Here is a 143,342-nt window from a genome sequence, read left to right on the forward strand (position 1 = left end):
AAAAATAATCTTTCCTTGCCTTAAGCTCAACACATCACTTCCATGATGTATACAGGCCTCCACTGTTACAGAAAGACAAGTCCAGAAAGTACACAACTGTCTCTCGTATAGATCAAAAATATACTTTTGGTAGCATAGTAAAGTTATCCTTTTGGTATTACTAATACTGTAGTTGTGTTTAATATTTGGATATACACATACAAGAATAGTTAATACTATATACGCACGCCCAAAAGCAGAAGTAAAACTTAGAAACAAATGAGTTTTTAAAAAAAGTAAGAGCTAAAATTAGGAATAGCTACATTACAAGGACTTTCCTGCAGGATTCTAAATTTAAGGTATGTATTAAACTCAGAACTAAGGCTAACATTGCTATTTCATTAGAAAATGGCTTGTGTGAAACCTTAGTCTCACTTATCTTTTTTAATCAGACACATTTGAGGACTGTGATCCAATGATTGTTTAGCAGCAATTTTACACAACTGTTATTCTTTTATTAACAGGTATTATAAACAGATAATACTAATTTTATTTAAAAACCATGGAGTGCCACATTGATGAATATACAGTTCATGAATAACTTAAAGTATTTCCCATATTAAAAGGCAATGCACACAGCATACAAAAGTATACTAAACAAAGCTATAATAAGGATACATGATTGAAGTGTCTAAAATGATATATACAGTACATAATGTCAATTGTGTGTTTAGTACAGTTGCTTTCTGTACCACAATTCCCATCATGCCTCACTTTCCCCAGACACTGAATTCTGCACCTCCTCTTCCAAAATTGGTACAATCAGGTTATCCTTGGACATCAAATTATATTTCATCACAAATTTAGTGAACCGGTGACACAAAAAGGTTTCATTCTGAGGATGGAAAAAAAAATATTTAAATTCCAATGTAAAATAAAATGCATTATGACATATATGAGAAGGGAATATTTGAAAGTGAATTGTGGGAAATATCTCATAAAAATCCTGGAGCATAAATAAATTGTCCCCTTGGTATTGTAACTTTTAGGAACATTGTGTGGTTTACATCTAAATACCACCACCACAAGGAATCCATTAGTAAAATAGTTTTATTTCCCCCTTTTATATTCATAAGAGTGGACACAAGCACCTATTTAATCTTTATTTTCATAACTCAATGTTAAAGCACCTGAATAGGAATGTATTCAAGTCCCACTATACCAAGCATGAAATCAGATAAGCAATTCTGTGTCAACTAAATCCTGGTCCACTATGCAAAGCCCTAACGAAAGCTGTATATAGGCACCTGTGGTAATTAAATCCCTCCCCCTCCACACACACACACACCCACAACTAAACAAATAGTAAGCTGAGTCAGTCTTTAGCTGCTACTACAGTCCACAGGCTCCAGTAGTATGTTTACTCACTGTGCTCCTCCCCATACTAGTCCTTACCCTTGTTTTTACTGCCATTCACACCTCTAAGCCCCTTCCTGACCTCAAATTTAGTCAGTTAAAAAAAATAAAATAGTTCCAGGTAATACACATGCCCGAGTCCCCTGTTGATTCTGTGGCTTTACCATCACACTTCCCAACTGTTAAAATGTTTCCTCCACTACTGTGTGAAAGATATACACAATCAAGTAACTGACTGTACACAAAAGTGCTGTCAAACCCATCAAGTAAACTGAAAAAATATTTCTCTACTTTCAATGATAATAATCCTAAGGGTTTCCTGTAACACTCAAAGGCAAGCAATTTTCATAACAAGGGTCATTGAACTGATGGTATTAAAGTTCTTGTAAAGCTTTCTGCTTCTATATAGTGAACTTCTACCCAATTGAGAAGAACTATAATAAACAGGATTGAAAAAGCACACATGAAATTGCTTAGTTTGAAGACCAAAGTCATTCACATGAAACTTCACACAATTCTCACATACTTGTAATCTATTATGAACTGTACTTGCTTGCTAAGGAGGTCTGTGTAGTGAAAGTGTTAAGAGAAGAAAATATGTAACAACTGCAGAAGAACAATGCTTGGCATCACTTTAGTAAATGCACTAATGAAAGTAAATGCAAAGAACTCAGTTACTTACTTCATATTCATCAAATATCTGCCGATGATGAAAATACGCATGGGAAAATATTCTGTAAATCCTACGGCACACTGATCCTAGTTTGGCTACAGAGGATTCCTTTATGCTAACCCTGTAAGCATAAGTCAAATGTTATACAGTACTCAGTTTTACAAATCTACAAGTTGAATACAGATATAAAACATGCACGTGTGCCTGTGTATTTAGTTTTAGTTGTTTATACTGGATGAATTGATCCCACATGAAATTCCAAAAGTTAGGTTTTGTAGATGACTAATAACATTTGAATTCTGTAATCATTATTCTTGAAAGAATTTAGTAAAAATATTAAGTTGGCTCATTCTGCACATTTAAAACTTCATATTTTGATTGCAGAAAACACTGGCTTCTTCCCACATATAGACAGTTTTTAAAATTAATCTGAAAGGGGCTAGATTCCCCATTTCTAGCACAGAGGGATGCAAACTGCACACTCCTTCCCTAACAGGACCACTGTGCTCCATGGAGCTCCTCCCCAGAAAACTCAGCTTTTACTTTTCCATCCAGGGTTCCACAAATTGGCATGGAGACTACCTGAGAAACTGAATCGGTGCATGTCCTTAGCTAGGCCTCTTTGCAGTCAGTGATGTCCACTTTTGGGACTGCACTAGTTTGGTGTGGGTTTCCCAGCACAGCAGGTCTAGCACTAATTTGAGCCACCACAACCCCTTCCCTCCTTTGAGGTGGGATTTTCACCACTGGAGGAGACCTAGACCACACTGGAAAACCCAACTTGATTAAGTTGGATTGGTAATATAGTCCCTTAAACCCCTCTGTTTTACCTCTAACAAGCTGGTGGCAGAACAGCATTAAAAGCAGGACCTCTTCCCATATATTAACAACAACAGTAATTGTGGACATGCTACCACATTTAGTATTTTTAATCATATTCTGTAATACTACATATGAACAATACACTAATTTATTCTGTTAGATACATGAAAAACAATTTGCGTTACCAAACACTGTTTCAGATTTGTTCCACCTATGAACAAGATTTTCTGAATGTAAATCTGCTCCCCTGCTCCCCCCCCCCCCACAAAAAAAAGCAAGTTAAAGATAATGCTTCTAAGAGTTTTACCTGCTGGGGAAATATTTATTGCTATTCAGAAGACATGCAGCTCCATCAAGCGTGTGCCTGGTGTAGTCTATAGCAGGACACTAAAAAAATATTAGGGGGGAAAACAGATATGAAACTGCATCACACAGTATTTCACACAGAATTGTCTGATACATCACATAGCTCTCATCTGGGGGAAGTTTACTCAAACCCTTACAAAAACTCTGTAAAACTTCTGGAATTCAAAATGGCTGTCTCTGTCTCCCATGTTATTTTAATTATAGCTCCAAGTACCCCTGATTGCATTATTTCAGGAGATTCGTTGTATTGGCAATCGGGCATATGCACAGGAGTAGATGTTCTAATTAAGTCTCTCTTTAGCAACTGACATGACAGAAGTTCTATAATGGAAGACCACTGCCAAAAAAAAAGTTCATCCCACCATCTACAAGTTAGTTTGGCTTCCATGGCTCAGTCATGAGGGCAGACCATGGACTATAACTATAACAGGACCGCTTGGAAATAATGACCATAATACAATAGCATTCAACATCCCTGTGGTGGGAAGAACATCTCAACAGTCCAATACTGTGGCATTTAATTTCAAAAGGGGAAACTATGCAAAAATGAAGGGGTTAGTTAAACAGAAGAAGTTAAAAGGTACAGTGACTAAAGTGAAATCCCTGCAAGCTGCATGGGCGCTTTTTAAATACACCATAATAGAGGCCCAACTTCAATGTATACCCTAAATTAAGAAACACAGTAAAAGAACTAAAAAAGAGCCACCGTGGCTTAACAACCATGTAAAAGAAGCAGTGAGAGATGATAAGACTTCCCTTAAAAAGTAGAAGTCAAATCCTAGTGAGGCAAAGGAGCATAAACACTGCTAAATTAAGTGCAAGAGTGTAATAAGAAAAGCCAAAGAGGAGTTTGAAGAATGGCTAGCCAAAAACTCCAAAGGTAATAACAAAATGTTTTTTAAGTACATCAGAAGCAGGAAGCCCGCTAAACAGCCAGTGGGGCCCCTGGATGATTAAAATACGAAAGGAGCTCTTAAAGACGATAAAGTCATTGCAGAGAAACTAAATGGATTCGTTGCTTCAGTCTTCACAGCTGAGGATGTTAGGGAGATTCCCAACCTGAGCTGGCTTTTGTAGGTGACAAATCTGAGGAACTGTCACAGATTGAAGTGCCACTAGAGGTGGTTTTGGAATTAATTGATAAACTCAACATTAACAAGTCACCGGGACCAGATGGCATTCACCCAAGAGTTCTGAAAGAACTCAAACGTGAAGTTGCAAAACTAGTAACTAAGGTTTGAAACCTGTCCTTTAAACTGGCTTCTGTACCCAATGACTGGAAGTTAGCTAATGTAACGCCAATATTTAAAAAGGGATCTAGAGGTGATCCCGGCAATTAAAGACCAGTAAGTCTAACATCGGTATTGGGCAAATTAGTCGAAACAATAGTTAAGAATAAAATTGTCAGACACATAGAAAAACAAACTTGAGCAACAGTCAACATGGTTTCTGTAAAGGGAAATCGTGTCCTACTAATCTATTAGAGTTCTTTGAAGGGGTCAACAAACATGTGGACAAGGGGGATCCAGTAGACACATTGTACTTAGATTTCCAGAAAGCCTTTGACAAGGTTCCTCGCCAAAGGCTCTTATGTAAATTAAGCTGTCATGGGATAAAAGGGAAGGTCCTTTCATGGATTGAGAACTAGTTAAAAGACAGGGAACAAAGGGTAGGAATTAATGGTAAATTCTCAGAATGGAGAGGGGTAACTAGTGGTGTTCCCCAAGGGTCAGTCCTCAGACCAATCCTATTCAACTTATTCATAAATGATCTGGAGAAAGGGGTAAACAGTGAGGTGGCAAAGTCTGCAGATGAGATTAAACTGCTCAAGATAGTTAAGATCAAAGCAGCCTGTGAAGAACTTCAAAAAGATCTCAGAAAACTAAGTGATTGGGCAACAAAATGGCAAATGAAATTTAATGTGGATAAATGTAAAGTAATGCACATTGGAAAAAATAACCCCAACTATATATACACAATATGATGGGGGCTAATTTAGCTACAACGAGTCAGGAAAAAGATCTTGGAGTCATCATGGATAGTTCTCTGAAGATGTCCATGCAGTGTGCAGAGTCGGTCAAAAAAGCAAACAGGATGTTAGGAATCATTGAAAAGGGGGATAGAGAATAAGACTGAGAATATATTATTGCCCTTACATAAATCGATATTACGCCCACATCGCGTACAGATGTGGTCTCCTCATCTCAAAAAAGATATACTGGCACTAGAAAAGGTTCAGAAAAGGGCAACTAAAATGATTAGGGGTTTGGAGAGGGTCCCATATGAGGAAATATTAAAGAGGCTAGGACTCTTCAGCTTGGAAAAGAGACTAAGGGGGGATATGATAGAGGTATATAAAATCATGAGTGATGCGGAGAAAGTGGATAAGGAAAAGTTATTTACTTATTCCCAAAATACAAGAACTAAGGGTCACCAAATGAAATTAATAGGCAGCAGGTTTAAAACAAATAAAAGGAAGTTCTTCTTCACGCAGCGCACAGACAACTTGTGGAACTCCTTACCTGAGGAGGTTGTGAAGACTAGGACTATAACAGCATTTAAAAGAGAACTGGATAATTTCATGGTGGTTAAGTCCATAAATGGCTATTAGCCAGGATGGGTAAGGAAGGGTGTCCCTAGCCTCTGTTTGTCAGAGAATGGAGATGGATGGCAGGAGAGAGATCACTTGATCATTGCCTGTTAGGTTCACTTCCTCTGGGGCACCTGGCATTGGCCACTATCCGTAGACAGGATACTGGGCTAGATGGACCTTTGGTCTGACCTAGTACGGCCGTTCTTATGTTCAGAATGAGGCAGGACAAACTGGAAAAGCGGAGAAAGAGCAGGAGGGTGTGAAAATCATGGCGGTGACTGGTCATCATTGTGCCTGTCAACATACTAGAAGGAACCAGCCCTTGGTCTGTGCTGTAGCAGACCAAGCCATGGAAAATATAAAATCCCTATACTTAACTGTTTTAATCATGCAGAGTTAAAGATAGATCTCATTGACTGAGTGACAAGTATTCCACACTAATACACTAGTCTGGACATGTGAAACATATCAACACACCCATGAAGGAGTAGCAAAATATCAATTTCCCTTCTCCTTTCATTAATACCTCAATTATTCTGTACTGAATTTTAGATGACAAACACGGTTAGCTTGAGGACGTAGAAAATAAGACGTAAACTCATGTAACATTTCATTCAGTTTTAGCCTGGCCACTTAACTACTTTCTAATTATTAAGAACACTGCAATGCCAGCCAATGCATGAGGTGGACAGAGCAAGTTCCTACTCCAACCCCCTCTTTCAAAAATCAATTTAATACACAGGCCTCAAATACAGGAAATATCAGATATTAAAAACTGATAAGAACAGGTACTACAGTTGATCTGAGCTCTAAAGAGCAGAGAAGTCAGTTTCAGTGAGGAAAGGAAAACAAAATATGGAACCCTACCTCTGCTAAAAACACTAACCAAGATTCGGGATGGTTCCTTTTTCTGATTTTGTATATTCACTTCCAATTCCATTTCTGTTTGAGAAAGTTTGTTTCCCACCTCCCCCAAACTTCTTTCTTCACTTACTTCAAAGGGAAGGTGTCATCATGTGCTTATTAAGCCTTTTTTTCCCCCCACCAAGTGCATGTTACACCTCTACCCCGATATAACACTGCCCTCGGGAGCCAAAAAAATCTTACCGTGTTATAGGTGAAACCGCATTATATAGAACTTGCTTTGATCCGCTGGAGTGCACAGCGCCACCCCCACCCCCACCCCCACCCCACCCGTAGCACTGCTTTACTGCGTTATATCCAAATTCGTATTATATTGAGTCACGTTATATCGGGGTAGAGGTGTATTTCTGGTGAAATATGCTGAACTTCTAGCTATGGAACAGGTATTTTTATTGCTCTGTACAGCAGCGAATGCAATGGCACAGCAAGCATCCCCAAACCATCCCACCTGAGTGCCTCAACCCTCCCCTAAAAGGGAACTTTCTCCAGGGCTGAGAAGAAAGTGCAGTCTCCATGGCTACTTAGTCTTTGATCTCTTTGCTAAAACTCTCAACGTAATAATGGTGGTAGTGTGAACAGCTGTACGCCAGGGCCTAACGAGCATGCATCAAATTTTACTGACTCTTGTTCATGCACCAGTACAGAGAAATTAAGTCAGACTAGTCAGCAGTCTACAATCTTACTACCAAAATTTGCACAAAACTAACTAAGGTCAAAAACCAAGGGCCAGAATGGCCCTTCCCAAGGAGAAAGCCACAGGAGGATGTCAGAGGAGCTGAAGATGCAGAGGTTCCCATTGCAGAATTCCCTGCAAGTTGTCACCAGAAGAAGGGACTTGAAAGTCCACAGTGAGGTTGGGGGAGGGGGAGAAAGAGAGGAAGCCTTCCAACTCCATGAAACCGCAGAGAAAAGCAACTCTATCTGCTAAAAAAGAAATCCCTTTCTGTTGTTCAGTAACCACTACTGAGGTGACCAGAGAAAATTTAATACAGATTAAAGCTATATTACTCTTCCAGACTCCCACACAAAAGGTGAGGGGGAAGTAGGGATCTGCATGAGACTGTTACGGAAAGCAGCTGGTTCCCTGCTCTTCAGCCTCCTATGAGTCACTATGAAAGATGTGAGAAGCAAGCAGGGAGTACTGCTATGAAAGTCGCATTTCCACATAGCCCTTCCATTTGACTAAGACAAGATATGCACAGATGGCCCCTTCTGTGCATGGATCCCTGAAGAAAATATGAGCCTTCACAGATATATTTCAAAAAATACCCTCCTTACCTCTTTAGGAGTTTTATGGGCTGCACAAAGAAAAATCCATTGTTCAGTTGCTGTCATCTGAGTGCATGTATCTGGGTGGCATTCACTCTGTTGAAACAGTTGTTCAGTTAATAAAATACCAAACAGAGAAAGCAAGATTTGATCATTATTAATAATTTAACTCAATTCTTTAAAATCAGAAAAATATTTTAAAGCTACTTGATCAACTAAAGTCTTCTGGAATCCTAAAACTATGTTCCTAAAGTCATGGTGGCTAAAAATATGTGAACTAAAAGTTTGCAAAGCTTTGTAAGCTAATATTACATTTAAAAATACAAAAACAACCTGGTCTCTGACACAAAAATTAGAGAACAAGAAAAGAGTTACCTGAAGCTTGACAGCAAGTCCATTGAGCTCGAGACAGAATTGTCTAGAAATTTAAATATAGCATTATTAAAACAGTTTCCCTAATGGAAACATTTAAAAGCAAATAACTTGTCATAAACACTAATGGGTTTATGCATCTCTAGCATTTTTAAAAATTACATTGGTCTCTTCTGGGGTGTAAAAAGCAGAAGAGGAATGAGATCAAATGTAAAAAATATGGTTTAAAATAATCTCAGCACCTGTGACAAATTTACAGTCTTTGAACATATCTGTAGAATATACAAGGAAGAAAACAAATAAAAGGAGACATAAGATAAAAGGAATACAAAAAGAAAAATCAGAAAACTTTAATTTATTATTCGTTCAGAGGAACTCATACAACTATATTTGAGTTTTCTCCTTTGTCAAAAAGGATAAACTGAATAGTATTCTGATAGCTGAGACTAGGAATATAGTATTTTCTCCCCTAGGAAAATCTACATTTTACAAATTTGCCTTTGATATCAATTCATGTTTAAGAAAAAAATAGTAAAATCCCTTAAACATGCACTGAAGAAAAACAAATCATAAGGTGCAAACTGACCAAACCCATCTATGCTATATACCCTGAAAGTCCAATTCTGTGGCTTTAGTGCCATCCCCAAATGCTCAGGAGATGACTACTGAGACCTCCAGGAGTACTTTTCTTTAAGCCAGCCTGAGTTGAGGTGTAATGCAGTGAGGCTGTGTGTGAAAGCTGCTGATTGCCTCACTCTCAGGCACACTCTAGCAGACAGTTTAGAGAAGATTTAATGCTTTGGAGGAAGCAGGGTAAAATTTTCAGAAGTGACTAACTTAGGCACCTAAGTCCCATTTTCAAAAGAACTATAGGCACTTAAGAGCTTAAGTCTCATTAAAAGTCACTGGGACTTAGGTTCCCAAGTGCCACATTTTTCAAGGTATTTAGGTACCTAGTAGGATTTTTGAAAGAACCTAGGTGCCTAACTCTCATTTGGAGGCACTAACTTGAAACTATTCTTATCCTTGAAAATGTACGTTGATGGAATGACAAGACAGTCAAACTAAGAAAAAAAACTGATTTTTTTTCAGAATGCCAGAACACTAATCATAGCAAAGTGATGTAAAAACCAAAGCAGAACAAGGGTGGAAATATCAGTGAGCAGAATATTGAGTCTGTACGATAATAAAACAAAACACTTTCAGTAACAAGGACAGTTTGGAGACATAAAAGGCATCTAGGTAGCCAGCTTAACTAATATATTGTAACAGCTAATAGACAAAGAGAAGGCCAGAAAAACTGTCACGATTTCTCTGATAGTGACTGAAATAAAAATGGAGAAAATGTTTACTACAAAAAATATTTTCTTAACAGTTTGTTAAAAACCAGCCTCATAGCTAAAGGCTATTCTGGAGAGCATCTAATGATTACAATATTCATATTTTAGTAAGTGAAAGTAAGGAATTAATGCAGGGGTCCCCAACACAGTGCCCGTGGGGGCATCTAAATGCGCTCACGTCCTGGCCGGCGGTGGAGCATCCACCGAAATGCCACCGAATTTCTGCAGCATTTCGGTGGCAACGCCTCTCGATGATGTCACTTGCCGGCGATGTCGAGAGGCGTCGCCACCGAAATGCCGCAGAAACTCGGCAGCATTTCGGCAAATGCTCCACCACTGCCATGGTCCTTCTTTTGGTGCCCGCTAGACGAAAAGGTTGGGAACCACTGAGTTAATGAGATTGAGGGGGGGAGATGCTATGGAAACTCATGGCTGTCCTTTCAGTCCACACTGATATAAATCTTTGCAGTCCAATTCTAGAAGTTTGTTTGTCTTATTTTAAACACATGTATGTTGACATCACAAATTTTTAAAAGCAAAAGGGAATTTAAGGGAATCCTCACAACAATGAACTTGGTAATCAGAAAAGGAGCAAATAAATTCCATTGTTAAGACTACAAATCTATTACTAATACATAATTCTAAAATGTTTAATAGTACAAAGTTTTGCTCTTGTAGGTTTTTTGTTTTTTTTTAAAAAAAAAACAGTTGTCAACAAAAATATTTAGAGTCTATAAGAGTCAGACTATTATGATTCATTACTACTGCTAATCAGTGTGGTGAGATTCCTGATTCTACATTTTGACAAAGCATGAATTCTTACCGTAAATGTTCATACTTCCATACACCTTCATCCTGCCCTTCAGGAGGTTCCAAGATTTTGTCAATGTTAGAACAGTCTGCCCTTATGTTTTGTTGGATATACTGAGAAGAAAAAGTAATCATTTCTGAAAGTTGTTTAAAGATAGTAAGACTCCATATTTAGGACTGTGCCACAACTCTAGCTACTTTGATATATACCTACTAGCCACTACAGTAAGGATAACAGCTACTTATTTCTTTAGTCTAGCTGGAATTGAACAGCTATGTTGATGGACCAAAGTAAGAGGACGAAAAAAATAAAAAAAGTAGCAATATGTGGAGAAGGAACAAAGCAAATGTCCCCAAAATATAGTGTGTGAAAAACATGTCTTCCCTGAATGAGAAATGGTAAGAGGAGCAGAGAGTTTTACCAGGTAGCAATAAAACCTGTTCAACTGGTGAAACTGGAAACCAGGATTCTAGTGTTTCTACACACAAAAATTACTGTATTAACCAGTACACCGATTTCTATTTCTCTATGGAATTATGAAGTTAATTTTGAACAACTATATCACAACCAAGAAGAGAATGTGCCCTGTTGCTCACATCTTGCCAAAAGTCACAAGATTTGGGTGACTAAACTTATACACATGAAAAAATATTTATTAGAACAAAAAATACCTGTTGAACAGCTAGTGTGCTATCCATTTCTTCAAAGGATTCATCAGGCCAATTGTAAAAATCCTATTGGAAAAAAAAAAACAAATTTAAACCAGTTTAATAAAGGGTGGAAAAGATAGCATGACATTTGCAGCAAATTCTGAATGCTTAATATCAGGAAACTTCAACAGGCTGTACGAAAATAACCTTTACAGTTTCAGCAAACAGGAAAACTACATCTAGAAAGAGAGGAAGCAAAGTTGTAAAGGACTATATAGGACTGATGCTCACCCTCCTAAAAACCAAACTATGAAACTTACAATAAAGGAGCTACCACAAAGTTATTCATATCTTAAAATTAAAGCTAAAGCTTTGCTTGACTTGTAATACTGGAAATGTCATCTCTTTCATTCCTTTTCATATGCTAAGAAGAGTCAGACCTGGTTAACACTTAAAGACCACAAAAAGAAGTCCAGGGTTCTGAAGGAAGAGGTATTAAAGTGATTTCACAAGTGACCAGCAAGATAGGAGTAATGTGGTACTTCCAGCAGCACTCTGGGTTGTTATGATGGGGTGTTGGCCTAACTCAGCCAAGACACTTAACTATTATTCTTTCATCCTACCAAATATCCTGCCTGATTGCTTCTATTTGAATGTTTTGTTCACTTTCATCCTAAACCATCGTGTAACATCATTAGATGCCGTTAAAAAGGTGTCCAATTTCACCTCAGTGGCTGCCTGCCACAGGCTGGTGAAGTAATTCATACGCACTCACACGCGATCAGGATGAAGCGAGGCACGTACATGTAAGATTACGTTAGCTGGAGTCACCAACATTCAGCGACTCTTTCCTATGACCCGAGACTCCCGCACATGTAGCTGCTGCCCTGGGAGCGGGGCTCCCGGCCAACCCCGGTGGAGAAAACCCCTTTCTTAGCTGACAAGGCTAAAACCGGAGCAGGCTCATCCCCACCAGCCGGGCAGGGGGCTCCACACTCCGGGCGGCGAGAAGCGCCACCAGCCCTGCGGGGCAGACAGAGCGAGCCCCCGGAGAGCAGCGCCAGCCGGGCGCGGGACAGCCCAGAGCGGCCCGGCTCCGGTGACAGCCCGAGCGCGGGTCCCTGACAGGCGAGCAGGGCCCAGAGCCCGCTGCGGGCCGCACCGCCCAGCCCCGCACGGGGCCGGACAGGCCCAACGGCTCCGCGCCGGGACGCACCGGACCGGCTCCTGCCGGCCCCTCGCGGGCAGGAGGCGGCTGGGGCGCGGCGCCTCACCTGGGCCTTGGTGCCCGGCCTGTTCCGCCTCAGCACTGCCGTCCCCTCCGCCATGACCATAGTGACAGCGGCGCCAGGACCCGGATGCGGCGGCCGCTGACGAAGAGGGGGAGGAACAGGCGCGGCGGGAGCAGAGGGAGGGAGGCTCCGGAACAGCTGCTGGTGGGGAGGGGCGAAAGAAGATGGAACAGCCCGCGTGACGACCAGAAAGGGGCGGGCGAGCTGGGGGGGGGCGGTTGTGGGTGAAGCAGTTTCCGCGGAGGGAGGCAGGCGGAAGAGCCGGTGGGGAGGCGGGAGTGGCAGCGGGAGGTAGAATAACCCTCTGGAGGCCGGGGGTCGCGCCCCGTCGTGCGCGCGCTGTGTGTGCGGAGGAAGGGAAAGCGCGAGCTGGGTCACCGGCCCGCGCGCTTCCAGGGGGCGTGGGCGGGGCCTCGGCTGTGTCTGGCTGTCCCTGAGGGGGGCACGTCTAGAGCTGGGGAAAGTCGGGAGGCAGCTGCCCCTTACCCCATAGCACATAATGCCCCTGCTGACATGCAGCTGTGTGAGCTCCCCCATGTTGTGCAAAGCCAGCCCCAGCCTGCAGGCCCTCACTTGGCCAGGTTCAGAGCCAGGGCCATGTGGTACAGCGTCCCCAGCCTATCACACCAGTCAAAAGTGCCCTGGAGCCATCTCCGCAAGGGTCAGTCCAGACTCTTAAGGACTTGGGATCGACCCTCATCGCCAATCAGAAAGTCTCTAACAAAAAGTAACCCTTGGGCCAGTCCACACCAAAAGGAAAAGTTCCAGTGTCCCCTTCTCAGAGCTTACATGGCTTGTATTTAGACAGTAATGATGAGTATAGTTCTGGCCTAATTCTGCTTAGCCCCCCAGTTCAGCTTAGCAATAACACAGCAAGGCCTACTGGTTAATTTACTGGCTGGGTTAGACAGGCCAGCACAGACATCTGTGTGACCTTGCTAGATAAGAGAATGTAGAGGCTGGGAAAGAAAAATGCTTACAGACACTTTTTAAAGTAACGTATTCTTTTTTGTACTAAGCATGAAGTTATCAAGAAGTAACAGTTGTTCTTTGTTTTGTATGCTGGGAACAAATGCTGGGAAGATACAGTGATGACACGACGGAATAGCTAATAAAAAGCAGTCTGAATTTGTGAAGGGGGGCTGGTTCTGTATGGAGTGAGATGGGCAGTTCTCTGTTGTATGGCATGCTACAATAAAGAACTTGATAGTGGGATTCTTGCTGGTTGTTGCCTGTCTCTTTGCGGTCAGACAACGAAACCTGAGCCATCTGGGATAAGAGAGATCCCAGACAGTAAGGAATATGGCTTCCTTTCTGATTTTTCTCAAGAGGAAAATCCGTGGTGTCTTACAGAAATGTTCCCCTCTGCTTGCTCTTCCATTGCACATCAGATGATAGGAACCCATGGCCTCAGAACACCTACATGAAGGAGTTTCACCTAAGAAAAGATCCTGGCCTCACAAAAATAATTAGTAGGATTCATAGATTCAAAGGCCAGAAGGGACTACTGCAATCATCTAGTCTGACCTCCTAGATAACACAGGCCATAGAGCTTCCTTGACATACCATACAACTTCCCCTAAAATAAGTTATACCTACTTTTATCAGATGTGAACTTGGCTCCAAAAGGCTAGCAAGCTAACCAGGTTGTTATTTTGCAAACAAGATGCCTGTATGTGCAGAAATTCCTGTGAAGTTAATTTCTTCAAACATCCTGCTGTTGCATCCTGCCATTATCTCTGACCTGTCTGCAGCCAGGACTATCTTATATCAAATGGCTACACAGCTCTGAGCACAATGGGGCCCTGAGCCCTAGACATAAACATTTTATTAAAGCTATTGTTAAAATTATATAATACACAGATTGAGAAAAGAGTGTCTGTACTTCTGAGTATAGTGCTTAGATTATCCACAAATACAAAGTTTGTTTTTAAAGTCATTAGATACGTATAGTGCGTAATCAGCAGCAACCCAAATTTAGGTGAGTAAATTTAAGACTACAGTTTAGATCTTAACATCCAAGTATTTGGGTACATCACTTTTGAAAAGTTATACAGAGAGTTGGTTGTGGAAAGCACATATATGAATGAATGAAGCTAGTCCCTTAGTAATTGAGAATTAGGTAGGTTGTCCATTTAGAAAATATAATCCATGAGGGAAGTATTTTAGTTACTTTATTGACTGTGCTTCTCATCGGCACTCCAGCTCATCCCTCCTGGTATTGCTGATGTCTAGTGATGTGTTCTATGTAGATGTCCCTCGACCATCTGGTGGCATCCAACACCATAAGTTGCCACATCAGCCAAGCGTAGCGTTGACCAATTCCGCATTCTCTAAACACTCACTTGTTACTGGATCCCATGCACCCAAGGCTCTGATGATTTGTGCGCGTCTTAACCTGGTAATCTTTAGCTCTCAAGGTTTCGGCCAGAGGGGCATATTTCTCCACTTTTTGAGCTCGGGCATCATGGAAGGCCAGGATCATGTTCTCAAAGGGCACTGTGATGTCCACCATGATGATCTTCTTTCAGTCCACATTGGTGATGATGATGGCCAGTTCTGGGGATGGCAGAGTTCACTGTAACCTTCCCCACAAGTGGCGGGATGGCTCTGGCCAGGTGATCTTGGATGGCATTGCGTCACAGCTGCCAGTCTCTGGAATGGGGCTTGCAGCAACACACGATGTGGGGTAACATCTTGTTGGCATAGCCGCACTTCCTGCATTGCTTGTCCCGATTCCTGTGGCGGATGGCTCCGTTCAGCAGAACACAGTAGAACCAGGCCCTGTGGATGAATCTCCAGTTGGCAAATTGGGTGAAACTGTTCCTGGGGAGGAAGAGTTGCTGGCATCCCACTTGCACATCACCTTGAATGCCTTTCCCTGGCCTGGCTTTTGTTTCAGGTTTTCCATATATTGGCAGCAGATGGTATCCTTCAGGGTCCTCTCTAGCATGGTTCTAGCTCTTGGAGTGACGATAGTGTGATCCATGTTCTTCACCTATGGCACCAGGATTCCCAGATCCTAGCATTCCTTGCACTACGTCCAGCAGCAGACGATACGCTTCTCTGGTCGTCACATAGAATTGTGGGCACGAGTCCAGAGCGAAGCAAAGTCTCTCCCCTCTCTAGAAATACTAGAAATAACATTAAAAAAATTGAAGTGAAAAAGTAGTAAAAAGTTATAATGTCATTAAAGGGGAATTTAATTCTTTCAGTACCAGAAAAAAAAAGGCAAAAGGTGTCAAAACATTATAAAAGTAGTATTTCAGGAGGATAGAGAGAGGGCTGCAAAATTGGTCTGGTTTCCACCAAGCTAGTATGTTAATGGCAAAATAGACACAAAGCATCTCAGGTCCCTGAAGTGAATATAAAGGCTAATAAGTACCCAAGGGCTGCAGGCTGCAGTGAGCAAGCATGAGAAGGGTTCGCCTTGGTTCTGGGCTGAAACAAGCCAGGCACTCCCACCTGCACTGGCGCCTGACCTGGGTACAGTAGCTGTCACTGGAGGTGCATATAGAACAAATGCAGATATAGAAATAGAGCTGGCAAAGGAAAAAACTCTCACAGAGATGGAACAGCTTCTGTAGGACAGGGAGGAGGGAATGTCAGGTCTAATACCATGCACATCATCATTGTTATCTGAGTGCTAGTAGGGGGTGATGGAAAGCAGAGAGGAGGAATGGAGATAGAATAAATTCTGCTGAGATGGGGATGGAGGTTAGGGAGGAAGGGGGGAAAGTGCCTGCTAGGGGAGGACAGAGAGAAGGAAAAAGAGAGAGGGTACGTCTACACTACAGGATTATTCTGATTTTACATAAACTGGTTTTGTAAAATAGATTGTATAAAGTCGAGTGCACGCGGCCACACTGAGCACATTAATTCGGTGGTGTGCATCCATGTACCGAGGCTAGGGTCGATTTCCAGAGCGTTGCACTGTGGGTAGCTATCCCTTAGCTATCCCATAGTTCCTGCAGTCTCCCATGCCCCTTGGAATTCTGGGTTGAGATCCCAGTGCCTGATGGGGCAAAAAACATTGTCGCGGGTGGTTCTGGGTACAGCCTCATCCCTCCCTCCGTGAAAGCAGCAGACAACCGTTTCGCGCCTTTTTTCCTGGGTGAACTGTGCAAACGTCATAGCACAGCAAGCATGGACCCTGCTCAGATCAAGACCGCAATTGTGGACGTTGTAAACACCTCGCGCATTCTTGTGCAGTCTATGCTGAACTGGGACCTGCAAAGCCAGGCAAGGAGGAGGCGGCTACGGCAGAGCGGCGACGAGAGTGATGAGGACATGGACCCAGAATTCTCTCAAACCGCGGGCCCCTGCGCTTTGGAGATCCTGCTGGTAATGGGGCAGGTTCTAGCCATTGAAGGCCGATTTTGGGCCCGAGAAACAAGCACAGACTGGTGGGACAGCATAGTTTTGCAGGTGTGGGACGATTCACAGTGGCTGTGAAACTTTCGCATGTGTAAGGGCACTTTCATGGAACTTTGTGACTTGCATTCCCCTGCCCTGAAACGCCATAATACCAAGATGAGAGCAGCCCTCACAGTGGAGAAGCGAGTGGCAATAGCCCTCTGGAAGCTTGCAACGCCAGACAGCTACCGGTCAGTGGGGAATCAATTTGGAGTGGGAAAATCTACTGCGGGGGCTGCTGTGATGCAAGTAGCCAAAGCAATCATTAAGCTGCTGCTACGAAAGGTTGTGACTCTGGGAAACGTGCAGGTCATAGTGGATGGCTTTGCCGCAATGGGATTCCCTAACTGGGGGGGGGCGATAGATGGAACCCATATCCCTATCTTGGCACCGGAGCACCAGGGCACCCAGTACGTAAACCGCAAGGGGTACTTTTCAATGGTGCTGCAAGCACTAGTGGATCACAAGGGACATTTCACCAACATCCACGTGGGATGGCCAGGAAGGGTTCATGACACTCGCGTTTTCAGGAACATTACTCTGTTTAAACGGCTGCAGCAAGGGAATTACTTCCCAGACCAGAAAATAACAGTTGGGGATGTTGAAATGCCTGTAGTTATCCTGGGGGACCCAGCCTACCCCTTGATGCCATGGCTCATGAAGCCATACACGGGCAGCCTGGACAGTGGTCAGGAGCTGTTCAACTACAGGCTGAGCAAGTGCAGGATGGTGGTAGAATGTGCATTTGGCCGTTTAAAGGAGCGCTGGCGCACATTACTAACTCGCTCAGACCTCAGCCAAACCAATGTCCCCATTGTTATTGCTGCTTGCTGTGTGCTCCACAATCTCTGTGAGAGTAAGGGGGAGACCTTTATGGTGGGGTGGGAGGCTGAGGCAAATCACCTAGCTGCTGATTACACACAGGCAGACACCAGGGCGATTAGAAGAGCACACCACGAAGCGGTGTGCATCAGAGAAGCTTTGAAAACGAGTTTCATCAAGGGCCAGGTGTGACTATTGTGTTGGTTTCCCCTTGATGAACCCCCCCACCCTTGATTGACTCATTCCCTGTAAGCAACCCATCCTGCTCCTTCGATTACAGCTTGCTTAAGGAAATAAAGTCACTATCATTTAAAAATCATGTATTCTTTATTAAAAAGTCATTATAAAAAGAGGGAGAGAACTGACAAGGTATCCCGGGTGTGGTTTGGGAGGAGGATAGGAGGGAAGGAAAAGGCCACTAAAAATATTTCAAAGTAATGACAGCCTTTTGGTTGGGCTGTCCACGGGGGTGGAGTGGGTGGGTGCACGAAGCCTTCCCCCATGCGTTCTTACACGTCTGGGTGAGGAAGATATGGAACATGGTAAGTGGTGAGGGTGGTTACACAGGGGCTGCAGTGGCACTCTGTGAGCCTGCTGCTATTCCTGAAGCTCCACCAGACGTCGGAGGATGTCCATTTGATCACGCAGCAGCCCCAGCGTTGCATCCCGCCACCGCTGATCTTCCTGCCTACACCTCTGATCTTCCTGCCGCCACCTCTCATCTCGAGCGCCCCTCCTCTCCTCACGTTCGTCCCTCCTATCCTCACGTTGGTCCCTCCTGTCCTCACATTCACTGGCATCTTTCCTGTAATTTGATACCACGTCCTTCCACTCATTCAGATGAGCTCTTTCATTGCGGGTCACTTCCATGATTTCCGAGAACATTTCGTCTTGCGTCCTTTTTTTCCTCCACCTTATCTGAGATAGCCTTCGGGATGGAGTAGGGAGGCTTGAAAAATTTGCAGCTGCATGAGGGAGGTAAAAAAGGGAGAGAAGTATTTAAAAGATACATTTTACAGAATAATGGTTATACTCTTTCACAGTGAACAACACTATTCACCTTACATAGCACATGTGATTTCACTACAAGGTCGCATTTTGCATCTTAATATTGAGTACCTGCGGCTCTAGTGTTAGAGGTCTCACAGATGCAGGTCCAGGCAGCAGAATTCAGCTTGCATGTGGCCATGGTAAGCCATTGTCTTTCAGCTTCTGCAGCCTTCATATACACAGTGCCCTCCTTTCCCAAATACCAAGCAAAGCCCGTTCAGTGCTGCTTCTTTCCTGTTAACATGCAGCAGCAAAAACCGCCCCCCACATCCAATTCTCTGGGATGATCGCTTTACCCCTTCCCCCACCGCGTGGCTGGTAGCAGGAAAGATCCCTGCTAGCCAAACACGAAAAAGCTCAGCGCCATTACCTCCACTTGGCTACCTGCAAGGAAGGATTTCTTTTAAGCAACAGGCAAACAGCCCAGTAGGAATAGCCATCTCTGTCCCCTTAATTAAATTCCTGAATTTCAGCCAAGTTGCCATGAACGATATCACTCTCCTGAGGATAACACAGCGAGATAAAGAACGGATGTTGCTTGAATGCCAGCAATAATCGGGACCATACGCAGCTAGGCTTTGTCATGCAATGATACCAGATTACTTGCTACATGCATGGCGCGGTCAAGTGTCCTACCATGGTGGATGGAATAAGGCTGCCTTGCCCAGAAGCCTTCTGCAAATGCTCTTGGAGTAACCTCTAGGAGAGCTTCATGGAGATGTCCCTGGAGGATTTCCTCTCCACCCCCAGACATGTTAACAAACTTTTCCAATAACTGTACTGGCCGCGAATGCATCCCAAGTCCTCAGGGCAAATCAGTCATTAAAAAACACTTGCTTTTAAACCATGTTTTATATTTACAAAGGTACACTCACCAGAGGTCGCTTCCATGGCTTCATTGTCTGGGCTACTGGCTTGGGAGGGCTGGGAGGGTAATTCCGTCTGGGTGAGAAAAAGCTCCTGGCTGTTGGGGAGAATGGAGTGCTGTGTGCTCTCTGCAAGCTCGTCCTCCTCTTCCTCCTCCTCATCTTCTCCGTCCGCAGAATCCTCAGCCATGGCGGAGATTACCACCCCCACCTCGGAATCCATGGACGGGGTGGGGTAGTGGTGGCGCAGCCCCCTAGAATTGCATGCAGCTCAGCGTAGAAGCGGCATGTTTTCGGCCCTGCCCTGGACCTTCCATTTGCTTCTTTGGTTTTCTGGTAGGCTTGTCTGAGCTCCTTAACTTTCACACAGCACTGTACTGAGTCCCTGGTGTGGCCTTTCTCCATCATAGCCTTGGAAATTTTTTCAAATGTTTTTTCATTTCGTCTTTTGGAATGGAGTTCTGTTAGCACAGAATCCTCTCCCCATATAGCGATCAGATCCAGTACCTCCCCTGCGGTCCATGCTGGAGTTCTTTTTGATTCTCAGGAGACTGCATTGTTACCTGTGCTGATGAGCTCTGCGTGTCACCTGTGCTGGTGAGCTCTCCACGCTGGCCAAACAGGAAATGAAATTCAAAAGTTTGCAGGGCTTTTCCTGTCTACCTGGCCAGTGCATCCGAGTTCAGATTGCTGTCCAGAGCAGTCACAGTGGTGCACTGTGGGATACCGCCCAGAGGCCAATACCGTCGATTTGCGGCCACACTAACTCTAATCCGATATGGTAATACTTATTTCAGCGCTTCTCCTCTCGTCGGGGAGGAGTACAGAAACCGGTTTAAAGAGCCCTTTATATCGATATAAAGGGCCTCATTGTGTGGATGGGTGCAGCGTTAAATCGGTTTGACTCTGCTAAAATTGGTATAAACGCGTAGTGTAGACCAGGCCAGAGACAGCTATGCCTGTAGAGAGTGGAAGGCAAAATAGAACCACTTGGGAGGGGGGGATTAAATAGGACAGGACAGATGGATCAGAAGGTGGATGACACTGAACATCTTGGTAGCAAGGAAGATAAATAAAAAGGGGTGGGGTAAGGAATTTTTATCAGTTGAAAAGGTAAATAAATTATCTTGCTACATCAAAATGTTTGTAGCCACCTCTGTCCTTGAATAAAGGTGCATAAGGGCCATAGAGCATGCATTCTTATTGCACCAAGCAAATTCTGAATGAGATACACTTTCAAGCTGTAAAGTTTTTCCTTTCATCCCTTGCAGGGTCATTTTCAGTTTGATGGCGCATTTAGTGTATCTTTTGCCTATTCCCAACATTAAAGGGTTCATAATCTACATTGTAAACTTTGTTTCCTGCTGTTAAATCATTCTGAGTTTTTGTTTTGCTTGGGGAATGTCACTAAGAGCATTCATAGAGAGACCAGTCCTGTTCTTAGTGACCAGATTGACAGTTAAAACCTGAGCAAGATAAAGTGATGGGAAATAGGGGATCCTCAGGGCTCCAGCACAGATACCCGGAAACTACCTCAGGGAGCTAACAGCATGACTGGGTTGGCAGTTCCATACAGGATGTACATAGTAATGTTGAACAGGTGACAGTTTAGTGCATGAATGCAGTTTGCTTTGAATGGTAATTAGCTTCCCAGCCTGCAAGCACATTGTAGGCCAGCATTCCAGGCTCAGCAATTGCTTGTTTTCTCAGTCAAAAGGTTGAACATGGCACTTCTGTGTGAAGGGTGATAAAATCAGAGGTGGAAAATAGTGGTCTACAATGAAGGATTAGTAAAAATATCTGATTCATATTCCATCCTATTTAGACCTGGTACAATCCAAAGTTAATGAATGCCTTGAAAGATGGCATTCTGCTCAGCTAAGCATGGGACAAGGCAGACACACTCATTAGCTGGAGGGGTTCCCCTGCCACTAGGCACTGATTTTTTTCCTTTCCATACTTAAGCACAGAAGTTAGGGTTTTGATAGCTGCTTGTCCCTGACTTTCAATTCAAGGACAGCAGAGCTTCCAAAATGCAAATAAATCGAGCTGAAAAACACATCTGTCAGAAGGCAATATGTATCAGCTCTATCAATCTTCAATTAGTTCACAGTTTTTGCAAGTCAAAGAGAAAAGAAATTAATGGTATTTTTTAACCAATAAGTTTTAAGTGAGACTTTAAGCCTCTCTCCCTCCCAGTATTTAGTTACTTATGTCTGGCATTTGTCCAACCATGTTAAATTTTATCAAGTTAGATGAGTGTTTAAAGAATCATTTCACTATTTTTTTTAACCGGCACCCTCATTTTTCATGAGTGAAAGTCAGAGCGAGTATTTGTCCAATTTATTTAATATTAATGAAATCATCCACTTAATGTGCAGCAGCAGTCAAAAAAAGCAAACAGAATGTTCAGAATCATTAAGAAAGGGATAGATAATAAGACAGAAAATATCATATTGCCTCTTTATAAATCCAGGGTACACCCACATCTTGAATACTGCGTTCAGATGTGGTCGCCCCATCTCAAAAAAGATATATTGGAATTGGAAAAGGTTCAGAAAAGGGCAACTAAAATTATATGGGGTATGGAATGGCTTCCATATGAGGAGAGATTAATAAGACTGGGACTTTTCAGCTTGGAAAAGAGACGACTAAGGGGAGATATATGATAGAGGTCTATAAAGTCATGACTGGTGTGGAGAAAGTAAATAAGGAAGTGTTATTTACTCCTTCTCCTAACACAAGAACTAGTGGGTCACCAAGTGAAAATAATAGGTAGCAGGTTTAAAACAAACAAAAGGAAGTACCATTTTTTTTCACACAATGCAGTCAGTCTGAGGAACTCTTTGCCAGAGAATGTTGTGAAGACCAAGACTATAACAGCATTCAAAAAAGAACCAGTTAAGTTAATGGAGGATAGGTCCATCAGTGGCTATTAAGCAGGATGGTGTCCCTAGCCTCTGATTGCCAGAAGCTGGGAATGGGCGACAGAGGATGGATCACTTGATGATTACCTGCTCTGTTCATGCCCTCTGGGGCACCTGGCACTGGCCACTGTCGGAAAACAGAATACTGGGCTAGACGGACCTTTATTCTGACCCGGCATGGCTGCTCTTATGTTTTTGTTCTTATTATTTTTGCAGGATTAGGGCTTCTGGCTATAATGTGCTTTTTCACTTAGAAGCCTCATAAAGGCACATTCCTGCCTCATTATCACAGGCGATGGAGCCAGCCTGAGCAACAAAGTTTCCTGAAGACAAGACAGTTGCTTCTAGGCAGGATCTATAAGGTGGCCGAAGGGGAATGAAGTTTGAAAGGCATACGTATGCCCCCACTCCCACAATCATATGTAGTTATTGAAAGGCTGGGGAGAAAGTCCAGAGGTGAACAGAAGTACCTGTACCTCCCCATTTCACCTACCTCTAGTCTATAAAGCAGAGGAGGAAATAGACAACCTCTGATACGGGATAAACAGCTAGAAGTGAAAATTTTTAACAGGTTGCTGCCCTCCCTGCAATAAAACCTGAGGGGTAACTACTGGCACACAGTCATTGACTTCAAATTGATATGACCGTGGCAGATAAATCAGTTACTAAGTCATCCTGTCCCTGCCCTCAGTGATAGCCTTGCAGAATAAAAACAACTTTCACATTATATGTAATCTGTGCATATTGGTCCATCCGTCATCTAAGCACTTTATTTATAGTGCAGAGTGGATTCAGGGCCACACTATTACTTTGCACTTGTAAACTATAATACCCTTTTTTTCAAGAAATTCAACACACTTCACAAACACAAACAAGTAGGAAGGCATTAGCCCAGTTTGCAGATGAGAAAACAGATCTTAAATCCCCCAAATTTTCAATTACATAAAGTTAAGAAGCTACATCCATTTTGGGCACTTATATAAATGGCCTGATTTTCAGAAGTGCTGAAAATCTCAGAGACCTGAGAACATAAGGAGGGAGCAGAACACTGGGTGAAGGACCTGTAGCAACATTAGCATGCTAAATACACCCAAGCGAATGTGGGCTGCTTGTACAGTACTTAGCACAATGGTGTCCTGGTCCATGACTAGGACTCTTAGTCACTAAATATAAATAATCAGTGGGATACATGCTAAGGAAACCTGTATCCCTCAGGTCTCCCTTGCTGAAAAATGCATCTGCAAAAACTATAATGCCCACTCCTGGTAGCCTGGTACATGGGGCATCAAGCCCCTAGAGATAGCCACTACAAATAAGACTCCTGTGTGCATTTTATCTTTAAAAGACTTATTCAGAGGGACTCTCAAATATTAGGCTTACCTAGTGACCTACGTTCAAAGACAATCTCTACCCCAATTCTTTTCTATGAATAGTTAGCTTACAAAAACAAACTAGGCTGTTAATATTTTAAATCTCTGTCAGCTCAAAGATTCAACTTATCATGTGACCTGTTTAAATCCTAGAACACAAGCATCATCAAAGAAGATAAGTGATTGCAACATAATTGCTGTGGTAGCAGAAGGTGCATTTGCACAAGTTTATTAGCATTTGGGTTGCACAGTCCATTGGTTTTAAAATAGTTAGGGTACAGCGGGGGTCAGCAACCTTTCAGAAGTAGTGTGCCGAGTCTTCATTTATTCTCTCTGATTTAAGGTTTTGCGTGCCGGTAATACATTTTAAGAAGGTCTCTTTCTATAAGTCTATAATATATAACTAAACTATTGTTGTATATCAAGTAAATCAGGTTTTTAAAATGTTTAAGAAGCTTAATTTAAAATTAAATTAAAATGCAGAGCCCCCTGGACCGGTGGTCAGGACCCAGGCGTGTGAGTGCCACTGAAAATCAGCTCGTGTGCCGCCTTTGGCACCTGTGCCATAGGTTGCCTACCCCTTGGGTACAGTAATCTTGTGTTTCAGAAATAAAATGCATCACTAGAATCATGAAGTAAAATTGAAATGGGGCAGCTTTCAAGGTAGATAAGTGTTTAGGCTTCATTTTTATGCCAATACATGACTTTGCATTTATTCAGCAGCTTTCATTCTAAAACACTTTGCAGACTATCAGACAAGTCAATAGGAGTTTGTCTCAAACTGGTAATAACCACATGATTTTGCCCAATTCGGATGCAGACCCACTGTAGTGCAAGCAGACATCTATGAAGAGGTGGTGGTAGCCAACTGATACTACAAAACTGGGGTAGGGGGCATTTTAGCTAAAGACATCAGGTCACATGAGATCATTATGTGACACAGGGATCTTGACTTAAGGTCTCCTCTAAAACAGCCACAGTTGGCAATGCTTATCTACCTTGGAAGATCAAACGACTGAGCTAACATTATCAGCAGATGATCAATACAAAATACAGTTATGGTTTCAGGAAGTCCAGCTTAGACCATTAAACCCTAACTCACAATATTAGAGAATAAAAGTAGCATCTTTTAATAAAAGTCCTATCCTCTTGCCATTAATTTCAATGGGCTCAGGATTGGTCTATAATTTCCTTACATTTTTCTTGGAATTGTGATTTCACAGTTATTTTGGTAGTCTAATAATAGATTGGCTTTTTTTTTTTAAGTAGTGGTATTTGCCACGCTATTACTGTTAAAGTTTTGTCAGCAATAACAACAACGGTACTTTTAGACTGTATAAAGGTTTTCACACTGTTAAGTATGAATTTCAGAGTAGCATCCGTGTTAGTATGCATCTGCATTAGTCTGTATCCGCAGAAAGGACAGGAGTACTTGTGGTACCTTAGAGACTAACAAATAAATTCTGTTTTTTTTAAGTATGAGTGACCTTGAATCTCCTTTTGAAGAAGTTAGCTTTTTTTTGGTAAGAAAATGTGTGCAAGGGTTGGTTGCTTAGGAAACAATGTTACTTTGGTTAAAATTAAATCATGGCTGGGTAATATTTACCATATAAGAATGCTACATTTGTGTAAATGAACAGCCACTGTATGTTCCTGAATATGCTTTTGGATTGACAAATACCTCAAAACCACTATAGTGCTATTTTCTTTGTAGTTCATATACTACATGATGGGAAAAGCCTTTAAACCCAGCCTATTGTGAGCCAACGTAGGCAGTGAGTTCCAAACCCTGGACACCTCCAGGGCCATTACAAAAAAAACCAAACCCAATATACACAAGCTGAAGCCTAACTTGGTTCCCCCATCCAACCATCAAGTTCATAAACCACCTGTCATAAACAGATAGTTAAGGGTTAATGTCTCTTTTACCTGTAAAGGGTTAAGAAGCTCAGTAAACCTGGCTGACACCTGACTAGAGGACCAATACGGGGACAAGATACTTTCAAATCTTGGTGGAGGGAAGTCTTTTGTTTGTGCTCTTTGTGTTGTTGTTCGCTCTTGGGACTAAGAGGGACCAGACGTCCATCCAGGCTCTCCAAATCTTTCTGAATCAGTCTCTCATGTTTCAAACTTGTAAGTAGCCAGGCAAGGCGGATTAGTTTTGTTTTTTCTCAACTTGTAAACATTTCTTTTTGCTGAGAGGATTTTACCTCTGCTTGCTGTAACTTTGAACCTAAGGCTAGAGGGGGTTCCTCTGGGCTATATGAATCTGAGTACCCTGTATTTTCCATCCTTATTTTACAGAGATGATTTTTACCTTTCTTTCTTTAATTAAAAGCTTTCTTTTTTAAGAAAAGAACCTGATTGATTTTTCCCTGTTTTAAGATCCAAGGGTATTGGGTCTGGACTCACCAGGGATTGGTGGGGGGAAAGCAGGGGGGATGGTTAATTTCTCCTTGCTTTAAGATCCAAGGGGTTTGGATCTGTGTTCACCAGGGATCTGGTGCAGCCTCTCAAGGCAACCCAGGGAAGAGAAAGTTTTAGGGGGACAGAAAGTGCCCCAGACACTGAAATTCTGGGTGGTGGCAGTATTACCAGATCTAGATAGTAATTAAGCTTAGAAGTGTCCATGCAGGTCCCCACATTTGTACCCTAAAGTTCAAAGTAGGGGAAAAAACCTTGACACCACCACATATGAGATGTAAATGTATGGGTCTTGTTTAATCCTAATGTAGAGGTCTGGGAGAACTCCCCTGCAGTTGCTGCTCCCTGGGGGTTCTGTCAGACATGGAGCTAGATCCCCCACCCAGGTGGCTCTTACAAGCTCCATGAGCATTCACAGGGGGGCTGGGAGCTAAAGGAGCAGCTACAACACTGGGCACCAGCAGGAAATAGGAATGCTGCAGCTGCCTGCTCCATGGCACCAATCAGAGCAGCAGCTGCCTCACATTGCTTGGTTTCTGCTTCCCACCTCCTACTTGGACAGGTGGTGGGGCCTCAGATGCAGAGAGAGGAGGTGGGGGGGTGGGGCAGCTCTGACACTGCAGTTTTGGGGGCAACACTGCCGTGCCTTCAACTCTACCCATGGGCTCATGACTTCTGGCCCAAGGGAAGCATCAGGACACAGAGATTCAGGGTCACTTGGGTCACAGACCACAGGTTGAGAACTCCTAGCCTAAATCACAGTACACACTTCGGACAAGTTAAAACCACACTTTGCTGCTGGTGAAAGAAGGAAGTAGCAAACTTCAGCCTCACTGACTGCTGAGAGGGTGCATCACAGAAAAGGCCAAGGTGGGGGAATACAGTACTGTCTCAACCTTTCCAGCCTAGGGTACCCATTTCAGGAATCTGATTGGAGTAGTGTATAGTATATAGAGCCGTATAAACAAGTCATTGTATGAAATTTTAGTTTGCTAGTGCTTTTTATGTAGCCTGCTGTAAAACCAGGCAGTTATCTAGATGAGCTGAGGTAGCCCTTGGAAGACCTCTGTGTATCCCCAGTTGATAAGATAATTCTGCTCCAGTGGTTATGTCTTTACAGAAGGTGACAGGACTCTGAGCAAGCAGTGACACCCTAGAAATGCACTGACATATATTTTGTAAAAACACTGGCATCTTACTGACATTAAGCTTCATTACAGAAGCTAATTTTGCTGAGTGAATACACAGCATATTAAGATTCTACTGTATAACATGAATATTCAACTAGTCTGCCTACACAATGTCTTGTGTGAATGTATATACTTATTTAATATGAAAGTTAATGTTACTATACAAGATGTCTGCTTCATATTAAACCAAAAAAGATGTTGCCACAGGTAGGTTGAACAAGAAAAGAAGGTTCACCTAGTTCAGCAATTACAATAAAATACCACTTTTCAATCTTTGCAGCACTCCTCTGTGGAGTCCTTCCATCTCTTTGTGTACTTTTTTGGAAACAACATAGTGTTATCAGTACAACTGTACTGCAGTTGTGCATGGAAGTCATATTTGGATGTAGCCAGTTTCACTGTTTCTGGGGAACAGAAAAGAAGCAGACTAACAATGAAACCATCTAAAAGGCAGGAAAAAAAAATCACTAAAATTCCTTTAAAATAAAAAAAATTCCAGACAGTTGAGAGGATATCAAAATTGAATTTTCTGAAATCTGGAAAAAAAAGTTACAAAAATTCAAATTAACACCAGCACTTTGAACTGTTCAGTGGAACTCCAAATAAGAACGAACGTGTGTTTCTCTGACTGTACACATTCTTTTATTTTGAAGTGTTTGGATCACTACAATGGGACTGTAGGAGTTATTTCAGAGAGACTGGTTATCTGTTTATTATAAAATAAGAACAGGAAATTATTTACATGATGGAAAAAGATTTCAGCACTTTAGTGGAATGGACAACTTCATGATACTGCAGCCATTTGAGAAATTTAGTCCACATACTTTCCAAGAATGTCACCATCTCTAAATAAGTAATACTCCTGCAAATGGAGAGAAAAAAAAATAAGTTAATATCTGTTGCAGCCAAATCTCACAGAACTATTAACTGGCTCCAAGGTCAGTACTCCCTGAGATTGATTTACTGCTGAAGGTTGAGGCTGATACTACACAATCACTATTAACCCAAGGACGTTTATAACTATCTGTTGCCCTGAGAGCCTGTCACTGTTTCTTTCATTCCAGGGGATATTTTTCACCCCTTGGGCAAGGCTCTGGGGTAAATTTTTCTGGCAGGAGCATCCTCTGAGACAGATTCATAAATTCATGGGGATAGTAACATTAAGTGGTAGAAGGCTCTGGAATCTTCTCTTCTCCTCAGCAAGGAAGACACTGCAGTCAGCCCTCTATATTTCTTTTCCTCCCAAGATAAGGTGGCAGGTACAGAGAACCATTTTCGCTGTACAGCAACAGGGAAATGTCAGGGGCAGAAGTGTCTCTCTCACAGCAGAGGATCATAGATGTGTGCTGTGCAAAAACCACAGGGCCAGCTTGATGCTCCTCATTTTGAATGTTAGCAATAGTATCTGTCATTCAGTTTGTCAACAACACTATTCATTTTTTTACATGGCCTATTAGCTAGAAGGATTTTAAAATAATCCTGAATATTAATAAACCAATTTAGTTTGCAGTTATAAAAGTTCAGCAAACAAACCTTCTCTTCCAGTACTACTTTAGTACCGCCATATTCTGGTAGCAGAATCTTCTCACCAACTTTGACACTAACTGGCTGAATCTCTCCACTCTAAAGGGGAGAAAGAAAAAAAAACCCTCATAAGTGTCTACAAATATCCTACATTTGTTCATAAGCACACAAATTTATTTAGGAAAATTTAAGCAGAACATGTTTACTAACTGTTTAGCAGTGGAAGTACTAATCTCAGGGGAATCTGCGCAGTATATTCAAATTCTGCATATTTTATTTGTCAAAATAATACAATGTAATCATGCCAATTTCAATAATTTGGGTAATTTATTTCAAAATACCTGTTAGCAAATATGTCTGTAACAATAAAGACAAAAAAAAAAAATCCCTCCAGAAGCGGTGTTTTTAAAAAACTCCTAGGACAACACAGTTCCTGTTTATTTGTTATGCTTGTGTTGGTGCCTGGGTCTGGGTGTGTCATGTGCGGCTGGGCACATCTTCCTGGGGGGAAAACTCTGCCCCTCCGGTCTTTTAGTTGATTCTCTTTTTTTGCCCTGCCCCTCACATGGTTACCAGATAGAGCCAGGGTGGTCAAACCACAGCTTGTGAGCCACATGCGGCTCTTTTACAGTTAAAGACCGGCTTGCAGAGCCCACCCCACCCCACCCCACCCCGGCCTGCCCATTCTCCACCTACCACACTGCCCCGCAGCAGGGTGGTTTGGTTATCTTCTGCCAAAGATGTCTAGCCTTCTGGGGGTCAAGGCAGGGCCAGAATGTAAAGGTTCACCCCCCACCCAACAGCTTAAGTCACACACCCCCATTATGCTCAGTGGCCCCTCTCTGCAGATCCCAGATGTTAGCTCTGCATGGAGAGGCAGCAGTAAACTGCTGGGAGGGGCTGCTGCTTAGCTCTCTGGGGAGAGGCAGCAGTAACTCACCCTGCAGTTCCCAGCTATTTTCCACTGCCTCTCCCCACAGCCACAGCTCCCAGAAGCTGCTGTGCAGGGACAGGGCCATGCAGCACTATATGACTGAGCAGGGCCATCAAAACTAGGCAAAAATCATGAGGGGTGGGGAGAGAGAAGGAATGACCCCATATGCACTCCCCATGCATTGCCTCTGGCTTCTGCTCAGTGGGGAGGCGGGTCTCAGGGATTCAGCCCCAGCAGGTGCACCTATATCCTATTTTATACTAGGAAATCTGATCTGGACATGCTCATGTAAGTACTCCTTAAAAATGAGAAAATTTGTATATGTAGTTTCTCCATATGCCTTGAAGGATACATCTACATTTTCTGATTAATTTTCTTACGTACTAGATACCACCAAATACAGACCAACTTCCTTCCAGTTAAAGAATTTTAATCTACAGTTATACAAAACCAACATAGAAGTACCATAAGTCAGAACATCTAAAATAACGTTAGTTAATTAACAGATGATGTTTTGTACAGCAGAGGAGTATCGATGATAGTATTTAATATAAGTCATGCTCCAGGTTTCTGTTCTGCTCCTAAATCTTGGGAAAGTGTTGTGTGTCTGCAGCAACTGAATCAATAAAGCCTATTTAGCAATTAAATGTATTCAATGATCCTAGAACAAACTTTTAGCCTCCTAGCTCTGGTGCTCTGGCATGAATTGGTAAGTGATGCAGTGCAAGAGAAACCATCCTCACGGAAACAGTATTTTCTTCAAAGCTCTTTACAACCACCAATAACTATTGCTCTCAAAACGTTTGTGAAACAGGTATTATTCCCCATTTTACAGATAGGGATAAAGAGACAGGAACACTAAGTTGATTTCCCCATGGTCACAGAGGCTACCAGTGCCAGGTTAGGACTCAAGAGTTCTTGGTCCTCTTCTTGTGCTCAGGCCACACTTCCTTTTTTTTAAATTTCTTCATCTTCAAAATATTACACTTATTGTTTTGATCAGATGCAATGTAAATGTAATGCTAGACGTCCTGTAGCTTCTCCCCCTAGATAACATCCCGCTTCTATTCCTTTTATCTAAAAAAGTTAGCAAGGTGCAAAATCTGGACATGTTTACCTTTCCTTTGGATCCCGATCCAACTGCCACTACTGTTGCTTGTAGCACTTTTCCTTGAGATTTTTCCGGAAGCATGATGCCTCCTTTGGTTACAGTCTCAGCTGCACATCTTTCAACCAGAACACGGTCAAACAGGGGAAGAAACTTCCTAAATGCTTTCCCTGCCTGTTGAAATAGAATTTGCTATTTTTGTACCATACATAAAAAGGATCCATTCACATTTGAGACTGCAACAAAACAGCAATCCTAAGTTCAAAAACCACAATTTTACTATTTAAATAGCAAAGGAAGGACTGAAGTCTAAGCACCTGCAACTCCCACTGGTGTCAATAAAGATGGCAGGTACTCAGCATCTCTCTAAATTAGGCCCAAAAGTAAATATTAAAGCAAAAATGGAGCTAAGTTATTGTTGTAAGAAGGTATCCCATAATTCTAGAGAACGAATAGGCTCCTAAATAGTCTCAATATGTGCAACAAATAGACAAGTTTAACAGTTAAGATGCATGGGGTTTTAAATAACTGCCTAAGATAACTTAAAACATTAACAGATGAGGAAAGCTTTAGGGAAACCCTATGTAGTTTAAACCTCTGTAGATCTAAAAAACATAAGATATGTTATTAAGATTAATTACTTCTGATTAAATGCAGTTCACATACAGTTTGAAATAAGAGTGACCTATAGCTAAGATATAAGACACTTGTGGAACAGTTATTGTAGTTATTTTAGCGGAATGCCTCAAAACAGAGAAGCAAAGATTAAGCATATCACATGTTGGTCAAGGCTTTTGAAATATTCAAGTTTAGCATTCCATACAATAATTAAGGTACAATCTTGTCCTAAGTTATTTGGGAGAGAAGACAATTCACTCATCTTATTTTGCCTGCTTTTGAAGTTTGAGATATGGTATACAAAAAAATGTTTGAAGGAATGCCATTATCTGCAAGAAGTTTTGCAGATACTGTCCAGTCATTTTTACAAAAGTGTTAAGAGTTATATTTTTTTTGTAAAGCTTAGCATATGGTACATTGAAGTATATTACAAACATTGCCGCTCTGCTGCTTGGAGAATGAACAGAAAGCGGTGGGGGGGTGGGGGGGGAGAGAAAGGGAGGAGGAGCAGCTCAGGGTGGAGAAAGTAAACCCAACACCAACACTGAGGATTGCAATTATTTTGAACTAAGTTAGCAGTAGGCAATGGCAAAAATGTTACCAGTCTAGGGCTGTCAATGTCAGCCATAACTACTGAGTCAGCAGGTAACAGCAGGATTTGAGATCACAGAGCAGAAGACACACACAAGTTTGCAATCCCTGCAACTTCACTAAGCAAACACAAGAAGCAGAGGCACAGAGAGTGGGAACATTTTTAGTTAAAAAATAATCAAATTGTGGTCTGTGGAGAACTGCCAAGTCACATGATGCTGGCTCTCTGCTCCTTTCCAGTTGCTTCTACAGATGTCTGGATGCCACAGCCTGGACATTTGTAGAACCAGCTGGAAACAAGGAGAAAGAACAAGACTAGGTACCTCCATTAGAGCTGCTGCTTCACAGATCAGTGCTGCTAACAGAAGCAGAGCTACTTGGAAACAGGGAGCTGTTATTCACAAATGTATTAGCTAATTGTGGATCATCCCCCATTTCTATTAAGACATGGGCAATGCTATAAACATGTTGAAAACACTTGCTTAAATCTAAGTTATTTAAACTCTTTAGGGCCTTTTATACTAACTCCCGGTTTTTTGAATCAGTGATTTCTCTGACAGGAAAGACTGCATGAGGGAAGAATCAATGTAAGAAACAACAAGGAGTCTGGTGGCACCTTAAAGACTAACAGATTTATTTGGGCATAAGCTTCTGTGGGTAAAAAACCCACTCCTTCAGATGCCTGGAGTGAAAATTACAGATACAGGCATAAATATAAATTGGCACTTGAAGAGAAGTGAGTTACCTTTTTACCCACGAAAGCTTATGCCCAGATAAATCGGTTAGTCTTTAAGGTGCCACCAGACTCCTCCTTGTTTTTGTGGATACAGACTAACACGGCTATCCCTCTGATACAATAGAAGAAAGCCAACAGTCAGAAAAAAGTTGAAAGGAATTTTTTCCTCGAACTCTGTAGGGTTTAGCATTGTCTAAAAACACATTACAGATGCCTACAGATATGACCTCACTCTCTCACCATACCGACAGTTTTGTTGTTTTTTAAAAAAAACAACATTGTTTCTGATAGGTGACAAAGCAAAAACATTTGAAGAGAAGAACATCCTTGTTCTCCCTGCTTCTATTGGTGTATCAATTTCTACTGTATCTAAATGACCTTGTGACCATGCAAGGTCACTTTCACGGAGAGACCAAAAAGAGAAAAAAATAGATTAAACTATATTAATTAAAAAAGTTTGTTACTAGGTAAGTTACAGGTCAACTTGAAATACATGTTCACTTCAGAGGCTCCTGACAGCGAATTCCATAAAGGCAAGCTGCCTGGTAAAAGCAAACACACTTTAATTACACAGCTACTTTTGGTAGCCAGAAGTGAGACACATTTCTACTTCCACCAGCACACAGCAAAAACGTGGTTCTTTTCTACAGTCTTTGCTCCTATTCAGCTGGTATTTATATGCGATCACTGCCTAAACTTCTCAAAGGGGGCGGAAGGGCCGGCTCAACAAGCCTGCCGAGGAACAGCCTGGAGGGTCAGGTCGCTGTGTAGTTCCGAGGCATGAAGTGCAACCCTGCCCAGGGCTGGGCCACGTGCTGTAACCCGCCGCCCCCCCCCCCCCCCCCCCCCCGCCCGACCCCTCGTGCGCTCATCACCGGGGCACTGCGAGGCTTGTCCGTGCTTACAGGCCGGCTGCGGGTGGGAGAGACTCAGGAGACCCTGTCCCCGGTCGGCTGCATGGGGGGAGGGGGGGAGACCCTATCCCCGGTCGGCTGCATGGGGGGAGGGGGGGAGACCCTATCCCCGGTCGGCTGCAATGGAGAAGGTGTGAGGGGGGGAGACCCTATCCCCGGTCGGCTGCAATGGAGAAGGTGTGAGGGGGGGAGACCCTATCCCCGGTCGGCTGCAATGGAGAAGGTGTGAGGAAGGGAGACCCTGCCCCCCACAGTAGGGTGACCAGATATTAAGTGTGAAAAATTAGAACAGGGAGTGTGGGGGGGGGCAATTGGCACCTATATAAGCAAAAGCCCCAACTATCGGTCCTGTCCCTATAAAATCGGGCCATGCAGTCACCCTGCCGCGCAGCCCGCAGCCCCAGGGGCGGCACTGGCGGGGGCGCCCAGCGCGGTCCCCACACATGACGTGCCGGGGAAACACGGCCCCTACCTGCTTCCCTCCCGCCTGCCCGTGCTCGCAAGCCCGGCCGAAGGGCGCACGGCCAGGCCGCTGGAGGAAAAGGTGACACTCACCATGGCGAACCGAGTCCCTCCGCTCACCGCCCTGTGACTTGCTGAGCGCCGCACACCGTCCCCTAATACACGTGGGGGGTGCCACTCTGACTGCGCATGCGCCACCACCTCCCCGCTAGCCCCGCGCGCCGCAAGGCGGGGCTATTTCCGTTGTCCCTAGAAGACATGTTATTTCCCCCTTTATTTTTTATTCTCGCGGGCATTTTACGCCATAGACCCGGATTCTCTATGCAGCACAGCCTAACACCAGCGTCTATAGTTCCTCGTTAAACCCTGCATCGGAGAAACACCCGGAAGTGGCGTAATACAACCTTTGACCTATGGCGAGCATGAGCGTTCCAGAAGGTTCTGGAATTGGAAAGCCCCGAAACCTGTTCGATTCATACGCGAGTAGCCGGAGCGCACGTATAGGACGTATAGTCCCGCCGGGCCCGCCCACTCCCCGGCTGGGCCCTTGAACGATTGGTGGAAAGCCGCGCTCCGCCCCCGACCGGGACAAGCGCATGCTGTTATGCTAGTTGCGGGGCCCGGCTACACAGGACCCCGCATGGGTCTCAGTCTGAGTGGGGGAGGGGCAGAGTCAGTGAGTGCTGTGTTCCCTACAGGCTCCCGTCACTCAGTCACACCGCGCTGCGCTGCTCGTCCAGCTCCCAACGCGGACCCGACTGCTGCCTTGCTCGCCCTGTACAGGTGAGCGGCGCGGGCTCGGGCTCGGGGCCGGGGCTGCTGAGGCGGGGGCCCGGCGCGGGCTCGGGCTCGGGGCCGGGGCTGCTGAGGCGGGGGCCCGGCGCGGGCTCGGGCTCGGGGCTGCTGAGGCGGGGGCCCGGCGCGGGCTCGGGCTCGGGCTCGGGGCTGCTGAGGCGGGGGCCCGGCGCGGGCGCGTGCTCGGGGCTGCTGAGGCGGGGGCCTGGCGCGGGCTCGGGGCTGCTGCGGAGGGGCCTTTACTCCTGCCAGTCATATGCGTCCAGGGCAACGGGCAGCCTCCCCCGGCGTGGTGCTGCTATCGGCGCCGAAGAGGCAGGGGACGGCCCCTCGCGGCTTCCCCGAGCCCTGCCCGCCGCCATGGAGCGCGCACGCCCCTTCCCTTCCGGCACGTGTCCGGTGTCACAGGGACTGGGGCTTGCGAGACACCCTTCCCCGTGTCCTGCCGGGGGGGGGGGGGAGTGTGTGTGTGAGTGACAGAGGGAGGCCTCCCTATCGTGGAGGGGTCAGAAAGGAGGCGCCTGCTCATGTGCGATTTCCCCCTCCTGCTCTGTGTGAGTGTGTGTGTGTGAGACAGAGATTTTTCCCGCCTCCTGCCCTTGACTGTGTGTGTGTGTGTGTGTGTGTGTGTGAGAGAGATCTCTTCGCCTTCAGCCTCGGAGGGGGTGTGGGACTGTGTGTGGGAGACGTACGGGGTCTGTGTGCACGGCTTCCTACGCACTGTGTTCACCGCTCTTCTGCGCTGGAAGCATTACCAGCCCTGCGGGAGTGAGGGCACTGCCCTGTTAGCAGGATGGTTTCATGCCGTTCGTTGCTGGGCTGCAGTTACATTGCAGCCTCTCCCATAATCTCTGGGAGAAGGGGCCACCATGAGGGTGGCTCCCCTGCCTGTGCAGGTTGGCTCATCCAGCAGCAGGGGGCGAGTGTCTCTTGACCTTGCTCTGTCCTGATGGAGAGAACCATGTGGAAGGGGGATAGGCCTGGGTTCTGCAGACTCTCTCTGCCAGGCTGTTGCTACTGTTGCAGTTTTTTTGTTAGTTTATCACCAGATGCTCTCAGCCTTGAACTGTTCATTTTTCACTGTCACAGTCGGTTTTTGAGATAGCAGCTTTACTTTTAGGATGCTTATGCTGATAAAACTGCTGAGCTCTGACAAACTTTCTTCTAGCCTGTAGTAGTAATAGTCTCAGTGAAATATACCACCTTTCCTGCTCTATCATACATAATACTAGTATTCTCATAATGCTCGTCATTGCTGTGGCTATAATTTCTTCACATACAAAAAGTGAACTTCACAGTGCTCTTGTGAGCTTGATAAACTTTATTCCCATTTTAGAGAAGAAGAAATTGAGGTTCAGAAGTTGTGACTTGCCCAGGATCACATATTGAGTCGCTGGGAATAGAATCTAGGGCTCTAGAATCTTGGACTTTTGCTCTAGTACCCAACTTTACAAAAATTAGGACACTAAAATATTTGATCAGTCACCACTTTCATTTAAAACTCAAAAAACTACTTGCAACTTTACTCTAAATCGCTGGAAGACAGAAATATGGTTGTTCAAAGGACTGTGACACAATAAAACTAATGTAGTATCTTACTCTTTTTTTTTTTTTTTCCTTCAGAAATGCTCCGTTTATCAACAGTGCTGCGTCAGATGAGGCCAGTGTCCAGAGCACTGGCCCCACACCTACTACGGACCTATGCAAAAGATGTTAAATTTGGAGCAGAGGCTAGAGCTCTTATGCTACAGGGAGTAGATCTTCTAGCAGATGCTGTAGCTGTCACCATGGGACCAAAGGTATATTAAAATCTACTTTTGTGTAGTGCGAATACTTGTGCAGTACAGCCCTGTTCTATAAACTAATTGGGGGTTGAAGAGTTCATAAAATAGAAAAATTAATAAAATAGACCACTTCAAAATTACAGTAGGTACAGTGCATAATGTATCAATCATTCAATCACTGTGTACATAACAAATGGTAAATGTATAGTGGCCACACTCTTGTTAGAGAGAATTTAATCTTTTCTTTGCTGCTAAATCTGTCTTTCCAGTGCCACACAGCCACTTAAATGTTGGCTGAAGAATTGAAGTCACATTCAGTGGATAGAAAATTACTTGTGGAGGATATATTTATAGTGGTTAGTGTAAATGGGGTCTGTGAACATACAGTGGAGAAAAAGAATAGAGGCAGCTTAACTGCCTGCAACAAGTTTAGGCTTTCAGACCACTAGCTGTTATGTCCTGCTTGATCATATGATGTGGTTGTCAACCTGTGGACCACTTGCGGTCCAATCAGCACGCATCTGTGATGCATGTGACACCCTCAAGGCCATCCAGGTAGTGTGTGTATATATATATTGTGTGGATGCAGCCCACAATGGTAAATAGGTTGAGAACCACTTCTAGGGAGTATAAATTTCATACATTGCCTGCCAGTATTGGTTTCATCTTGACTTGGCCTGGTAAATAAGAGCAAGCAAGTCCCAAGGGTGTAATAATAAGGGTGGATGATGGGTGAATGCACCTTTAGGGCCCAATTTTTCAAATGTTTATCCCAGTGAGTAATCCCATTGAATATAGTTGGACTACTCCCATGAATATAATTATACACATTAGGTGTTTGCAGGATTGAGGTCATACATACTACTATAGAATATTTGCATGTAATCAAGTTTGTCTCCAAAGGTAAGTGTTCCATCACTCAGCACTCCTAAAGTTTTCTTTTTAAACCAAAACCGCAAATTAGATATCTATCAGCTTAAGGGAAAAACTTTCAAGTGGAGAGGAGATTCTATTTTATTTTTTAAAACCATGATATAAATTATCTAAATAAACACAACTGGCAGTGTATGAGACTGGGTGGCTGAAAGCAGTTATTTTTCACTGTTAATGGATGCCTAGCTTATGAGAAATGAGTTGGTCTGTCCATTTATTTCTTCATCACTATGACAAGGTGATCCGCAAGCCACAAACTGCACCATGATGTGTGTGTCTGTTTCCTCTTGGTCCAGCCATTAAAAAAACGCTTTTTCAATGTTCAATTCAAAGGCCTGCCTGTAGTCATAGTTTATTCTTGTACATGTTAAGTAATCTGCAGAACCCTCATGATAAAATAATTCTTTCCAAAATCCCAAAGAACAGGAGAGTCTCAGCTTTTTTCCATACCCATTTCTGGGACGTCATCTCTCATGTTCCAGAGCTCTGATCTCCAGGCCGTCCACTTGAGAGCTCCCAGGTTTGCTTCTAACTGTGACTTCTCTGGTAGCCCCAGGTCAAGTCTCCTCCATGAGAACTCCCTAGCAGAGTTCCACTCACCCAGGCCTCCCTAACTGGGTCCTACCCGTGCTCTTGGGAGCCATTCTCTTGACCTACATGAATTCTATTGTTTCATGCTTGGCTTCCCCTAACCATGCTGGTTTTTCCCTTTGTTCCTAGGGGCCTCTGTACAAGCTTTCTTGTAACTCAGCAGGGGTTCACTGGGACTGGCCAGTTCTCATCAGTGGCTCTCTGTATCCGCTTTCCTTTGCTGCTTTTGTTTCTCCCTGTATTTGGCCTTTCCTCCTCATGCAGCTGTCATTTGCCACTTTTCTGACTTTCTCCTTTATATGTCTTAGGTGACTTCTCTTAACCCCATTTGGGAGGCAACTAATCAATCGGGCACTGGCCCCTGCCCTCTCTTAAGGGGCTAGTCACCCTGTAACAGTCAGTTGCCACCTTCTTAGCTTTTCTAAGGGGCAAAGGTGTAGTGGATGTAGGTGAACAGCTAGTTTCTCAAGGTGAGGGTTGAGAAAAATTGGTGAGGCTGAGGTCAGCTCTATACCTAAAATGCTGCCACAACACCCAGTGCAGCTGTGCTGCTGTAGCCCTTCAGTGAAGATGCTACTAATCCACCTCTGCAAGAGGCGATAGCTGTGTCAACGGAAGAAGCCCTCCTGTTGACATAGTTAGACTTGCCCATTATGTGTTCAGTCTTACTTGATGATTATGTGTTTGCTACCTTATTGCTCCTGTTGACCTTTACAGGGATGAGAAGGATTGAACTGTATTATGTTCCATTTTATTCATATCTTATTTGTGGAAGTTGGATGCTGTCCTTCTAAAAGGACACCATATGCTTTCGCTGATTTCTGGTCCCAAATAGAAGAACCATTATAAATCTCACTCTGACATTGGAAAGTAGGAGCACAAACTTTCCTCTTCATAAAAATAAGTGTATATTTTGAGTTGGCAGTATTAACAAATCTGTGTGTCTTGGTGGAAAGTGGTTCTGTGAGAGTATGTCTACACTGCAATAAAACACCTGCAGCTGGCCCTTGGTCAGCTGGCTTGTTTGGGCTTCAGGGCTATGATTGCAATGTAGATGTCTGGGCTCGGGTTGGAGCGGTTGGGCTCTGGGATCCACCCCCTTCCTCCTTATGGGGTCCCAGTGCTAGGGCTCCACAAGCCCAAGTCACTTAACATGGACCATTCGTGGGTGTTTTATTGCAGTGTAGACTCTTTATGTTGTGTAGATGTGCCAAGTGGTAATTCTGTAGTAATACCTTTTTGTCTGTGCTGCTTGGTATCATTTTAATTATATATCTCTTATGTATGTTGGATGATTTTAGGGTAGAACAGTGATTATTGAACAAAGCTGGGGAAGTCCCAAGGTAACAAAAGATGGTGTGACAGTAGCCAAGGCAATTGACTTGAAAGACAAATACAAAAACATTGGAGCCAAATTAGTTCAAGATGTTGCCAACAACACAAATGAAGAGGCAGGAGATGGAACTACTACTGCAACAGTACTGGCACGTTCCATTGCCAGGGAGGGCTTTGAGAAAATCAGCAAAGGAGCTAATCCTGTGGAAATCAGGAGAGGTAAGAATTTAACAATTTAATACTGGTGCACTTAAGCTGTTCTTTAACATTTGTCTCTTCAGTTTCTTCTCTCGGCTTCACCCATGGCAAATTTGACTGGTGTTTGAGATAACCTGCCTCCGCTTGGAAAACCCACATGACCCTTTTGGGAAGGGGAAAAACATAGAAAGGAATCTAACTTTGCTGGCAAGTGGGTGAAAGGGGTCAGGCCTTACTTCTTTAGATACACAAATTTTATATAACCTGTGGTATAGAGCTCTCTTTTTTTTGTCATTGGATCGTATTTACATGTCATTCATCACAACAGATGTCAGTAAAGTCGGTCTTCTGATAAGCTTATCTTACGGAAGTTATAACACAGGAAATGTTTATACAATGCTTAGTATTATGTGCCCAGGGTATTTATTTTAAATTCTATTTAACTTCTTTACCAAGTATTGACATAGCTATCTCTGCTTTTCTTCCTCCCCACACTGAATATTCTGTATGTACTCATTTTTTAATATTGATGAGTGTTTTTAAAAAAAAATTGTAGATCTGTCAGTGTGTCTTATGTTTGTAAGATTGGGACAGGCTGTCCTTTGTCTTTGAAAGTGCATGGCCTAGCCTCAGCAAAAAAATAAGTTCTCTACTTTGTACACAAATGGAGGGGGAAAGGATGTGTTGCTGCTCTTGCATTGTTTAACTTGCATCACAATTTTGAGGAATTTTGAAGCTTGTCATGGAACTTGACTGTTCTGCACCGTGTAAATAGAATTCCTATGAGTAACCATAACTATCACATTCTTCTATCAAGGTGTGATGCTAGCAGTAGATGCTGTCATTGCTGAACTAAAGAAACAGTCCAAACCTGTTACAACTCCAGAAGAAATTGCCCAGGTGAGGCTTCATTCCTTCTTGGTTTACTAGTTTTCTGTAACGGTCATAAATAAAAATTTAATCCTACAAGTGAAGATGTGCCATAAAGAGTTTAAAAAAAAAATTGTAATGGAACCAGCTAAATTACACTTTGGTATATGGCATCAACTTGCTATTGTGTTGATCAGCCTCTTGCTGCAGCTTACATTGAAAATGCAACATTTTATCTTTGTCTCTGTAGCCTGCATGAGCCTCTAGTGCTCTGCCTCAGCTTTCTCTAGCTGCTTTCTGTTTTTCTCTGATTCTATAGCAGAGGTCCGAGGGAAGAAGGGCATGGTGGGGCCCAGGCATCCCCCAGAAGGGAGCACCACCCAGCCCCATTCCGCTCCCGGTTCTCCTTCAGCCCCAGGCTGGGGCTCCGCTCCTGGTCGCAGACCCACCCTCAGCTGTGGCCTCCTTACCCCAGTCTGCATTTCCCCACCCTTACCCTGGAGTTATGTCTCAGAGGGGGGGCGCAGACAGGAGTACGAGGGGGTATGACCCTGAAAAGTTTATGGATCACTGCTCTATAGAGACCAGCTGCCTGCTCTCAGGACCCATTCAGAGGCTGTTAATGAGGCACAGGAGGGCTGGCCATTGGCCTTTAAAGGGCCCAGTCCACTCTCTGATAACCAGCATTTTGTTTAAACCAGGATTGATCTTCAGCTGACTCATTAGCCTCCCAAGTAGGTTCTGTCTTCATGTGACAAAATGCCAAGTGACTATTGCTATCTTTAAAAGCAGCAAAGAATCCTGTGGCACCTTATAGACTAACAGAGGTTTTGGAGCATGAGCTTTCGTGGGTGAATACCCACTTCCTCAGATGCATGTCATATTGCTATCTTGATTCACAAGTGAATACTACATATATTGAGGAAAGAAACAGCTATATATTAAACTCATTTGTAATTGTTCACTCGCGATCTGTGGGAGAAACATTAATGTTAGATTAATGGTTAGATTTCTAGACTTCTCAGAAGTTTAATATGAGATGAAGACGTCAGGTCCCATACCAACTCTATTTTTTGGTAATGAAAAATGGAAGACATTTTCCCTGAAAAAGCTATCTAATATTACATATCTAATCACATGGCAATGTTAATGCTGAAATTATCATGTCATGAATTGCATCCTCTTGTTCTCTGACCTGTAACTCTTTAGTCTTACTGCTCCCTTAAAAAGTCCTTAAACTTGATTTCTGTAAACAGTTGATTAATCAAGTGCTAAAGGGAAAAATAACTAACATCTCATTAAAGGTTGCTACAATCTCAGCAAATGGAGACCAGGAAATTGGCAACATAATCTCTGATGCAATGAAAAAAGTTGGACGGAAGGGTGTTATCACAGTTAAGGTAAGAGTAACTCTTATGCCTGTTGAAGGTTACTTGCAGTTTTCTTTAAGATAAACTTGCCAAGTTAGAGGAACATCTGCTGAAAGAACCGATAATCAGAGTAAAAAGTGAACTCACTGCACTTGTAACTAAACTCCTTCCACTTTGATCTGAAATCCAAACCTGCTGTATGTTGCTGCTGCATGTTGGTTCTTGCTTTGTGTGGCATTGCTGCATGTACTCTGCCCTCACTACAGAACTCCAATAAATTGGTGTTGGATTAGGAGTACATAGTGAGCCCAACAGCGTGTTAACACTGTCGTAGTTTTGCCTCATAGCCAGTAGGGAATAGTGCAAAAAAACTAGAGAACATAATTTTTTTTTTTTAGGAGGACGCTGCTTGCTCCTTATAGTCAGGATGACTTATGACCAAAATTATGCAGTGGTTGTAACATCAGCACAGTAAATACAGGGACATGGAATTCAGTGAATGGAACTGAATCAGTGATGAGTTGGACTGCAGAGCAGATACATATGTCTAAACTAGTGTGACATGCTGAATGGTTCTCAGTAGCCTGGATATGAGACATACCAATATTTCTATGGTACATAGTACTTTTAAAATATCTTAAAGATAATTGGGAGAATGTGGTAGTTTCTTAACTGCAATAAATTGAGGTAAGATTGACTATACTAACCAACAGTCACTGGTTCGCAAGCCCTCCCCCCCTTTTCCCTTTCACTGTTTACGTAATCTAGAACAATAAATTCTGCTAAGTGGTAAAGATATTTTCAGTTAAAAGACTAATACAGAATGAATTTAGCTATAAAAGTAGAGGTGAACTTTCTTGGTTTATCTGATCCACCACAGGAGGTAAGGTTGTGTTTTACGGAACACAACTTGTGTGCATCAATACCCCCTTGGAGACAGTATCTCTTTTAGAGTGACCCCTCTTTCTCTCCCTCATTGTCCTTTTCCCCCATAAAGGGGAGAGAACCTAAAGAATACAGGCACAGTGAAGGTAGCGCAGAGAGACTTGAATTCCATGGTGATTGACGTGTTAAAAATGTGCATAGAAGCACTCTATTTACTACCTAAACTATAGATTAAATGTAAATTTTTATCACATTTAAACAGGATGGAAAAACCTTGAATGATGAGTTGGAAATCATTGAAGGTATGAAGTTTGACCGAGGCTACATCTCACCATACTTCATTAATACAGCCAAAGGTAAGTTTGCAAAAGTTGCCATCAAAGTGCCTTGTGCTATAACCTGTATGAACAAAAAATGTCTTCCTAGAGAGCTTACAATACAAGTAAAGTGAATTTTGGGTGAAGTATCAACATTTATCCATAACTTTTCTGAACCCAAAGATGTTTCCCTATTTATATTCAATTAGCTGCTTGCTTTTTTGACTAAAACAAATGTTTACCTTTTGCTGGCTGTATTGACTCTGTTATAGGTGTGTGACCCAGAAAACACAGCTTAAGTTTCTGGTCCTAAATTGACTTTTCAAAACTGGCAGTTAAAGCAGGAAAAAAATCTTGCTTACAGGAAAATGCTACTTTGGTTTCTTCAGAGTGCAGTCCCATGCTAATTAAATTTAAGACTTAAGTTTAAATGGAATAGAAGTATCATTTTGATCTTTGAGAAACATATAAGAGTGTATTTGTGTGGCTAATTCTTGGCATTCCCTTGTAAAACTAGATCATTCTTTCCTAAGTAAGGGCTGGGGAAAGGTAAAATCACCTTCACTTAACAAACTGAAGTAAAAGGGCAGGGTGATGTTGGTGGGTGTTCCTTTATTCCAGAATAGACCCGGATGCATGCAAAAGTTTGTTATAACCCAAAAGTATTATTTGTATATATTTTTCAGGGTTAAGTCATCAAATACAAATTGAGGGTGTGACCCATTTGTGGCACAGCTTTAAGTCAAAGTGCTAAAATTCTTAAGTGGCTTGATCATGTGCAGTAGTTTTCAACTACTGCTGATTATGTAGGAGTTTTCATGAGAGAGGGGAAATAGAAATGCTACAAAAATCACAAATTGGCCTCAGGCTTCAGGAGTAGAAATGTTACTTGAAATTAGTTTTTTTTTTTTTTTTTTTTTTAACTCTAATTTTTCTTAACTTCATTCTATCTAATGTAAATGGAGAGTGTAATAGCCAGCTTTGATCAGATTTGGGGGTTGTAAAGGGTACCTTCATATATACTTGCTAAAATAGAACATTTAGATAGTTCAAACAATACTTATTGCCTCTGCAGGACAAAAATGTGAATTCCAGGATGCTTATGTCTTAATCAGTGAGAAGAAAATTTCCAGTGTTCAGTCCATAGTTCCAGCTCTTGAAATTGCCAATGCTCACCGTAAGCCTTTGGTCATTATTGCTGAAGATGTTGATGGTGAAGCTCTCAGTACTCTAGTCTTGAACAGGTAATGCTTGAATAGGTATATCTCCATATAGAATCTTGTCGGTCTACTTCAGAGTCAGAAAACTGTGGTGTTCACTTTGTCTTTAAAAACAAGTGTTCCTGCAGTTTCCTCTGTAGGGCAGTAGGCCCAAGTGTATGTCTGAACTTGACAACTTTGCATTGCTTCTTATTTAGGTCTCCTCTCAGCAATGCAGACAAACAGTAACCACTGTGAATAGCCCCATTCGTCTAATTTGGGTGATAACTCTGAATCCTAGTGATTTGATGGTTTAATTGCTAATCAGTTTAGTAGAAAAAGCCAATTGATGGGCTCGTGGGATCCATTAAGATGGCACTTCTGCTTTGCTTGTCTCACTTGCAGTAAAATATCTTCATTTAAAATATTCTTTTGCTCTCTCGGCTACTGTAACATAGGGAAGTGAACAGTTTTAACACTTTGTAAGAACTAGTGTTCTCACTGAACTTTTTTCTCTTCAGATTAAAAGTTGGTCTTCAGGTTGTTGCTGTAAAAGCACCGGGTTTTGGTGACAATAGAAAGAACCAGCTTAAGGACATGGCAATTGCTACTGGTGGTGCTGTAAGTAAATTATATGCATGTGTAGGTAAATATGTACAAATTTATTAACTTTGTGGCCAAGCACACATTTGATTTTAACTTCCTCCAAAATGCTCCAGAGGATAAGTATTTGAGGGATTAGTAATGGTGCAACACTTTCCAGGTCACCGATTCACATTTGGTCCAGGGTGAACGGTCATGCCATTGCATAGCATGGTAAGTGGCCAGTTGTTTTGGCTGGTTATTAGGTGTCCACTTCACATCTGCAGTTCTTGTTAAGTCTCTTCAGTGTATTGGATGGGCATGGAACTGTTCTTGTCTCTAGATCATCTTTCCTTAAGAGATGCTTGACGTGATGGGGAGCTGTGGGAGAACCTGCACTGTGGTTGGTTTTTTGCCTGTTCTGGAACTACTGTATACAGCTTTAATATGCAGGGTAGTCAGACTGGTACCTTGAAATGTCTAATTTATGCCCTTTTTCATTTACAATAATGTTTATGTATGAGTAAGTTTTGAGAGTTATAATGCAATGCAACTTTATCTGCTTATGATCATTAAATAGTTTTTTCAGTGACTGCCTTTTAACATCCTATATAGACCCTCCCCAGTTAGTAGCTAGGTGGTGCCCAGGAAACATGTCGAGTTGTTCTGGAAATTTTTACTTATAAAACTGAACAAAAGCATTACCAAAATGAGAAGTCATGACATGTTCATGAACATTAAATTTTCAGTGCAGATGTAAGTCTTCTAGAGTTTGGTCTGAAGAAGCATGGAACGTTCTTTTGGGCAGTTCAATTTTTTGTTGTTTTAAATCTATGGTGGGGCAACTATAATAAGTATTAAAAAGCCATCTTTATTTTTTTTGTATTCAAGTCTAAAAACACAGCAGCATTATACAAGACCCAAACTAATTCATGAAAATTATAGACTTCACTGCAGTGCAAAAGGAAATAGGATAAATCAAATGTAAAATCCCCTAAATTCAGTTATCATTGCAGACATCAGTAACATAGGGAATCTCCTTGAAATGGCCTGACAATGTCTCTGTAACACAGCTGTCACACCTGACATACTGGAGATAAATGTGCAAAATATTCCTTTTAGCTAGTCACTGCTGAAGATGTGTAAACTAGATTTAAAAATGAGGAGGTTAGTTAAATGAAAAGGGACAGTGAGTAGAGTATCAGAGGGGTAGCCGTGTTAGTCTGGATCTGTAAAAGCAGCAAAGAATCCTGTGGCACTTTATAGACTAACAGACATTTTGGAGCATGAGCTTTCGTGGGTGAATACTCTCTTCATCAGATGCATGACTAGAGTGAAATTCCTGCAAGCTGCGTGGACACTTTTCAAAGACACCATAATAGAGGGCCAACTTAAATGTATACCCCCAAATTAAAAAACACAATAAAAACTAAAAAAGAGCCACTGTGGCTTGGCTTAACCATGTAAAAGAAGCAGTGAGACATAAAAAGGCATCTTTTAAAAAGTGGAAGTCCAATCCTAGTGAGGTAAATAGAAAGGAGCGTAAACACCGCCAAATTAAGTGTAAAAATGTAATAAGAAAAGCCAAAAGGGAGTTTGAAGAACAGCTAGCCAAAAACCCAAAAGGTAATAACAAAATGTTTAAGTACGTCCGAAGCAGGAAGCCTGATAAACCACCAGTGGGGCCCCTGAATGATCAAGATACAAAAGGAGCACTTAAAGACGATAGTCATTGCAGAGAAACTAAATTAATTCTTTTGCTTCAGTCTTCACGGCTGAGGATGTTAGGGAGATTCCCAAACCTGAGCTGTCCTTTGCAGATGACAAATTGTCACAAACTGAAATGTCACTAGAGGAGGTTTGGGGATTAATTAATAAACTTAACAGTAACAAGTCACTGGGACCAGATGGCATTCGCCCAAGAGTTCTGAAAATTCTTATGTGAAATTGCAAAACTGTTAACTGTGGTTTGTAACCTGTCCGTTAAATCGGTTTCTGTATCCAGTCACTGGAAGATAGCTAATGTAACGCCAATATTAAAACGGCTCTAGAGGTGATCCCGGCAATTACAGACCAGTAAGTCTAACATCAGTACCGAGCAAATTAGTTGAAACAATCGTAAAGAATAAAATTGTCAGACACACAGAAGAACATAAATTGTTGGGTAAAAGTCAACATGGTTTCTGTAAAGGGAAATCATGTCTTACTAATAGAATTCATAATAAAACATGTGGACAAGGGGGATCCAGTGGACATAGTATACTTAGATTTCCAGAAAGCCTTTTACAAGGTACCTCACCAAAGGCTCTTATGTAAATTAAAGTTGCCATGGGGTAAGAGGGAAGATCCTTTTGTGATTTTGAAAACTGGTTAAAAGACAGGGAACAAAGGGTAGGAATAAATGGTAAATTTTCAGAATGGAGAGGGGTAACTAGTGTTCCTCAAGGGTCAGTTCTCAGACCAGTCCTATTCAACTTATTCATAAATGATCTGGAGAAAGGGGTAAACAGTGAGGTGGCAAAGTTTGCAGACGATAAACTGCTCAAGATAGTTAAGACCAAAGCAGCCTGTGAAGAACTTCAAAAAGATCTCAGAAAACTAAGTGATTGGGCAACAAAATGGCAAATGAAATTTAATGAGGATAAATGTAAAGTAATGCACATTGGAAAAAATAACCCCAACTATATATACACAATATGATGGGAGCTAATTTAGCTACAACAAGTCAGGAAAAAGATCTTGGAGTCATCGTGGATAGTTCTCTGAAGATGTCCACGCAGTGTGCAGCAGCAGTCAAAAAAGCAAACAAGATTTTAGGAATCATTAAAAAGGGGATAGAGAATAAGATGGAGAATATCTTACTGCCCTTATGTAAAGCCATTGTACGCCCACATCTTGACTGCTATGTGTAGATGTGGCCTCCTCATCTCAAAGATATACTGGCATTTGAAAAGGTTCAGAGAAGGGCAACTAAAATGATTAGGGGTTTGGAATGGGTTTCATATGAGGAGAGATTAAAGAGGAATCTAAGGTGGGATATGATAGAGGTATATAAAATCATGAGTGGTGTAGAGAGAGTGAATAAGGAAAAGTTATTTATTTTTTCCCAAAACATAAGAACTAGGGGCCACCAAATGAAATTGATGGGCAGCAGGTTTAAAACAAATAAATAAAAGTTCTTCACACAGCGCACAGTCAATCTGTGGAACTCCTTGCCTGAGGAGGTTGCGAAGGCTCAGACTACAACAGGGTTTAAGAGAGAACTAGATAAATTCATGGAGGGTAAGTCCCTTAATGGCCATTAGCCAGGATGAGTAAGAAATGGTGTCCCTAGCCTCTGTTTGTCAGAGGGTGGAGATGGATGGCAGAGGAGAGAGCACTTATGTTCTTATGAATACAATCACATATTACAGAACTACTCTGCTTCAGAAGCAAAGTAACTATTCCAGAATAAATCGCATTTTGCTGGAATAGTGTCCCTATCAGGGAGTTAAAGCAGAATAGTTAGTCTACTGTAGCTGTGCAGAGAAATGTCTCCATGTAGATAAGGCGTTAGAGTCCAAGCTTTCATATGATCTATTTCAGGTATTTGGAGAAGAGGGTTTGGGTCTCAATCTAGAAGACATTCAGCCTCATGACTTTGGTAAAGTTGGTGAGGTCATTGTGACAAAAGACGATAGCATGCTTCTGAAAGGGAAGGGTGAAAAGGCTCAAATTGAAAGGCGTATCCAAGAAATCATTGAACAATTAGAAGTTACTACAAGTGACTACGAGAAGGAGAAACTAAATGAACGACTGGCCAAACTCTCTGATGGAGTAGCAGTACTAAAGGTGAGGAACTTTAAACTTCTTCCTTATTAGACTAAAACAGCGCTTCTCCAACTGTGGGGCAGGCCTCCCAAGGGAGGTGTGATTTGGTGGTGGTGGTGTGTTAAGGGAGCTCTGGCTGTCAGTTCTGGGTGGTTGTAGCTTCTGCAGAAGGGGCCATGCACACCTGGGAGGTGGGCATAAAGGGGACAGCTGGAGCCTCACCATTCAGGCTCTCCTCCCCTCACTTGGAGGCGACAGGGCTCTGGCTGTCCAGCCTTGGGATGGTAGCAGCAGCACAGAAGTAAGGCAATAGAGTGCTAAGTCTGCTGGGAAAAGTGATATTACTTAATATCACTGTTCACGTTTCCATGTTCTGTCCTGCTGGTGTAGTGCTGCCTGCAGAGCTGGGTGCCTAGCTCTCCACTCTGCCTTCAGAGCTGAGTGGCAGGATATTTATTGAGGTGGGGGCATAAACTACTACAGACAGAGAGGGGGGCATTGATCAAATTTGTTTGAGAATCCCTGGACTAGAATTATGCTATACCAAGAAATGGACAACCAAGAAAATGTTACTTTTCACTAAATCACTTTGACTGTTTAAATGCATAGCAGAGGTGTCATCTTTAATTTCCACTTCTAAAGTGCCAGAAAAAACCCACCACGTTAATCAAACCTGGTAAATTGGACCTCTGCTACACTTCTTTCTTGTCAGGATGGTTAAAATAAGGTGACATTCCTGTTAAAAATTACATTAGTTTACATGCCTTTTTTCCTCCCTCAGGAGAAAAACCTCTGTCTAGTAGAAACAGGTATAGTGAAGGGTGAGTGATTATATTGTGGGTATTTTTCATAAGGCTTGTCATGGAGCAGCTGTGCCCTATAGCCACCCCTGCTGGCAGATCAGGGCACTGCCAGTACTCTTGGCTCTCCACATACTGACTGGTCTGTGCTGGGGATGTGGCTTATCCCTCCAGCTAAGTTAAAAATTTTCACCCTGTCTGAGGTAGCAAAAGTCCAACTACAAAGTCCCCAAAACAAAAAGGCTCTTCTACCTTGTGGGTGTTGTCTTCATATCACTCTGTTCCCATCTGCTTTCTAGGTTACTTTTGAGTCCTTTTTCTGACTAAGGGATAAAATACTCTGCCTCAGTCTGGTTCCCCTGGAGTACCATTCTAGGTCCCTACTGGACTTTGTTCCTTCCATCCTTTCCTGATCAAGTATAGAGCAGGCTGGCTCCCCTGGAGTACCTGGTCTCCTCCAGACCTGGGCTCAAGGCCTTCCGCAGGAGCCGGTCTTCTCCCAGTAGCTCCAGTGGGTGAGTGAGCTCTCTCAGCCTTCTTATAAAGCCCACGTGTGCATTAATCTATCACCTCTTTAATCCCACCCCTTCAGGCTGGGAAGCAGCTAAAAATTGACACACATGGGGCTGACTCATCTTTCCTCTAAGGGGCCAGGACACTCTGACAATCTGCAGTTTAGCAACATTTATGTAATTCCTTAATGCTTCCCTAGGTGCAAGAGTGGGGCCTACTTGGTCACATAGGGCCTTAGTTCAGGAAAGGCAGTTTGGCTCTCTACTTAAGTTTGGAGGCTGTGGAAAGGCCAAACTGCTATATGAAGAGGTGCTAAGTAGAAATTTCCCAGTAGCTAGGGCACCTAGCCAGCTGCAGGTGTTCTTAGACTAAAATGGAGGTACTAATTCTTTATAGCCATTAAAAATCCAAAAGATGCTATGTACATGAATAGGGCTGTTAACCATTTTCTACAGGTTTAATTTCCTGAGACAAGGTGGGTAAGATATTTATTGCACCAACTTCTGTTGGGAGAAAGACAAACTTCTGAGCTTACATAGATCTTCTACAGGTCTCATTTCCTGTCGCACCAACTCTGATCCATTTTTACAGCAGGAATACATATTTTTGCTTTTCAGGGATGGATGAAGTGATACATTTACACCTTTAGAAATGTGAAGTATCTTAATTGCAAAAGGCTCTCTACAACTGAAGTACATGCAGACATTGGTCAAAAAACGTTGCTTTTTGGCACTCAAATGGAAAAGTCAGTGTGTTACTGTGTTTAACTGGCCTGCAGTGCTTGTGAAGTCTGCAGCGCTCTCTTGCCTCTGAGAATGTATGGGGACTTTACACAACTGACAAGACGTGGTTTGTTTACTCTAGGTTGGTGGCACAAGTGACGTTGAGGTGAATGAAAAGAAAGACAGAGTTACTGATGCACTGAATGCTACTCGTGCTGCTGTAGAGGAAGGTATAGTTCTAGGAGGTGGGTGTGCATTGCTTCGATGCATCCCAGCATTAGATGTTTTAACCCCAGTCAATGAAGATCAAAAAATTGGTAAGCAAACTACTTGTGAATGGTTTTTATTTGAAGATTAACATTTTCCTTGTGATGCTACTTACCTTCAAAAACAGCTGCAAGCTGTAGATTAGAATACAGTTCATTTCAGTGAGTCCTTTATTGTTATTTGGTCTGGTTAACAAGCAGCCTTTGACACTCCTGATGATCTGTTTCACATTAAAAATGGGAAGACTGTTTCTATGTAGTCTAATTTAGAAAAAGCAGGAAAATCGCTATTCTAAGACAGTGTTATTTAATGCGAGATAACTAACCTATTACTTTTCTAAACACTTAAACAAAATGAGTGTCTTGTACTGCAGTTATAATTAAAAACAGAACATTTCACTTAATTTGGGGAATCTAATTTGACAGTGATTTCTAAAGATTTTTTTAACTCAGAGCAGATCACATTGTACTAAGTTTTCCTACCCATGTTTTCAGTGGGAAGTGTTTGTCTTTGGTTAGATAAGTTCATAGCTTTTCTTCAAGAGTGATAATGTAACTTTAACTGGTACTTGAGCCTTGTACTAGTAATGGCCTCACTTGTAATGCTTCCCAGCAGTAGGTCATCTAACACTTTCCTGCAGGAGGCAGAAAATTGTGTTTGCTTTCCTTGTAACTAATTAGCACATCAGTAAGTTGAAGTATTTGAATTGCAGTAAAATGCATGGAGAATGTACTGTATTTAAACACTAAAAATACTTTTTACAGGCATAGAAATCATTAGGAGAACACTGAAAATTCCAGCAATGACTATTGCTAAGAATGCAGGTGTTGAAGGATCATTGATTGTTGAAAAAATCATGCAAAGTCCACTTGACATTGGGTATGATGCAATGCTTGGAGACTTTGTAAATATGGTAGAGAAAGGAATCATTGACCCTACAAAGGTAATGTAAATTTTTTTCAAAGAACTTTAAGGTTGTACCTTATTTTAATGTGGGGGGGCGGAGGGGGGGAAGAGAACTAGTATTGAACTACATTTTTTTTTTTTTCCCCACCATTCTCTTAGGTTGTAAGAACTGCCTTGATGGATGCTGCAGGTGTTGCTTCCCTCTTATCCACAGCAGAAGCTGTAGTTACTGAAATTCCTAAAGAGGAAAAGGAAGTGCCCGTAGGCGGAATGGGTGGAGGAATGGGAGGTGGTATGTTCTAATTCCTGGAATACTGAGACATCATGAACTCTGATGGTTGAGACTGACAGTTCGCTAAAAACTTCAGAAGTCAGTGCCAGGGGTGGATAGTGACTGAAGTGAGACTGGTGTTTAAAAGAATCACTGTAACCATTAGTTACTGGATTTAATTTAACCTATGTAACTGTTTAGTCACTGTCCATGCCTACAGATAATTTATTTTGTATTTTTCAATAAAGACATTTGTACATTCCTGCTACTGGGTGCAAGATCCACATGCCAATGTCCTGTTTTAAATTTAATCAACTAAGGCACTTGAAATTCTGTTTAATCAGAATTTATTGGTGCTTGCCACTACTAGGAAGAGTTCAGATGAAACCATTGTGTCCAAGACTTTAAAAAAATGTACAAAGAAATATACAATTATGTGACAACCTCTATAATAAAAGATTGTTCAAAGTTATGAAATGTATTACCTTATTCACCTGTCCACAAACCCAACAAAAATCAAACCTAATGATATAGGGATCACATTTAAACTCTGCTAGAAATCTGACCTCCAGTGCTGGGAGGGGATGGAGTATTTGTTTAAGAAACAATCCTCCCCTGAATTGAATGCAAGTATAGACCACAGGTAGTTTCGATGTTATAAAATTCTGGTGAGAAACATGTCCAAGCTCAACTGAAAAATTAATCTTGAATTTAATGGAGCTGAAATAGTAAGCTGTGGACAGGGACTTGTCACTCTTCCTATTGAGTACAAATTCTGTTTCATATATTGGATCCTTTTAGCAGCAGTGTTGGGAACATTAATTGTTTTGTGAGGGTATGAAAGGATAAATTGCCTGAGATGATTTTAAGAAAAGGAATCTTGTGTATCTACAGAAGAATTAGCATGTCTTGTAAAAAGTAAATTAGTACCTCTGTGATGGAAGACTAACAATTTTGTATCACCAGACATCTACTGGAACATGGAGGAGATTTGTCACTGTTTAAACATATTAGGTTGTATATTTTTAAACACCTGAAGTTAAAGAATCAGACCTCTGCAGCTGCCTGAAGAATGTTGCAACTCATGATGTCCTCCAGGGAAAGTGGGAGAGAGTTTTTTCCTTCAGTTTAAAGTTTGCACAGGGACAGAAGTCTTTAGTTAGTCTCATGGTTCCCTGTTCCCAGCAATCAGTGGAGCTATTCTAGAGGGAGGGAAATTGTGCACTCATAGTGTAGTGCCTTCAACTGATTTAAAGGAACTTAATTTAAGAATCTGAAGGGATTCAAGTTTTCTGGGCTATCCACTCTATATTCACTTAATAAATTTTAAGTGTTCTGAGAGGGAAAAGGGGTAAACTTTAGACTTGAAGCTAAACATGTCACTTAATTTCAGACTTGATCTAATGGTAAAATTAAAACAGGAATTAGGCAATTCAATATAATAGAAAAAGGATGCAGGTCTATTGGTTCACTTAGATTATCTTTAAGAGACAGTTTAGCTCCAGCTTGCTTAAGTCAATTACATATACTTTGTACACTACCACACTGATTTAATCTAAACTCATAAATTGTAGAACAAGTAATTGCTGCTCTTCTGTAATGTGTCAGATTATATTTTTAGCACAGCTACTACTATTTGTCTACAGGAGCCTTGTCAGTTAAAATGTATTGAAACTGTCCATTAGGGCATTCTTCTTTCAGTCTTTCTGGAGCATAAAACTAGTATTCCTGATGCAGAGGAAAAGTAGGAAGTTAAGGGCAACTGTCTTAAACTTTCCCTGAACTTGTTTAGGTTGATGCTGATATCATGAGAATAAGTTACATACGTTCAAAAACTACTAATAACTTAAACTTCATACACTTATTACAAACACTGCAAAAAAAATTAACAGTTTAGATAAGGCAGTAATGCTGATGTGCTGTTCATTATATAATCAAACTGTTTAGGCAATCTTGATTGGCTAGTTTACAGTAGCTGCCATTCAGTTTGTTACAAACATCACACCCTGAATTGCACTTGAAGCTTAATATTCTATGTACATCTGGTTCCATCTTATGTGCATGTTTTGTACAGCAGTATATTACACACAAAGCTAAGTTAACAAATAGATGCCCACAGAGAAAAGCACCTCTTATAAATAAGGTGTACAAGTTAGATTATAATCAAGATAGAAAGCTAACACTTTTCCCTTTATGTGTGATGAATTTCATGAAACATTAGCTCTCGAGGTATACTAGTTTCTGGCCCATAGAGTTTGGATGCTCTTCTTTCAAAGGCAGCTACCATCTGTTTAACAACTTCATCAAAAAATAGTGTAGCAAGTTGAGAGTGTAGAAGTGAACGAAACTCAAAAGAAACCTGTTTGAGAGATCAAGAAAAAGATTGTTCTAGCATCTACCATTTCAGTAAATCTTGCTTTATCAAAAAGTCAATCTCCATTTACTTAATGTGCATTATATGGGAAGGGTGGCTAGGATTTCAGAATTGTAGATCTAGCACAATTTTTAAAAGTTGTAGGAAGGGGAGCTTTAAGCCTATGCAAATGTTGTTTATATACAACTAAAAAAATAAGTGAAAACTCAAGCCATTCAACTCAGTTTATTTTTAGATAAACTTTCATACATACTGCATCCCAGAATACTTCAGCATTAATACAAAAGCATGATACAGTGAAGGTGATGGGTGAATAAAGCATGCAGTTATAAGTTAGTGATTGAAGAAAACAGACCTAGGTAAGTGTGAAAGGAGATTTGCACTGGTCAGAGCCAGGTAAGTAAGGGCTGGCAGACATGGAGTTAAGGCCAGAGACCATCTGGGAGGAGGGGGAAAAAAGGGAGGGGAAGGCTAGATCCTGAAACAAGAGGGAATGTGTAAACACACTTGAAGGTAAGTCACTTCATTTTAACACTACATCTTGTTTTTACCTTGACTAGTGGTTGTCATGCTATAGCTACATTTAAAGCAAGGAAAGAACAAGATGGCAGTTACAGAGGAAGACCAGCTGCTACTCTTCCCCTTCCATCTTTCAGTAAGTAAGGCTATAACTAACTTCGCTGCAAACTACATTTGCTGCTCTCACCACGTTTGGATCTAAGTATTCCAATTTTAGTGAATGGTCCTCTCAAACACAAAATGAGAACTGATTTTACACACAACTGATGTACTAGGTATAAGCAACAAGCCCTAACACTACTATAGTACCAGATTTTGGATCCTATCATTCTCTAACCGTTTAATTATTCTTGCATTTAAACCAAAAATTAGTATAAAACGAGTTATGAAAGTAAGCTTACATAACTCATGACAGCCATGTTACTCTTTATGTGAAATAAGCCTGTCTTATTACTTTGTGTTGTCCATGGTTTTAGTTTCTTTAGGGAACACTCATCTACACTAAACTGGAATCGTGTCTTAACTCAGTTATATTAGTTGCATACACAAGTCACCCTAATAAGAGAAATTTTTACAAAATTCCCATATGGTTTAGTAGGTGATAATTTACCACAATCAGTACTAAGTGCTGCAGCATAGTGTTAGGATATACTCAGCTGCTGCAGGTGCAGTCTTTCCTGTAAGATATTTAATCAAGTGTCATTCTTCCTAAGAGTCAGTGTTAAGAGCTGTGTCACAATTAAATTCCAAATGAGGCACTCATAGTCTGCAACTCTAAAAGTTCTTTAGGGAACAAGAACTCCAGGGCAGGGACCAAGAGTTGCGTCCTGCAAAAAAGTATCAGTTTAAATTTATTTAAGAACTTCTGATAGTACAGATTTTTTCAGTGACCTGCAAACATTATGCTGTATTTAAGGTATGTAGGAAGAATGGTTAAAAAGGGCTAAAACGGAGCTTAGACTCAGATACCTCTCATTCAGAATTCACTGCTGACTTGGTAGAAGACTGGCATAGTAGCCTGAAGGAGCAAGCAACAGCTCAGGTTTCTGTTTTTGCATCTAAACCTACATCCCTAAAACTAAATTTTTAGTTGTTTCACTTAAACCCTAAGTTATTGCAAATCACTTAGTTTTACTCTGTCACATTTTCTTTGTTTCACAGATGGGGAAAACTTATTAAATTACTTAGCTGTAGCCACACAGCAAGTCAGTGGCAGAGCAAGGATTATCATTCCAAAGTGCCTCACTCAGAGTCCTCTCTGTACCCAATGAACTAAACTGCCTCTACTTTTGTTACTGACAGAAACCATTTACCTCTTCAAAATAGTGTGGATAGCAAAGGGCCATGATAGCAGTTCCACATGAAGTTGAACAGTGTCCGTTTTAAGGCCAGTTTTGACTCCCTTTAACAAAGGTGTCAACCTAGAATGCCATAAAATGGTTTAGGCAAAAAATTTTTTTTAAAAGTTTATTTCCTTAGTACAAGGTATCTGGATTATGGGATTTAAAACTAGTCATTCTAACTTTCTCAACTTAGACATGGTTTGGGATAAAGCCTTCAGCATTTCTGCAGAACAATCTTCAGCAGGAGCTAGCATACTGCTTTTTTTGAGGAACTTTAGGACAATACAATTTTCTGGGGAGCTTTTATGTTCTATGAGTAAAAGAGTTTGGGGGTCCATACATCTTGCAAGATTAAGTGGCATGTCCTGGGGGAGAAACAATTGAATTTTACAGGCATGTGCTTGTTTTTCTATTACTGAATTTGTGATGTTCCAATCCCAGTAAACTGAAGAAGATTAGCCCAAGCAAGAGGGTCTCAAATTACAAGAGGCACCAAAAGAGCTCTCTCCGATTTACAAGAGAGTTTCTTAAATCAGGGAACTCCAGCAGGTGGCAACAGTATCTACTCAGATCAGAGTACAGCATTTGCTGCTGTAGGCCAGGCTATATACAGAGGTGCAAATCTATAGGTGGGTCCTGACTTGGGAATGACGACCAAAAAATATAAAATAAAAAAACCTAACTGAGCAACTTGAAAGGGAGATAGAAAATAAATAGGAGAAACTACAGAAGCAGTAATACAGGGAAAAAGCTACCTAGAAGTATTAACAAATCAGACATTACATCTAAAGGGCTAACAGTTTTGAACTGCAGTGGTTTCCTATAGAACAGAGAGGTGTTATTTGCCCTGAATACAACTCCAGTGTAACTGTGTCTGGAATACTACATCTAACTGCAGCCACCTCACTACCAAACCATCTAAATGGCATGCAGGCAGTTCATAAGGGAGAAAAAGTGATTAGGGGGCTGGAGCACTTATGCTGAGAAAAGAGTAGAACAGAAGAGCTCAATACACACAGCTTGGCTAGAAACAACCAAAAAGGGACTGGATAGCAGTACAAAGAAGGAAGAAGAAAGGTCTATACACAAATACCACACGTCCTAACTGTGAAATCTATTAGAGGTTGTGGAATAGCCAACCAACAGAAGTGGTGAAGTCCTCTCCATGGGAATATTTAAAACTAGAAGATAACATGAGAACAATCCTGTATTTGTGGGGACATGGTCTTTATCAGGGTTCTCAAACGGGGGGTTGCAAGGTTCTTACATGGGGAGGTCATGAGCTGTGAGCCTCCACACCCCAAACCCTGCATTGCCTACAGCATTTATAATGGTGTTATATATATATAAAAACATTTTAATTGATGGGGGGGGGTGCACACTCAGAGGTTTGCTATGTGAAAGGGGTCACCAGTAAAAAAAAAGTTTGAGAATCATTGGTCTATATCATCTACTAGGCTATTCTATCACTGACTTACAATTATCCCATATGTATTCATTTGTCTGGCAACCTGGAAAACACGAGCATTAAGTGTTTAGTAGTTTGGGGGGGGGGGGGGGAGGGGGAATACTCAACCCCCTGAAATACTTCATTGCTATGGAAGCTAATGTTTTCATCCAAGAAGTATTTCTCATGAGGACTACAAAGGGAAATTTTCACATCATAACAAATAACAGAGTAACTTTTTTAAAGTTAGCTTGATTTTTCAGTGTGTGTGCTTAGCATATTTTTCTTTAGCAGCAGCACATGTGTGTTTATCATGGCTGTAGTTTGTTTTTAAGTACATTTTCATGTCCCATTTCCAGCAGTCAGTGAGCTTAATTACCATACTTACTGAAAAATCCAAGGTACATGTTCTTGGATAACCTGGGATTCCCGGTCCAAAACGCCACACAGTTTCCAGATGATTAAATAGTTTCCCATCTGTGCAGGATGCCTAAAAGAAAGTTTAAGAGTTAAGCTAGAACTAAGCTCTTGTACATTAAATATACAAAGGAAGTTAATGTTTTCACATTTCACTACATGTTAAAGGGCATGGTGCAGCTAAGAATTCCTCTTGCATTGAAGCCAAGATAAGATCAGTTTATCTACAATAACTTGATTACGTTGCTTTAAATTATCTGCATGAGGAGCAGTCCTTAGGTGGAAAAAGGAGGGTGTGGAGAGGGCCAATTTCTGTTCCCAGCTCCACAAAAAAGATTTCAAACCAAGTGCATAGAACTAAGACAGGCCTGCACAACATGAGGCCTGCGGCAGGGAATCAAAGGGCTCTGGGCTCCCCGCAGCCACGGAGAGCCCAGAGCCCTTTAAATCCCAGCCGCAGCCGGGATTCAAAAGGCTCTGAGCTGCCCGCAGCGGCAGGGAGCCCAGAGCCCTTTAAATCCCAGCCACAGCCGGGATTCAAAAGGCTCTGAGCTGCCCGCAGCCACAGGGAGCCCAGAGCCCTTTAAATTTCAGCCACAGCCTGGATTCATAGGGCTCTGGGCTCCCCGCCGCTGCGGGCAGCCCAGAGCTCTTTAAATCCCAATCACAGCCGGGATTCATAGGGCTCTGGGCTGCTCGCAGCCATGGGGAGCCCAGAGCCCTTTAAATCTCAGCCGCGGCCTGGATTCATAGAGCTCTGGGCTGCCCGCAGCATTGGGAAGCCCAGAGCCTTTTAAATCCCAGCCGGCCATGGCCAGGATTCAAAGGCTCTGGGCTGCCTGCAGCCGCGGGGAGCCCAGAGCCCTTTAAATTTCAGCCGCGGCCTGGATTCAAAGGGCTCTGGGCTGCCTGCAGAGATTCCCAGCCGCGGCTGAGATTTAAAGGGCTCAGGGCTCCCCGCAGCTGCAGGGCCCTTTGAATCCCGGCCACGGCTCCAGGGGATGGACTGGGGCTGGGATTTAAAGGGCTCAGGCTCCCCTCAGCGGCAGGAGCTCTGGGCCCTTTAAATCCCTGCCCCAAACCTGCAAAGCTCCGGGTTCCCCCAGCCGCCGGAGCCCCAGGCCCTTTAATTTGCCCCTCAGGGCTCCCAGCCACCTCTTCAGCTGGGAGCCCCTCGTTGATTTAAAATCAAGTATCGCCTCCCCACCCCCAACCTTCCTTCTTGGCCCACAGCTGTTTTGGTGGGGCGGTGCTGGGGAAGGAGGGTTTGTTTCTGCAGGGCTGGGTGGTGTTGGGATGGGGTGTTTCTGTGGGGCCGGGAGGTCCTGGGGAAGGGGAGTGTTTCCGCAGGGCCGGGGAGTTTCGGTCCTCAGCTGTTTTCTTTGGAGTAATGTGGCCCTCGCTGCTTTACGAGTTATGCAAGCCTGAACTAAGATCAACATATGTAGGACAAGCAGAATAGTGCCCTGGTATTGTAAATTGCAATTATTTAGTACCATTGTGCTGTAAATACCATTGTTTTAAACAAAGCATCTGATATTTCTTTACTATTTCTTGTATATATGCAGTGAAATGCCTCCAATATTTGTAATTACACTGTATAAGTAGTCTTAATTTGTAGATACTGTCTTTTGATGCTAAACAATATTAGTGGCAGTATATTAAACTACCGTAGATCTCAACTTCAGCCACCTTTGTAAGTTTGAGAGTTCACAAACAGTCTGTCACGAGAAATACATGTCGTTAAGGAACATATTCTACCACTTTCACTGAATGAACAGTCTCATTGATTTCAATGTAAGGGTTTAATCTATAGAAGAATAGCAGAATCTAGCTGTAAGTGTACATATTTGGCTTCAGTTCCCAGCAAGCAGTGTTTAAGGGTAGATCTGATTAGAGTCCTTGCCTAAAGCTTTATATTAGGGGAGCATACTGGTCTTGGCTTCATAACCTCTACTCTGGCATTAGAAGATCAATGTAGCCCTTATTTTCACTCACTCTTGTTTGCTGTCCAAACCCAGATTTGGGCTGGCCATACTTCCAGCAGAGGAGGACTGAACAATGCTCCCTCATCAAAAGTCACCCAAATCCTGCTCCCCAGTTGGCAACTCTTCTAGCTTCAATGGATGCATCAACACTAGAATTTTTTTCCTTCACATCTGCCACTGTTGATATCAACGATTCAACTCTGTCAGCAACAGCAATGATAGGTAGGCGCTGCTGGTGTTTTAGCCACCATAACAACATAAGGTAGAATGCCAGCAGCACCTTGTTTACGGTACCATTCCCACATCGCCAACACTGATGGATCTGAACGATGGGAATTTTTAGGGGGGAAAATCCTTGTATAGACAAAGACAGTAGGTCTGTGAGAGAACTTAAGCACCAAAAATAGATTTCTCCCTTCACCACTCTTAGGGGTGAAGTATTCTAGTCCAGTGGTTCTCAACCAGGGGTCCGCAAGCCCTTTCAGGGCTGAAACCCAGTGCCCTGAGCCCCAACGCTGAAGCCAGGAGCGTTATGGGGCTGAAGCCAGCACCCCTATGCCGCCATCCCCACCACCACCACCACTACTCCCCGTACCCTGAGTGGTTTTCAAGCCTTTTGAACTGACTCCTCCCTTTGAGTTATATTTTTTGGTTGCATCCCCACACAGCTCAGACAGGCTGGGTGGCCTCCTGAGTGAATATGGGGTGGAGGTGGCACTCCCTCCCTGGACCCCACTGTGCAGAGCTGGCTTGAGCCTCACCAGCTCTTGCCTCCCAAAATAAAAGTATCACTATGCCTATGCCCAAGGGTCCCCCCTTCCCTGAACCCACTGGGCTCTGGCGTTTTTATAGCCTGTTGAGGGGGGTCTCAGCAAGAAAAAGGTTGAGAACCCCTGCTCTAGTCTTCTCCAAGACTAGATGTGCTATTTTAAGGTGCACTGTAAATTAAGAGACAGTTAATGAGCAGCCTGATGCCTACATTGAGTTATCTTTTAGGTCAAGAGCCAGTCTTGTAAGGAAATAGTAGGGATAGAGTCCAGTCAGCATGTGAAACCTGAATTTTCTGCTGTAATTGTTCAGCTGTCTCAGGTCCATGATCGGAGAGAGACCATCTTTTTTCCCCCAGAATGAGAAAGTACTTTAAATACAAGCCCTTCCCCCCCACTGTAATGTCTTGGCATCTTTATATCTCCCATACTTAACACGAAATCCATTTCTGCTCTTAACAGTGTTTTATAAAAGGAATCGCTGGAAAGAATGGGGATGGGAGAAAGAACAGATTTGGGCCGCTTACCCGAACAGTTATCTTTGATACAAGTTATCTATGGAAATTCTACTCCCTGTTGCAAGAAAATGGACGAGACAATTCCCAAAGTGAAGGAGAGGTGTGGGACAAAAAGGTGTAAAGGAAATAAAGATTAGGTTCCCAAGCAACCCTTGGATTTGAACCCGAGTAGGTGCAGAGGACAAAAGAGCAGCTGAACTGCCAGACCTCTGCTTAAAATGTTGTCCTTTTAATCTGCCTTTTTGGTTACTGCCATGGTTGAAACTTATGAAGAAGGGTAAAAGGAAACAGATTAAAGTTATCGCCTCTGGAACGTGAAAGAAGATGAAGCAGGGTTCCTTCTCTTCTGACCAGGTTAACTTGAAAGACAGAGCAGTAGACACAGTCTCCATCTTCTCAACAGTCTTGCTACTGAACAAGCCTTCACCATTAAAGGACTTGAGCCTTTCCGGCCAAATAGGCCAAATAATGTAAGTCATGAATGCTGGAGAAGACTGATGACAAATGCCACAGTTCTTGATGAAGTGTCTGAAGCATCATACCCACTCCTCAGAGAAAAAGGGTAAGTCAAGATTAATTAAGTTTAAAGAGAGTTATATATCTCACACACACACACTCTCTCTCTCTCTCTCTCTCTCTCTCTAACAAGCATACCTTATAATGAAAAGAACCAGGAATATGTATATACATATTTCACATAAATGGCTGGTTATTTCTTACATAATAAAAATAAAGCAAAGATTTTTCTGCTTTGCAGCTCACATTTTAAAAACAAACAATGTTCAATATGCCTCAGCTGTAATTAGGTCTTAAACAAAAGCTACACACAGACTGTGGAAATACCACACCACTCAAAACGGTTTTATGAATCATTTTTAAATTTTGTTTTGAAGTCATAGTTTCCTGGTTTTTTTTTAAAGTATTAAGTTTATACAATCGGATATTAGGAAGAGTTACACACAAGAAATACACAAAGTAAGAATTACCTTAACCAAGTGAGGTCTCACTAGGGTAACAACTGATGTATACTTCTCTAACACAGGAGGAAATCCTATTTCTAAGTGGGCTTTGCAGTATCCAGAACGTTTGGATAATATGTCTGACTTTTTACACCAAGGAACAAAGAGTTTGTAGTCCTCCACAACAGCTACCACTTCATACATTTCCTGCATGGAATACCTGGAAATAGAAACATGACATTACCAATTATAAAACTCTAGTAATTTAAATATAAAAGCTTTCCAAGTCACTGTAACTTAGATGGGCAACTTTAATTTTGGCATTTCCAAATGTATGAGTTCTTGACTTTGCAGTCTTACATCCTTTTAATATTTTAGCAGTAATTTATACAGTACTGTAAATGCTGACTACACTTTACAAAAAGCTAAACTAAGAACATTTTCATTCTAAAAATCATACAACTTAGAATCTCAAAAGATACAATCAACTGAAGACAATATAGCTATTAAAAACGTACAAGTAACGTAGCTAATTAAAAATATAATTAAGAAAAAGTTGTAAGCAATTTGGCACAAATCAGTATTTGCCCAAGAGAAGCAAGACATTGGAATAGATAAGATGCCACAGGTTGGGATGACTAGGTATGTTGGTAAAACTAGGTGGGGAAGCCAGCACAGTGCTTACCCACCATTTGTTCTGTCAAGCTGCTGCTATTAGTCCCTTGCATTCGAGAGCTAAAGTCCCAGCCCTACAAACACACAAATGAGTAATTTGTAATTTCATGCATATTACTAGCCCCCCATATCCGTAAGTGTTTGCAGGATTGGAGCCTAAGTTACTCAGTATTTTTTTTTTTAAAAAGGCAAGCTAAAAGCTAATTTCAAGCAGTCTGCACATGCAATTCTTCAAGATAACCACTGTTGGTACTAAATTTTAGAAGTATCTCAAAAAGGGGGAACCTTTTGGTCTTAATTTTGGGGGCTTTTTAAGCTACTTCTGTATCAAATGGGCTTTACCAAAACAAAGAAACATACAAAACAAAAAAACCCTAAAAAGAAGCCACTAGGCTAAGATGCTGGATTTAATTAAAAACTCCTCCTGACTTTTTACTAAGTCGGGATCTCATTCAAACTCTTAGGATGAAAGCAAGGTGGAAATTCTAGTTGTGTCTTGAACTAGTTTTTAAGTTAGGTAAAGGCAGAATGGAACTTCTACTGATTCAGACCCACATGCAAAGTTTCAGCCCAGGGTAAATATTTATATCACCTTCATTTGTAATGGTCAAACAAGGATATCAGAAGATAGTAAAAATATTGCTATTTTTCCTAATTATCCATTAAGGCTCTTCAAATACTGCACAAATGATTTTCCACAGAACAGTTTTTATACCTCTAGTTCAGATTTCTAGACACATGTAAAATTGCAGTAAATTCTACAGAGATACAGATTCTGTAGATCTTTATCTTTTCCTCCCACCCTTTAGCAAATCAGCCACATTAATATGTTTTGCAGATCTACATGCCAAGTTTGAAGGGAAAATTGCAGCTGCTTTTGGAAAGGGGAGAAAGCTAACTTGCAGACACACACACACACACACAAAAACTTGCAACCATTTGACATGGTAATTGCTCTCACTGAGACCTGTCAGAGTCTTCTGAAGAAAACTGATTTTGATTTAACCAGTTATGACCCTTTGAAAGTCAAATTTTGTGCATATACAATACAATGAATATTCAAGAGTTACTAGAAAACAACAGACCTAATTAAAGAATCCTCCTGCTGCTGTAGTCTCTTTTCTTCTATCTGCCTCTAACCCTTCCACTCATAACTCCTCCTTTCTCCTTATTTCACCTCTTCTTTTCTCTTTAACCACTCTCCCCTATCTGGCTCTTTTTCCTATTATCTTTCATCGTAGTGGGAAACCCTTAGCTCAATCCCATCTCCCTACCCTTCATTTCTTCAATCCTTCAGCACGCTGTGAACTGCCTAGTTTAACTGTCAAGATACATCTATCAGCTACCTCACCAACTCCATTATCTTATCCCATCAGCCCTTGTCCTCACATCACCCTCATCCTGTGCCCAGCATTTTGTTGTTTTCCCTCATACATCTTGTTTAAACTTCACATAGCAAATTGCTTGGGGTCATGGACATTCTTATTTGTTTGAAGTGTTAATTACTTTATGGTGCTTTAGAAATAGTAAGTAAGATCAGCCCATACCCACAAAATGCTGAACACCTCCTGATAAGTACAGAGTGCCCTGACTTCCAAAGTGCATAGTGCCTTGCAGGATTGGACCCCAAGGAAGTATGGGGATGGGTTTAAATTAAAGATTAAAAATGTTTAAGGAGCATTTGGAAACAAAATTAAAAACAAAATTCCTATCTTAAGTTTCTCCTAAAACAACTAGTGACATTACAAACAATTAAAACACGCAGCCCCTTTTCTGTTGTAGGTGTCCCAATGTCAGTCGTCAAATTGAGAAGAAAGAGGTCCTGAACTCTTGCATATTTCCTATCAATTAAAAACAGAGGTCACTAAACTGTGGGGCACACCCTGTTAGTAACATCTGGGGGGCATGGTGGGGCCTGGGCCAGCCCCCACAGGAGTTGGGGAGGGAGCACCACCCAAACCCTCCCTGACCCCAGCTCAGCTCCAGTCCTGCCACCAGTCACATTCTCGGCTCCTGTTCCCAGCCTCAGTGCAACTCCACTCCTGGCCCTGCCCCTAGCCTCAGCCACTGGCCACAGCTCCATTCATGATCTGGGGCCAAGGCTAGGAGCAGAGCCACACCTGGGAGCGGCCCCATTCCCAGCCACAGATCCACCCCCAACTGCGGACCCAGCCCTGGCCCCTTTACCCCTGTCCGTCTCTACCCCCACAGCTGCAGCCTCGTTCCTGGTGGAAGGGTAAAGGGGAGAGGGTGACCCTCAAAAGTTTGGGGACCACTGATTTAAAGTAACTCTTTAATGTTTAAAAAGTATTTCATTCCATCTTTAAATATATGTCAACAATGCAGACTTATGGATCCAGCAATAATGTCACATTAACAAAAGATAACTATATGTTTGAAAAAATAAAAAAAAAGAAACCCACAAGTGAGCAACATATCTGAATTGTGGCCAATACTCCTCAGTATTAAGAGACCAAAGAAGTATAGTATTCCAGCTGGGAGGTAGTCCTTTTTCCTGCTCAGCTATATCCAAGTTTATCAGTTAACCAAAGGTGCTCTACTACAGGAGGAGAGACACTAGTAACAGCTACAAAGAAGAGATGTGTCAAAAGTGAAAGGGAAGACTATTTCCTCCATTCTAAAAAGGAAAGTTCTGCTTTGGAAAAATAAACAGAGAATCAGAGAAAAAGGATCATAAACATTACAGCTGTTGGCCAAGTTATTCTTTTGGATACACACATGTAGCTCACTGAAATTCAAGGATAGCTAGTCCTTTCATGCAAAGGCAGGGTTTGAAGAGGAAACAATGTGTCTCATATCCAGAACATGTGACTGGGAGGCCAAGAGTCCTAGCATGAAATCCTGGCTCTAATAAGATCAACGGGGGATTTGCTGTTGACTTCAATGGGGCCAGATTTCACCCTAGGCTGCAGCTCTGTACTTTTGTTTAACCATTTATAAAACAGGGATAATGCTTCCTCTCCACACCCCCAAAAGCAATCTAAAAGAACTCAAGATCATCAAATGAAAGGTGCAGTGTAAGTGCAAAGTATTATCATATTCTTGGAGCAAATGAGGAAAAACTAGTTCAGTTCACACCTTGGTTATTTTGCTGGAATTAGTTTTCTGCAGAAGCAGATTAAATAGTTAAGGCATTCTTTCCACTAGAAGGGGTAGCTGTTTTATTTATTATAATTTTTTTTGAATACTGGGTTTAATTTCTGGACAACAGTCACATACTAAACCTTTCAAAACTGGCTAATGATTTTTAGTGTCTTCATTTTTTGGTGTTCAATTTGAGGCACTTGAAAGGGGACTGATTTTGAGGGGAGAGATGCTCTGCACTTTCTGAAAGTCAGGTTCCTTTAAAATCATTAGTCACCACTAAACATAAGCCATAAACATTTCTAGTATTTCTGGTTATCTACAACAACTTGTGGAAACCAAATGCACACAGACATCTAAAATCTATTTCCATAGTTCTATTATACAAACCCTATAATCCTTCTCTCAGAATATTCTTTTCTTTTGTTTCCGAATGGCGAAGCAATGTTGAAGAAAGTTCTTCTTGCGAAGGTACGGTTTGTTACCGATGCTTGCATTGGAGGAATTCTGCTCATCAGAATACCACATGAAGCCAAATGCCTGCAATTGTGAAAAGGTTTTATTATAGTGTGTTTTCACTTAAAGCAAATTATTAATGCATTGAAGTGAGACAGACAAGGTAGGTGAGGTATAATAAAAGATATGACCTGACCTATCTTCTCTCTCTAATATCCTGAGATCAACATGGCTATAACACTGCATACTTTAAAGTGAGACATACAGGCAACCTTTTCTACAGTATGCTGAAAATTTTAGATTCAGATGTGAAAGTGAGCTCTGTAACAGTCTGTAAGCTGTTCAAGATGCAACGTTAACCTTTTTTTGCCTTTGGCGAAACTAAAAATAGTTTCCAGTCACGGGGGAAAAAAATTGGCACACAGTAATATACAAAGGCCTTCCCTTAAGACTTGGCTTTAAGTCAGTCTGAGGCCATGCACTAAACTGAGTTCACTGACTTGCAGAACAGCATTTCCTGCTAATACATAGTTTTCAGAAGTCATCTCTAATATTTTGACCCATTCTGAAAATGTGAACAGGATAAGAAGTTTGGACTCTTGAGATACACAGCTGAATTCCATTAAAAATACATTCATATTTTTATGTTTTGGACTACAAGAAATTGGTTTCTCTTCTCCCTTTATTTTGCTTAAAAAGCAAGTTCCTGGCTGGATGGCCTTTTGGAGAGGAAACTACATTCCTTATCCTACTTTAGACATTTGCTTCTCCTGAAAGAGTTGAGATCATCATATATGATCTTGAACTCAAGTGTTTTCAGAAATAAAACTTCACCATTTACTTTTCAGAAATACTTATAAAGGTTATATCTGTATTCTGTCAATGAATTTAATATTATGAAAAAATACAAAGCATATTTCAGTTTTTAAATGTGAATCATCACATTTATAGATTTATCTACAATTAAATTCTCGACTCTGCTTGAGTTGGGATCTATCATTGTTAAGAAGCACTAATATATTTTATATAAAAGTTAACCTCAGAAGTCCTGATTCCTGGCAGCAATGAATTTAAAAGAGAGAGCTCTATTATCTACCAGTGATACCTCTCCCTATAATATCTAATGAACTATCTGGGTTTCTATCGTATTTCTAACACAATCAGAGTTGTAACTCTAGATTCAAGCAGTCATATGGATGAGGAGTTAAAAATGGAACTGACCTTCCCCAATAAGCTGAAAGTTTTTTTTACATAGCATACTTCTCCTTAACCACTGAAGTCTAACAAGTTATGATAACCAAGTGTAAACTGTCAACTATTTAAAGAAGAAACTATTAACTTTTGCTGGCCTGTGACTGCAAAACACCCAATAATGTCCTACAATAACCAACCGTATAAACTTATGGGGCAGACATTCAATACACCATGGAAGCATCATACCTGCTCTGCACTCACCTCAATGGAGCTTTATTACAGAACATTCAAATAATGCTGTAATTATACAAGCCATTTTACAAACATTCTTGAGACATAATCCCTGCTTTGAGGAGCTTATATAATAGAAATATCTACTTGAGTAACTAAATTCTATTCAAAACTATCATGAAGACTTTTAACAAAAATGCTTATGCCCCTAAGAACTGCAATAGTCACCCTTGATTGTACAACTACCCCAAGGCTACCCTTGCATTTAGTTTTTCTTCACCAAGTTAGCAGGCAGAAAACCAATCTGGGAGGGACTTCAGAAGAGAGCAAAGAACACAAACAGAGTCTGGAGAGATAATATATACATATTTTGGGAGGTAATAAATATGTGAAACAAGACCATAGACTACAAATATTTAAAACTGTGAACACCAGAGACAGAAAAGAATTACTTGGGATTGTATCAGAGATTCATACCAATACTCCTGGTTGTAATTAGGAAAGGGAAAGTTAGGCTAAGTATCTGGAAAACCCTTGAGAATGACATCTATTTGACTGTAGGACAGTTGTATCTCAAAAGATGTGAATACAGTCCCATAATTTAGCAATAGCCTGGACAAGATGCAGCAAGGTATCATAGAGAGAAAGTCTTGCAGTGCCAGAGAGATTGATAAAATAATTAATAAATCCTTATCCATATCCAATTTCTATAAATCTGGCCAATGCACTCAGAAAACTTGGGATAGGCCTTATTTTGGAGCACTAACCTTATTTTACATTTAAGTTAGCCTCTCTTGACCACAGACAAAAATAAAGCATGAGAGTTTTTAAATATGTACAGTACATTGTCAAAAATAAATGTGTATTTAAATTTCTGTAACGATACAGTAAAAATATTTCAAACCATTTTTCAGCTAGACTTGTTTTGCAACTTTCAAATCCCAATCCTTTATGTTAAATAACATAAATAAGAACAATAAAGAAATAACTGCTGATAGGTAATGTCTGGTTTAGAGTTTTAATACCATTCAAGGCAGGCATGATTAACAGAAGAAGAAATTACAAGGTTAACAAGTCTGGGGAGGTTTCATATGGAATACTGCATCATCCGTTTATTTTCTCTTGATTTCATCTGAAGATAAATCAGATATCAAGAATGTGCTGCCTTCAGCTCTGATTCAGGAAAGCATCCTTACAGGAGACATCACTTTAATATGTGATACCAGTGGGACTTAAGCATAGACACTCTCTTGAATCGGGCTTTTAACTCTTTCAAGGTCACATGTAGTAAGTAGCAAAGTATTTAGTTTAGGTATATAAAAAACAGTGCTCAACACTCATTGTTCATCCATCCTCAAATACTAAATATTCTCAATTTTACAGATAGGGAAACAGATGCAGAGTATTAAGTTATTCAAGGTCACAGAGGGTAGATAGCAGCAGTGCCCATATTAGAATTCAGAAGTACTTGGCTTCTAGTCCTGCATTCACCCCACTCTAGCAACAGGGCAGACAGCTTTCACATCTTAATATACTTTTTTACTATTATCCAATCCAATCATTTGCTGCTTTATCTCCAAATGCTAGGATGCCAATTATGGTACCACATGGCTTTTGTGCTCCACAGAGTAAACAGTTACTACTGTATCTTACATGTTCAAATAACATATACTCCATGATTTTATTAAATTTTAAAAAAATCTGTTTTAAGATTAAAGTTGATTAGAATCAAGTACTAGAAGAAGAGAGATATCTAACAAATGATAAAAAAGACTGAGATTAGTACTAAGGATGTGCCAGTGTAACCGTATTTATAGTTTCTCAAATATCAGTTTCATCAAGATAATGTCATCTGATGGCTGTTTTATGGCCTATGACACCAATGTGACAAGTTGATCTCATTCCAAACCCCAGTGGACATCAATTTCTCCCTCATTAGTTAGTTTGGTACTCAACACACAGGCAGAGCAAAGCTCACACATTAGAAGGGTTGTAAGCAGCTGCATGGTGTTAAGATACCACATAGACATCTTTCCTTTTCACATAATTGTGCAGCTTTCCACAGTGCTCCTCTCTGCACTAGGTGACAAAGTAAAAAAGTGCTTTATGGAAGAGTGGTCTGAATGTCTCTCCCTTTTATTAATAGCACAATATGTATTTGGTACATGCATTATACAAGTTGTTATAAAGATACATTTATGTAAAAGTTTGGTACAGATTGGATCTATTGGTAGATCACGAACATACTGCTTATAAAAACCCTAGTAATATCTACACTCCCTTAATGCTTTATTTCACTGTCAGTGACAGAAAGTCCTGAACACACTATCATTTGAAGACAAGTTACACTTGGACCAAAAGCACCTAAACATCATGTTTCTTTAAGACAGGATATAACCATATTCAAATGTTACTAGGTAGTTTTCAACAAGATTGTAGATAACAGACTTTTCTGTGTTAGACACAGTTTCTGTGAATGGAGTTTGTCCTCAAACCACGCACATTAAATCATTTTTAAAAAGCTACTGTCATTTAACAAGAATGAACTATTTTAGTATTTCCAGCCCACATTAAACTTCACTTGAATGTGGACAGGACATAAAATGACATTTTTTTCCCTCCAAAGAGGGAAAAAAGATCCCACATTTTGCTACTTCAGTCCCTGTGTTGAACAGCTGAATGTAGTTTATGATATCATGAAGGGATTTCAACTCCAGCCTATTTATTGCCAGTTTTAAATATGGGGGAAAGGGGAACCACGCACCTTACCTCAACCTTAACATGGAGGCACAACCAGCAGCTCCCTAATACCAGTAAAGACTGGAAGAGACCTTTTATTATTTCACTCCTTGTTAAGAGAAATAGTTTGAGTCCATTTTGCTTTCCAAGTTTTCTTTTGTTTTCACACAATCTGCCTCTATAATTGAAAGACTGGGTTTAACAGAACTGGTTGTGACACAAAGTGGGTAGGTTTTGACTCTCAGTCAACCTTACATTTATTAAAATGTCATAACATAGATTTTGAAATGTGCCCAAAAATTATACATATTGGTTCAGCTAGAGCAGTGGTCCCCAACGTGGTGCCTGTGGGCACCATGGTGCCCGCCGGGGCATTCATGTGCGCCCACCAAGTGCCCAGCAGGGAAGAGAAGCTGCAGCCCCACGCCTGCTGGGGACAGAATGTTGCGGGCTCTGGTGTTCTCTGTCCTCGGCTTTTTTCCAACTTCTCTCTGGATTCATATATTATGTAATATTAAATATGATGTTTTTCGTATTGTTTAATGTACAAATACAAAATAAGCCTTGACAAATTGTTGGTGCCCGCCACACTCTTCTGAAAACATGAATGTGCTACTGGCCACACAAAGGTTGGGGACCACTGAGCTAGAGAGCATCAGTGTGTAAACTGTTAATGTTTTGCACTTCCTTCAAGCAGATCCAGACGTTTCATCTGCAGTAAATTTTTTTGGAATCATCATACTCCCGTGACAGTATTTCACTCTTAAATTATCCCCTTAACTCCAGTGTGATGTTGAGGTTTCCCCGGAGGATTTACGTAGCTACCTATTTATTGCCTTTGAGCTGGAAAGAGCTTTGCGGCCCCCGACCTCAAGTGCCCAAATCCTCAGCCAGACAAGGGCTCCCAGAGGAGCGAGCAGTTACCCCACGCAGCGCCAGCGTGTTCACTCTGGAGCCTACTGATCGCAATGCGAATGTCAACGTCGCTGGTTATCGCCACTCAGCTCTCGGGCGCCGGGTGGAGCGAGCAGGGGCAGGCTCAAGGGAGATTCCTAGTTCCTAGGCGGTGGGAGGAGCCGCTCACAGTGCGGGAAAGAACGGGGCGCGAGGGGTCACCAGCCCCTTTAAACCTGCCCATGTCCCTGTGACTGGCCGGACGCGAGGACCCCGCCTACCTGAGAACGCTTCTGTGCGGAGCTGTGAGCCTTTCGGCGAGCACTTTCCCAAGCGCCCGGCAGCTCCGCGCCATGTTCGGCCCCGCTGCCTCACCTCCCCATCCCAGTCAGTCAGCCTAACGGCTGCCGGCGCCAGACCCGCCTCCATTATTAGCAAGCCAATCACCGCGCAGCAGCCGCCCAGTCACCGCCAATCACCGTGTCCAAAGTCCCTTACGTCACTGCTATGTAGCCCGCAGTGTCCTACCCTCGACACACCCTCCCCCACACCCACCCCATGACTCTGGTGCGCGAGCGCGAGACAGGGCTACGGGACCGCGCGCAGTCACAAGGCTTAGGGCTGTCTTTGTCGGGGTTACATAAGGATTGGAGCAAAGGGGCGGGGCGAGTGCTGGAATCAGCCCGTTGATTGGCCGAATGGAGTGACACTCAGTAGCCCTTAAAGTTACATAGCCTGGGGTCGGGAGGAGCAAGACACGACATTGCGCCGTGTGCCTCCACCTTCCATGTTCTGCAGTGCGCGGGGCAATTCCCCCAGGAGCGTTCCATCCCGGTTCCCGCCTTCCAGCGACCCCCCACTGCCTAGACCCTGCCTCATCTCCAAGCCTCTGCTCAGATCCTGTCCTGTAGCTCCCTCCCCTCAGACCCTGCTTTATAGTCCGCTCCAGTGCTTGCCCCTCATCTCCAACTCCCCCACCCCTCAGACCCTGCCCTATAGCTCCCTCCAATGCTTCTCCCTTGTCACCAGCTTCCCTACCTCTCAGGTCGTGCCCCTTCTCTCTAGCTCCCCCTCCCCACCCAGGCATAGTAACTTCTGTATTTTTGAAGCCGCTCCAATCTAGTCAACAGGGCCGTGTATGGGGGGGGGGCAAATTCTGTGAGCCCTGCATTTTGGGGTGACAATGCCCCCTGCCTCACAAACTACACCCATGCTCCCTCCACAGGCCCTCCCCTTGTCTCCTCTCCCCCGTCCACACAATCCAGCCCCAGCCCTGTGGTGTCCAGTGCTCCTATCCTCACAGACTCTGCTGCCTTGCTGCCTGACCCCTGCTCCCTCCCCACAGACCCAGCTTGTGATAATGTTTTTATATTTATTATTCCTAAGAACTGATGGTGCATCTAACTTCAAGTAATACTACTTTGTGCATAACAAGGAATAAGTTTATCTTGTGCATTTTACTCAAGAAGTACAAAGGAGGGTCAGTGCCTCTAAACCCTGGGGCTTTCACGATTACAGAGTCAGGGCTTGTCTACATCAGAAAGTTGCAGCGCTGGTGAGGGAGTTACAGCGCTGCAACTTAGGAGGTGTACACATCTGCAGGGCACCACCAGCGCTGCAACTCCCTGTTTGCAGCGCTGGCCGTACTCCCGTTTTGTCTCGGGTGTAGAGGATCCAGCGCTGGTAATCAAGTATAGACACTTACCAGCGCTTTTCTTGACCTCCGTGGAATAAGCAGGTATCCCAGCATACCTGAGGAAGCCTCTGGTAATCAAGCTGGTCTCCTTCCCCGGCTTGCTCTCGCGTTCCCCGAACCCCGAGCAATCAGGTCTCCTTCCCTGCGGTTTGCAGGGTGGTTCCGGGAACGCGAGAGCAAACCGGGGAAGGAGACCAGCTTCGCCGCGGTTTGCTCTCGCGTTCCGCGAACCACCCTGCAAACCGCAGGGAAGGAGACCTGCTTGCTCGGCGGTTCGGGGAACGCGAGAGCAAACCGGGAAAGGAGACCAGCTTCGCCGCGGTTTGCTCTCGCGTTCCCCGAACAAGCAGGTCTCCTTCCCTGCGGTTTGCACGGTGGTTCGCGGAACGCGAGAGCAAACCGCGGCGAAGCTGGTCTCCTTTCCCGGTTTGCTCTCGCGTTCCCCGAACCCGAGCAAGCAGGTCTCCTTCCCTGCGGTTTGCAGGGTGGTTCGCGGAACGCGAGAGCAAACCGCGGCGAAGCTGGTCTCCTTTCCCGGTTTGCTCTCGCGTTCCCCGAACCCGAGCAAGCAGGTCTCCTTCCCTGCGGTTTGCAGGGTGGTTCGCGGAACGCGAGAGCAAACCGCGGCGAAGCTGGTCTCCTTTCCCGGTTTGCTCTCGCGTTCCCCGAAACCCCTTGAAGCCGCCCAACAGCGCTGCAGTGTGGCCACATCTAACACCACTTGCAGCGCTGGTTGCTGTAAGTGTGGCCACTCTGCAGCGCTGGCCCTATACAGCTGTACTAATACAGCTGTAACAACTAGCGCTGCAAAATTTTAGATGTAGACATGGCCTCAGCTTTGTAACGCTGGAGAAGTAACATACCTAAGCAGAGGCTGCACATAGGCCTATTTTCTGGGTATCTGGGCTTTGTTTAGGAGTGGTTAATATACTAGGAACTGTTAAGGAATAGTATTCAGAAGATCCAGCTCCACAAGTTGCCATAGTTAGGGAACTATAAAATATTCTCTGCCAATAAAAACCAAATTAGAAGAGTTCCTATGGATTTTTTTTCCTTTGAGGTGACCAGCTGTCTTCATACACATCACTAACTACACTGGTAGTGTTCACTAGTGCCATATTGCGAACGTCCTTGAGAATTAAAGACATTTAGCACCTCTCACACTCAGGACTTTAGTTTATAACAGCAGAATTACAAGTTTTGTATTATACATTATATCAGTTTATTACAAAAATTCAGAATGTACATTAAAAATGAATAAAAGTGGGTTCAAAATTGGTATTACAACAGTTAAAATATTTATGGTGTTATCCTACACTGTTACAATTCCAGACTATTTTAAATTGTTAATTCGTACATGTACATAATTCATCTAATAATACCAGTTCCAAAAGAAAGCACAAGACAATACCATTAAGAAATTACAACTATCTTACAATTATTGTAATAATCCTCAGCCTTTTTATGTACAATATGCCACTTTGAATTTCAGACTTCTCTTTACTCTTGAGGGAATTCTGTGCCAATGTGCATGTGCAGAATTTACATCCCAGTCAGATTTCTTTGCTTCCTCACAGAAAACTAGATCCTGCCTCATTTCCAAGCCTCCTCTCAGATCCTGCCCTGTAGCCCCCTCCCCTTTTCCTGATGGGAAAGCAAAGGGAAGCCACAAGAGCAGTCATGCGAGCCCTCCCCAGCAATATATTTCGGGCACCTAGGGCAGCCAGTAGAGAGGTAAATCACTGTGAGGCAGGGGACAGGACTGGGGAAGACCTGGCTGGTGGCTCCAACCCTGCACCAGGCTCAGCTGCTAGTCCTGGCTGGGCTGGGGAGGACAGGACTTCCTCTTTCCCTACATGGCATCTGGGCCCAGGTCAGACCCACCCCCAGATTTCTTCCCCAGTTGCAGGGACCTCTGCAAACTGCACCCCGCCCCGCTTCCTGCACCCAACACTCCTCAGCTGCAGGGAGAAGGATCCTTGTACAGGGAGCTACTCCCCCATCCGCCCAACCCCCATGGAGCCACACCCTCGATACCCAGACCCTCCTGCTAAGCCTCACTCCCCACTCAGAACCCCCCTGATGAGCCCCACCCCCCCTGCACCACTCCAACAAGCCACCCACACTCAGATCCCCACCCCACCAAAATGCCAACCAGCTGCACCTGGATCCCCATGCCACTGAGCCCCACTCCCCCAGCATCTGAACACCGAGCCCCCCACACCCAGACCCCTCTATAGAGCTCTGTCCTCCTCACACCAACCCCCCTCTGCTGAGCCCCAAACACCTTCACCTGGACCCCCCCCGCAGTCCCATTACCGTTGCACCCAAACTCCACAACAAGTCCCTGTGCATCCAGTTCCCCCCTACACTTGGATCCCCCACTGAGCCGCCTGCACCCAGGTTACCCCACACAGAACCTTCTCAACCTACCCCTGGATTCCCCCACACTAACCCCCGTCACACTTGGCTCCTGCCTCCCTATACCTGGTGCACCTGGCATGGAGGGGAAGGGCCCCAGGGTGTGTCAGGGGCAGGCCCAGTCCTAGTGCTGTGTCAAGGTTGGGTGCAGCCTCATCACTGAGTCCTTATCCCAAGGGGTAGCTGCACAATAATCTCCCACCTCTGTGCAGCCAGTGGCCTATGCTCCCCAATGCCACGAAGAGCCTCCACATTTATCTGAAAAATAAAATGTATAGAGTTTTGCAAAATTTTAGAATATTGTGCACAGAATTTTTATTTTTTTGGTGTAGAATTTTTTGGCACAGAATGCCCTTAGAAGTATCTCTTAACAGAGTCTAAGTACAAATTATTCAAGAGTAGTGCCCTCCAAAACATATATAAAAAAGCAGGTTTTATTTAATCTTCACCCAGCCATCTGGCACCTGACTGAGTATTGTACTGAGGCACAGAAATGTAGTGTTATGTTGTGTATCACTCAATATAAAAATATGCCATGACTGTATTACATTAATAGGCTAATGGGGAGGGGTTTTTGGTGCACTGTCTAATCAGCATCTTCAGTCAAGTGTGCCCCCCACCAAATGAATTACTATTAGAGCATGCCTCATTAATTTTACTTTAGTTTTTCAAAAATCTTTTTCTAAAAAGCGTTGTGTGGCTTTATGCAATGTATCTTCCTCTATGAAAAGCAGTTCTTACTAAATGAATGGGAAAACAGATTTGTAGATAGAACAAAATTTGAAATGCATGAGTCAAATAGTTCAATTGCAATGTGCCATTTTGAAAGTCCTTGCTTACTTTTTTAAAAGAGATCCTCTTCACTTGAGTCTTTTCAAAATATATCCTCCTCAGAGTCATCTGTAGCATCCTTGCTATTAGCAATTGCATAAAACTCATTATTAAACAAAGATATCATCTCTTTGGATGGCTGAAACTGGTTGCAGCAAATCTTATTTCGGTGCATATGGGCCCTGATCCTTAAGATATTTTCAAGTAGGCTGTCCTGCAGTCTGTTCTTTAACTTGGTTTTTATCGAGTTCATTTGTGAGATTGTACATTCCACAGCTGCAGTGCTGAACGGCAAGGTGAGAAGGGCAAGGGCAAATAATCCAAGCTCAACAAAATCCTTATCACCAACTTCATCTGTGTGTTTTGCAACTTCTATCCAGAACTGTTCTATTTGGCTATCTTCTGTGTTTGTCCATGAGACTGCATCCAGATTTCTCCATTGCTGTTTCAACTTGATATGATCCCCTCTACATAAGGACAAGAAAGACAGGGTTGAGAATTCAGGTTTTGTAGGACTTAGAACAACTGAAGGGTTCAGAGCACTAAGAGATTCTAGATGATGGACATTTGGAGGCAGTCGGAGCTTTATTTGCTTAGCAAACTCAAGGATACAATCTCGACATCTGCTTTGGATGGTCTCTACCGTATGTGAGGAAAGATTTGCATTTATTAATTCAGACAGGAACGCTGATCCAAAGTTAACCTCTGAAAGAGGCATGTAGTTCCTGTTACAGTGAATGTCATAATTTACAATGGATGACCATGTTGTAAAGACACAAGGTTTCATGACTCTTTGCACCAAATTCTGATAGAACAGCATTAATTCAGCAATAAGATTAACTGGATTGACTGTTTCAAATTGAAGTAACTTGTTGATCCTATTAGCTTCCTGAATAAGAGGCTGCAGAAAAACGAGATAGAGTCTATTTACTGGATCAGAATACATTTGATAGAGAAGCTCAGCACTGTAGTCCCTTTCACTGTCTCTTATAGACTGAAAGTGCAACATCAGAGTTTCATACTGATCAAGTACTCGGTTAATACAAGGGCTAATGGACAGCCATCTTGTCTCAGTAAGCTGCAGTATTTTCAGGAAATTCTCTCCAACATTAATGGCAGCATACAGTTCATGGTACCTCTTTTGGTGGAAAGTGCTATGGGAAAACCACAAGTATGTCCGTGAAACCATATACTCTATGTTCAATGGAAGCACATCAATGGCTTTTGAAGAGCACAAATAGAGAGAGTAACTTACATATTTGATGAAAACTCCACAAGGATTGAGTTCATAAAACTTTTTGAGCAATGAATTTTTATTTCCACATAAGCTTGTATTGAAACCATCAGCAGCAATCCCAACACACTTTTTTATGTTCAGCTTGTTGTCATTTAGAAATGTCAAGAGGGCTTCTGTGATAGTACCACTTCTAGTCAAATTAATGATCCCTGCAAAGGATGATACAATACATTTAAGCTTGTTGCTAAAGTATCTTACTATCAAGCAAAGTTGCTTTTGTGCAGATACATCTGTACTTTCATCAATGATCAACGAATAGTGTCCATTGCCAATGTCTCTCAGAAGTTCTTCGTGTACAGTAGGCCCAATGACATTTCTAATCAGTGTGGAGCATTTTGTTCTATGCAGACTAATGTCTTTCTCTGCTATCCCTCCAATAATGCAGCCTAGATGATCCACTGTAAAAATGCTCATATTGCAAGCTATGTGTGCCGCTAGCTTCAGTGCGCACACATTAACAGATTGATCCATTTTGGCTTGCGTGATATCATCGTCAAATGAATTTTGGTTTTCAACTTCAAATTCAAATGAATGTTTTTTCATATCAGAAGAACATGAAAATAAAGCAACATGTCTCTTGTGCTTTTTGGTTTTACTGTGTGCAACCAAATCACTATGATGGGCTCGGATTTCACATGCGCAATATTTGCATGCTGCCTTTGTGTCATCTCCAGGTATACTTCGAATCCATTCTTTTAATCCAGTTTCCCTTTCCCAATCTCGACAGTATCTTTTTCCATACTTTTCCCATTTCCCAAGTGGTTTAGGCGCCATCTATGGTCATGTGTTATGGGCTTCTCTAAGAACATAAGATTCCTTAAAAATAAAAATAGTTAATTACTATAAATCTCCCAAGATAAAAAAGTTACATGAAAAATCTGAAATCCCTTACTGGAGAATTAAAAAAAAAAAAAAAAAAAAAGGTAACATATTAAAAAAAAAGAGGATTTAACCAATAAATTCTGACAACTAGTTCAAACTCTTCAAAAGGAAAAGGCTCGCTAAACCTTAAAAAAAAATTCTATATGTAAGTGTAACTCAGGGTCCAAATATTCAAACCTGTTAAAAACTTCATCTGAATATAGACTGCTAGTTCAAAAAGTTCAGAGGGTACTTTAATAAAAATGGTAGACAGCAAATTTTACAACCATAGGATGCTTTCTTCTTCCTAAATGGGAAAAAAGTTATATAGGATATAATTAACATGTTCCCTCAAAGTATTTCACTAATAAATGTCTTTTGCCTAATACCCAAAACTGGGATTCTATTCTATTCCCAGCTCTGTCTAGACTTCTTGTGACATTCAGCAACTCACCTGAATCTCTAATTAGGCACCAAAATAAAAATGGACTGATTTTCAAAGGTGTTGAAGCCCTCAAGCTCTACAGACATTAGTGGAATCTGAAGATTATCAACATTTCTGATGGTCAGCCCATTTGTAAATTTGTGCCTAATTAGGGATTTAAGTGCCTAAGAGTAGACACACAATTTTAAAAATTTTAACCTCAACTCTGTGTTTTGGTTTATCCATTTGCAGGGACAATACTTGTCTACTATGCAGATGCTGTGAGTCTTAATTAATGTTTTTAAAGTGTTTTGAGATCTTTGGATGGAAAGCAGTATGTAAGTGATAAGTAAAAATCACTGTTTAGCTTAATAACATCTTACAATCTTATAATATTACTCAATATATCACCAAAATACTCTCCATATAGAAGATATTAATCCCCACTGTAGCGTGGTGCTTGTCCCACTTCTGCCCTTCAGGGCTTAAAACAGCCCAGGAGAGGGCTGTGGCTGAGGCAAGAAGCCCAGGTTGATTGGGGAAAGTAGGCTCAGCTGTGGCCATGCCCCAATCAGGCCCAGCTGGTACCTATAAGGGGCTGTGAGCCAGAAGCCCAGGCAGTCTATTTCTGTTTGTTGAGGGAGATAGGCCTGGTTGCAAGGAGCGGGGGGGCGGTACCTGAGTGAAGCAGAGCTGGGGTGCTCCAACCTGGAAAGCTGCAGGCTGTTGACTAGCAGAAGCCAAATAGGTACTGAGGTTGCAAAGGGCAGCTCAGAGGTAGGCAAAGCTAGCAGGTCCAAACCCAACCTTGTCAGTGATGAGTAGGCTGATACTGCAGTCTGCCCCAGGGCATGTGGGCTAGATAATTACTGGCAGCAGCTGTATACTGAGGTGGAGATAGTGAGTGGGGGTTCCCTGGGGAGGGGAGACCGTAAGACTGAAGGGTTACTGCCAGGGGGTAGCACCCCAGATAAAGGGGCACCAGGTCCTGGGAGGGGCATGGGAGCCAAGAGGCAGTGAGACACTGGCCTGCACAGGGTGTTCTGGCGAGCTAATTCCTGGAAGAGACCAGCAGAAGGTGCCACTGGGTAAGTCCCACTCCCTTGTACCACTCTTCCCAAAAAGTGCATACCCTGCATTAAAGGGGAAAAATGTCCACAGAGAATCTAATTTCAGGTTATATTATACAAACTATATTATCAAAGCAAAAGGACAATGAACTGCTCACGTGACTAGTAAGGTCTATGACTCTTGAGGACACTACTTCTAATCAACTCCATGTTTGTTGGGACCAGACTTTTAAAGGTATTTAGATGCCTAAAGATACATATAGGCACCTAAATACCTTTAAAAGTCTGGTGCTTGGTGACTGGAAATCATGGCTGCCTGATAGCTGCCTAGTGATCTATGAAATTAGTTGATGGTTTCAGTCCAAAGCTGCCTACCTCACAAGTTCCATTACTGCAACTATTACACTTGGTGCAGTCTTAGTAGAGAGGCCAAAGACAGAATCGGTCATATTGTTAGATCCACAAGAGTTTGAGCAGTTCAGTACTTAACTTTTAAGCACCTTGCCACCTACAGCCTTGATCAGGCATGTATGATCCCTATACAATGCATGAGAAGAGCTGGACATCTAAGAATGGTGTCGCAAAAGCTAGAATAGTGAGCAGGGACCAACCTAAACTAGCCAATGTGAAATGCTGAAGAGAGGTGCCACCACTCAAAGGCACTTAGGTACCCAAGTCCAAGCTAGACTGTCCATCTCCACTAAGGATTCTCAGCCAAAACCCCTTCTCTGGAATTACAGGAGGTATCTACACTGTTTTGGTTTTTGAGGATATGCCACAGAGAAGGTGGTAGAACCCCATCTTAATAATTTTTAGCTCAGTGATTAGACCATTCACTCAGGATATAGATGACCCAGGTTCAATTCCCCCTCTGCCTGATGTGGAGAAAGATTTGAACTTGGGCCTCCCATGAGAGTACCCTAATCACCGCCTATGGCATAATCTGGTATGAGTCCCTCTCAATTTATCCCATGGAAGCCGTTCCACTGTGAATAAGTAATTAAATATGCTCCGGAACATAGTGAGAATGACTTTCTATAGCTGTTAGTGGCTTTGGCACTCCCCTGGGATGTGAGACATTGAGGTTCCAGTCCCCTTGCTCCGATGCATATTTGATTATTTATAAAAGTGGAACAGTTTCAACAGGAGAGAGTTACATGTCCCAGAATACCCCATAGGCCAGTGGTTAAGGAAATCACAAAGTAAAGGAAGACAGGTTCAATTCCTTTCTCTACCTCAGGCACAGAGAGAATTGAACCTGGGTCTCTTATATTCTGGGTGAGTGCTCTAACCACTGGGCTAAACATTATAAGGGGGCAACACCACCGGCACCACCACCACCTCTTTTGTATGGGTAAATGTTCTGGATCAGGCCTGATAGGCAGAGGAACACTTAGTTTGAAGACCCTGCCCAGGACTCAGGTGCCTGACACCTAGACTGAGGTGGCCATGCACATGCTCACTGGCAAAAACCTAGGAGACTTTACCAAGGGAAATTTAAGCACCTAGGGACTTTAGAGTGAGGCAGCAGGTGAGTAGGGATTTTGAGGACCTTAGTGGTGCTTAACATTGGCCTTAAGCATTTAAATTGTTTTGTGGATCTGGCCCACAGTGACTAAACTTCCCTCTCACCCCAAAACTGATCTTGCAAACTGAGGCATAGGCCCAGTGACAGCCTGTAATGAAGGCAAAAACATCTGTATGTACTTTTTTTGTGAATACATCTTCAAGGATGTCAATGGTCACCTTTCATGAGCGCAAAATTCAGTTAAAATCCCCATATGTCCTTGGTTTTAATCCTATTCTCTGCATCAATCTAAAGAAGGTGGTAAATATCTTTGATTTTTAATTTCCAGCTCAAAAGAAAAGTTTCCTGGGATATTCAAAAAATGAAATCCAGCAACATCTTTCTTTTAAAAAAATAAGTTTCAAGAAATCTGTGCAAAGAAACACATTTCAACACAGTAAAAATACTCCAATGAAACATAAAATACATAGAAGACCAGAAGAAAACATAAATGCTGAGTATTTTAAGCCTTAAGAGCATCAGACTTGATTTATTTAGTTATTTACAGAGCATGAGCTTCTTTCTGCTGTTCCTTCTGTTCTGGTACCAACCTTTCCTTTATTCAGAAGTACTCCTCTTGACCACCAAGTATTTTCTTTTCTCTTCGTATTTCTCTGGGTGTCCTGGGACTGCCCCTATCACAGTTGTTGTAGAATGCTTACTCAACTTCATAGAAAATTTTTGAAATCAGCAACACTTCGCTCTCCATTACCAGAAGATATCAAGATCTACCAAAAAATAAAAACCCAACCTAATTCTCAGCAATGTATCTTGAGAATCAACAATTAGAAACAATCCTAAAACAAGCTGTAAAATATTTTTTCATCTGTCAGACATTTTTAATATGCCCATCGTTGTAAGGGAAAAGAGCGGGAAACGCAATCTAATTTATGTAAATATACTCTGATATCTAGGTGATGGTCACATTAAAAATCCCTAAAAAGAGTAGAATCTAAGCCCCATATACACTGAGACACATGAACTGGTCTGTAAGAATCCTGTATTTCATCTCTGCTTTTAGCTTTTATTTTTATTCCCTCCTATTTACCCCTTATGTGTTTTTTTGCTTTGTACTCTGAACATTGTCAGGTTTGGTCTTGGCCTGATTGATCTACAGAGCCCTACAAATCTGTGGATTTATATTCTCAGACCATTTTTGCAGATTGCAGCTCAGATGTGAATATAAACTTTTTATCTAGAGCCCTACAAATCTGCAGATACCTGCTTTATATCCACAGATATTAATTTTGTATTTGTGCAGGGTTCTACTGACCTATTCCAGTAGGGAAATTCCAAATAAAAGGTGCTTTTCTTTTTTTAAAACATTTATATCACACTGTCCTAATGACCAACAGAGAGCTTTTTTGATATTAAACCTGGTTTTCCTTTTAAAAAAGAGAAGCCACCAGCACAATCAATCCTATAATACCAAACTAGAGCATATATTTGCAATAGAGGAAAAACTGACTAGAAAGTTAAGATTCATTTCAACCTTCTGATTATAATTTAAAAATACTTTTACAATATCCAACACTTTTCAGTCATTTTATGTGGGCAAAGAGTGGTTCCTAATTGGAGCTCCCAGAGATGACCATATGTGATAGTGGACTATTACTGTTTAAAATACATGGCATTTTTAACATGTTGTATTTAAAACTGGTTCTATAGATAGCTGAATAGTACAACTGTATCAGGTGCTCCTTTGGCAGCCAAAGCAGTAATAAAGCATTTTTTTTATAAACAAGACTTTCAGAGTGCCTTCCATCTAAATAACTAAGAATGCTTTACACATAACTGTTAAGCCAATACAACAATTCTGTGAGGCAAGGAAATAGGCCAAGTCACTAACCATTCTGTTTCAAGATGATACAAATTGGTGGCAGACCTGGAAATTTAACCCAAATTTCCTTTCTCCTAGTCCTATGCTTTAGTCACAAGACAATGATAGAAAGTGATAAGAGCTTCACTAGCATGTATGTGCAGATGTCAGGGCATTTAGCCCCCTGGTGGGGCAAAGATGGAAGAAAGTCTCCCCTCACTAGCTTTATCAAATATTTAATTGTGAAAATATGTACAGCATTGGCAAAATTCTGTAGGAAATTGTAAGCTAAGAAAGGAAGCTGAGAACATTAACTCTCTCAACAGTAGACAGCAATGGAGTTGGATTATGTTCAACTGATGGAAGGTCATCTAGAATTGGAAAGCAAAGCTAGACCTCTACATTTCAGATGGAATTTAAATGTATCAAGAACGGAGGTCCTGAAACTGGAGGTTGTGAGGTTATTATATGGGGGGGTACGAGCTGTTAGCCTCCACACTAAACCTCACTTTGCCTCGAGCATTTATAATAGTGTTACATTAAGAACACTTTTTTATATTTGGGGGGGGGGGCTGCATTCAGAGACTTGCTCTGTGAAAGGGGTCCCCCAGTACAAAAGTTTGAGAACTGCTGAGCAAGAATATTAGAAAAGTTTTCAGGGGAAACAAAAACTGATGAGAAACATGAACTATTCAATGGAAAATACACAGTAAGTCTTGGAAGCATTATTGCATCTATTTATATTTTTAGGAAGTGGTAGCAGAGCATGAAATTCCTGCTGAGGGCTCTACAGATCCTTTCATTACAGTGTTTCAGTGGTTAGGGTTCTTGGACTTGGAGACCAGGCGTCCAATTCTTACTCTGTCAAATGCTTCCTGTGCAACCGTAAGTCAATGTATGACTATTATACGGTGGCACTGCTATGTATAAACACATCCTACATCAACAGAAGAGTTTTTCCATCAATTTAGTTAATCCACCCCTCAGAGAATGACAAATCAAAGGAAGAATTCTTCCCTTGATCTAGCTGCTTCTACAGTGGGGGTTAGAGCAACCTAATTACATCAACAGGACGGGAAGTTTCTCATGGGCCTGGCCAAGGCAGTTAAATTAATCTAATTTTTAGGTGTAGACAAAGCCTCTGTCTCTCGGCCTCAGTTACCAGCTGTACAATGGGAATAAGAGCCCTTCCCTACCTCTGCAGGGTGTTGTGGAGGCAGGGACCGGCAATAGGGAGCCATCTCAGCACCTAGATCTTCCCTCTCCTGGGGCTCAAGGCTCCTGTGCATTAGTCGGTCTCTCTCTGGGGCCCCCCTCACCACCGCCTGCTCGGGCCCTGCGAGCTCGCCCCGCTCCCCTAGCGCACCACTTTCCGCCCAAGGCTCTGGGCGCGAGAAGAGCCGTCTCTCCCCCACCCCCACCCCCACCCCCGCCGCGCACCGCCACACCGCCCCCTCCTCGCCACCGCTGCCGCGCCTGGGCCTCTCTTACACGCAGCGAACCCTGAGCTCGTCTCCCTGGCTGAGGGGGAGCCAGTAAAACAAAGGCAGCACGCGCCGGGCACCAGCGCTTCCTGATCGCGCCTTCCCATCACCGATATCGCCTCGACCCGGGCAGCTACCGCTCAGCATAGAGGCAGGGCCCAATCAGCGCCCGGTTCTTCTGACTGACAGCCCGTTGTCCCAACAGAGCGGGTTGCTCCCGCCCAGACTCTCTGATCGACAGCAAAGCCTCCCAATCAGCTGTTGCTCAAAGAGATAAAGGCCCGGCGCCCCAAGGCGCGCACTGCAGGCTTGAAGGAAGCCCCGCACGGAGAGCGTGTGCCTTCAGAGCGCCATCTGCTGGGCGAAAGAGGGAGTAACTGCAATGTCATAACGATATGACAGGTTAGAGCAGTGGTCCCCAAAGTGGTGCATTTATGTGCACCCGCCTAGTGCTCAGCAGGAGGAACAAGCCGCAGACGCCCGTGCTGACACAGGCACATGCTTGTTCCACTGGTGCGTGGAGCCAGCCCTGTGTGAGAGTATTCTTCCTGCACTGATATGCTGTTTTCTTGTGCTTTGCAATTTATTTTTTAACATTTTGCTCCAAAATTAGTGGTTCAAATAAGAGACAACGTACATATTATTTCAACCCAGAATGGGAAGAATATTAAATATGATGTTTTTCGTATTGTTTAATGTACAAATACAAAATAAGCCTTGAAAAATTGTTAGTGCCCGCCCCACTCTTCTGAAAACATGAATGTGCTACTGGCCACAAAAAGGTTGGGGACCACTGGGTTAGAGTCTATTGATTATGCAATTAATATTAATCATTTGTTAAATCTCACTCAGTATTCTAACGCACCCTTTCCCCCAACAAAAGATATCAAGATGTTTTGAAAACAGTGGCCTTTATCCTGCATCTGTATCCACTATCACAACTACCTATACCTAGATAGAGTCCTATGCAAGAGTTGAAGTCTGTGCTGCTGACAAATCCTGATGTAGGTTCAAGGCCTTCATGCATAAGGAACTGTGAAATGTAGCAACCTCTGATGAGGAAAGTGTGACAGTTAGCAGTGACCCCCTAATAGCTAGTAGTTTTATAATAGCTGCAACCATTAGGAGAAATTGGACACCTCACGGACACAGTAGCCTGAACTTTTGAACTATCTTTCCTTATCAGTCTCAAGGCAGTTGAAGCTGGTCCCAAGCTGGTTTTTGCTGAGCAGATTGCAGAAGTTCAGGGTTTGCTAACCACCAATCAAATGCTAACACAACCAAAGCCTGTGTGTGAGTGTGTATAAAAGATTCTTGGTTTTTGTATGGAGTAGAGTTTTTTGTACCAAAGTACAGAACTCTCCTTTGTTCTGCAGAATAAAGTAACCTTTCCTTATCCCTGTCTGGCTGTCATTGGCTCTCAGCTAGGCGGACCCGACATTTCGGTAACAAGAGCATCAGCTAACATGCTTCACAACTGCAAGATGCAAAGCAAGGAACTATTTTATCCAACAAGGTTGCTGGAGAAAATAGGTGGAGTTTCAAAACGTGCCAGGGAATCTTCAACATCTGTGCAGATTAAAGAGATTCTGTCATCCCAAAGGCACACACAGCAACTTGGGCATGTAGAAAGTTAGGTTGTTAGCTCTCTTCGCAATTTGCTAGGAATCCAAGGAAGGAGAAAGCAAATTACATCAGCCATTATCTTTATGGGTTTGTCTCCTTTCATGCCTCTTTATAAAAGAGGCCTGAAGAGTTGTTTTTTATTTCAGATGTGCTTTTCTGGTTGACTTTTACATTAGAAATTAGAATTTACTCCATTGTTTTTTCTTGTGAGATTGAGGCACTACAGAAGTCACCTTGCACCTGGAAGAGTTTTTTTTATTCAGGCTCATTTCTTTAGGAGAAGATCTTTTTTAACTCAGACACCTTATAACTTCTCATGCAAAAAATTTTATGTCTGTTAAAGATTGCTAAGGATTTAGGCCCAATCATGCAAAGATTTATGCACACATTTAATTTGGTGCACTTTGAGTACTCCCACTGAAGTCAATGAAACCACTCACAGTCTGTAAGAGTTAAGCACATGATTAAGTCATCACAGGAGTCTTAGATTGAGATCTACACTATGAATTTTTACTGGTATAATAATATCAGGTGGAGGTGTGATTCTTTACAACATTTTCATACCAGCTAAAAGCCTAGAGCAAATAATTATGCCAGCAAAATTTCATTTGGGGAACTGGTGCAAGCTATATCAGCAAAATAACTCTTGCCTGTATAAGCTGCATCTTCATGAGGGGTGTTGCCAGTATAAAAATACTAGCAAACCCTTTGCAGTGTAGGCGAGGCCTTACAGAGCTCTCAATCCACATCCTGTAAAAAGACTTCATCAAAAAAAAAAAAAAAAAAAAAAAGGGCAGCCTAGTTTTGTTTTTAAGTTTTTGGACCTCCATTATAAGTCTCATTTTTTCTGGGCAAGTCACCTTTAAAGACAGAGAACAAAAAGCCTTCACTGACTTGTTCACTTCTCCATCAAACACCTGTTTTCTCTCATAGTTACATGCCTAGCACAGCCCCCGCACACGCACACCAAAAAAAAAAAAAGTTTTTAAAGCCACCTCCACCTTCCTTTAGATTCAGTTCTGGTAATGGCTGGAAAGGCTGCTATACTGTGTGCTGCTAGCCTACACGAAATATGCTCTACATCACTGTTACCCTATCCTCCCTTTCCCCCTCTCTTACCAATTTGTTTCTTTCATCCACTAATCTTGTTGGTCTAGATAATCCCTATCCTGAAGAGTTCACAATCGCTGATACATGTTTGTATAGCACCAAACAGTGGTGTCTTGATCCCCAACTGGAAGTTCTAGACAGGCCTGTTGAAAGAGAACTTGAAGTCCCATCCTTTCCTATTTCACCCCAGTTACAGACTTCTGGTAGTGGGGCCCTGAGCTCAGGTACAATTGTCCCCACTTTCCTCCCCTCTCATCACCCCTGGTTTCAGTCACAATTTAATTCCCCAGAAGTTATTAGGACTTTGCATTTCTATAACCTGGTTTTGACCAGCTGTTGCCATCTGTTGTAAAGCACCATGTACACCTACATAGAATCACAGAATATCAGGGTTGGACGGGACCTCAGGAGGTCATCTAGTCCAACCCCCAGCTCAAAGCAGGACCAATCCCCAACTAAATCATCCCAGCCTCGGCTTCGTCAAGTCTGACCTTAAAAACCTCTAAGGAAGGAGATTCCACCACCTCCCTAGGTAACCTATTACAGTGTTTCACCAACCTCCTAGTGAAAAAGTTTTTCCTAATATCCAACCAACCCCCACCCCCCCCAACACACATATACACTGCATCTTGAGACCATTACTCCTTGTTCTGTCATCTGGTACCACTGAGAACAGTCTAGATCCATCCTCTTTGGAACCCCCTTTCAGGTAGTTGAAAGCAGCTATCAAATCCCCCCTCATTCTTCTCTTCTGCAGATTAAACAATCCCAGTTCCTTCAGCCTCTCCTCATAAGTCGTGCTCCAGGCCCCTAATCATTTTGTTGCCCTCCGCTGGACTCTTTCCAGTTTTTCCACATCTTTCTTGTAACGTGAGGCACAAAACTGGACACAGTACTCCAGATGAGGCCGCGCCAATGCTGAAGAGACGGGAATGATCACATCCCTAAATCTGCTGGCAATACCCCTACTTACACAGCCCAAAATGCCGTTAGCCTTCTTGGCAACAAGGGCACACTGTTGACTCATATCCAACTTCTTGTCCACTGTAACCCCTAGGTCCTTTCTGCGGAACTGCTGCCTAGCCACTCGGTCCCCAGTCTGTAGCAGTGCATGAGATTCTTCCATCCTAAGTGCAGGACTCTGCACCTGTCCTTGTTGAACCTCATCAGATTTCTTTTGGGTCAATCCTCTAATTTGTCTAGGTCCCTCTGTATCCTATCCCTACCCTCCACTGTATCTACCACTCCTCCCAGTTTAGTGTCATCTGCAAACTTGCTGAGAGTGCAGTCCATGCCATCCTCCAGATCATTAATAAAGATGCTGAACAAAACTGGCCCCTGCACTGACCCTTAGGGCACTCCCCTTGATACCGGCTGCCAACTTGACATGGAGCCATCGATCACTACCCATTGAGCCCTGACGATCTAGCCAGCTTTCTGTCCACCTTATTGTCAGTTCATCCAGCCCTGGCATGCACAACAAGCAGTGGGTGAGGGAGGGGGGCTGAAGAGGTGGGTGGGCAGTGGAGGGGGGGAGGAGGTGGCGGAGGAGGAGGGCTGAGGAGGCGAGCAGGTGAGCAGGCAGCGGCGGGGGCTGAGGCGGCGAGCCAGTTGGGTTGGGGGCTGAGGAGGCGAGCAAGGAGTCAGTGGCTGACCTGTTCTACTGATCTGGTCTGGTTCCCATCCCCTCTCCAAGGATTGCAGCTGTCTGGAGGTGCCTGGCTTCCACGCCTTCCTCATTCACACCTCATTCATTCAACAGGACAATTGATTACAAAGTTGGGGGAAGATCTTATTCTACTTCTAGCAAAAAGACAGTTTTCTTTTACCTTAAGTATACTACTTTAGGGGCTCGCTGTAACATATTATCAAGGTTCAATACCGCTGTTTCGGTGGGGCAGTGCTGGGGAAGGAGGGTTTGTTTCCCCGGGGTGGGTGTTGCTTGGGGGGGGAATATTTCAGGGGGGCTGGGCGGCGCTGGGGGGGAGTATTTCAGGGGGACTGGGCGGCGCTGGGGGAGTGTTGTTTCGGGGGGGCTTGGCAGAGATGGGGGAGGTCTGCGGGGCCGTGGGGGGTTGGCCCTCAGCAGTTTTCTTTGGAGTAATATGGCCCTCGCTGTTTTATGAGTTCTGCAGGCCTGATCCAGCCCATACTTGTTTAACTTGCCAGCAAGAATGCTGTAGGAGACCATATCAAAAGCTTTGCTAAAGTCAAGGAATAACACGTTCGCTGTTTTCCCCTCATCCACAGAGCCAGTTATTTAATATAGAAGGCGATTAGGTTAGTCAGGCATGACTTGCCCTTGGTGAATCCATGCTGACTGTTCCTGATCATTTTCCTCTCCTCTAAGTGCTTCAGAATTGATTCATTAAGGACCTGCTCCATGACTTTTCCAGGGACTGAGGTGAGGCTGACTGGCCTGTAGTTCCCTGGATCCTCCTTCTTCCCTTTTTTAAAGCTGGGCACTACATTAGCTTTTTTCCAATCATCCGGGACCTCCCCTGACCACCATGAGTTTTCAAAGATAATGGCCAATGGCTCTGCAACAAAACATAAGAGCAAGCAGACATAGGTTTGGCTCCTTGCCTTAAACTAACTATCTCTTTCTCCATTCAGATTCAATTGGCTTTCCTCAAAACAAACTTTGGGGATTTATTACAAGCTAATACACTTGGGGTCACAGCACATACCCTCCAGCTGTACCTGTCCTGCAGTGTTGTAGAATTCAGTCCCAGAGCACAACACCTCACAGGGCAATGCACTAACCCTGCTTCAGTTTCCCCTCATCTGAGATTATCATCTTGGCTTTCAGCACAGTTTGGGTGCTTTGGTGACTTAGTCCTCCATCTAAATCTCAAAAATCCACCCCTTTCAAGGTATCAAAATAAAAACAAGTCTTCCACCCCCATCTTGGCAGGCAAGATTCTTCCTGCCTGAGGGACTGTCTTTTCCTTCCTCTTCACCTCATTTCCAGCACTTCCCTCCCAAGCTCTAATCAGTCCTATGTTCTCCTTATCTACAGGTTTCACTGCACATCATCACAGGGTAGCAATAGAGGAGGAACCTGTGGCCACCCTCTTCTATAGAGTCCCAGGCCTGGAAACCCCTTCAGTAACCACAGTCAATTCTGCTTCTCTCACCCAGGGCCTCTTCCTATACTGCAAACCTTCCTGGTGGCCCTGCTTCTTTTTTATAGAGCACCAAACTCTAGAGACTCCACTCACTGTTCTACTCACTCTGGATTCTCTCCTAGGTCTCTTCCTTACCTCCAATCCCAGTCTCAGACTTCTTCCTCAGGGCAGGGGGACCATAATCCTCCTTCCAGAAACTGCTTCATTTCTAGCAAGCTCCTTCCACTTCCCCAAAGTTCTGTTTTACCCCAGGACATCCTTTCCTCCAGTTCTCTCCTGACTCTCAGCTCCCCCTCTATCTAAAAAGCAGGGCTCTATCATGCTCAGGAGGTGGTGACTCTACTGGCACGTGTCCCCCAATATCAGTTGGGTTCCACTATTCCTTCCTGAGTAGCTGTTCTTAAATGGCCAGGCCTTGGAACAGGGTGGGTTCAGGAGCGCTGGCAGCATTTTTGGCGCCCTAGGCGGCGGAAGGTCCCGCCCCCAAAATGGCATCCCCGACAGAGGCGGCAGAAGGTCCCACCCCCGAAATACCACCGATGACCGCGGTGGCCGGATGTTCGGCAACCGCGGTGGCCGGACAGCTGGCCGCTGTCGTCGCCACCTCCCAAATGTCAGCACCCTAGGCGACCACCTAGGTCGTCTAATGGGTTGCACCAGCCCTGGGTGGGTTGGTCCCAGGTCCCCACTGACAGTAATGGGGACAGCTCACCCTGTTACATGCAGGTATGATTTTTTTCAAGGCTGGCATTGGGTATATCAGTAAACAGGATCAGTTGCCTATTGTCTTCTCTGTCTTGCTCTTCTGAGACTCACACACACGCGCAGATTTTTTCTTCTTATAACTACATTTAAAAATGTGAGGCTTTCTTCAGGGTTACATAAGGCTACTGTATGACAGCTCCACTGGGATACAGGAGTCATAAACCCAATAGAAATAACTACCTGAGAATCTCCCTGATGTGAGGTGGAGGGAGGCATAGAGCTGGTGGAGCATGATGGGGATATCACAAAAGGAAGGAAAGAATGTGTCAGAGAAGGGGCTACGGTAGGCAGCCATAAGTTAGAGTGGTCCTGGGAAACAGTCCTTTGCTGCTTCCAGAATCTGTGGGGGAGGAAGGATGAAAGCCTTGCCTCCCACCCTCAGACTGCACCAAACGCAATCACAACACAAAATTGGGGTTAGGTTTTCTAGTTTACAGGAGATGGCCTATTCTGAAGTTAATTATTACAAGTGTTCCTGGGAGTCATGCCCTCTTCAACTATTGAAATATGCCTTATTTCCGTTATGCTGGAGGATTAGTCAGAGCAACTATTTGTAACTAGAGATGGTCAAGATTCTGAATTTTTATTCCACAGGAAATTCCATCATTTTGAAAATGTTTTGACTCCAAATAAGAGAGAAAAAAAAAAGGAAATTCCAAAAAATGTTATTTTAGGAAATATTGAAACATTTCCATTTGATTTGTCCTTCCCCGATTTCTAGGGTCTTCTCACACTGCCTCAACTCTGGGGGATTCCCTGGGTTGCTCCTCGAAAGTCAGGGGTGGCCCAGGAACTCTCCTGGAATCACAGGAGTCTCCCCTCAGGAACAGAGTTCCTAGAAACTTTTAGTAGGCTCCTAGCTATATGTCAGGGTCTCAAGCCAGAGATCTCAGAGCTTCCAAGCTCCCTGCTATGGAGCTGTAAGCCTAGAAGCCTGGGATTCCCTGCCTTGGGGCAGTCAAGAGCCACCCCAGAGCCATGGACCCTAGGAGCCCCAGTCCTTACACAGTCCACATGGTGGCGATGCCCTGGAGTCATGGATCCTAGAAATCTGGTCTCAGCAGCCTGCTAGATGAGGTGGCAGGAAACCAGGCAGGTTTCTAAATGAACCCTGCCCAGGCAGGATCCCATTGGACCCTTTCTGTCTATTAGCAGAAGTTCATCAATACTGAAATATGTCTGTGAAACATTTAGTTTTGACTAATTAGCATTTTCCAACAACAAACCACAACAAAATTGTCAGAAAATTCCTGACCAGCTATACTTATAAAAGCTTGGCTTCTAATGTTTGTGTACTGCAGAGTTAACATTGCTGATGTTAACTCTGCAGCACACAAACATTAGAAGCCAAGCTTAAGACGCAAGAGAAGGAAAGACACACTAATCATTACCCGGAACACCATCATGTGACAATGACTCCAATTGGTTACTGTCACCCAAAAACTCCTCAGTGCCAAGTGTCAAAGGGGTTACAAGAATATCTTGATGATGGTATGTACATTCTGGTTCACCAGAGAATATCATGTGAGGTCTTAAAAGAAAGCCAGGATGATATTGGTCATTAATATTGTTGTGAAATGTATGTACGGACACTATGTAAGGAGTTTTCTATGCATGCTGAAAATGTGTTCCTGAAGTCTGTGTCAAGGCAGAATTGACAAAACAGACTTCTGCCAGAGAAATATGTTTATTTACCCGTCTCTTTTGGGCTGCATGTAAATTAAGCATTGGAAACCAACACAATGGAAGCCCTATTTACATACAAAATTAACAGGGAGTCAGCACACTGGAAAATAAACCACAAGGGGTCAACTCTGATTGTGGGGACAAACAATGAACTTTGGGGGATATAAGGAGAAGGCAAAAGGACACACCTTTATCACTGCATCTAGGAAGTAAATGGACAGTGTGTTTATATTCATGGAAATGGGCTCTGAACCACGCTTTGTTCTGCAAAGGACATTTAGGGTCAGCTAAATGCATTTAGACTAAAGGTTAGCCTGTTAAGTTTAGTCTTTAGAAAACGTGTTATACTTTTGTTTTATATATAACCTGTTTTCATTATTCTTACTCGTTATCTCTTAAATCTTGATAAAACAATCATAAGTTTATTGTCAATTAACTATAAATATCTCTCAGTTCTGTGGCGTTATACAAGGAGCTGATCCCGAGTTGAATCATTCAAGCAGGTGTGTATACTGTTCCTTTGGGGACAGCAGACCTGGTATTACTGTGAGTGTTCAGTGGATAAGGGGCTGGCCACTGCAAGGGAATGTTTCAAAGAGGCTCAGGTACCGAGTATACCTGTTAACCTGTAAGGCAAAGGAAGGGCTGGCATAGCCCAGAGGAGATTGTTTGGGTGATTAGCAGACTGGAGTCATCAGGGAGCTAACTTCCACTAAAGCACAAGCAAGCCCCTTTCTCACTGGAGGCAGGAGGGTAACAAGGTGACTCACAGTCCTTAGTACCTTGAGAACTATCACAGTGGCATAGTCATGGCAGGATTTACCCACAGTTTGCTGGTTAGCTAAGGATCACGTTCCAAACACTGAAGTAAGAAGATTGGAAACAGATAGGATTGTTACAGCTGATTATTTTCTGTTTATGTATTTTGAGTAAAGGAAATACTATAAAAGAAGGTATACAATGAGTAACCATAATGAACAGCAAAAAGACAACCTGATCTATCATGAGGACTTGAGGTCTAAAAGACTGGAGGTGTCTGGAAGCTGACAAGTTAAGCATAAGCAAGACTCTCTCTCACTGAAAGCAAGAAGGTTACAAGGTGACTAACAATCCTGGGTACCCCGAGAACTATCACAGTTACAAACATTTAACTAGTGCTACACTGAATTCTCATCTATTTTGATCTCCAGACCTGGTTCCCTGAGATACTCAACAACTAATCCTTTCTGTGGCTATGGGAAGAAGGGATGGGGTGTCAGCAAAGATTCTAGCAAAACATGAACTGATAAAAGGGAATATAAAAATAAGGGAAGAGAAGAAAAGATCCTTACCATCTTCCAGCTATTTGAATGCCCAGCTCAAATAAATGAAAAAATAACATTACAGTTAGATCATTCCCCAATTAAAACTGAATTAGACCATACAGCTTGACAAGATTTATCGACAACACAGAAAACAAACTATAATAAAATATTAACTTCCTCCCCATAGCAACATCTATCCAATTAAAAACTCCACCATTTATCCCACTAAAAATTCCAAACAGCTGTGCTAGTCCATCTCAATCTGACTTTAACAGGATCTCTTAAAATGCCCTTAACGAACTCAAACTGCCAACATTAGTTTGACTAATACATTCATTTAAACTTCTCTGGTACATCAGGAAAATAGAAGAGATATGATTTATGACATCTTTGCCCACCTACTTGCTGGTGAGACCAGGTTGCTGACATCTGTCTATCTAATCTACCCATTATTTGTATTTATAGAGCACCCATCATGGTAATGTCTCAGCATAGTATCACTGAGTGGCTGAAAACCATTACAATCTAATAGACTTTGGGAACCTAACTGAAAATGGTGGTGGTCACGCTAACTCAGGAGAATAAAAATAAAAGCCACCACAGCTTTTGCTATAATTTCATGCAGTTTTCTGTTGTTCTTTGTTTAACAGAATACAGAGCCTTTCATCCCTCGGTCGCTAGTCCAAGTCCAATTCAACTTTCTGCGTGTTTCCTTTAGGGTTGAAACTTTCCAGGTTTGGTCTGAGTCTAAAGGTGATTTTTTAAATTTTAATTTGAGAAAATCCACTTAATATGTTTCTGAGTTTAGTTAAGGTTTCTTTCAAGCCTCTCCAGCCAAAGCAGCCCAAAGGAACATACGGAATTAACATAATTCCCGAGTGCCCTACGCAGTGTCTAGCAATCACTTTTGTAGGTGCAAAGACCAGCTGCTGTAGCTACGTTGAGAAGGATTTGCAGGCAGTTTGGGTCAGATTTTTACAGGAGTTAGTCACTGAGGCGTTTTTTGAAAATCCCACTAAGCACCTATCTGCATCTTTGGGTGCCTAAATGCCCTTTAAAAATACCAGCATAAATCAAGATTAACTCCAGATAAGTCAGTGGAATTGCACTACTGCAAAACTAGCAAATAAGACCAGACTTGGACAACATGACTTTTCACCAAAAAAACCAAACCAACCTCTTAAACATTACAGAAATCATGGTGGTGACACATGGCCACCCATACTCGTAAGTAATACTGCTTCTGTATTCTAAAGTAGCAGCCTCAAACACTGCTACTTGCAGTAACGTTACTGCAGGATCATCATCAGATCAGCAGTGACAGACAGAGTAGATCAGATGTCTATCTAAGCCCTTTCAGGGTTGTGCTGATTTCCTATGCTGTGTGTTTTGGGTCTGCTTGCAGGTCCCAGGTAGAACAATCGTGTTGCCACACTGTGTTATGGTGGTATGTCATTCCAGTCAGCACATTGGCACTCAGGTGGAACTCTGTCACAGTTTGATGATAAGTTGACACTTTCTTGGCATGGTGCCACAATCTCCTAGCACTGTGAAAGGCAAGGGAACAGCTGCCACCAATAGCATGGACATGACTCAAGCTGGGGGTGAATACACGGCATTCCCTATATTCCTTATCCACCATCTTGTGCTCCAGAATGTTTTTTAAAAAACGTCTGTAGCTTTTATTATGAAGATAACTTCCAAAATATAAAGCCTAACTGATTCAGTGACTTCTGCCTCCATTTACTGGACCTCAGACAATATCTTTGAGGGATGTGAATTACCTCATTAATCTGTGAGGTTTTAACTCATAGATCCAATAATGATAATTTAAATGTCGGCATTAACTGTCTCACTGCTTCTCAAAGTGGGTAAGAAAGGAGAAAAGGACCATGCAAAGAATGTCCGCACACTTTGCTGTGAGTGACATCACATTTTCGTGCCAGGCCCCCCCGGGGGGGGGGCTCCAGAGAGCAACCCACTCTGTCATCTCCAGAATCAGGGAGGAACTTCGCCTGGCAGATCACAGCCGGGCACCCAGGCTCCATGGGCGAGCCCAGCAGGACACCTGAGCCCCGCCAAGCACCGAACCAAGCAGCACGGCGTCCTGTCAGCGGCATCTGTCCCGGGCATCCCGACTGGGCGGAGCTAGAAAAAGCTCCACCCCAGCTCTGGCTCCCCAGGAGCGGGCTGCCTGTCACGGTGCAGCATGGCGCCTGCGCAATTCTCACCCCTCCGTCGACGCAACCGCACTTGCGCAGGCAGTCTCCGTCGCCCCGGACCGTCGCTACCCGACGTACATTGCGCCTGCGCAACGAGTCTCCCCTCCCCCCACCCCTCGTAGCGGAAGTGGCTGGGGACTGGGAGCTCCAGTTCCGTCTCGGTGTTGTTCGCGCTGCACAAAATGGCGAAGATCGCCAAGACCCACGAAGGTGAGAAATGGAGCCACCCCCGCTGGGGTGCGCGCGCCTTGCTGCCCCTGGGCACCGCGTCGCCGGGCCCGGTTGACCGCATGGGGAGCAGCGCAGGCCGCGGCGAGCGGTGGGTGGGCGAGCGGGCGAGTGGGCAGGGCCTGCGTGTAATGGCGTCTCTGCCTGCGTCTGCTCCAGGCCGCCCCGGTCTGGCCTGGCACCATCCGGGCCGCCCCGCCGCCGGAGAGCGGCGATGGGTTAGCGGCGGGCGCCGAGCGAGGAGAGCGGGGGTGGTGGACGCCGTAACACGGGGGCGGGCGGGAGCGGCTGCGCTTCATTTTTTGAAGGTGACGTCTGGCCCGCGAGCCCCCGGTCCGCCTCCGGTCGGAGCCCGGCTCGGCCCTGCGCAGTCGCCTTCCCGGCTCCGGGTAGAGGCGAGCCATGTGCGGATCCAGTCTGGGTGTGATTCCGTGTCGGAAACTCCGCCTGGCTCCCCAGGCGCTCACCGTGCTCCCATTCTCATTACCTTTCATTTGGAAATACAAACACGGGTTATTGTCTCCTGCTGACTGAAAAGTGTTGCACCAAAGCTCGGTGAGGGTATTCTCGCTTTACAGGTGGCTGCACGGCAAGTCCGAAAAATTATTAAATACTGCATGTTACAATTTACTATCCTTCCACACCAGAGACTGGGAATTGGTAACACTAGTTGATCTTCTTGCATAGTCATTCTCGACCTTCTCCATATCAGCAGTATTTATTTTGTAATAAAAGAGTTGATACTGGGTTGCTAGGGAGAATAGACACACTTGTTACTTATATAGTGTGTGATGTTGTTCCTAAAATACTGTAAGCCACTCTGCCCAAGTGAGGTTATTCAGTAATTTGTCCTGATGAAAGCCCAGTTCTACATGGTAGGAGCATTCTTGACTTCACTGAGGCTCTGAGTGGCTGTAAAAGGATCTCTTCAAGCACAGTCAGTTGCAGGATTGGGCCCTTGTCATAATAACTGCTGTTATAAAAAGTTTGTGGGTTATTTGTAGCCAGATTCATTTCTCCAACTGAGCATATGCAAAAGCTGCCTTGCTGGAATATGTCTGCAATACTTCCTAGTCCTGAAACAGCTTTAAAGCAAATTGTGATCTAACTGATAGAACAAAGGCACTTAGTAGTCCACCACACATATAAACAATTTATTTGAATGCATCATACACCACTCAGATGAAGGGTGTTGATCTGCCAGGATTTATCTGTACTGCCAGACTTCATAACCGTAATTTACTAGTGCAGCTCGCCTAGTGGTTGTGATGGTGGACCCTGTAATGTAGACAAGGTGCATTCGTTTCTGGTCATTTCAGGGGCCTTGGGCATTGGTGCACCTCAGTTCCTCCTGTTGTCTGCATGTGGGCTGTAATACCTTGGTCTAATTTCAGTTGTTGGGTGTAGTGTATGGATGCTGGGGTGATGTTGGTAGTCTGTGAATGTGTAGGATATCAGACTGAATAACCTGATGATCACTTTTGGCCTTAAACTCTATGACTGTGTGGCCATGTCTACACTATGGGGACTATGGCAGCATGGTTACAGCACTGTAGCCATGCCAGGATAGGTCTGTAGTGTAGATGCAGAGTACAGTGATGGAAGGGGGTTTTCTGTCACTATAGGAATGCCACCTTTCTGCTCTGGGTTTGGTCAGTGTAGGTACTGCACTCAGGGTTGTGGATTGTTCAACCCCCTGATTACTGTAGGTGTATCAACCCAAATTTTAAATATAGATAAGGCCTATCATCGTGGAGAGAATCTGAGTGTTCCATGGGTTGCTAGGGACACTGAGTTTCTTCGGTGTCTTGTCTGTGCTACCAGATTTCATAACCATAATTTACCAAAAATGGTAACAATACAAATATAAATTCCAATCTTGCAAACATGCACATGCTTAATTTAACCAGCTTCATACTCCATTGGCTTTAAAGGGACTATGGACTAAGCGTTGGCATGTCTGCAGGGTTGGTTAGTCTAACCGCCAGGTGTTAGCCTTGGATCACAAATGAAATGAGTGTTTGTTTCATACTAGTTCTCCTAGAATATTGTCAGCATGATTAACAACCACATTCGTGTTCAGTGTTGCAACTGCAGAGTTTTGTAGTATATAGGTAAATGTTCCAAGAAGGATATCTAAGAAAAAATATATCATAAAGCAATTTTCCAGGGATCGGAACAGAGAGATTAACAGCTTCAAATTCTTACTGTCAACTGGATAATTTTAAAGGGAAGCTGTCATGCATAATTATTTTGCTTATGTATGAGCACCTAAAAGTGATTCACTAGAAACAAAAGTGAAATTGAATAAATGGGCTCAATGTCCAAACTGAGGCTTTGTCTATGCTATGGACCTTACAGCAGCACAGCTGTACCACTGTAAGGTCTCACATGTAGCTGTTTTTTGCTGGCAGACAGCTGCTGGCATAATTCAACTACCCCCAATGAGCGGCGTTAGCTGTGTTGTCAGGTTTTTTTGTTGGTTTTTTTGTTTGTTTGTTTTTACAACCCCAACCAACAAAAGTTTTACTGACAAATGTGGTAGTGTAGACAAAACCTAACTGAAGTAGACAAAAAATAAACAGAGTGAATTGGGAAAAATAAATTAAATTAAAAATATTTCTTTAATATGTTAATACCGGGCCAGATTCTTATACCTTTTCCCACATTGAATAGTACCTTATGCCACAAACAGCCAACTGAAGTAAATGGAACTGTTTGTGGTGTAAGGTACGACCAATGTGAATTCGGTTATCACATTCTGGCCTACCTGGAAAAAAAAGGTGCTTAGTCTAAATTATTTTTAACTTGAAGATATCAGTTGCATTTGTAAAGACTCAGTGCTCAATACCCGTTTTTCTAGCTAAATCATACTTATGATGCTATGCTTTGTTTAAATACCATGGTTTATAAAATTTATAAAATAGGGTGAAATACAGAAAAGGAAGAATTAATACCTTCATGTTGTCAGATATTATAGTTTTTCTTCAATATTAAAAGCAAAGAAAGATTAGAATGCAGTTTTCTTTTGAGAAAAGTATAGTTCTTCTTCAGACTTAAATTAACAATTCTATATATTTGTATTAAGATCCCAAACCAGTAAAGCACTTAAGCAAATGTTTTGCTGAATCAGGGCTGAGATGATGATCATTTAGTTTTGCCAGGATTTTTCAAGATAGAAAAGTCACCAAGCTCATTAAGTACCTTTAAATAGGCCTTTTAACTGATCTTAAACTAAAGTCTTTGCTGCCTAGCATAGTACTTGTTAAATATGCAATCATGCTGCCTGTCTCTGATTTCCTGCACTAAGCGGGATGTGTCTGATCAGGAGTTGTATGAGTGATGGCTACAAAAAAAACACTTGCTGTAACTTGCCTCTGTGGTGTTGATTAAGCTTTTTCTTTTAAAGGGGTGTCTTCACTAGACTCTCTTGCCACAAAATTTTCGCTATTGCTACAACATGTTCAATTCTATTGGTGGTAGAACTGATAAGGCTCCAGAGGGTTGTTTTAAGCACTATCACACAGACTGATCTACACAACACAGTCCTTAAGATGTGACAGATATTGATGCCTTGGTTATTTGAGTGATATGGTGTAACTGAACCACTGGTAATGGTGGGAAATTTTTGCAGCCTGTTCCTGTTGAAAACAAACAATTGTGAAGGTACACAGGGAATGCAGAATTGGGGCCTAAATCAGTGCTGACCTTATACTAAGTGTGTGTTTTATTTACTGTCTTTTTGGAAAGAGATAGTGTACTATTCTGCTTTGAAAAATACCATAGAAGTGACGTGGTGAGGTTCCATAGTCGTATCTCAATGATTCCATATCAGATTTGCTCACAATTAAAATCCATTTTTCTGTCCAGCAGCCCTGAAAACTGCACCTGAGCCTTCAGACTGGGTTCTTTAATTTTCACACATGGTAACCAGTTATAAGGATTTGTCAGGTCAAATTATTCCCTCATTTGCATATGTACAAAACATTCCCTTGTAATGCTTACCATACTTTGACCTGCTGTGTTTTTTAATTATTAGTGACAGTGTGTGAGAGGAAAGGAACCCAGCTCTGATTTCCGATCTGATTGAGTTTGTAGAGCTGACAGATACAATTTAAAAGATGGTTTTTTCTTCCCCTAAACTAAGCCATTTTTATGTGAATCAGTGACCCACTATAAACCTGGAAGCCTAAAAGTCCATTTTAGTTTGATTTGACTCTGTGTTTCTATGTGGCCCAAGATTTCAGATTTTAAAATAAGTTTTACAATACCTAATATTAGTAGCTTTTAATGAAAATAAAGTTTTAGACACCAGGCTGGGTCACAAATCCTGTAAAATTTTTAAAACTTAACGTTTTTTAATATAGTTTTAAAAATTTTACAGGATTTGTGACCCAGCCTGGGGTCTAATGCAAGATAACTGGAAAATAAATCTGACAAATCCATTCATCCTGGAAAGTAGAAATGAAATGAAGAGAGATAATAAAGAACACAAATAGTGAAAGGTTTTTAAAAATCCTTTGAGCTGACAGTGCTTCTTAAAAATTGAGCATTAGACCATTTATGGTCATTACAAATGTTTATAGGATTTCTGGAAGAGTGGGATATAAACTCAGTGTTCTGGTCAATTATTGGGTTGTGTAATTGTTCGGCCTGCTGAAATTGCCTCCTCCAGTTTTGATCAGATATTGTCTTAAAACATCTCTCTGTTGAAACGAAGTACAATAGGAGTGCAAATACAGCCAGACGTTTTGTGGGGATTTCTGTCCTCTTTGCTGATGCATCCACATCTTTGCTATCACTGTAACATATTTTGAGTAAATGTTCTATTAAATTATAATTGAAAATTTAATTCTTGTTGTGGCATAAATGGCAGGCACACATTATAATCCCATTTATAATTATAGCCTCTAACAGTTCTAGGGACAAATAGTTTCTTATTTCTTGTTTGCTGGGTTGGTTGGGAATATAATAGAGTTGCACGTTTGAGTCTTCGGGAGGTAGTGAATGTCTGGCATCGTTATAGTTTTATTATCACTCTAGTTGATTTCAGGCCTGATCCTGCTTACGTCGAAGACAGTGGCAAAGCTCCCATTCATTTCATTTGGAAAGGCAAGAGTGTGGGTATATATGCGACTACTGTGTTGGGGCATCACTCAGAGGGCAAAGTTAAAGTTTCATGGACATGAACCGTAACTCTGTATATCCTGCTTTCCAGAAGTTTTGAGTTTGCCTAACTCGAGTTGCTGGAGTGGCATGAGATACCACTGAGCAACCTTAACTGTCTGTTAACAAAGTCCTTTGTCAATGAATTTCTTAGTGGTTTTTTTTTTTAACTGAAAAATGTTGGTGGTAGGAGTTAGAGGTCATTTAGGAAGTTGTAATGTGCGTAGTTGAAATGCTACTTCTGCCAGGTAATGATAATACTTAGTTCTTAGTTCTCACTTTTCATCAGTAGATGTCAAAGAACTTTACCAAGGAGAAAAATATCATGCTCTCCATTGGGGAAAGTGAGGCCCAGAGCAGTGAAGTGAGTTGGCCAAGGTGAGCCAGCATGCTAGTGGCAGCAATGGGAATAGAACCCAGACTTTCTGAGTTCCAGTCCATTGTTCACCCCATAGGCCACATGGTTGCTATGTGATTCCTAAGTGCCTCTGTGCCCTCCCCTCCTCCCCTCCCCCCCCCCACACTTTGTTATAGTCGGGTGAGATAATGGCTGTACTTTCAAATGTTCGGAATGTGTGCTTACGGGGTCAGTGAGAGAAATCTGACATGGTTTATGTCTAAAAAAACCTTGATGATTTTATTACATGCTAGTTACAGTAACTTCAAATGAGTGAAAGAAGACTGGTGTGTTTCCTTCCTGCCCTGCAAGGTACATCCCACCACTGCCATTTCTAGCTTACCCTCCCTTTGCTGTCTCTTTAAGCTATTCACCGGCCAGGTGTGTACAAAAAACAGTGGTAGACTCTGTGAACCTTAATACAAACTGTTTTTTTTCCAGATGGACTGTATCTCAGGAACCTCTTGCTCAAATGACCCCAAATTTGGATAACTAAGCCAAATTTTATGAGTGGGCATGTGTATTTTAGATCACTTAAAAATCACCCTTTAAACAGAAAAGTCTTCTCAATCTTAACAGCTGGAGAGATGGTGCTCCACTATCCAAATTTCCAGCACAGGATAATCAAGAAAGAATAGGAGGTTCTGAGAAGTGTAAAGTAGTCCATTGATCTCAATATTTTAATTCTCAGGAGAGCACCCCATGGAGATGAATGCAGCCTGAAACAGTAGCTCTGAGGGGTGTGAACTCCTGTGTTCATCTGAGACCTTATCTACACTACAAAATGTCAACCTATATCACGTCCACAGACAGCTGCTGCAGTAATTAAATAGCTTTTGCATGCCTACACTATGCTCCTTGTGTCTAGGGTAACCAGATGTCCTGATATTAGGGACTTTGTCTTATGTATACAATTATATCCCTCATCCGCCTGCCCCAGAAAAAAGTCTCCCAATTTTTCATACTTGCTGTCTGGTCACCCTACTTGTGTCAGTGGTACACGTCCTCATTAGCAGCACTTGCATTGATGCAGATAGCAGTGTCTATAGGTAGCTGTCCCACTGTGCAGCGTGCCACCATCTCATGCAGGGTATTTTGGGAGGGTTTTGCAATGCCTCATGGGGCCAAATGAGTCACACAGGAGTCCTGGGGACATGACTTCAGCATCTCATAATGCAATGTTCTCCATCCCATAATGTTTTGTGCCTCTTTTCAAAATTCCCGCAAACCTGCACATCCCTTCTCACTGTCTGCCATGTGTGTCAGAAGTATGGATCCTGCACAGCTCTACTATTCTGATGAGCGTTGCAAGCATGGGGCACCTGATCTTGCGGTATTTGCAAAGCCACTAGAGGAGCTGCAGAGAACATGACGATTCCTTGGAGGCTAGATTTCTGTGGGACGTAGAAAGAAACAATTCATAGTTATTGGTGGTATTCACGGAGCAGCTGCAGATGGCGAAACGCTGGTTGTGGACCTGGTAAACAAGCACCGACTGTTGGGTTTGCACTATAATGCAGATTTTGGATAAGGAGCAATAGCTGCAGAATTTTCAGATTCACAAGGCCACATTGCTGGATCTGTGTGCAGAGCCCTCCAGCAATGACACCAACCTGAGATCTGCACTGACGGAGGAGGAGCAAGTAGTGATTGCTCTGTGGGAACTTGCAGTGCCCGATTGCTACCGATCAGTCAAAGGACTGTGACACTGGGCAATGTGCAGAACATTATGGCTTTGCAGCAGTGGGGTTCCCAAAATGTGGTGGAGTGATAAGGAGATGCATGCCATCTATTTTGGCCCCAGACCACCTTGCCACAGAGTACATCAACAGAAAGGGCTACTTTTCTGTGGTAATGCAAGCATTAGTCGATCACTGGGGACACTTTACTAACATCAGTGTGAGCTGATCAGAGAAGGTGCATGACATATGCATCTTTAAGAACACAAGTTCAGGTCAGAAAGCTGCAAGCAGAGACTTTCTTTGCAGATTGATAGATTACTATTGAGGATGTTGAAATGCCAGTAGTGATCCTGGGAAACATAGCGTACCCCTTACTCCCATGGCTCAGGAAGCTGTGCACCAGCTGCTTCAACAGTTCCAAGGAGTGCTTCAATTACAGTCTCATCAGATGCAGAATGACAATTGAACATGCCTTTGGCTGTTTGAAAGGTTGCTGGTGCTGTCTATCACAAGATTGAAACTCAGTGAAAAAAATCCCAATAGTTGTAGCTGCCTGCTGTGTCCTCCATAATATTTATGAAGCAAAGGAGGGAAAGTTTCTGCTGGGGTGCTGGGGGAGGAGGGAGGGAATGCAAAGGTAGAATGGCTGTCTTCTGATTTTGAGCAGCTGGATATCAGACCAGTAAGAAGAGCTCAAATTAGAGCTATTTAGTGTACAGAGGCTTTGGCTATGTCTACACTACCATGGTAAATTGACCTACGCTATGCAGCTCCAGCTACATACCTTAAGTCGAGTTACTGTGGGGTCTATACCATGGGGGGTTGACGGGAGAAGATCTCCCAACGATTTACTCTACCCCTGATGAGAAGCATAGGGTACAGGGGTTGACGGGAGAGTGATCTGCTGTTGATTTGGCAGGTCTTCACTAGAGCTGCTAAACTGACGCCAGTGGATCAGTCTCAGAGCATCTGTCCCCGCGGTAGTGTACACCTGCCCTTTGAAAGACCATTTCATTAATGAGCTCTAGTAATGTGTGCTGCTGTAGTGCACTCTGCCTGGCATTGCTCTTTTGCATCCTGGTGTAAACATTGTAATGAGTGCTGTGTGTGTAGTAATATAACATTGTAAATGTACCTATTACTATTGTCTGTGAATTATGTCAGCCCTACCCAGCATATGTTGTGAACTAATAAAGATTAATTAAGTTTCCAAAAATATACTTTTATTCCATATCCATGCAAACAGATACATTTATAGCTGAATAAAACTTAATAAAATGGGAAACAGATTAGTGAGTGTCATTCGCTAGCTAAGATAAATGTTGAACAGTTGAGGCCATTTTAGGCATGATCAGAACTTTGTTTTAATCCTTAGGTCTGCTCAAAAAGAATTGAGAATGTGTCAACCTTAAGAACAGTCTTGGGGTAGGCTGTATCTCAGGAACACCTCCCCCCAAATTTGACTCACTTGCAGTACATTTAGATATATTCTAATATAACTGTGCATGAGAGGCGCTACTATAGGAGGATAACTTTGGAACAGGGAGGGAAAAAGTCAGGTCTTTTCTGTGTAATGTTAAATATTGCTATATTATTTGCTGGATTTTTCCGAAATGTCTCACTACCTATCATGCTTGTAATCTTTGCTTTGACAACAAACTAGATAAGAATACTAAAATTGATTATTTCTTCCTAGATATTGAAGCACAGATTCGAGAAATTCAAGGAAAAAAGGCTGCCCTTGATGAAGCTCAGGGAGTAGGCCTTGATTCCACAGGATACTATGATCAAGAGATTTATGGTGGCAGTGACAGCAGGTTTGCTGGATATGTGACTTCTATTGCAGCAACTGAACTAGAAGATGTAAGTGAAACATATTGTTTGATTTAGGGAAAGCTGTCAAAAATAATTCAGATCTTAATTTTGTTTCTCTGAGTATTTTTAAATTAGTCAAATAAAGAAAAAAACTAGCAGGTTTCTTTACAGATTGAATATTTTAATCTTAAAATTTCAAACTAAGTAAAACTTGAAATTTTAATTTACATAGAATCTAAGAGTAAAAAGAGAGAAAATAAAAGGGATTGTCTTTTTGCAGATATTTACCTCCTCTTCTCAATAATGTCCTTAAATAAGACTGTCAAAATATTCATTCCCAGTGTTTACAAAGTTTAGGTAAATATTTTAAGTCATAACCAAAATTCTAGTTGTGTGAATAGTCACAAAACACCTATTAACTCCTCTGACTATAAAGAAGTAGACCGTGTAGTTTAATAACCCAGGTATACTCTTTAAAAGAGTATATGGGGTAAGGAGAAGAGTAAACAAAGCAAAAATTAAGCTGACACTTGTAATTCAAAAGTTGGTTACATAGTAGGTATTTTGATAATTAACCAAAAAAAAAAACAACTAGTAAGCAAGTGCTAATAGTTGTCATTAGAAAAGGTCAAAGGCTGCATTTAAAACAGACCTCCTAATGAAAGGGAGAAAATCAATTTAATAACTGTTTTGCATATATTTCAGTTCAAATGGCTTACTTTTAATAGCTATTTAATAGTATTAAAACTGGCTACAGAACTGTAGGAGGGAATGTCTGTACTGAATATAGTTAGATTACTATATGTACAGTATATATATTGTAGGTACTTTTCACATGAGAATTTCTAATATTTTGTTTAGAATTCTGTTTGTGATTCGGTAGCTATTATTGAGTTGGCAGTTTCTTTATGAGTTTCTGATTCCTTTCAGCCCCCACTGCCAGGTTTCCCATCAGAATTCCCTCCTGAAATTTTGTCATTTACGTAGCCATTTTCTTTTCCAAATTTCAGATTGGATTGCTTTATTGGGGATTATGTAGAGCGGAGATTCTTTTTATTAGGTATATTACATGTCTTTGGCATCTTACATTTCCAACAATTGATGCTGGAGATCATCTAGTACTTCTGTTTAACAAGTATAGACAATTTACTTCATGCTTGACAACACGTGGCAGAACACATGATGCCTGCACATCTGCAAGCTATATTTTAATAACGTAGGTAGTATCATCTGCTAAGCAGTTGATTTTTTGGGAGTAAAACTACTTTTATGAGCAGGGGGATAAAGTATAGAGTAAATGTAGCTGGTTCTATTTTGATACAATATAGAAATGTAAATCTTGCAACATGCAGTTTAAAATAAACAATACATTTATCTTTCTGAAAATTTTGTTTTGACAGGATGATGATGACTACTCCTCTACAAGTTTGCTTGGTCAGAAGAAGCCAGGGTACCATGCTCCAGTGGCATTGCTTAATGACATACCACAGTCAACTGAACAGGTGAATTTTCTTAAATTTATGAGTATAGAGGAAAGGGTTTTTTGTGTAATTGTTTTGTTTTTTAGTAAAACATTTTACAATATATTATCTTAAAGTGGCTCCTGTAGATTTTATGTTCCATAATTTTAAGTCTTTAAAAGCTATTTGGAAAAATACATTAGTTCTTTCACCTATGAAACTGGCTGTTTTATAATTACTAAAAACAGGCTCAAGTGCTTGAAAATCATCTCTATAAGGAGGAGGAAAAACTAGAGTAAATGAAAGAGCAATTCATTTGAAGCATGGTAATGTGGTTTAGTCAGATGTGACTGCTGGACAGAAATTCACTGGTAGCAATCATTTTTTCCAGTTGTCAAGGGTAATTTCCCCTCAGTTTACTGTTCTGATGTTTTAGGATTTGAGACTGTAAAATAAATCCTAACCTATGTAATAATACTGGAAACCCACATGGGTTTACCTTTCTACCACTCATCAGATATCTTTCATACTGCTATTTTGTATAGTGGGCTAACAATCAAATATTCTTTACTTTAAGTATGATCCCTTTGCTGAACATCGTCCACAGAAGATTGCAGATCGAGAAGATGAATACAAAAAGCACAGACGGATGATGATCATTTCTCCTGAGCGTCTTGATCCTTTTGCAGATGGTAATTGGTTTCACTTTTTTATAGGTCTTATCAAGTTTGTTGTCTTAAATTGTCTTTAGCCCTTTGATTTCTTTTGGCATGCTTATGAACTTAGTTTTGTTTTAAACATCCCCTTTTTTATATAGATTTTTATAGATTTGGTTGAAATCATGGATGTCATATTTTTCATCTTTATAACACAAGTTTTCTTTCCAGGTAGAAGGACAAGAAAATAATGAGCCATTGCCATAGAAACACAAAGGGTTAAAGGTTTCTCTTTTCATTTTGTTTTGGGTTGTGTACTGTACTTTGAACAACTTATGTATTTTGTGCTCAAAATAATTGTACTTTGAGTACATGGAAAGTTTTCATTCCAAATCATAGATTTACAGGATTATTGCTTTTGAAATGCTAATTCTCAAAATAGAGCACATAATTCTTACCATCTTATGTTAATACAGGTAGTATAGCTGAGTGAAACAAAAAGCATATAAAGAGACTTTGATACTTTTAATAGTGCAAGTCTGTTCTGCTAATTTTAGTATGCAAGTCAGTACAAGGGGCATAATGGGCCTGATGGAAGCTTTCCTCAGGTGAGTGAGTTTCACAGGTGAAAATAAGGCACCTGTTTGCTTAAAATTAGAATCTGTTGCAGGTTTTACAAATTAGAATTTCAGCCTGCATGAATTAATAGGGATATTAATTATTTTACTTGCTTAATTGTAATAATTGATATAAACATGTTTTGTCAGAATTCACAGGCCCATACTAACTGTCCTTAATTTCTTTCCTACAGCAGTACTGCTATATGCCAGTCCTGTCTGCATTCTTAAGGGTGCAGTTCAACACATCCTGTGTAAATTATGGTGAAAAAGTATTCCAAAGGAAAGTCTTATCAAAGCTAGTGTCAGAATGACACTGCCAATTGGGCAATGATCTTCAGTATAGAAAATGTTTAAGAATTTTATTTTTCCTAAATTGTAGAGCTATACTGCTTGTATAGCAAATCTGCACATTTTTTTAGAATAGTGTGTCCATGAGTCTCATTTTTATATACTTGGGCTTCCGTAAAGTATTTAAAAGTTAAAATAAAAACTCAAGATACATAGAATAAAACATGGTATACAAAAATCTTTTTGCCTGTGAGTATCATCGTGATGGTAAATGTACTGTATTACAATCAACTCCCAATTGTAATTGTACCTTCAGAAGAAAAGAGGGTCAAATAGTATAGTTTCATTTTTTTATAATATAAAAAATGAAGCCCTTCTACAATATGACACCTCAAAATAAAGAACTAGAGGGGTTTTTTGTCCATATTTGTCAAATGTATAAACTGATCTTTATGCTAAAACATTTTGAATCATTATCTAGGTATACAGTAGTTATTCATAGTCAGATAACAAGTAGGATTTAACAGCTTACACAAGGTAATGTTTTGAATATAAATATCTTTCCAAAGTGTTACTAATGGTAAAGAGATAATTTTCTAGGCTTCTATTCTGCTGCTTGAAGTCAGAACTGCTGATGGACACAAAGGCACGAAAGTGTACGTATTCCGGATTAGCAACCCAGGAACCCATCACTTCTGAAGACTCTTAACTGTGTTGTCATTTTATCATTTTTATCTGCTTTAAAATATTTGTTTTAAACTGCAGTAGTTATGTTTGTGTTCAAACAGGTTAAATTGATCAACAAACTGAATAAACGTAAGATACGTGTAATTTTTAAAAAAATTCAATCAAAAAAGTAAAATTAAGTGATTATGGAATAATATAATATTAGAGCAGGACAATGAAAAAAGTAGATTTTTTTGATTATCCTGTACTTATTGTATTCCTGTCCTGTTGCTGTTCTCTTCTGCAGGAGGGAAGACACCTGATCCTAAAATGAATGCCAGAACATATATGGATGTTATGCGGGAACAGCATTTAACAAAAGAAGAGGTCTGTTATCTTTTTGATCTGAGCTTAATGCTTTATTTGTTTTGTCTTGGATTTTTAAAGGAACACAGGCCTTAGGCTCCTTTGAAATCTAGTCTTCATGTGTAAATGGTTATTATTTAAATAGCACATTTGTTTGAAAGCTTATCTACTAGGGTTCAAAATAACAGCTAAGATAACCATGGAGGAGGAAAATCTTTTTGTTGTTCCTTTAATATGCACAAAGTAAATTACTTCCTGTTCAGTCATAGTCAGATTCCAGTGTTGATCTTTCATGCAGCATAGACAAGAGAGAGATTTTAAAAAAGTGATTGTAAAACCCCAAAACAGTTGCCAGAGGATTTTGATCACAGATATCATATTTGAACGTGCATTTAGTTCATTTAAAAAAAAAATCTTAAATCATTAGAGAATTCAAGTTGATTGTGTTTCTTTAAATTTGGCCTAAAATTTAAATTTGTTTTTAAAAGAAAAATGAAGTATTTAAGAAGACTTTGAACTGGTTCCCCAAGCTATATTTGAATAGATTCCAAATAGGTTTTTAAAGAAATTCTTTTCCTGCAGTATTTGAAACCCACGTGTTGGGGTAGCTTCTGAGACCTTATCCATTCAGTCGCCTCTAATACCTTGTTCAGTCGCTTCCCAAGAACTCGGCTTAATGCCAAACTCATCTCTGAGGTTTCTTTATTGACATGCAGTCAAACTACACTTGAAATGATCAGACTCAAGCATAGGTGGTGGGTACCAGACATACAACACACCCAGAGATAGAGCAACCTTTTCCTTTAGATGCGTTTACACGTGACATTGTATTTACTATATGTAGCATCATACATTTTGGGATTAGCTTGGTTATATTGTAGGAACCAGTCCTTGTACAGCATGTCCTGTCCATGTGTGACTTTCTCTTCACCTCATCTTCATATTCCCGATTTATCTTGTCTGTTGTAAATGGTTCTTTGGGTATTCCCCCTTATCTTAGCTAGTACAGTTATTCTTTTCACAGCCTGCTGATCCATTTGCCTCCGTAGTCCTGTCTCCCAAGAAGTGAGGCCTCATGCATGTCTAACTACTCATGTCAAGCCTCACCTACATTCCACTGCTTTTGTTTTTGTTATTTATATTAGCATTCATTTAATTACATCATATTCCTGCCTCTTTGCGCTTTCTTTTTTAAATTAGCTACCCAGGAACACATTCCCAAGTCTATAGTACTTGTAGTTATTTGAACTGCCGTTAATGTTAGGCTTAAAGTACACACCACTGGGTGAAAACTCACCTCACTCATTAGGGTGTAATTCTATATTATAAATTTGCTCTATCTTTAGAGCATCTTGCTGTAATTTTAACTTTGCTTTTATTTTAATTACATTATAAAAACTGGTACAAAATATAACAATTTTTCCATTTATTACCCTAGGAAATTTAGGTGTGAAATAGTACCTAGCCCAGTTAAAGTACCATTCCTAGGTCCATAACAGAAATGGTCCTCTTCAGCCACCATACAATATTTGTTACCACTAGCATAGGCAGTTTTTTCTTTATGAACGTTCCAGCATCTAAACTGTACTGTTCTCCTGAAGTGAATCCACATGCCAGCAACTCTGTCTGTAAGACATTACACCTGCACATGTAAGTGTCCCCTAGGTGCAAACAGCTTTCCAGATCTTGCATTGTCTTGCAACAGTATTTGAGGAAGGAAAACAAACTTCTTCCACCCTGTATGGGTTACAGTGGTTTCGCATTTAACTTCTTGGACCCTCATTAATTTTCTTACCCTGGGTAGCTTGTGTTACCTCTCTTGTCACACATTTTTAACTTTTCTAGGGTGATAAAAGAGCAAGTTTTCTTGCTTCGTATCACTCACTTAAGACTAGTTTGACTTTTGATAGCATGTATCCCCCACATACTTCACATGATGATATTAGAATACACTGATTCAATGCTATACTTCTTTAAAAGCCGTTACAGTAACTCCTCACTTAAAGTCATCCGGGTTAGTGTTGTTTTGTTATTAGGTTGCTGATCAATTAGGGAACATGCTCATTTAAAGTTGTGCAATGCTCTCTTCTAAAGTCGTTTGGCAGCCGCCTATTTTGTCCCACGCTTACAGAAAGAGCGGGCTGTTGCAGCTAGCTGGTGGGGCCTTGTAACCAGGGTGGACAGGCAACCCCCTATTAGCTCCCCTTATCGACTCCCTGCTAAGTTCCCTGTGCTGCAGCCACCCAGCAGGCTATCAATTGGCAGTTCAGCTGTCCCTCCCCGCCACTGCCATGTTCTGCTCCTGCCCTTTGCCTTGGAGCTGCTCCCAGAGACTCCTGCTTCATGCGCAGGGGGGGAAGAGTGGGGGCTAATGTCAGGCTGTTCCCCTCCCCCCACTCCTGCACCCCGATTACTCTTTCTCCATATAGAGCAGGGAGGGGAGAGAGACAGAGAGAGCTTGGGCAGCAGCTGCAGTCTCATCTTCATGATCCACTTAAAAAGAGGATGCACTTAAGAGTGGGTCAGCTTACTTAAAGGGCAGTGTGCATCTCTCTCTCTCTCTCCAACGCAGAAGGTGTGTGCCTGTCTCTGTCTGCTATGCTGTCTCCCCTCCCTTGTGTTCCTGCTGCCTTGTGTGAGAGGCTACATTAACAACAATGTGTTAACCCTTGAGAGTTCAGCCAGTGCTAGTTCATCTTTAGCATTCCCTGGGAAATATCACTCCCTCTTCCTCCCTCTAACTTTACCACCTCAACCAAGCTGCACAATCATCATAGCTATGAAGAGTATTGTATTGTTTGTTTAAAACGTATACTGCATGTATATCTATATAATATATAGTTTTTTGTCTGGTGAAAAAATTTCCCTGGAACCTAATCTACCCCCCTCTCCCCCTTTACTTTAATTCTTATGGGGAAATTGGATTCGCTTAACATCGTTTCGCTTCGTTGCATTTTTCAGGAACATAGCTACAACGTTAAGTGAGGAGTTACTGTATAACATTATATATATTATATGCAGTTAACAAAGCTTCGTTAATGAATCCTTGGTTTTGCTCATTCAGTGGATGCAGTACTTTTGCTGGTACAGTATCTTCTATTGAAATACTTGGTCATGTTCCCATACATCTCTGTCAGCTGGTTTTTAGATTGACATACTAATTTCAAACAGTCCAGTTACTGTCCCAATCCTGTTAAGTTTCCTTTGGTGTCATTGCCCTCCATCTGGGCAGTCTTCTGCATTCTAAAAGATACATTTTTGTCCAGAAAGTCCTTTCAACAGTTTTTAACAATATTCCACCAAATTTTAGGGGGGTACAATCCTTAGGGTGACTGCAGAATGGTAAAATTCAGTAACACTGACACACAGACAAAACATCTTTGTACAATATTTCCTTAATAGGTCTTAATTCTAAATTATTTGCAATTGTTTTCAATCTAGGATATTTTACTCTATATTTTTTTTAATATATTTACAGAACTCCACCATGTGGTTTTTGTTTTTCCTCACTTAGTAACATTTATTTTACACCACAGTTAAACAGAACTTTTGGATAGGATTTCAGTGGTTGGGCTTCACATCTTATATTTACTGATTTTCCTTAGTGCTGGGTTTCTGTCTGCTTTCAAAGTACATGGCCACCTGAAAAAGAAAAGAGCTTACTGTGACTCCTCTTTTAAAGTCCTACAAGGGCTCCAGTAGTATGTCATCTTTCATACTTTAACTTGCACTTTTATTTGCTATAACATTTTTAGCTGTATTAATTTAATTACATATTAGTATATTAATTTCATATTTATATGAAGTGGAACTGTTTTGTGCTTAGAGTGTTCGTGTACCCCTATACAAGTCACTCTTTGATCACTCGTCTACCTTAAGGTTCATTGTTCATATACCCGCTTCTCTTATGCCCATTCTTGGAGATGAATTGTCATTTTATTTTATTATTTTGCTTCTGCAGTTTTTTAGTTGTTTTACTACTGAAAAAGGGATCAAGGATCTTTTCCCACTATCCTGGTTCTGGCTACCCGTTTAGTCCCTATTTTTATTTGCAAATTTATATTTAACTTTTATAACCTACTTAAAAAAAAATTAACTTCATAAAAGCATTGAGACACTCAAAGGATTAACTAACAAAGTTAAGAATACCAGGAGACATTGGCTGCTGCTCAGTGTCTGCGTCACCTTTGCGACTATGAATGAAAGATTTAGCTGGATTTTTAGTGGAATCTTTATGAAAAGCCAAATCATTTTTCCCATACATTTTACATTTTCTTTTTAAATAGGAGTTTTCTTAAATTCTGTGGTCCCTTACTGTGTTGTAAACAGTTTTGAGAGACCAAATAAACATTTGCCTGCCAGCTGAGTCTTGGAACCTGCTTTCCTAAAATTATTTTACTCTCCTGAAGTTTTCCTTCTGTAAACTGCATGTTATGTGCAGATGACACATTTCAATTGGTTAAATTTCTGAACTGCAATTTTTATTTTTGAATTCAAGCTTTGAATTAAGTTCTTCACAGGAGAGAGAACTTTTTTGGCCTGTGCTCTAACTGCTGTATCCTTGCAACATTTTGTTTTTACTAGGGCTGTCAAACAATTAAAAAAATTAATCGTGATTAATCGTTCAGTTAAAAAAATTGTGATTAATATCACTGTTAAACAATATTATGCCATTTATTTACATATTTTTGGATGTTTTCTACATTTTCAAATATATTATCAATTACAAAAAAGAATAAAAGTGTACAGTGTTCAGTTTATATTTATTTTTATAACAAATATTTGCACTGTAAAAAAAAATAGTATTTTTCAGTTCCCCCATTACAAGTACTGTAGTGCAATCTCTTTATCATGAAAGTTGAATTTACAAATGTAGAATTATGTCCAAAAAAAAAAAACATAAAACCCCTGCATTCAAAAACTAAACAAAGTTCACTCAGTCTTACTTCTTGTTCAGCCAGTCGCTCAGACAAGCAAGTTTGTTTACATTTGCAAGGAGATAATGCTGCCTGCTTTTTGTTTACAATGTCATCTGAAAGTGAGAACAGTCATTCACATGGTACTGTTGTAGCCAGCATCATAAGATATTTACTTGCCAAATGCCCTAAAGATTGATCTGTCCCTTTATGCTTCAACCACCGTTTCAAGGGACATGTGTCCATGCTGATGATGTGTTCTGCTCACTAACAGTCCAGAGCGTTGTGGATCGATGCACGTTCATTTTCATTATCTGAGTCAGATGCCACCAGCAGAAGGTTGATTTCTTTTTCGGTGGTTTGGATTCTGTAGTTTCCGCGTCTTAGTGTTGCTCTTTTACGATGTCTGAAAGCATGTTCCATGCCTCATCCTTCAAAGATTTTGGGAGGCGCTTCAGATACTTACACTTTGGATGGAGTGCTGTAGCTATCTTTAGAAATCTCACATTGGTACCTTCTTTGCATTTTGTCAAATCTGCAGTGAAAACGTTCTTAAAACAAATAACTGGCTGGGTCATCATCCGAGACTGCTATAACAAGAAATATATGTCAGAATGTGGGTAAAACAGAGTAGGAGATGTACAGTTCTCCCCCAAAGAGTTCAGTCACAGATTTAATTAACACATTATATTTTAATAAGCATAATCAGCGTGGAGCATGTCCTCTAGAATGGTGGCCGAAGCATGATGGGCGCATATGAATGTTTAGCGTATCTGGTGTGTAAATACCTTGCAAAGCCGGCTACGATAGTGCCATGTGAACTCCTGTTCTCACTTTCAGGTGACATTGTAAATAAGAAGCAGGCAGCATTATGTTCTGTAAATGTAAACAAACTTGTTTGAGTGATTGGCTAAAGAAGTGGGACTGAGTGGATTTGTAGGCGCTAAAGTTTTACATTATTTTGTTTTTGAGTGCAGTTACGTAACAAAAAAAGTCTAAATTTGTAAGTTGCACTTTTGCGATAGAGATTGCACTACAGAACTTGTTTTAGGTGAATTAAAAAATACTATCTTACCATTTTTAGAGTGGAAATATTAGTAATAAAAATAATATAAATGAGGACTGTACACTTTGTATTCTGCATTGTGAATGAAAGCAATACATTTTAAAATGTTAAAAAAAAAATCCAAAAATATTTAATAAATTTCACTTGGTATTCTATTGCATAACAGTGCGATTAAAACGGCAATTAATTTTTTTGAGTTAACAGTAGTTAATTGACAGCCTTTGTTTTTAGTGCTGTTTTCACTTCCTTATTTTCCTTGTGTGTGTGTCAGCTATCTGAGGCTTTAATAAGCTGATTGTTGCACTTCATTTTTTTCTTTCTCTGACAGGCAGTCAATTTTCAGTTTGTTAAAAAAAATCTAGTAAATCTGTTGTTTGAGCTAATTAAATTTTTCTGCACACTAAAACCCAGATCACATCCCCATTAGTATATTCAGAAGCAATCGAGCCATATCCAAATCCCTATTTCCTTTTTGGTCATTTTGACCAAATCTTCGATAATCCAATTATTCAGATCAGATTGTCACTGATTTGCAGCAGCCAGCACAATTATTTACAGACTCATTATTGGAAGGGCCCATTTCCTTCAGAATAGTTGTGAAATCTTCTTGGGGGAAAATTGCAAATAGTGATGGTAGTTGTCACCACCTGACCTCACATTTGTATAATTTGTTTGATTACTAAGGGTTTTACTTGGTATGATTGCAAGAGTTATACTGCCATTACTGGGTTTCATTATCAAACCAAGCATTCTCTTCTTTAACCCTTCAGCATCCTCTTTAACATTTTCACTGTAGCATTTCACAACCCCAGAGTTCAATCCCCTCTGAACTCTTCAGTGTTCATTTGTGCAAAAGCTTCTTTTAACTCCTCTTTCTCTTTCCTTAAATCACTTATGTCCCAAAGGGACACATTTCTCAGGTGAATTCTTTTGGTGGCTCTGAACTTACCTTTGTGTTTTTTTTGTTCTTATCTTTTAACTTTATATACTTTGCCCGCAAAAACTGTACTCACTAAATACAGTCTTTGACAGACAGCTGCTTTTTACTTTGGATTCCTGTAAATAGGTAACAGGCATTGTGTTCTTGACTTTCAGGAATCTTTTCTGTTTAGTTTGTTTCCTTCTCTACAACTTTCATTTATTCTTTCTGCTTTATGCATTCATCCCTTAAGGTGACACATTTTGTTTGTAAAGTTTTAGCCATCAGAAACAATCCTTTGGAAACTGCTATCTTGATTTGGGCTTACTTTGTTTTAGGGGGAAAGAACTAGTTATTGATTTTTTTCTATGGTTGCAAAAGCAGCCTATTGTTTGAAAATTTCAGTGGCATTCAGCAGACCTCTGGTGTGCTCAGCCAAGCATTTATTTTTTATGTGCCTCTTTTTTCCTTGCTCTCTGGAATTCCTTTTTCACTTGATCCCACTCTCCCCTTCATACTTCTCTGGAGAGTCCATAGGGTCTGCCCTTAGATTTAACCTACTTCTCCAATGTGGTACGAAGTTCTTCATATTAAACCCTTAATTCCTTCCAATGCCATTTTCCTTAATGCTAGGTTGCGATCCTCACACTAAGGGGTGTATATGTTACCTGCTCCAGACAAATGGATCTGAGTTGCTGCACCAGTAAGTAGTGGTAACTTCGGAGAACTTATCCGCTCAGGACTATGTTGGGGGTGGCTTCTGAGACATTATCTACTCATCCTCCAAGATCTTAGTTCCCAAGAACACAGCTTAACTCAGAGCTCATCACTGAGTTTGCTTTATTGCATACAATCAAACTACACTTGAGTCGAACAGCACAAGCGTAGGGGCTGGGTACAGTGCATACCACATACCTGAAGTTACAGAGCAAAACTCTTCCTTTGTATATATTTATACATTATATTGCATTTACTATACGTTGCATTACACATTTTGAGATTGGCTTGGTTACTTTGTAGGAACCAGTCCCTGCACAGCATACTCTGTCCAGGCACTGTTCGTGTATGATTTACTCTAATGTCATCTTACGTTCCCGACTTACCTTATCTGTTGTTACCTTGTCCATTGTAATGTTGTCCAGGTGTATCTTAGGTGGTACAGCCATTCTGTTTCCAGCCTACTGATCCATTTACCTCCCTAATCCTGTCTCTCAAGAGATGAAGTCTCATTTATGTCAAACCAGGCCTACAGCATTTGGCAGTACTAAGAACTCTAGTATGAACCAACATTGATTTTTTGGTCAACAATGAGAAAAATTTAAAAAGTGTAAATGTTAAAAAGTTGATATTTAAAACTTGCTTTAATAACCAAAATAATAGTGCAAATTGCATTCGTGTGTATGTATACATACACACACACACGGCTTCAACGGAATTATGCTGATTTACCCCACTTGAGGATCCGGCCCATGTTTTTTATGTTGTCATCTTAATATTTATGTATATGCTGATAAGCTAAAATAAATAATTCCATATGAATTATATATCCAAGTTGTCTAAAGTAATCTTCTTAGCTATATGTCTGATCTTAATTAAATGTTAACTAAAACCTAAATGAATAGCTTCAAATATTACATGCTGTGATATAATTAATTTAAAAATATTTTTAAAATAATACTTTTCTAAGCACTTGGGTAAAAAAGTTGTTTGGTTGAGGCAAATGTGTAGTAAAGTTTTTAAATGTACATAGTCTTACTAATCATATTGAAAAGTATTCTGTAATTAATCACTTTTAAAATAAAATTTGATTTAACTTTCCATTTGTAATATATCTAGAGCTTTTTAGAAAGACAGTGGTAAGACATGTTTGGCCTAAAATACTGGTTTTGTAAAAATCTAATCCCAATGTAGATGTTTCTCTGAAACTTTAAAAACAATCTAGTGAAAACTTTTTTTTAAAAATAAATATTCTGCTGCAGAATGCTGAACACAAATATTGCAGCTTTATGCTAGTGTAGGGGAACTTGAAATTTAAAATTGACTAGAAATTGATTATAAACTGTGTCAAAATTTGATTGTCTAAGCTGAGAAAAATGCAAAAGGAAACTGCATGAAAGTGAATTAGACTTTACTGTCTCTGTTTTAGTAACCTACAATATTACCCTAAAGAAACTCGTTTTGAGAATTTTTTTAAAACAAGCATGCCCTTCTAAGGAATAAATTCTCTATTTTTTTTTAACAGAGGGAAATTAGGCAACAACTAGCAGAAAAAGCTAAAGCTGGGGAACTTAAAGTCGTCAATGGCACCTCCTCCCAGCCACCTTCAAAACGCAAACGGCGTTGGGATCAAACAGCTGACCAGACTCCTGGTACTACTCCTAAAAAGTTATCCAGTTGGGATCAAGCAGAGGTAATTATCCCTTTATTGGTTCACCTCTGCATTGTATAAGCTGTTAATGTTTCCAGCAAGTCTTAAGAGTTCTACAGAATCTCTTGACTTCTATAGATATCTCACAGACTGCACTTTTATTATACTAAGTAGAAATTAAGCATCTACCTTTTATTGTAGTAAATAAAATCAAAGATAACTGAGGAGTTTTAACAGCTTCCGCTTTTGTCTTGGATAGACCCCTGGACATACTCCTTCTTTGAGGTGGGATGAAACTCCTGGCCGTGCAAAGGGTAGCGAGACTCCTGGAGCAACCCCAGGCTCAAAAATATGGGATCCTACTCCCAGTCATACACCAGCAGGAGCTGCAACCCCTGGACGGGATACACCTGGTCATGCAACTCCAGGTCACGGAGGCGCAACTTCCAGTGCACGTAAAAATCGATGGGATGAGACCCCCAAAACAGAAAGAGGTATTTCTGAAATTACTAGAATTGATAGAAAGGTCTGGATGGGTAATGGGATAAGAACTTTTCACTTCAGGCTGTCAGTATGAAAGCAAGTTAGGCCAGAAATAGGAAAAAAAGGTTTCTGCTCTCGGAAATCCAGTAGCTGATGTGTTTTTCAGTTGGGATGCTAGAAGGCAGAGTTCTGTCACAAAAATATCACCCCTCATGGTTTTAGTAAAGGAAACTAAGGCTATGCAGTATGCGCACTACATGAGTGTGGCTATGGTGCCATAGCTTCGCCACTGTAACCTTGTAGTGTGAACATAGAAGGGGTTTTAGTGTCACTGTAGGAACTGTGTCTCATGGAGTAACAGCAGCTAGGTTGACAGAAACATTTTTCTGTCAATCTAGCTGCATTTACATGGGGGAAGCAGGTAAGCATAGCTACAGTGGTACGGATTTTTTCATACCGCTGAGTGCCACCACTGTGTTGACCTATGTTTTAAGTGTACACCAGGCTTAAGTGTCTGTTTTAGTAGTGACATTGCACTATCCGCTGGCCCTTGAAGATCAGTGTTTTAAGGCATGCAGACAGGACAGAGAAGTTCACATTGCATTGTCTTTTATGGATATGTAGAAAATGTTGTTTATACTGTCAGTTGGGCATGTTTCTTAAGATTTATGCATTTATACCCGTTTGCTTTGAAAAACTTTATTCACCTGTTAGACTACAGAAAAAATCTTCGTCATATGTTAAATTGTTAAAATATTTTAACAAAGCAAGTAGTGGAGTGTTTAATCTAATATATAAAATCAAGTTCTTTCAAATATGTTGGGATGATAGCTAGTACTGATTGCTCAGATGAAACCAAAGAATATAAAAAAGACTCTTTTCATCCCTAAGATTAAATTCTTGTATATATTCATTATACTGGTAGTAGACTTTAACATTAAGGATGAGAGAAGTTTTTGCTTGCCTGTTTGCTATGTTTGCTTATCTGATCTACCAGTGATGATGGAGTTTGATGTTTCTGTTATATGTTGTAACAGGCAAGGAGGTGAAAGAGTGGAATGGAATAGTGTAAGGGAGATCAGATCTTGATATTGTTGTAATGCTTCCCTTTTAGAATGTTTTGTTTGTTTGTTTTTCACTTTCAGAAATGTTGCTTGTAAGATCTGACTTGCAACCATCATAATCTGAAAAAATTGGGCTTTTATTTTTATAGATACACCGGGACATGGCAGTGGATGGGCTGAGACTCCTCGTACAGATCGAGGTGGTGATTCAGTTGGTGAAACCCCAACTCCTGGAGCAAGTAAAAGAAAGTCACGTTGGGATGAAACACCTGCTAGCCAAATGGGTGGTAGTACTCCTGTTTTGACACCTGGCAAAACACCAATTGGTACACCAGCGATGAACATGGCAACCCCTACACCAGGTAAGATTAATCCATTAACTAAGGCTTCTGTTTTCTATCACTTCATATTAAAATGTAAAAATAATGTAAATTTATGTAGGCATCTCTGTTCTGTTTTTTGACTATGGAAGCCCAACTTTGTATTCTGCATGTCTGTAGCAATTTAATTCTGGCAGAGAACACAGAGCAATGTAACCTCAAAGTCTGCTGTGAATGTTGGTTGAATTGATAGGCAAGAATTGCTAAAGAGCTTCTTGAAAGTTCTAACTCAAGCAATTGGAATTCTGAGGCCAGTTTTGTACTCAAGTGCTGAATGTCTTAATTCCAGACAATGTTAAAGACGATAAAAAGTAAAATCCTTTCTTTTACATAAATGTAGGTCATATAATGAGCATGACTCCTGAACAGCTGCAGGCATGGCGCTGGGAAAGAGAAATAGATGAGAGAAACCGGCCACTATCTGATGAAGAACTGGATGCCATGTTCCCAGAGGGATATAAGGTAGTTGATCTGAGTAAATCTAAGCAGTCTGTCAGTATAAATGCTGTAACATACTGGTGATACATTTTCAGCTCAGAATATGGATTTTAACAATAAAATAAATGTTTTGATTTGAATGCCTCAAACTAAATACAGATGAATTCATTCTGACATTTGTTAGTTTACTTACTGGTATTTTATAAATATCCATTAGAAGGAAAAAACTTAAGAGGTAAATTTAAAAGGAGGGCAGTTTGTCTTCTGCTTCACCTTAGGGAGCTGATGCTGATTTCAGAAGGAGTTCCCTATGTGGAACGGCTGCAGAACTGGAGCCCATGGCAGAGATTGACAGAGATTGAAAACTGTCTGTAAGACAGTATTAACATGCTACATTTAAAAAACACCACCCACTTACTTTAATATTCATATCAAACAGTTCATAAAGAGACACTTAAAGGCTAATATTTCATCTCTGCTCATGAGAACTTTACAGTAGTACTGACGCTTGTTAGGACTCCTCTTGACATCATTCCTGTACTTTCAAGTCTAACAACATGTACACAGTTTCAAATAATTTATTAGATCAGTTATTTAATTTACAGCAATACAAAAGTAGACTCTAAAACACATGCTGGAAGACTGTCAAAAATTAATAGGATAAACAGTTAACATGACAGATACTTGTATCAGTCATTTTCTGCATTTTTCTTACTTCTTCCCTGTTCTGAGGCTGTTGATGACTGTCAGCTAATATTATTTTTAACATCCTGCTCTGCAGTCTGAAAATACTTCTTAGATTTCAGTGTTTAGATGTTTGTATCTTCTTTATTTCAGTGCATTATTTTTATCTTCATTTCACTTCAGGTTCTTCCCCCTCCAGCTGGTTATGTGCCTATTCGTACTCCAGCTCGTAAACTTACAGCAACTCCCACGCCATTGGGTGGTATGACTGGATTCCACATGCAAACAGAAGATAGGACCATGAAGAGCGTTAATGACCAACCATCTGGAAATCTTCCTTTCCTAAAACCAGATGATATTCAATACTTCGATAAACTACTGGTAAATGAGATTTTATTGATACTTATTTAATATCTCCTGATATGGGGTTGGAAATGGTAGAAAAACTGTGCATTAATTAATATATTTGTAATTATTTACAGGTTGATGTTGATGAATCAACACTTAGTCCAGAAGAACAGAAGGAAAGAAAAATAATGAAATTACTCTTGAAAATAAAGAATGGTACACCTCCAATGAGAAAAGTAAGACAATCTTCTGATGTGGACATATCACTCTAATTTTCAAATACCGTAATTTCTTTCCCATTTATTTTAGGATCCAGTCTCACCTCTTTTTTCCCTAAAACTGCCCATGGGCTTGCTCCAAGCTGCTTCTGAAGGACTTTTATTTCTGTCTGTCTGTTTTTTCCTTTTTCTCATCTAGCTCTTGCTTTCTCTCTGTATTGTTGTTCCCTTATTTATGCCTCTTAATTTCCCCACCTCTCTAAATTAGGTATTAAATAATTCAGTAAGTATTTCTATTTTATAATAATTACATCTATAAAGCATTTTGTGACACATTTACATGAAAGATGTTATATATTATTGTATCTTAAGATCATTGTTCCAAATGCATTTCTGGCAACAGCATGCATAAATCATTTGAAATTAGTAGAATTGCACTTGATTAAGGCTTTGTTTTACTCATTACATAGAAATGTTGTATTATTTTGGTTTCATTCTGTGTGGTTTAATTCAGAGGGGTTTCTTTTTTTAGGCTGCTTTGCGTCAGATTACTGATAAAGCTCGTGAATTTGGAGCAGGTCCGCTGTTTAATCAGATTCTACCTCTGCTGATGTCACCAACACTTGAAGATCAAGAACGTCACTTGCTTGTCAAAGTTATTGATAGAATCTTGTACAAACTTGATGATTTGGTCCGACCATACGTACACAAGGTCTGTTTCAGTGAAATTTACTTAAATATTTAATATTTGTTTTATGAATGCATTCTGTACTCTTTACTGAGTGTTCTATAATAGTTACTTTTCTGTGGCTCAGATTTACAGATATTTATGGCATCTGTGAGTTTGAATCTTCATTTAAAAAAAAAATTTACATTATTGGTAGGAGTGCACAGTTAGAGATACACTGTCCTCTTTATACGTACAGAATGTAATAATAAAATGCTTTTCTATAGTCATTTACCAGATTTCATTTGCAGAATATCTTTTGTAAGTTGTATGAATAACACATCAAAATATAAAACTTAAAAGCAAGGTGGTCTGGAAGGATTAATTGTATATGCATGCGCTGGAAGTAAAAGATTGTGGTAGCTGATCCATGCAGTATCGCTGGTGGTGGCATCCTGTCTTAGAGGAGAAAGGTCTAGAAAATCAGTATGTGAATTCATGTTGAATGAGGGGGTAAAGGATTATTAAGGGAGATGGTGATCTTTTGAATTTAATGAGCATGGGAGCCATGGAATCACCATGTTAACCAGCCTTTTCTTAGGGCCAGAACTACTGAAGTGGACAATAATACTTGAGTTGAGAGATTCATTAATATAATTTGAAGTGTTAATTTGTTCATTTATTGCCCTTTTCAGATTCTTGTGGTCATTGAACCACTGCTGATTGATGAAGACTACTATGCGAGAGTGGAAGGCAGAGAAATTATATCAAACTTGGCTAAGGTAATAACACTGCAGTATCCTTTTTTTTTTTTTTTGAGTGTGATAGTTTGATAGCTAAAATGTAACTGTAACTATTTGATCTAGCGTATTCTGCTTTTTAGTATTGAAAAAGTAATGGTTACATGTGATAAGAAACTGAAAAAACCCAGCAAAAAAGTTAAAAGTTCATCATTCCTGTACACAAATATATGTTTTATTTTTTGACTTTCAGGCTGCTGGTTTGGCTACAATGATCTCCACTATGCGACCTGATATTGATAACATGGATGAGTATGTCAGAAATACAACAGCTCGAGCCTTTGCTGTTGTTGCCTCTGCTTTAGGCATTCCTTCTCTGTTGCCCTTCTTGAAAGCTGTATGTAAGAGCAAAAAATCCTGGCAAGCTAGGCACACTGGCATCAAGATTGTACAGCAAATTGCTATTCTTATGGGCTGTGCTATCTTGCCTCATCTCAGAAGTTTGGTTGAAATCATTGAACATGGTACGTTCTGTTTTTGTTAAATGTTTTCTCTAGTTTGTTCATAAGGCTGTTGGTGAAATTAAAGACTCAAATTCTTGAATGTCAGGCCTAGACTTCATAATTCTAATAAGAAACTACATCAGAATATTCATCTTCCCTTTTAATAACTTTTGTCAAAGATTTTGGTCTATAGCCTGGCTTAAATAACTGTAATAAGCCTTTATATGTGAGTTGTTATAGCTATAAAGTCCAAAAGACAATAACTTTAAAATAACTAGTACTTCTAATTTCTTTTGGACTATTAATCCTTTAGTTCTTGTGTAGTATATTTCTTGCTCTTTGGACCATGTTTTGACTAGTAGATAACAATGACTGTTTGGTTTTGTTTTTTTTTTACAACTACATGTTATCCTGCGTTTTCCATCACTCAACAAGTCTTGTGTAATTTAAAGTATTCTCTGTATTAATGGTTAAATTACGGAGAACCCTTGGATTTCAGTGAGCACAGTGCGAGCCAATTCTAATTGAAGAAGTTTGTTTATTGATACAATAACATCCACATATATCAAGTTCACACTACAGCACTTGAGATGACTTGTATTGTAATTGCTTACTTGTTTTAGTGAAACATCTGCTGGTCAGTTTTAACTGCTTGTATTATGGAGCTCTTGGGACTTCATTGTTGAGAAGATCTGGAATTCTAGGGAGTGAAATGTTTTAAAACCCACAATAGAGGCACTTCATAGATTGTAAACATTCCATGTACTTTTTCTGAAATGTTTTAAAAAATCAACTTCAGCAGTGTTAGAGCACAGCCTGATGTAGTTGGGTGTTTTGTTTCAATTCTGTTTTCTCCAAGTATTACAAAATAGCATGAGGTTTTTCATCTGGATTTCCCCTGCCCGTGACTTCTCTACAATGATCCCTTTTTGTTAAATAGCTGCCAAGTGGAAGCAGCACTTCAGTACCTTTCCTGAAGAGGCCTGAATCTTAAGGGACATTTGAAGCTGGAATTCCTCATTGTGTTTGATTTTTAGAAGTTTAGAGCAAACAGTTCTTTATGTAAACAGGATTTTTTAATTCCAAAATAGATATTGAAGGTTTGTGCAAGGAAATGTTGAGCATAAGATGGAAAAGTGGGGAGTGTGTTTTTACGCTTTAACAAAAGAAGGCTTTTCCACCTCTTTCCTGTCCTCTTGCACACATTTCCCCGTTTTTCCACAGTAATTCAAGCTCTGTGTAATGGTCTAAGAATCACTTACTGAATATAACTTGTTTTCCAGGTCTGGTGGATGAGCAGCAGAAAGTGCGCACTATCAGTGCTTTGGCTATTGCTGCTTTGGCTGAGGCAGCTACTCCTTATGGCATTGAATCATTTGACTCCGTTCTAAAGCCCTTATGGAAGGGCATACGTCAGCACAGAGGAAAGGTATGTCTCTACAATCTGTTTCTTTTCATCTCTCTATTTTGAATGTAAACTGCTATATACATTTTAATACCCATGCCAAATATATTATATTATGTATTGAAATATAGGGTCTGGCTGCCTTTTTGAAAGCTATTGGGTACCTTATCCCTCTTATGGATGCTGAGTATGCCAACTACTATACCAGAGAAGTAATGCTAATCCTTATCCGAGAGTTCCAGTCTCCTGATGAAGAAATGAAAAAAATTGTGTTAAAGGTATGTCAAAATCACTTGAACATTGTCAGTGTAATGTTTAAAGTAAACTTTGATTTTATTTGTGATTTGGATCAATAAAAAAAATTGTCATATAATAAGCATTCTTCTTTAAAAAAAAAAAATTTAAAAATTGGTCTACAGCATTAAAACTTGTATTTCTTTGCCTGCTAGGTAGTAAAACAGTGTTGTGGTACAGATGGCGTTGAAGCAAACTACATTAAAACAGAGATTCTGCCGCCATTTTTCAAACACTTTTGGCAGCACAGAATGGCACTGGACAGAAGAAATTACAGACAGGTATAGTTTGGAAAAGATTTTAAACTGCTTTGAATTAAACTTATAAAATGGTGTATATAGAGAGATGTTTGGTGATGGTGAATTTATTTTTGACTTTTTCAATGTATCTTGAGATGGCATTTGCTTTGGGCAGAGAGAGGTGTGGATAGATTAAAAGGCTCAGCATTCTTAAATGGGATACAAAACATTTTGCTTCTAGTTTACTGGTTTTAATACCAGTCAGTTGCTAGTGCAAAAGTAATTACCGCCTGATTGCTTATTTGTGCTATGTAAAATGACTGGTTGGCTTCAGTTTCTAGTCGATAGGTGTCCCCATCACAAAAGTGTTTCCACTATTAGCGCAAATAAACACCTAAGTTGACAGTCTCGGAGAGGACTTAAATGCTTCATTTTCCATCCACTCTAGTATTGGTCCTTCCAGTTGAGAGAGATGAACATTGCAATATGTTTTAAATCATTTTCAGTCCATCCTAACAGGAAGCAAACTCTGTGTCATTCGCAGTGATAGTGTGAATTTCCAAACTCCCATTTAAAAAAAAAAAAAAAAAAAAAGTGTTCAACTCTCTGGGCAATACATCCTCCTCTCACGTTAGTTAAGAAAACAGCATGTTTTGTAATTTTTAATTATCCATGCAGGGAAAACTCTGCCACTCCTTAACTTGAAGGCAAAGAACAGCCAAGTGGATTAATCCATTTGCAATAATTTTTCTCGGGATATAGACAAGAATGTGAGATTCTGGAAATTTTTCTGCTTACCCACAACCTTGAAAATGGCTTTCTGCAGCTTGGTTGTTGCCTGAGAAGGGTTATTCTGTTCTTGAGAGTAAATGATATCTGCATGATGCCCTTTCTTTTCCTGCAGTAAGCAAAGGATTTCTCAGGTCATCTTAGAGGTTTTAGGAAGTCTTTGTAAACTCTCTCTCTCTCTCTCTCTCTCTCTCTCTCTCTCTCTCTCTCTCTCTCTCTCTGATTATTTTACCCAAAGCTATATTTTTATGTTTCAGTTGGTTGATACCACAGTGGAGCTGGCAAACAAAGTCGGAGCAGCAGAAATTATTTCCAGGATTGTGGATGATCTGAAAGATGAGGCTGAACAGTACAGAAAAATGGTTATGGAAACAATTGAAAAAATAATGGGGAACCTGGGTGCAGCAGACATTGACCATAAACTAGAAGAACAACTTATTGACGGTATCCTGTATGCCTTCCAGGAACAGACCACAGAGGTATTGTTAGAAGATGCTCTTAGCAGTTAACTTATTTAATTTAATCTGTTCACACTGTTCTGGAAAAATTAGTATACAAGACTCTCGCTAAAACACGTGTCTATATAGCATGAATTCGCATACAACTTGGTCGTGGCCATGGATCCCAAATTTAGTTACTTTAATTGCAATTCATTTTAACGCATAGCCCGTGTTCTAGTGAGGGTCCAGTGTACTTACACTTGAAATCCAAACAAGAATTACGTGGGTGTTTTAATTGGAACAAAGAGCACTGAAATTTGTAAGGCAGTTCTGGAATATTAAAGTAGCATGTATTATAAAGGTTGTATGTACAAAAGTAGTTCAGTAGTAAATGGACAGTTGATATAAGAGAGACAAAGTGGGCAAGGTGTAATACCTAATATCCTTGGACCAATGCAGCTCCAACAACACTGCATGCAATTAGTGATGTAGTTGATCTTACTTTTCTAACCCGTTGTTGTTGTTGTTCAGGACTCTGTGATGTTGAATGGCTTTGGCACAGTGGTTAATGCTCTTGGCAAACGAGTTAAACCATACTTGCCTCAGATCTGTGGTACAGTTCTATGGCGTTTGAACAACAAATCAGCCAAAGTTAGGCAGCAGGCTGCTGACCTGATCTCACGTACTGCAGTTGTCATGAAGACCTGTCAAGAGGTATTTATTTCTCCAATTCCTCTTTTCCATAGGAAGTCATTTTTAAATTAAAGAAAAGTCAGAGAATTTTTGCTAACTTTCACATCTTGTTACTTCGTTCTAGGAAAAACTGATGGGACACTTGGGTGTTGTCCTGTATGAGTATCTGGGTGAGGAATACCCTGAAGTATTAGGCAGTATACTTGGAGCACTTAAAGCCATTGTGAATGTTATAGGTATGTGGGGTTTTTTTGTGCAAGAGGCAAGTAAGGAAATGGAGGGGTGGGTGGGGTTAAGAGAATCTGAGACTTAATAAGGTGTCATTCTGTTGAACAGGTATGCACAAGATGACCCCACCAATCAAAGACCTGCTGCCAAGACTCACACCTATCTTGAAAAACAGACATGAGAAAGTACAGGAGAATTGTATTGACCTAGTTGGGCGTATTGCGGACAGGTGAGTTGTTGTGGTATACTTCTGAAATGCCATGACATTTAATTGCTTACATAACAGGTCACAACATTTACCCAGTTTTAATGTTTGATAATTTAGTTATCAGGTTTCGGATCTGGATTTTATAAATCTGGGACTTTTAGAGTTCCTTAAGCTTTTTTACAGAGATTGTTCATGTTAACATTTCTTCATGATTAGTAAAATAAAATATGTAGATACAAAGTATGACCGATCAAGTGCATTGCAGTGTCGTGTACTATTTAAATGATATTATTTGCTACCGTTAGTCTTTCATTGGTTTGCCAGTTTACATAGACTTGATGCAGATCGTAGAATGAAGCTTAATTCTGTATGTGGTTTGGGTACTTTTATAAAAAAAAATTCACATAGCTATCCAATTAACTGTTTAAAAAGAGAGAAGGTGAGCCTGTGTTCCTGTGTTAGTAGCATAGGTGTACATCTTATAATCTGTTTTTTGCTTTAAAAAGGTATGACTTCACTAAAATAGCTGCATTTCTTTTAATATCCAGGGGTGCAGAATATGTTTCTGCAAGGGAATGGATGAGGATCTGCTTTGAACTGCTAGAGTTGTTAAAAGCTCACAAGAAAGCTATCCGACGAGCCACAGTGAACACTTTTGGTTATATTGCAAAAGCTATTGGGTAAGTATGTTGTCTTGATACTGAACAGCATGTGTAGGCCCTTTCTTAGATGGTGGTGATTGTGGGTCTTGTTGAAAAAATAACATTGAATTTCTTTTGTTCTTAAAATTTTAGCCAAATTGTTGTTTAAAGTAGTTTTTTTTTGTACTTCATTTTATTCACTTTATAGGAGGTGAACTACAATCAGTTATGCTTCAGTAACATACGCTGTTTTAATACACATGAGGCTGGTCTACATTACAGTGTTAATTAAAGTGCTCAGGACTGAGTAAAATTTCACGCCCTATGTGATTGATTAAGCCGATTTAAGCCCCAATGTAGACACCACTAGGTTGATGGTATAATTTTTCCATTAACCTGGCTACCACCTCTCCACCCCCTTGCATCGCTGTATTAAGTGTCTACACTACAGTGTTAAAGCAGAACTGCAGCTATGCCACTGTAGGGTTTCTAGTGTAGATATACCCAAGCTTTGTAGGGCAGACATGATTAAAGTACATTTTGGTGTTGGTAGGAAGATAAAGTTAAGTTGTAGCCATCTTCTTCCAGTGCTTGTACTAGAATGATTCTAATCGTATAAGTTTATCTGTTTTTCTGATTGAGAAATTGGAGGAAATGGTACATTCAGGTGCTTCCTGGGTCCTTTCATACAATCTTGCTCTTGAGATTGTAGTTCCACAAGTCTCTTCCATTCGTGTTTTCTGTAATAAAGAACTTCAGCAAAGAAATAGTTTTTGCTGTTGATTTGTATTCCCAATTTATAATCTTGGCACAGACTGTAGAGTGAAGCTTAATTCTGTATAAATAGTCTATATATTCTTAGCAAATGGTCAGCTATCCAAATAAGCAATCTATTTAAAAACAGATACTTTGTCTCTAGAAGCCCTAAGATTGGGACCACAGCATACAAGCACTGTACAAATATACACCTTAATCCAGCTAACACTTAGTATGTGTGTAATTTTATGCAAGAGCATAAATGTTTGCAGGATCAGGGCTATAGTAACAGAAAATTCTTACTCCAAAGAGTGGAGGTTGCTAATTTTGAGGCAACAACTGAGTTCCAAGTGGTGAAGGATGAGTGAGGGTCATGAAAAGATCACACAGGTACTTAGGTTAGCTATTGCAAAACTCACTGCCTTCCGCTAGCTCCAAATCAGCTGTCTCACAGAGATGCAATCTATTATTGACTGACTGTTTTCTGATATTAAAAGTAACTTAATACATATTTACATTTTTTCACTGACAAACTTCTGCATTTTGTCTCTTCCAGACCCCATGATGTGCTGGCTACACTGCTAAATAACCTGAAAGTACAAGAAAGACAGAACAGAGTATGTACTACAGTAGCAATTGCTATTGTAGCTGAAACATGCTCACCTTTCACAGTACTGCCTGCTCTGATGAATGAATACAGAGTTCCAGAACTGAATGTCCAGAATGGTGTATTAAAATCTCTTTCTTTTCTATTTGAATACATTGGAGAGATGGGAAAAGATTACATTTATGCTGTTACGCCATTGCTTGAAGATGCTTTAATGGACAGGTAAGTAATTTATTGCTTAGGGTACTTGTAGTCACATTCAGGTTCGCCTTGTTACATTAAACACAATTCCATTGCATGCCTGATTCCTCAACCACAGAAAAAGGTACCTGGAGATGATTGCTTCATGAAAAACGTTAACAGAATAACATATTTTAGCTTGCTGTAATTCAAGCCAACTTTCTCTGTGTTCCAAACAACTATACATTCCTTTTTTAGTAATACCATTGAAGATTAGAAGTTTGTAAAATGAGATAATTACAGAATGACTGACCCAGGATTTACCATATTAGGACTACTTTTAATCAGTTATTTTTCTAGGCTATTGAGCAGTGTTAAATGATAGTAATTTCTCCTATTAAACTGTTAGATAATTTTTTATTAGCTGATTTGAAGTGTAATTTCTCTGCACCATGCTGTTTGCAGGGAAGAACAGAAGGGTATCATCAGAACTTTTTAGCATTCTTGGTGTCAGAAAAGCATTGTTATTGGGCCCTACCAAATTCATGGTCCATTTTGGTCAAGTTCACGGCCATAGGATTAAAAAAATCGTAAATTTCATTATTTCAGATTTAAATAGCTGAAATTTCAGAATGTTGTGATTGTAGGGGTCCTGACGCAAAAAGGAGCTGTGTGGGGCGGGGTCACAAGGTTTATTGTAGGGGTTTTGCGGTAGTGCTACCCTTATTTCTGCACTGCTGCTGGTGGTGCTGTCTTCATAGCTGGGCTCCCGGCCAGCAGCTGCCACTCTCTAGCTGCCCAGCTGTGAAGGCAGCACAGAAGTGAGGGTGGCAGTAACGCAACCCCCCTAAAATAAACTTGTGACCTCCCTGGAACTCCCTTTTGGGTCAAGACCCCCAATTTTAGAAACACTGGCTGGTCTCCCCCATGAAATCTGTATAGTGCAGGGTTAAAACACACAAAAGGCCAAATTTCATGGGGGGAGGGACGGATTTCACAGTCCGGGACGCATTTTTCATGGCCATGAATTTGATAGGGCCCTAATTGTTATGATTTCCATCGGAAAGTTTTATTTGCAAGTGAACTTGTTAAATAAACAGGTTATGTTTTCTTTGCAGAGACCTTGTACACAGACAAACAGCCAGTGCTGTGGTGCAGCATATGTCTCTTGGAGTATATGGATTTGGCTGTGAGGATTCTCTGAATCACTTGTTAAATTATGTGTGGCCCAATGTGTTTGAGACATCTCCTCACGTCATTCAGGCAGTTATGGGTGCACTGGAGGGCCTAAGAGTTGCCATTGGACCATGTAGAATGCTGCAATATTGTTTACAGGTATGCTTATTTACATTGGGATGGCAGGGAAAGTAATTTGTCAAACCTTGATACTCAACAAGGAGGAAACACCTGGAAAGCAGAAATCCCAAATGTGTGTTAAGGGTGATAATGGACATCACCTTCAGTGTTTGCAGTGTAATGTTGCCTTATGCCACAGAAGTGGGAGAGTAATAGTATTACTTTGTGATTCAAACTATATTTGAAATACTGTGTTCAGTTCTGCACACTTTGTTTACATATTTCTGGGTGACAATATTTAGGGGGTTTAGACAAGTGAAATGAAAGTAATCATGGGGCTGCAGAAAGCATGTGGGGAATGAAAGATGAGGCTGATAGGAAAAATGAGTTTAGTTCAACTAACTTGTAAGGGTATAATTACCTGCAGATGCTTGAAGGTAAATATGAAGGACTGAGAGGAACAGTGGGGGGTGTAAGAGAAAAGAATGGATGAAATTAAATTGAACAAGAATAGCAGTAACAGGAGAGAATTGAGTGTGTTTTCTCAGCTCAGACTTTTACTTGGCATTTATTTTAATAGCTAAACTCAATTAAAAATAATTGCTTAAGGAGTTTTTTGGTTTATTTTTAATATTATGCATAACTCACATACCAAGTCTGTAATGTACATTGCTTGTTAATTTTATATTTTGTTCTATTTTCCTAGGGTTTGTTTCACCCTGCCAGGAAAGTCAGAGATGTGTATTGGAAGATTTATAATTCAATCTATATTGGCTCACAGGATGCCCTGATAGCACATTATCCAAGAATCTACAATGATGAAAAGAACACCTACATTCGTTATGAACTTGACTACATCTTATAATCTTATTGTTCAGTTGTTTGTGTTTAATGCACAGCTGTTCCACACTTAAACTTGCTTCAAATTTGGTGATGTAAAATTTTAAAACGTTGCAGATCAGTATTGAGCTGGTCAGAGGAGGAGCTAGAAAACCATTAGCATGATTTTTAAATAATCTGTCCTTTTTTTTATGTTAAACAGTTAAAGCCAGTAGTGACCAAGAACAGAGTGTGATTACACAATGTACTGGAGGGATTTCATTTTGGATTCATCTTTATGAAGATTTAGATTTCATTCCTTGTGTTTAAAGGGGATGTTTATTTGAGAAATAAACATTTGTGTATAAAATACTAATTTGTGTGTGTGTTTTTGGACAGAGAGGCTTGTGAAACAAATCTCTTTGATAGATTGTTATGCATTTATGTAAAAAAGGTGGCGTACATTTTAACCCTCATTTTGTTATCCCCTAGTTTTGAATAAATAAGAAAAATGTATAAACTGTAGTTGATGTGTGTATCTTTTATAATGGGATAATGAAACTGTACTGTAGCTGATTGCCATAGTTTTCACATTCTATTTGCATGGAAACTATGGCTTTTAGTTACTGCTTACTGTCAGATTGCTTCAATCAAAATTTCATGGCTGTGAAGATTAATTGTGCTGTCATTGTAATAAAAAAAATAAGCTATTTCTAGATGGTCTAAGTAAAAATGCATTGTCAGTTGAATGTGAATCTGTTTCATAGCCGTTTAATCTGTGTACCTGCCCAGGATGAAAGTGACCAGTGTAGTGCTTAGGGCTGGTCCACACTACGGGGGGGAAATCGATCTTAGATACGCAACTTCAGCTACGTGAATAACGTAGCTGAAGTCGAATATCTAAGATCGGATTACTCACCCGTCCACACCGCGTGGGATTGATGTTCGCGGCTCTCCCTGTCGATTCTGGAACTCCGTTGGGGTTGATGGAGTTCCGGAATCGATATAAGCGCGCTCGGGAATCGATATATCACGTCTAGATTAGATGCGATATATCGATCCCCGAGCAATCGATTTTAACCCGCCGATACGGCGGGTAGTCTGGACATAGCCTTAGATGGATATTGGTGAGAAAAACAGTGCCTGTAGTGCCTGACTTGAGGCAGCTGCTGGGAGTGCTTAGCAAATGGACAGGAATTATTGGAACCACTTTGTCCTTCCCAGCTGTCAGTATATAGGACAGAGTAGGAGAAAAAACTTCTCTTCTTCCTGCCCACCTCCAATTATGCATACTCCAGCAATAAAAAATAAGTGAAGAAAGGACATATTGCAAAATGGAGACATGGAAAACCACACAAAACATGGGATGATGTCCTCACATTTCCATGTAAGGTTATCGTTCTGATGATGTCATTGCATGTTAATGAACTACTAGGATGAAAATAGCAGTGGTGAGATATCGATGGCATTATTTTGTGAGTGAATGATCAGGTTGCGTTCTCTCTTCATATTTTAATTCTAATGTTCTAGCTAATTTCTGCTGTTTGTATCAATGCACAACATTTTTTTTCCTATTTAGCATATAAGCAACAATTGTTTATCCTAACTTTCAGGGCCACTTAATATGTCATCTGAATTATGTCTTTAAAAAAAAAAAAGTACTTGTGTGTTAGAAATTTGCAACCCTATTTCTGAGGCAGATCGTTACTTATTACCTTTTCTGACAATATTGATTTTTGTTGGGAACTGAAAATGACCATAATAATTCTACTTGAACTAAACAGTCTATTACTATGGACTTTATTACATAACAGCTGAGAGTTCTTGATGATGGCTTTATAGTTCAGGAGCTCTTTTCCTCACAGAACAAGCAGCATTTTTATGTAGTATAACTTGAACTTGTTTCTAGATTTTTTTTTCAGCAATGCTTTGTTTGCATCTCTATAGGGCCTCTCACTTTGATTTCAAAGCATTATACAAATACGATAATGCAATTTTAGTCTTTCAAGAGCTCTGTAAAGTCAGTCAGTGTAAGTCTCCGTTTGACTGGGGAGGAAGAGGGTGGAACTGAAGCACAGTGAGGGTTAGAGACTTGCCCAACATGTCTCTGGCAGAACAGAATAGAAAGCAGGACTCCTGACTGCCAGTCCTATATGTTAACTAAACCGTGTTTTCTAAGCTATTAACAGGACAAGTAAACATGAGATTATTCAGTGAGAAATGGAAGCTAGCAGTCAACTGTTAATTTAAATGTTCTTTGAGGGGAGAAAAAAAATCATATAATCTGTCACCCCCCCCCCCACACACACACACGGGCAGGAAAGGAGAGAGAGGTCCTTCTTGATACAGTAAAAAGTATAAAAATTATGTTGTGCTATTTTACCTTTATGCTTTTATCTCCAGCACCAGTTGACAAAAATACATGTTTTAACAATGAAATTGAAAGGAAATTCTTTATGCCAAACAAGTTTGCTTGTTACTCCTCAATAGTCCACTTGCACTACCTTGATTTCTCCCAACTCTCACCACAATATTGCTTTATCCAATAAAGTCCAACTGTTACTTGATTTGGCATTTTTGGAAGTCAAAAACGGCACTTTAGAAATATTATTACATGCGATAGTTGCAGCCACACTTGTGTAGTAAAAGCAGGTCATGGATCCATTGTATCTTGGACAACTCGATGACTCTTCCATCGCTGTCCTGTTGGATGAGGGCAGAGAATTATCATGGAATCAGACTGGAAGGGACCTCAAAAGGTCATGGAGTCCAGTCCCCTGCAATTGTGGCAAGACTATATTATCTAGACCATCTGTGACAGGTGTTGGTCTAACTTGCTCTTAACTTCCAGTGATGGAGACTCCACAACCTCCCTAGGAAATGTATTACATTACTTACCTACCCTGACAGGAAGTTTTTCCTTATGTCCAGCCTAAACCACCCTTGCTGCAATTTAAGCCCATTGCTTCTAGCCCTATCCTCAGAGGTTGAGAACAACTTTTCTCCCTCCTTGTAACAATCTTTCATGTACTTGAAAACTTATCTGGTTCCCTCTGTCTTCTCTTCTCCAGACTAAACAAACCTAATTTTTTCAATCTTCCTTCGTAGTCATGTTTTCTAGATCTTCAATAATTTTTGTTGCTCTTCTCTGGACTTTCTCCAGTTTGTCCACATCTTTCCTGAAACGGGCACCCAAACTGGACAGAATACTCCAGTTGAAGCCTAATCAGCGCTGAGTAGAAGAATTCTTGTGTGTTGCTTATAACATTCCTGCTAATTCATCCCAGAAGGATGTTTGCGCTTTTTTTTTTTTTTTTTGCAAGAGTTTTACACTGTTAACTCACATTTAGCTTGTGATCCACTATGTCCTCCAGATCCCTTTTCTGCAGTACTCCTTCCTAGGCAGTCACTTCCCGTTTTGTATGTATGTAACTGATTGTTCCTTCCTAAGTGGAGTACTTTGCATTTGTCATTGAATTTCATACCATTTCTCCACTTTGTCCAGATAATTTGATATTTAATTAGGGCTGTTGATTAATCGCATTTAACTCACATGATTAACTAAAAAAAATTAATCACGATTAAAAAAATTAATCATGATTTAATTGCTGTTTTAATTGCACTGTTAATAGAATATCAATTGAAATTTATTAAATGTTTGGATGTTCTAAATTTTCAAATATATTGATTTCAATTACAACACAATACAAAGTGTATTATATTTTTATTACAAATCTTTGTAAAAATTATGAACAAAAGAAATAGTATTTTTCAATTCACCTCATACAAGTACTGTAGTGTAATCTCTTTATCATGAAAGTGCAACTTACAAATGTAGGGTTTTTTGTTACAGAACTGCACTCAAAAACAAAACAATGTAAAACTTTGAACCTTGCCCATCCCCTCAGTCCTACATCTTATTCTGCCAGTCATTAAGACAAAACAAGTTTGTTTACATTTATGGGAGATAATGCTGCTGTCTTATTTATAATGTCACCTGAAATTGAGAAGAGGTATTTGCATGGCACTTTGTAGCTGGCGTTGCAAGGTATTTATGTGCCAGATATGCTAAACATTCTTATGCCCTTTCATGCTTTGGCCACCATTCCAGAGGATGATGCTCATTTAAAAAAAAATGCGTTAATTACATTTTGACTGAACACCTTGGGGGCTCTGGGGTGGGGCCAGGGATGAGGGGTTGGGGTGTAGGAGGGGGCTTGGCTTGTGGGGGCTCAAGGTTGGGGCACGGGCTTACCTCTGGCAGGTCCCGGTCAGTGGCTCAGTGGGGCTAAGGCAGGCTTCCTACCTGTCCTGACTCCATGCTGCACCCTTGAAGTGGCTAGCAGGTCCAGTTCTTAGGCAGAGGCACAACAGGTTTTTCACCCGCAGGCACCACCCTGCAGCTCCCATTGGCCATGGTTCCCAGCCAATGGAAGTGTGGAGCCGGTGCTTGGGTTTGGGCACCGCGTGGAGCCCTGTAGTCCACCCACCTATGAGTCGGACGTGCTGGCCACTTCCAGGCATACAGCATGGAGCCAGGACAGGTAGAGACTAGCCTGCCTTGGCTCCACAGCACCGCCGACCAGACCTTTAATGGCACGGTTGGCAGTGATGACCAGAGCTGCCAGGGTCCCTTTTTGATCGGGTGTTCCAGTAGAAAACTGGACACCTGGTCACCCTAGTGTGCACATGCTATGTGCACGACAGCTGGAAGAGTTTTCTCCTAGCAGTATCCACAGGGTTGGCCTGGGCGCCCCCTGGAGTCGTGCCTTCATGGCACTCAATACAGGGCCTTGCCGATCCGACCTCCACTTAGTTCCTTCTTACTGCCTGTGATGGCTAGCTGGAACTCCCTGTTGCTCTTGCCTTGGTAAGCATGTTAGCAGTGTTTGTGTATATAGTTTGTTAGCGTAGTAATTTTCCTTCAGGGGTGCTCTCCCCCTGTTGTTTTTCCCCAGCACCAGGTTATGCCTTGGTCTCCGGGTTTTAAACCGTGTTTGGACTGTGGCAGGTTTATGCGGGTGCAGTCCAGTCCGTGGCGCCACGAAGACCTACAGCTCCCCTCCACCCTGGAGGCATTCGAGGCAGCAGAAGACTTTTGGCACTTAAAGCGCCACCCTCATCTCCTAGGCAAGAGAGATTGCCAGCAGTGGTTTCGGACCTGGTACATTCCATGGGCAAACCGGCGATGATGTCAGCCATGAGACAACCAATGCATTGGCCTGCAGCACCGATGGTCCATGTGGGTGAACTGCTCCGGTCCCCCAGTTGGCACTGCTCTCTGGCACCACGTGGTTCTGCTCCTCTGTGGTCATCACAGTCAGAGACCTTGGAGTCAAAAGCAGAGTCATCACGCTCTAGTAGGAGCACAAGATCCCGCTCCTGCTGCAACCAACAACCCTACCCGGCACTGTGGCTGAGCCAATGGTAGGCTCCTCAGTGGCCCTTCTGGACCCCCTGGGCCTATCGCCAGAGTTAGAGCTCCAGAGTACATCGGTGGCCTGTTTCTTTCCGGCAGCTGCATACACCCTCCACACGGGGCAACCCAATGGGGACCCACACGCTGACATTAACAGTCTCTGCTCCAATAGCACCTTTGACGACTGTGGCACCAATCATGCCACTGGCGCTGGGGGCGCCAGCTGCCGCACCGCCCTCGCACCAATACCAGCACCAATCACGGCACCAACTGCAATATTGTCAGAGGCGCTGTTCCTGACATCGACTGCAGCTCCGGCCCTGGTGCAGCTGCTCCTGGCCCCACAGGGGCCAAGGGCAGGGAACAGACCCCGCTACCAACCATCATTTCATCTTTCTCGTTGCCAAATGAGGCAGTGGCTGGTTCCTTAGCCATTCTGGCCTTAGAGGACACTAGGGTCCTTCAGCAGCTGCTGAGACGGGTGGCCCAGGACCTTAATATTAAAACTGAGGTGATGGAGGAGGCTGATTCAATGGTCGATATCCATTCTCCCCAACCCCACCCCCGGGCCATCCTGTATCGCGCTGCCACTGATTAAAACTATCAGTGATGCCACTAAAACACTGGGGCAGACCCCGTCCTTGTTGCTTCTGACTGCGAAAAGGCACGAGCAGAGATACTTTGTTCACTCTTGAGGATATGAGTATTTGCATACTCCCCCCCCCCCCCGCCCCCTGCCAGACTCCCTCGTAGTGGACGCAGCTAACCAGCACAAGCACCAGGGCTACCAGGGGCCCTCTCCCAAGAATCACAAGGCCAAAAAACTGGACCTGTTTGGGAGGAAAATATACTCTACAGAGAGGTTTAGGGGGTGGGTGGGTGAAACTTCGTATTGCTAACCACCAGGTGCTGTCTAGCAGATACAACTATAACATCTGTGGCACAATGGAAGAGTTCACAGAGCTCCTGCCTACAGACTCTCGTGCAGAGTTTTCCGTGCTTGTAGAGAAAGGTAAATAGATTTCACGCGTGTCCCTGCAGGCGGCTTTAGACGCAGCAGATGTGGCCTCTTGCACCATTGCTTCAGGGGTGGCTACGAGGAGTTCCTGGCTGCAGGTCCCGGGCCTACCGAACAAGGTGCAGCAGACAATTCAGAATCTACCCTTCGAGGGTCACTCTCTGTTTTTGGAAATGACTGACTGCCGTCTGCACAGCCTCAAGGACTCTTGGGCCACCCTGAAATCCTTGGGCCTCCACACACCAGCGACCCAGAGGAGGCACTTCAAGCCTCCCCCACCCCTGGGGAATTATCAGCCTGGTGGGAGACAGGAAGGGTTGCATAGGAGGAAGAGGAATTCAAGAAAGAGATCTCACCCCTCCTCTGGCCAGGACAAACCTTCCTTAGGACAGAGGCAGACCTTTTGAAGATGCGCACGGGGGCGATGCACCAGTGCAGAGACTGCATCCTCCCCGCCTTACCTTTTCATCCCATCTATCCCCTTTTGACCCTGCATGGGCTCATATTACATTGGACCAGTGAGTGCTCCGCATGGTAGAAAGGGGATATTCACTCTAATTCTCAGTCCTCCCACCCTTACACCCCCTTCTCTGTCCCTCTTCAAAGACCTTTCTCACAAGCAACTCCTTAACCAGGAGGTGCCCTTGCTTGTCTCGCAAGGGACAATGGAAAAGGTTCCTCAGGAGCACAGGTATTTCCTAATACCAAAAGCCAAAGGCAGGCTGAGGCCCATTCTAGACCTGCGAGAACTCAACAGGTTCATGAAGGAACTCAAGTTCCGCATGGTCTCTTTGGCCTCTATCATCCCTTCCTTGGATCCAGGGGACTGGTATGCCGCCCTCGACTTGAAGGACATGTACTTTTCATATAGGAATCACTCCATCTCACAGAAAATACCTCAGGTTTGTGGCGCACAACCACCACTTCCAGTTCAGTCCTCCCATTCAGTCTGTCAGCAGTGCCCCGAGTATTCACCAAGTGCATGGCAGTTGTGGCAATGTTTCTGTGCAGGAGCCAGGTACAGGTGTTCCCATACCTCGACGACTGGCTGATCAAGGGCCCCTCCAGGCCTCTAATGGAGGCACAAGTCGAATTCATCATAGCAACATTCAACGAGCTATGCCTTCTCCTAAACGGGTAAGTCAACTCTATCCCCCACTTCAGTTGAGAGAGTTCATAGGTGTGGTTCTGGACTCAACCCAGGCCAGGCTGTACCTGCCGGAAACAAGGTTGTGGGCCATGGGCAACATTATTCAGAGTCTCTGGCAGTTTCCCACCACCACAGCATGAAATTGCCTAAGACTACTCGGACACATGGCTGCATGCACCTAAGTAGTGTAACACGCCAGGCTCGGGCTGCAGCCACTCCAGTCGTGGCTAGCCTCACTGTACTGGCCGGTTCGAGACCGTTTGGACAGGGTACTGACTCTGCCTCACCTGGTCCTCAACTCCCTTCTGTGGTGGCTCGACCCACAGGTGGTGTGTGCAGCTGTCCCCTTCGCCAGCCCCCAGCCAACTCTCTTGTTGGTGATGGATGCATCAGACTTGGGCTGGGGAGTACATTTAGGAAACCTCAAGACACAAGTTCTCTGGTCTCAGGCAGATCTGGCTCTCCACATCAATGTCAGAGAGCTGAGAGTGTTCCACTGGGCATGCCAGACTTTCTGAGCCCACCTAACAGGGAGTTGTATATCAGTAATGACAGACAACACCACGGTGATGTTTTATATCAACAAATGGGGATGCATGCTCCTCTCCCCCATCCCAGGAAGCCCTCATGCTGTGGGACTTCTGTGTAGAGCATTCGATACATCTGCAAGCATCGTTTCTCTCTGGAGTGCAGAATGAGTTTGTGGACTACCTCAGCAGGTCGTTCCACACCCACGAGTGGTCCCTACCCCAGGGCTGTGGTAGCAAGGCTCCACTAGCTATTTAAAAGGGCCTGGGGCTCCCCGCAGCGGCTGGAGCCCAGAGCTCTTTAAATCATCGCCGGAACCCTGCCACTTCTACCCCGAAATAACAGGGTTTCAGCTATAACGCAGTAGGGATTTTTGACTACCCACAACCGCGTTATAGCGAAGTAGAGGTGTATTTTTCTACATCAAGCCATACTGTAAATCCAGTTCTTGCCCCTTGCCCCGCCCCCATTTCATAAGTGGTCATGTCATTCATAACAACAGTGCATGGCAACACACATGCTTTTCATTGTGTGATGTGTCAGTACTTCATTTACTATAAAGATTGTACAAGCACATTCACAAACATCTATTCTCCCTCTTCCATTGGCCCATGCAAGCCCATAGACAGAGCATCTCTGATTTGTGTTGCCCAGGTGTGACAGGTACACTTTCTGCCTCAGCATACTGGTTCACTAATCGATTACCATCACAGCTCTATTGAGGTGGAAATGGCTTCACAAAAATTATGAAGGGAGCCACAATAACGCAGACAGCATTGATGAAAGGAATCCATATGTGTCTGTAAACAGTGCCAGCAGGATTTCGGTTTCCAAATGCACAATCAGCCAACATTCTGCACTTGCTGAGAATGTAATTAAACCTCTTTTGGCCAGGTCCTCTGAGACAGATTATGGTTTCATAACTGGGCAATCTGCAACAAGTTCCT

General features: G+C 41.6%; 5 protein-coding genes and 1 pseudogene across 12 annotated transcripts; 2 read left to right on the forward strand and 4 right to left on the reverse strand.

Moving 5' to 3' along the window:
- Positions 1–408: 408 nt before the first annotated feature.
- On the reverse strand, positions 409–34,846 carry LOC127058980 (MOB-like protein phocein). Of its 3 annotated transcripts, XM_050969547.1 has the most exons (9): positions 34,553–34,846; positions 31,148–31,312; positions 11,237–11,299; positions 10,578–10,678; positions 8,418–8,460; positions 8,052–8,138; positions 3,198–3,277; positions 2,078–2,189; positions 409–874 (listed from the first exon to the last, which is right to left on the reverse strand). In XM_050969547.1, the coding sequence occupies exons 1-9, from the start codon at positions 34,553–34,555 to the stop codon at positions 743–745; spliced, it is 786 nt and encodes a 261-aa protein (XP_050825504.1). In that variant the 5' UTR covers positions 34,556–34,846; the 3' UTR covers positions 409–742. The 3 variants fall into 3 exon arrangements, with proteins under 3 accessions (XP_050825504.1, XP_050825502.1, XP_050825503.1); XM_050969545.1 differs by lacking the exons at positions 31,148–31,312; positions 34,553–34,846 and adding an exon at positions 12,490–12,637; XM_050969546.1 differs by lacking the exons at positions 409–874; positions 2,078–2,189; positions 3,198–3,277; ... (2 more) ...; positions 10,578–10,678; positions 11,237–11,299 and adding exons at positions 28,192–28,434; positions 29,106–29,195 and having other exon boundaries at positions 34,553–34,838.
- LOC127030544 (uncharacterized) lies at positions 6,500–6,678 on the reverse strand (annotated as a pseudogene).
- Positions 34,847–34,965: 119 nt separating the features above from the next.
- On the forward strand, positions 34,966–53,084 carry HSPD1 (heat shock protein family D (Hsp60) member 1). Its single transcript, XM_050969520.1, has 12 exons — positions 34,966–35,242; positions 36,878–37,053; positions 39,864–40,116; positions 40,913–40,995; positions 42,270–42,365; positions 43,483–43,576; positions 44,613–44,781; positions 45,258–45,357; positions 48,904–49,149; positions 51,306–51,480; positions 52,195–52,373; positions 52,496–53,084. Exons 2-12 carry the CDS (start codon positions 36,880–36,882, stop codon positions 52,637–52,639), a joined length of 1,713 nt encoding a protein of 570 aa, XP_050825477.1. The 5' UTR covers positions 34,966–35,242; positions 36,878–36,879; the 3' UTR covers positions 52,640–53,084.
- Positions 53,085–54,505: 1,421 nt separating this feature from the next.
- Positions 54,506–72,648, reverse strand: COQ10B (coenzyme Q10B). 2 transcript variants are annotated; one of them, XM_050969544.1, is made up of 6 exons: positions 72,515–72,602; positions 72,165–72,398; positions 67,110–67,259; positions 62,967–63,159; positions 58,679–58,780; positions 54,506–54,966 (listed from the first exon to the last, which is right to left on the reverse strand). In XM_050969544.1, the coding sequence occupies exons 3-6, from the start codon at positions 67,232–67,234 to the stop codon at positions 54,799–54,801; spliced, it is 588 nt and encodes a 195-aa protein (XP_050825501.1). In that variant the 5' UTR covers positions 67,235–67,259; positions 72,165–72,398; positions 72,515–72,602; the 3' UTR covers positions 54,506–54,798. The 2 variants fall into 2 exon arrangements, with proteins under 2 accessions (XP_050825501.1, XP_050825500.1); XM_050969543.1 differs by lacking the exon at positions 72,165–72,398 and having other exon boundaries at positions 72,515–72,648.
- A 3,596-nt stretch (positions 72,649–76,244) lies between these two features.
- LOC127058963 (uncharacterized) lies at positions 76,245–85,894 on the reverse strand. 2 transcript variants are annotated; one of them, XM_050969519.1, is made up of 4 exons: positions 85,711–85,894; positions 82,952–83,128; positions 77,191–79,294; positions 76,245–76,608 (listed from the first exon to the last, which is right to left on the reverse strand). In XM_050969519.1, the coding sequence occupies exon 3, from the start codon at positions 79,250–79,252 to the stop codon at positions 77,225–77,227; it is 2,028 nt and encodes a 675-aa protein (XP_050825476.1). In that variant the 5' UTR covers positions 79,253–79,294; positions 82,952–83,128; positions 85,711–85,894; the 3' UTR covers positions 76,245–76,608; positions 77,191–77,224. The 2 variants fall into 2 exon arrangements, with proteins under 2 accessions (XP_050825476.1, XP_050825475.1); XM_050969518.1 differs by lacking the exon at positions 76,245–76,608 and having other exon boundaries at positions 76,649–79,294.
- Positions 85,895–97,629: 11,735 nt separating this feature from the next.
- SF3B1 (splicing factor 3b subunit 1) lies at positions 97,630–134,652 on the forward strand. 4 transcript variants are annotated; one of them, XM_050969461.1, is made up of 25 exons: positions 97,641–97,757; positions 106,717–106,883; positions 108,236–108,337; positions 108,873–108,987; positions 110,833–110,912; positions 120,035–120,202; positions 120,420–120,654; positions 121,857–122,069; positions 122,428–122,549; positions 123,393–123,590; positions 123,692–123,793; positions 124,308–124,487; positions 125,138–125,224; positions 125,436–125,706; positions 126,969–127,114; positions 127,222–127,368; positions 127,540–127,665; positions 128,670–128,891; positions 129,384–129,566; positions 129,670–129,781; positions 129,882–130,002; positions 130,530–130,661; positions 131,935–132,207; positions 133,284–133,500; positions 134,168–134,652. In XM_050969461.1, the coding sequence occupies exons 1-25, from the start codon at positions 97,730–97,732 to the stop codon at positions 134,324–134,326; spliced, it is 3,906 nt and encodes a 1,301-aa protein (XP_050825418.1). In that variant the 5' UTR covers positions 97,641–97,729; the 3' UTR covers positions 134,327–134,652. The 4 variants fall into 4 exon arrangements, with proteins under 4 accessions (XP_050825420.1, XP_050825421.1, XP_050825418.1 ...); XM_050969462.1 differs by lacking the exons at positions 97,641–97,757; positions 106,717–106,883; positions 108,236–108,337; positions 108,873–108,987 and adding an exon at positions 109,050–110,515; XM_050969463.1 differs by lacking the exons at positions 120,035–120,202; positions 120,420–120,654; positions 121,857–122,069; ... (15 more) ...; positions 133,284–133,500; positions 134,168–134,652 and having other exon boundaries at positions 97,630–97,757; positions 109,763–110,850.
- The last annotated feature ends 8,690 nt before the right edge of the window (positions 134,653–143,342 follow it).

Source organism: Gopherus flavomarginatus, chromosome 10, assembly GCF_025201925.1.
Source record: "Gopherus flavomarginatus isolate rGopFla2 chromosome 10, rGopFla2.mat.asm, whole genome shotgun sequence".
NCBI classification, from domain to species: domain Eukaryota; kingdom Metazoa; phylum Chordata; order Testudines; family Testudinidae; genus Gopherus; species Gopherus flavomarginatus.

Bases quoted from the DNA above. Each gene is read 5' to 3' on its own strand.
- HSPD1 (XM_050969520.1), top strand. From the start codon at position 36,880: ATGCTCCGTTTATCAACAGTGCTGCGTCAGATGAGGCCAGTGTCCAGA. The intron at 40,996-42,269 runs GTGAGGCTTCAT...ATCTCATTAAAG, and splicing joins CTCCAGAAGAAATTGCCCAG to GTTGCTACAATCTCAGCAAA. The intron at 51,481-52,194 runs GTAAGCAAACTA...TACTTTTTACAG, and splicing joins CAATGAAGATCAAAAAATTG to GCATAGAAATCATTAGGAGA.
- LOC127058963 (XM_050969519.1), bottom strand. From the start codon at position 79,252: ATGGCGCCTAAACCACTTGGGAAATGGGAAAAGTATGGAAAAAGATAC.
- COQ10B (XM_050969543.1), bottom strand. From the start codon at position 72,588: ATGGCGCGGAGCTGCCGGGCGCTTGGGAAAGTGCTCGCCGAAAGGCTC. The intron at 67,260-72,514 runs GTAGGCGGGGTC...TCACAATTGCAG, and splicing joins CCGCACAGAAGCGTTCTCAG to GCATTTGGCTTCATGTGGTA. The intron at 58,781-62,966 runs GTAATTCTTACT...ACTTTCTTTTAG, and splicing joins TGAGACCTCACTTGGTTAAG to GCATCCTGCACAGATGGGAA.
- SF3B1 (XM_050969461.1), top strand. From the start codon at position 97,730: ATGGCGAAGATCGCCAAGACCCACGAAG. The intron at 129,782-129,881 runs GTATGTGGGGTT...TCTGTTGAACAG, and splicing joins AGCCATTGTGAATGTTATAG to GTATGCACAAGATGACCCCA. The intron at 130,003-130,529 runs GTGAGTTGTTGT...TTTAATATCCAG, and splicing joins GTTGGGCGTATTGCGGACAG to GGGTGCAGAATATGTTTCTG.
- LOC127058980 (XM_050969547.1), bottom strand. The intron at 10,679-11,236 runs GTATTTTTTGTT...TTTTCTTCTCAG, and splicing joins GCACACTAGCTGTTCAACAG to TATATCCAACAAAACATAAG. The intron at 8,139-8,417 runs GTAACTCTTTTC...CTGTTTCAACAG, and splicing joins GACTTGCTGTCAAGCTTCAG to AGTGAATGCCACCCAGATAC.